At 41.8% G+C, this 144,179-nt stretch overlaps 1 protein-coding gene across 1 annotated transcript; it reads left to right on the forward strand.

The window, feature by feature from the left end:
- The first annotated feature begins 231 nt into the window (after positions 1-231).
- Positions 232-59,779, forward strand: dera (deoxyribose-phosphate aldolase (putative)). The gene is made up of 9 exons (XM_084346237.1): positions 232-393; positions 5,416-5,513; positions 6,114-6,261; positions 24,789-24,884; positions 26,561-26,695; positions 27,353-27,481; positions 29,777-29,889; positions 58,785-58,934; positions 59,022-59,779. The coding sequence occupies exons 1-9, from the start codon at positions 363-365 to the stop codon at positions 59,076-59,078; spliced, it is 957 nt and encodes a 318-aa protein (XP_084202363.1). The 5' UTR covers positions 232-362; the 3' UTR covers positions 59,079-59,779.
- Positions 59,780-144,179: the final 84,400 nt, after the last annotated feature.

Raw genomic sequence — 144,179 nt, forward strand, 5'->3', positions numbered from 1 at the left:
TTGGAGGAGAGGCTGAGACAGAGACACAGACACAGTGCATCCCATTACAAGCCACTGCACCATCAAAATGATTGTGAAGATGTTATTTTAGGGTAAAAAAGTTACATAACTTTAACTGGGTATCTAAAAATATAGGTTAAACAGCTACTCCTAGACTGTGGAGGGCAGCATTACGCTATACAGTGGACCGCATGCCGGAAACTCATTAGAAGAAGGAAAAGAAGAACGCAGAAGAACACGAAGAAGGGGAAATAGTTGTAGTAGGGCATCGGAGTGTTGACCAGGTCCTTCTGGTCAGTGGTGGCTGCATTTAATTTCAACATCTGCGTACTGATAAGTACGCTTATTACTTCAATTTCACAATGGCCGCAAGGAACCCAGGAACGAAGCTCGGTAAGTAGAAGCAAAATTATGCTGTTATAATGTCAGTTCCTTATAAACACGTGTGGTCGGCACCGTTCTGCTGCGAGTTAAGAGTAACTTAATTATTTTACCAACTTCATGTGATGTTTAAAACATTCATTTCCGCCTTGCACCGTGACTATGAACAGGCTTTTTTTTTTTTAATATAAAATACAGAATGGTCAAGAGAATTGGGTGTAGCTTAACTACTGACAGTTTAATAAGTAACATTTAAGAGGTTACTGACCCGCTGAGAATCGAAATGTTACTGTGTAACTATACTGTAAACATTTTGCCAGTGTGTACATATGTACCAGTAAAAGTAAAATTAGTAAGTTAAATATAAAGCTGCATGTAATGTGTAGCTTTCACCCACAATAGCATGTTTTGCAGTGTTACTGTTATAATATTAATATCACTTTCACTGCTCAATTCATACATATGGACAACAAACTGTTAATAATGTGTTATGGCTGGTGGTCTGAAACTGACAGTTTAATTTGGAACTCATGACAGCCCATCTCTACTTGCTCAGCTGACTAACGTTAGTTAAACATAATTACCTCAGTGCAGTAGTAATTTAGAACCACCCCTGGCATGGTCTGATGAAGACAAGACATGATTTAGACATGTCAGCAGCTATGTTGACTGACTTACCCCAATTTACCATCAGTTTCTTTGCCACCTTTTCATCTCTTTCATTGTCTTTTAAAGAGTAGTCCAAATTGGGGTAGATGCACAATGTCAAACATCAGCCCATCTGTGCCGTACATCAGATACAGCCGTGATAACATTCTCCTAATCCTAGTGTAAGATTTTGATTTCCATGCTCACTTATTAAAGGATAACTACTGTTTTTTACAACCTGGACCTTATTTCTCGCATAAAATACGATCATTCACTCACCCAGATAACTTTTGTGTCATGTGGCGTCGTTCGGACGAAATTAGATCCAGTGGAGCGCCGCGTATATCCATATAATGCGAGTGATCCGGGCACCGAAGCGCAGCCTCTATGAGCATTATCTGCCAAGAAACTAGATCATTTCACCAATATTTTGTTATGATACGCTAGTGCTATTCCCAGGGCCGCCCCTGGCCAAATTGGGGCCCTAAGCAGAATTTTATTTTAAGGCCCCCCCGGCCTTTACAAAATGATTGTATCACGAAATGCCATTTAGGTTTACAATCTTTATTAGTAGGAACAAATCAAATGAACGGCCTCTTTCAACAATGGAACAAGCCTTTTACACATGCAGGCTGCTTCAGTAGACATGGTGCTTGATGGCCCTTGTGAGGTACTGGCCGCTGGCCGCTGGCTCCGTGTCACCCTTAGTAACAAACTTCAGCATGGACCCTGTTATGACAAGAAATCCATCATACAAACAGATTATTAAGATTTGTTTTGGTCTTAATGGTAAATTACAAAATGAAATTCATGTAAATACTAGCCTCACAAAGATTAAAATGCAATTAATGCAAATACGACTACAACTAATAATAATATTCATTATGATTTGATTTGATTTTTACATTTTGTACTTAGGTTCTATATTCACACTGCTGTTTGCTGCTGCAACGCTTTAAATTTCTCCATTGTGGGTCAAATAAAGGATTATATTAATTTATCTTATTTTATCTAATCTTATATGACTGTTATGAATTAAATTCACCAAGAGATGGCGACATTTTACCTCCATAAAAATAGCCCAAAACTTCTACTGATAGCATAGATTGATAGGCTATAAACCTGAGCCAACATACGTCCACCAACTGGTCAATTAACCGCTCCTTTTTCAACAGAGATGAATATATATGCAGTTAACAAGACATTCAATAAATGATCATCAGGGCTGCTGGAAAATTTAATCTCCAGTCCACATCTAGACAGAATTATCCCCTCTTCTGTCTCATGATTAGCAGGCTAGCAGCTGGGCTGTTTATGCCACAAAGTTTTCTTTTTTATTTCAACAACATACCCACCTTCAAGTGAAGCACGAGCCTCCTCTTGTTTAGACTTTTTCTTTCTTTTGCTTGCTCCCGATTCATATTGCCGTTTGGACGCCATCTCTCCACCTGCATACAACTGCCTGTCGGCGCATCTGACTGCTGATTGGTCAGATGCTGCGTGCTGTCAATCATTGCGGCAACGTGTGCGGTGTCAGATTACTCGTCTCTTTTTTTCTCTCTTTCTCCTGCCTCGGGCTGACTCGGTGCTGTACGCGCGCCTCACAGCAGCGATGCGCATCCTTTGCGCATTTGCAGAGAATGCGTCCCCTTGCGCAAAACGGGGCTCCCCACGGATCGTGGGGCCCTACGCACAGCTCGTGTTCTGCGTTTAGGGAGGGGCGGCGCTGGCTGTTCCCCTCTGAGTCCGGGCTCGTCTATTGTCAACATCCGGGGTCTGTAGGTTGACCTACTACCTCTGACCTGGAAGATGTCATCTCTGAGCTGCACGTGCACCCGCGACAGCCGGCTTGTTTACCTGTAGCTGCTACTGCTAGTTTGACCCCGGATGTTGATAACAGACAAGCTGGTGAAATGAGCTAGTTTCGTGGCAGATAATGCGTTATATAGAGGCTTTGTTTCAGTGCCCCGTCACTCGCATTATATGGATATAGCGGCGCTACACTGGATCTACTTTCGTCCGAACGACTTCAAATGACACCAAAGTTATCTGGGTGAATAAATGATCATATTTTATGCTAGAAATAAGGTCCAGGTTGTAAAAAACGGTAGTTATCCTTTAAAGGTCTAATGCATTACAAAGTTGTGTGACCATTTGGGAAATCCTCCTGTTTGCCTTTGATCTTTTTAATGTCCCATGACAAAATTGGTGCATTCAAGTTTTTGTGCTTCTTAGAGAATGATTTATCGGTCACATGTATAGCTCAACTTACACAAACAGTGAAAGCAGGGGACTGATTCCTTTTCTTGTCTCCTCGCATCTTAGTAGAAGGAGGCATGGATGAGACACACGGAGAGAGAAGTCAAGGCAGCAGGCATTTAATAAAATGATTTATCTGTGCTGCGGAGCTGTCAAACATTATTCTATCTCTTTTCACTCTAATAAAATTGAGGTAAAGGCCTACATATATTTTGGGAGGAGTAGCCTGTCCAATAATATTAGTTAATTAGTAAATATGATTGATTCTCACAGTTAGAAGAGGGGTAGGATGAGGCTTTCAAAGAACATTTATTTGTAAAAAAAATCCCAAAGTATATTTATGGAAGTTACTGCTTTTTCACTGAAATTCTGTATATGCAGGTTTCTAAATGCAGGTAAACTTGCCATAAATAGCTGTTTTACTTTTTCAGATTGCCAGAAAATGAGTCTGCCTTTCTGTTTTTTAGGCCTCCGTCATTGTTAGCCACGGCCGGAGGCATTATGTTTTAGGGTTGTCCGTCCTTACATATGTACGTACGTACAGGCCATTCTTGTGAACAACCAGCACTGCTCCTGGTAGACCTCACATGTGCACTATGCCATAAAAACTCTACACATATCCCATATGAATTTTGGTTTGCACTAACTGGACAATTTTTAATACCCATATTTATTATTTGTAAATAAAAATACACTGCCCACACTGTGTATAATTACACTGTTCATATTGTAAATAATACTACAGTGTTAATATTGTAAATATTATGTATATACAAGTCTTTTCTATTTCTTATCTTCTTTATTATATTGTTTATATTTAACTTTTTATTATTGTTTATTGTAATTACTGTCCTTTGGCTGCTGTGACAAAGAAATTTCCCCATTTGCGGGACAAATAAAGGAATTCTGATTCTGAATGCGATATATCAAGAACGCTTTGAGGAATTTTCTTCCAACTTAGATTTTGGAGGTCAAAAGTCAAAGGTCACAGCAACCTCCTGCCTCATGAACCGATACCTCAAGAACGCCTTAAGGGATTTTCATCAAAGTTGGCACAAACCCTCACTTGGACTCAAGGATGAACTGATTCAATTTTGGTGGTCCAAGGTCCAAGGTCAAAGGTCATTGTAACCTCACATTCCGTGAACGCAACATCTCTAGAATGCCTTAAGGGAATTTCTTCAAATTTGCTACATAGGTCCATTCGAACTCAAGGATAAACTTATTTCATTGTGGAGGTCAAAGGTCAAGGTCACTGTGACCTCAAATCTTGTGAGGACAATATTCAAGAATGCATTGTGGGATTTTTGTCAAATTTAGCACAAACCTACACTTGCACTTGAGGGTGAACTGATTACATTTTGGAGGTCAAAGGACACTGCAACCTTGCATATTGTGGGGTCACAGTGACCTTGTACCATATTGTAGCTTCTTAGGAGCTTTACCTTCTTTTAAAGCGGAAGCATATAATCACCATGCGGTAGTTCTAGTTTTCTGTTTGTCTGTCTGATTCTTTGCCTGTTTTCTTTTGGGGAAAGTAAAACATTTTAGCCGAGGGTTATGAGTTGTGCTTATACTTTGAGGATGATAAATAACAACACAGAGGCTTCGTTGTCTGCAGGGGGGTGGTCACGTTGTTGTTCCACTCACGTCTAAACTGCATCACATTACAGACAGACTCCTCCCATTTTTACTTTTGGCAATAAGATTCCTGGATAGATTGTCAGAGAGAACTTAGATTTACTTTGACCATTTCACCAACTCAATACAATTGCTTAAAACATGTTGGATGGAATGGGATATACTGTAATTCATTTTCTGTTGATTTGTATTTGTACAAAAAAGTTCTGTCCAGTAACAGAGCACTTTAGCACTCTAGCACTCCATATTTGTTTAAATGAGAGTTAGAGAAGGTCCTGTCACCTAGTATAGTCTTCGAGGAAATATGAGCTATTTAAAAGTAAATGTTTTATTATGAAAATACAATTAAAATTTTAATTAAGGAAAGGTTCCACAAATCACTGTGTATGCAGTCAATTTTAGAGCTCAGAAAAATTGTTCATTATTAATTCATTTTTACTTAATGTTTTTTGTTTTTCTTCAACATTTCCTTCTCATGGATATCAGACCTCGAGTGGGTATCAAAAGTGAGAGTGAACACACAGGCTGTCCTGAAGAGAGCTCAGCAAATCCAAGGACAAAAGATCCCCAAGAAACAGTGGCAGGTAGAGCTCTCCTTTCACCTGCATCCAGTTTGTGTTACACTGTACATACTAGATAACTTGAAGCCTGTTCAACTTAAACAGAGAATTATATAATTATGCATTTGTATGTCTGTACCGGTATGCATATGTATGTTAATATTTGTTTGTTTTTTTCTGTCCAAATGTAGCCACAAAACAACAGTTATTAGGAGTCGGTATTCTGTTTACAAATCTCTATCACGTACATGTAATTTCATATTGCAGTGTAAATGTTTATTGTGATAAGGTAAGCTTCTAGGAAAATTAAGAAACTCGATGAAATAATTAAACACGAATTTCTGTTTTTTTGTTTTTTTTTGCTGAACCAGCAAATTAAGGATTGAATTGTTTCATTAGTTGACAATTTTATATTATCTCACAGTATGTCAATGTATCTACCAACCCTACAGATTCTAAACCTTACCCTCAATCAAAAAAACAAAACAAAACCGATGTCTCCCTAATGTCTGCGCTGTTTGTTTGACAAAGCATCTCAATGCAGTGAGATTCAGCTCTTTAGATGGACACAAAGTAAAACTATTCACTCTGATGCTGGAGGCCATTTCTTTGTTTTCCCTGCAGGCAGCCTGGCTGCTGAAGGCTGTCACATGTATTGACCTGACAACTCTGGCTGGAGACGATACTCCGTCCAACATTCATAGGCTATGTCTGAAAGCCATCCAGCCGATCCGATCTGACCTGCTTAAGAAGATGGATATGCACAACAAAGGTTTGCTACTGCTGCCAGTCACATGATGATTATGAAAAATAAATTACTTTTGGTTGAACATGGGAGATGCATTCTGGAGCACATAGTCAATTTGAGCTTTTTGATGACGTAATAACGTTTCAGTTAGAGCTAATGATACGCATATTTTTGACTACCAATATGGCTGCTAATATTACAGAATTCCTGCCATATTACAACTACCTGACATACTGTGTTTTTTGAATAGCCATATATAGACTATATCTAAACAGCAAAAAAAAACACAAATACTATGATTTATTGCTTTTGCTTTCAACACATTTCTAGTGGGCACCCAGTTGAACTTTTCCTACCATTTTGGTTTGAAACATCTCTAGTATTTTATTTGTGTGTTTTTTTTTCTGTTGTTCCATCTTCCATTTCTCGGGGATTTGGAGCAAGCAAGCAAGCAGGGCTTGTAGCACCACCATTTGGGGTGGCTGTGACACAGGAGGTAGAGAGGTCATCCACTAATTGGAAGGTCAGTGTTTCGATAGCCAGCCCCAGCATTTAGCATTTAAGTGTTCATGGGCCAGATACTGAACCCCAATTTGCTCCTGGTGGCTCCTGTGTGTATGAATGTTTATTGCTCCTGACGAGCAGCTGGCTCTTTACATGGTAACCTCTGCCACCAGTGTGTAAATGTGTCTGTGAATGGGTGAATGTGGACTAGAGCTGGGCAGTATGGCCTTAAAATGATATCACGGTATTTTATTTGGACCGAATGGACCGGACTTGAACCACCAATCTTCTGACTGAGAGAAGACTGCTTAACCTGCTTAGCAACAGCTTTGATGATAGAGGCTGAAACATTGTATTTATTTCTTCAGCCTGTGAAGTGTGCCGCACAAGTTATGGTTCGGACTAGTCAAAACTGTAACGCAGGTGTTTGTGCATGCGCTTTACAGCAGTAAAGCATTACAAAGCATTACATAACATTAATCTATAAAACTAGTCCCATTACAATGTCCTGGAGGCTTTCTACTCGCAGTTCACATAGTTCCATAGTTATGACATTTTATATGAAAAATTAAATGTGTTGAAATTACGTAAACTTCGGGCTGTGGCGCCGTCGGAGGGCGCACACCTAGATGTCTGCCTACCCGTTGGCTGGCGAAAGGTTCCTACCTAAATGAGATACGTGTGACCCAAAACACAACAGTGCCACCTAGTGGACAATTTGTGTCCAACACACACCATACATGGAGATGCCTCTTACAATGGCCAAGCATTGAAATTGACTGCACCGCCACACCCACCAGGTATAATGGAGGCGAAAGCTTTTGATGACGTGACGTGTCATGTTCAAGGTCTGAGGATGATCCTGACTGAATGTGAAGTCTGTGGTGTTAAAGCTGGAGGAGTTAGTTAAAGTATGAGGCATGGAGATGGGTTTTAAATGGGTGAAAATGGCGGTGAAATCTGAATTTTGAACCAAAATGGCAGACTTCCTGTTGGACTGAGGGTATGGGTCCAAGAGGGTCTTTTGTGTGTCTGGTCATGATACATATGCGTTCATTAATGTATGTGCATGTAGGAGGTGGGGCTTCAAGTTTGAAATATTCCAGGGGGTGCTATGGAGCCATCTTTTCACTTAACACCGTATTGATGCATAGACGTATTCAGGGTGAACCCCTCTACATGTGTGACCAGTTTGGTGTAGATGGGAAATTGTATGTTGAAGTTATAAGGACTTCCGGCTTTATGGCGACGGATCGAAATTGACCGCACTGCCACGCCCACCAGGTACGACAGAGGTGAAAGCTTTTGATAACTTTTCATGTTCAATGTCTGAGTGAATGTGAAGTTTGGTGTTAAATCTGTAGGAGGAGTTAGTTAAAGTATGAGGCTGGAAATGGGTCAAAATGGCCGCTGCGAATCAAAATGGCGGACTTCCTGTTGGACTGAGGGTATGGGTCCAAGGGTTTTTTTTGTGCGTCTGGTCATGATTCATTCGTTAATTTATCTGCATGTTGGAGGCGGTATTCATACTAGGGGGCGCTAGAGAGTCCCCTGGCCACACCCACACCACAGTCACATTGGATTCTAATAGTGGCACACATGTGACGTATGTTCCAAGTTTGGTGAGTTTTGGGGTATGTTCAGGCCGCCAAATATGCGATTGTTTGGAAGGAATAATAATTAAAACTGCAAGCAGTGATGAACAGGCCCTCGACCCACGTACGTCGGGCTCTGGCGCCGTCGGAGGGCACGCGTTGCGCATCCCACCTAAATAGTATACATGTCGCCCAAAACACAACAGTGAAATTAGCAGTGACTTCCTGTGTCCAGTGGGTGGCGCTATGGATATGACACAGTATTGATGCATAGTCGTATTCAGGGCGAATTTGGAGTAGATTTGGAGTAGATGGGAAATGTTTAAAAAATGAAAATGGCCGCACGCAATCCAAGATGGCTGACTTCCTGTTGAGGCGAGAAGTTCCACAAAATGAATTCCTGTCTAAATCCATGAGACCTATGAGTCTGGCAAATTCCATGAAGATCAGAGAAAGTTGTTGTTGTTCTCGTCCCGGCGTTAGGGGGCGCTATAGATATGAGACAGTATTGATGCATAGAAGTAGTCAGGGCGAACCCCTCTACATGTGTGATCAATTTGGTGTAGATGGGAATTTGTATGTAGAAGTTATAAGGACTTCCTGCTAATGGCGAAGCATCAAAATGGAGCGCCTTCACACCCACCAGCCATAACTGAGGCGAAAGTTTGTGATAAGTTTTCATCTTTAAGGTCTGAGGATGACACTGAGTGAATGTGAAGTCTGTGGTGTTAAATCTGTAGGACAAGTTCGTTAAAGTACGATGCAGGTAAAGTATGAAAACGGTGGGGAAATCTGAACTTTGAATCAAAATGGCTGACTTCCTGTTGGTCTGAGGGTTTGGGTGTTAGTTCGTGTTTTGTGAGTCTGGTGATGATACATATGCATACCAAATTTCATTCATGTATGTGTATGTAGGAGGCGGGGCTTCAAGTTTGAAAAATTCCAGGGGGCACTGTGGAGCCATATTTTCACTTAAATGGCCCAGACCCATATCAGATATCAATGTTCGTGACTGGTGATGCATGTGCAAAATTTGGTGTTTGTAGGAGTTTGTCTGTATGTACCAAATGGGAAAAGGCATTAGGGGGCGCTACTGAGCTGTTGTGCCGCACCTGAGGGCAGTTGTGGTATTGAATTAACGTAGTCATGAGTGTGAACCTATGTGTGAAATTTGGTGAGTCTGCGAACATCCTAAAGTACTGTAAACGGTGTTGGAAAAATAAAAATCGCCGCATGCCATTCAAGATGGCCGACATCCTGTTGCGGCGAAAATTCCAACAAAACAAATTTTTGGATGTTAGGTGGCGCTATGGAGTCCCCTGGCCACACCCACCCCCAATCATGTCGAATTATCAAATTTTTCACCACATGTGATGTCCTTGCTAACAGAGGAAGCTTGTTCAATATTCCTTGCGGGACAGTTGTCAAAGAGGATTTATTTCTATTTTCTTACAAAAATTTAGTCAATTTCCTTGTGAGACGTTTTCCCGGACTTTAAATATCAGAAGGCAGCTCCAGATGCATTGTATGTAAGACCCAAACTCTTTCTTGGACTTGACACAAAGTGGAGAGATCCCAGGATAGAAAGTATGAAGGGATTGGGGTGTGTGCTGCAATCTGTGAAGGATCCTGTACTGACGGCCTATTGCAATATTTTTCCTCCTGACTCCGCTGCATCGGACCATGCCTCCTCTTCAAACTTGGTCCGAAGGTCCCTCTCCCATATGCTTTTGATTCTGTTGATGTTGAATGCACTGATGGACTGTAATTTTCCATAGCCCTGTGATTTCAGGAAAGTTTCAGGAAAATTAAGACTGACCTGAAGAAAGCCATAAAAATGTTTAAAAGGTATGCCATATTTGGCTTTAAGATGTTCAAATTATTATTATTTTTCAGTCTCAAACAAATCCCCAACAATCTTGATACCGTGATCGTACCAGCATTGGAATATATTTGTTCCTAATCCAGGGGGAAAGGCTTTCTTTTGAGTAATGGGGTGTATAAGGGACCCTTTGTTTGGGTGAACTTTACCGTTTTTTTTCCCATTTTATGATTGTGTTCATCATATACTGTATGTACTCTTTCTGACCTCAGTTGGAAGCAAGGATGTTTCATTTGTGACGAGGCTGCCCAGGTGAAAAAATACTATACTTGAATTATACTTTTACAGACTGTGCTTAGTACACATTTAGTATGCTGTATGCTTTTTTTGTCGCCTTTATGTGTAATTAAGTGGGCTCAGGTAGTCATTGAGTACTACTTGAGTACTACTTAAGTACACTTAAAGTGTAAATAGTATGTTAAATTGGAACAACTTTTTACAAACTTTAAGTGTACTAAAGTACACATGCACAAGTACACCGTCACCTGATTTGAAATACACTTGCAGTTCAATTGTATTAGACCACCAGCATGTTCAAAATATACTTAAAAGGCCTTAAAATTAAATTGATAGTTGTGTAAGATTGTATTTTTAATGCACTTATCATTATTCTAGCATGCCTTTAGTTTAGCCTTTAGTTTACATCTATAGATTACATTTATAGTGAAGTAATATCACAATTTAAGCATCAAAAAGGTATGTACTTCAAGTATATTATTATTATACCATATATAATACTTCAAGTTTACATCAAGTGAACTCTCTGACTATTTATATTACTTTTCAAGTGCACTATTATGTTAATAAGCATGCATTTATAGTGAAGTAATATCACAATTTAAGCATCAAAAAGGTATGTACTTCAAGTATAATATTATTATATGACAATGTATGGTTTAGAAGTGTATTTGAAGTGCAATAGGTGTTGCAGGTATTAGTACTGTATAGTACACTGTGTTAGTGGTAAAGAAGTATACTTAATGTCACCACATGCACTTTGATCTACTTAATTTCTGGTACCTCTAGTACACTAAAAGTGTGCTACTCAGTTCTATGAAAGAAATCCACTTCAAATTATTGAAAAAACAAAATCAAATGTATTTATATTAAAACACTAAACCTCTCAACCGAGGTATCCAGGCAATTAAACAATGCTGCACGAACATAACAGTTTGTAACAAAATAAAACAAAAAATGCAGTAAATTTACTGGAAAAACGATCACAGATTAACCTTGGCATAGCCCTCATTATTGCACTTCCTCACTGACCTCCGTATTTGGGAATTTCTCCCTCACAGCGTCTGTGGAAAAATGAAGCAGGAATTAATACTTGATTTCACATTAGGTGAAAAATTACTATACTTGAATTATACTTCTACAGACTGTACTAAGTACACATTTAGTATGCTGTATGCTTTTTTGTAGAGCTGAAACGATTACTCGAGTAACTCGAATAAATCGATTACAAAAAATAATCGAAGCAAATTCTCTGCCTCAAGGCTTCGTTTAATTCCCATTTCCCGCGTTATGTGGCCTGCTTAGCTCAGGGATCATGCACTGCGCTCAGGGAGCCAAGAAACCGTCCGTGAAAGACAGAAAAGGTCCAAAGTTTGGGATCATTTCACACTTAAAAAAGAAGGTAACAAAGTGCAATGTGTCTACTGCAATGCAGAACTAGCGTACCACCCCAGCTGAAAATAAATGTGCTCAGTGTACTAAAATTTAGCATACTTTTGTGTACTTGAAGCCACACTAATCATCATTATACTTCAAGTGTGTTCATGATTATTTAACTTGAAGCATGCTATTTTGGAACAACTTATTTTGTACTAAATATATTTAAATTGTAGAAAAGCTCAACTTGAAGTGTATTTAGTGTACTTTGATGTGCTAAAGTGGAACAACTTAAAATATATTTTGTATACTTTAAGCATATGGCTTTATATGTACTAATATATGCTTAATTATTAAAATTAAAGTGTACTTTGTTTGTATTATAAGTACAATAAAAAAATATTTGTTAGTGTCTCAAAAATATATACGCTTTATACTTTTAATATATTCTTACTGTGCTAATAATATGCTTAATTATACTTTTGGCTTATTCCAATTACTAAAAAAGCATATTTTGCATAATAGTCAATATATTTTATCATTACTTTGCTATATTACTTTCTACCTTGCACATACTGCAAATGTATTACCAGTATACTAAAGGCTGAAAGACTTGTGGGACTACTTCCAGGTGAAAAAATATACTTTATTGTATTTGTACCATATCCAAATTAGTACATTGTAAATACAAAAAACTTGTACTATCTCTTAACATTTATACAACAAATGTATGAACATTTACATTAAGGCTTTTAAACATTTTCAAATATTGGTACTTTAGTACACCTTGTAGAAATAGGTTCATTTCAGGCAGCAAGACCTAAACATTACACATAAACTTTACAGAACACTGAGAAATAGTGAACAATGAAAAACAATATTCCTTATTATTGCACGCCTAACCCCTCCCACCATACAGAAACACACACCACACATTATGTTCCTTTTTTTGGCTGAACTGCTCATTGTTACACTTTTGTCTGATGGCCGCGTGCACATCAGAGACACTTGTCTGTGAAAACTCCAGAAGAACAGCGTCTGTTGACCGAATAGACAAGAGATAATGTAAGTCACACAGAATATTCATAGTATTTTGAACAGTACATCAAAGGGGTATTCCAGAAAGGAGGTTCAAGAAACTCGAAGCCTAACCCTGAACTCTGAGTTGATTTAATCTGTGAAGTGAAACTCTGAGTATAGGCTATAAAAACAGTCTCATGAATTTATTCAGTGGATAGTTCAGCTTGTAGCAGCTTTTACCACCAACAGATACATACTGATTAACACACATCCTGTCTCCTAACATCCTGCTGAGTAAATGAACATGTGGAAGAAGGAAGAGGTGGTGGTCATCTCCACCTCCACCACGTCTGACAGAGGCAGAGGAGCTGGTCCTGAGTCAGGTCGCTGGGTAGCCAGAGGCTGAGGGCATCACTCACCCCCAGGACCCAAGAGGCAGACACACACTTTTATCTACAGATAGTACTTGAAGTTATTTAATATTATGCTAAATGCGACAGCCAATTAGAAACATGTATTTTGAAATTGCGTTGTTGGAGGCAATGCAGGCTGATGGGTTTTGTAGCTATTTGTGGGATATAAAGAAAGACAAATGAAATGTGAATGATTCCTCTTTTTCTGACTGCTGGAAGGTGATTGATTCACCTGCAAAGTGATAAAAATGAATAGGTCCAGATCTGAGAGCACGTCAGCGGTGACGTGTAGTCTGATATTCCATGTGCAGCCAGACTGAGAATATTGTTCAGATAAATGACGGACTGATGAGAAGTGGTACCGTTCGGCTCAGGGAATGGGAGCTAATCTAAACAAATCTAAATAATCCCCCTGTTGTAAAACTATGTGAATTATTTCTGCTTCAACATGATGCTGTTGAGAAGGAAAGGACAGGCCCTGTCAGACAGCTCCGTCAGACTCAGGGTTTCTTCAGGTAAACCTGCTAGCGAGCACGTTAAGTTCCCAGAGTCAGTCACCATGGTGACTGACTCAGAGTTTAAGATACCTCCCATTCAGGAAAAAAAACCCAGAGTTTACATCATCTTAGGGTTCACATAACCTGCTTTCTGGAATACCCCTCTGGAAACTGAGAAATTTTATCAGTATGGTATACCAATACTGCTACCAGTAAATAGTCCAACATGTATTTAGTAATTACTAGTGGTCAGTTTCCGTGTGATCTAGCTGCTATAGAAATCACAGAAGCTTTTAAATAGACTACATGTAACTCAAAACAATGGTCATGAGTAATAGGTGGATATTTTGATGTACTTTACCTTCTGGTAGAGATCATGCCATTAGCGCTGCCTCGGGGCTGGTCTGTTGCGTTCTCCAGCAGGCCAAACCCCAGAGCTGCTGAATGTCCTCAGTCTCACCATCCACTCCCCCTCTCACATTGCCTTGTGGCTCTTTGGTTTAGTGCTCATCTGAAGACAACATGGAAATAATAACAGTGGTTACAACTATGAATCACAGCACAGACATAGTGTGCTGAACAAGTGCGCAAGTCCTGTGAAATTCCAATCTCTGTGCAATTAGCACATTTACAGGCTATATTTTTTGATTGATGCTACACAACATTTTATTTTTATATTACAAAGATGTGCTCACTTGTACTGTGCAATTATCCAACCGTGGTCATATCTATCAGTGAGAGGTGTATAACATACATTTATTTATTTTGATTTTATTTATCAATCAATCAATCAATCAATCTTTTCCTCTACTTTTGACTCTTGAGCTGCTATTACAAGTTGCTGGTGTAGGATCAATAGAGGTCACCTTTTTTTGTCGCTTTTGCATTCAGATACTGTACTGACATGACTATACTGTATCTGCAGACATGAACAGCTTTCATTATTTCTTGGAAGTAGTTTAAATTAAAGTCATAAACTAGGCAGCTAGACGACCGGTTAACATGTACAATAGGCTAAGACCGTAGTGGCAGAGCGCAGGGGAGTACGTTTTCCTCCTGGGCTGAAGCCGGTTAGCTTCAGGGCTAACACCCGTCACTTCACTTCGCTGCCAGACAGCAGTTGGTAAAACAATAGGAGAGACATTACGTGGTCTGGAGAAGCTTGTGCGTTTATTTGGCCACATACTGAACTGTACATGCACGGCTAACCTCTTCCTCTGCTCTGCTAATGTCTGCTCCAACCTCACCTGCTGCTCCCTCCACTACACACACATAGACGCTACGCACACACGCACTGCTCCTCTCCATCATATAATATTACACTGTGCTACTGAAGCACATACACACAGGCGTAACGCTGCCGCTACCAAGAGCAGTAATAATAGGTTAACTTACAGTTACAGTAGCTGTAAGACTGACGTTAGCTAACGTTAACGTTGGTTATCTGGCTAGCTACGATGACTGAAGTTGCTGAAACATGTCATGACTCACCAACGAAATCATAAAATTAGCCGGTGTGACGAATGGAAATATAAAATGTATGACCATTCAATCAGAAAATAAAAACATTGAATGTACACACTGTGAATCAGAAGTGCTTTGCTTCGCGATGGAGACGTTAGCGGGTCAATGTCATTCAACAGCAACGTGACCAGAATGAAGCGGCGTGAATCGTGGAGCTTAATGAGGCGGAGCTGAGCGCAATGCGCTGATTGGACGGCAAAGATGCAAACGTTGCTATTTGAATTAGGCGCCTTTCTTTCCAGGGCCTGTACTACAGACTGTATATAAAAAGGGTCTGTACTATAGACTGTATATAAAAAGGGTCCGTACTATAGACTGTATGTAAAAAGGGTCTGTATTCAAATGTAAAATACTGCAAATGAACTGGACTAAAAATCTGTTGCAATGTAATACTGATGAAATACACATTTGTCATAATTAAGGAGAAGATATGTTCTACCAAACAATATTGAACAAAAAATCCCTGCTCAGATTGACTATAATGTACTGTAACAATGTGTTTTTTCCATAGGCTAAATAAACGTATATCTTTCTGACCATCAAGTATTTGTGCATTAATACATAACTGGGAATGAAATTAAAACAAGTGTACTAGCACATACATGTAATATGTAGAAAGTGTATTGCTAAGTAATTACTCCTTTCATCAGTACAGTAAGTTAGAACTATTTAATATACATTTTATGAAGAAGTACGGCTTAAAACAAACTCAACCTCATTTGCACTTTTTTAAGTGTACCTAAATTCACTTCAAATTAAGTGAAACTAAAGTGCACTTTAGTGAAGTATACTAACAGTTTATTACAAACAGGGCCGCCCCTGGCCAAATTGGGCCCCTAAGCAGAATTTTATTGAATTTTACATTTTGTACTTTGGTTCTATATTCCTACACTGCTGTTTGCTGCTGCAATGCTTTAAATTTCTCCATTCTGGGTCAAATAAAGGATTATTTTAATTTATCTTATCTTATCTAATACAATATCTTATATGACTGTTATGAATTAAATTCACCAAGAGATGGCGACATTTTACCTCCATAAAAATAGCCCAAAACTTATATTGATAGCATAGATTGATAGGCTATAAACCTGAGCCAACATACGACCACCAACTGGTCAATTAACCGCTCCTTTTTCAACAGAGGTGAATCAGTTAACAAGACATTCAATAAATGATAATCAGGGCCGCTGGAAAATTTAATCTCCAGTCCAAATCTAGACAGAATTATCCCCTCTTCTGTCTCATGATTAGCAGGCTAGCAGCTGGGGTGTTTATGCCACAAAGTTTTTCTTTTTTATTTCAACAACATACCCACCTTCAAGTGAAGCACGAGCCTCCTCTTGTTTTGACTTTTTCTTTCTTTTGTTTGCTCCCGATTCATATTGCCGCTTGGAGGCCATCTCTCCACCTGCATCCAACTGCCTGTCGGCGCATCTGACCGCTGATTGGTCAGATGCTGCGTGCTGTCAATCATTGCGGCAACGCGTGCGGTGTCAGATTACTCGTCTCTTTTTTTTCTCTCCTGCCTCGGGCTGACTTGGTGCTCTACGCACGCCTCACGGCAGCGATGTGCATCCTTTGCGCATTTGCAGAGAATGCGTCCCCTTGCACAAAATGGGGCCCCCCATGGATCGTGGGGCCCTACGCACAGCTCGTGTTCTGCTTGTAGGGAGGGGCGGTGCTGATTACAAATGACTCAAATAAACATACTTATCTTATGAATACTATTCGACTAATGTAAGTACTTTGAAATAAAGTATGCTTTTTTAAAAGTATACTTTGAACAATTTAAAATAGACTTACAATAAAGTGCACTTTTAAATAAGTGTACCTAAATTCACTTCCAATGAATTGAAATTAAAGTGCACTTTAATAAAGTATACTAACTGTATATTACAAAAGACTTGAAATCAGTATGCTTTTATTATGAATACTAATATACTACTATAGGTACTTTGAAATAAAATATACTTAGTAAAAGTATACTTTAGAACAATTTAAAATAGACTTACAGTGAAGTACACTTTTAATAAGTGTACCTAAATTTACTTCCAAAGAATTGCAAATTAAGTGCACTTTAATAAAGTATATTAACAGTATATTACAAATGACTCAAACATGAGTACATTTTTAATAAGAATACTAATCTACTACTATAAGTGCTTTGAAATAAAGTATACTTTTTAAAAGTATACTTTAGAACAATTTACAACAGACTTACAATAAAGTACACTTCTAATAAGTAAAATAAAGTACAACTTTAATTATTGCATAATTAGTATGTTTGCATGCAGATACAGTGGCTGGGAGCTACCGTGGTCCTTATGTGTTTTGTTTTTTTGGCTTATTGCTGAAACGTGTATTACTTATGAGAGAATACATTCATCAGCAGTGATAAATGGAAGTGCACCTTTTGGATTAAGATCAGGAGATGATCACTTCACTGCCCATGGCATCTTTTGACCATCCAAACTGACCAGACTTAGGGAGAGAAAGAAGGCTGGGATAAGGCTGCTCCTGGCTAATGTCCGGTCTCATCCCTTGATTCCACTGGTCACGTCTTGGTTACCTGGCATGTGCAACGCTGTTTTGTTCTGTCCTCCATGTGACCTCATATCCCACTGGGAGCGTTTCAGAAGCAGAACATCATGCCTTCCTGATATTGTTGACTTGCTCAGATTGTGTTTATTTCATCATTTCTCCTTGATTTCAGTCCCTTTACTGTGGTTGAGTAGGCTACGTATTTAAAACATTTAATTATTTATCTGTTTTTAAGTGTGTTTATTATTGATATTTCTGACTTTGTTCTGCTGTAGATCCTGAGTCTGCATGAGCTGTATTATTTTGAAAAGTGACGAGATGCACTTTTCCAGATGGGTGCATTACTTTAGGCTAATATTATAATTAGGCTAATAATAGCTAATGTTATTGAAATATCACATGTTCGAATTAAACATTTACAAACCGCCTTTGATTATTAATTGTGCTACAAACTAACCTAAGCTATAAAACAAACAAAGGTAAGAGCATGGTATGGCGCTGAACTAAGCAAACATGTTTTTGTGAGCTCCTGGCAATATTTTATCATATTCCTGTAAATGATCCCTCGAGATCACGGTCAAGACTACCAATTAATTGAGTATACACCAGGAGAGAGAGGCTGTCCTGTTCGAGATAACAGCTAATGGGATTTGTTTCTGGCAGACTTTATTTAATAGTGTTCAAACCCAAAGGGCTAGAAAAGGGCTACCAAAACACTTTGAGCAAAACCCATAGGGGGTGCCATAACTGCCACAGTGGCATATCTGAAAATATTGTGGACAAAATTTCACCATTTTTGGTGTGCATATTCTGGGGCTGAGTATTGACCAAAGTCTGAAGTTCCATATTGATACAAGTGGGCGCGGCCTAATACATATTGGCTTATAACTGAAGATGCTTTTGTGCAATCTCGATTGAACTTACCGGAGACACTCTCAGCTGTGACCTGGACATACACACCAAGTTTTGTTGAAAGCCAATGAAAGGCTTGCCACTACAATTAACGCCAAAAAGGAATTCTGGAAAGGCCACACCCAAAAACACTCCAATTGACTTGAAATTGGAGCGGCTCCAGCTCAAATTGTAATACAAAAAAGCCTCCTGAACCATGTATGCCCGCTTAATGGTTTTAATGCTAATTAGCATAAACTGAAAAACAGAAAAGTAACATATTCTTTTTCAAATTTGACTCAATCAACACGAAATTGGGTATACTGTCTCATGGGACCAGTATACACATCTATCACAAATGAGCAAGATCAGTCGAAGACATGGCTGCTATCAATCGAAATGCCCTTGTAAAGGGCGGGGCTTACAATGAATTGGTAACTCACTCAACCCATAACTCACTCAACCCATAACTCATTAACTATTACTATAACTAACAATTACCAATCATCATAAAACTCAGAAGATATCTTCATGCCAAGGTTAGGAATCAACCAAAGCATTTTGAGCCCCAACCATGGGGTGTGCCATACATGCCTAAAATGTATACATTAAAACCTGGTGGACAGAAATTCACACATTTTGCTGAAACTTGCCCACTGCTGCTTGCAACTTTAGTGTCAACCAATTGAGCTTCTTGTGCAAAAACAGCTTGAACTCACCTAATAGCCACATGTGGCTATATTTGTTAATCTGTATTCCTCACAATATTATGTTGTATGCTTGCACACTTTTAATACAACTCCCACAGAGAATCAACAGGGGTGTGCTTCTTTAAATGTAAGGGGATGGTTAAAATGACTAAATTAAAACAGATTATTTCTAGGCTTAAGTAGCTTGAGTCATCTATACTTTTTATCCAAGAGACTCATTTACTCAGAAGTGATTTACTGAAAGTACGAAGGAGATAGCCAGGAAAGATACTAACATCTTGTTTCTCTTCCCACTCCAGAGGGCTTATGTTGTTTGTTCACAATTCTGTACCTTTCCAGTCCAAGTGAATAACACTATTTATGATACAACTGGTAGATTTTTGGTGGTTGTTACGGCCTCCATCGGTTCGGATCAACCTATAGCTCGAAAACCAGGGATTTGGAGGCGCAACATAGAAAGACACCACACAGAGGATTCAGATTCAAAGCGAATGATTTTATTGAATTGATTAACATAAAAATAAACAAAAAGGGGCTGGAGGTCCCAGCAAAAAAGAACAAAAGGATGGAGAGACAGTGGACCAGCCGCGCAGTGGGCCGTCGCTCCCCGCGTCTCCCCCTTCACCTGCCTGCGTGGGAAATAAACCCTAACAAAGAAAACCCGAAAACAGGACCACCGGCAACCTCCAACCCAAACCTAACAATGTCCACCAACATACAACACCCGCACAAAGCCCCCGCACCCAAGCGTGCGTGAAGGCTTAGGAATCAACCTTTACAAACAACAGGTTCAAACAAACTTCTCACCAGTGCGCTGCTGCTCGTGTGTGTGCCAAGGCTCACCTGTCCCTGTGCCCTCTTATCTCTTCCCCCGACTCCAATCACCGATCACACTCAGGTGTGCTCAGGTGGAGTCGGGGGAAGGGAGAATGAAAATCGGGGAGAGAGAGAGGGAGAGAGAGCAAGACACACACACCAGAGGCACACATAACAGTGGTACAGGGAGAGAATACATCAATTTGGTTAATATATATGGCCCCAATGAAAACAAATCATAATTTCTTGACAATCTATGGCTGTGTCCAAATTCAGGGGCTGCAGCCTTCAGTGGCCTAGCCTTCGCGGTCCACGAGGGCCGGGTCCTTCAGACCGGTCTTTGATAGAGAGGGAGTCTCTCCTCATCCTTTATAATAACCCAAAACAATACTCATAACTTTAGCATAATCATTAGATTGCACATGACTTCACTTAAAGCACCATTCCAATCATCTCAACATCCGCCTCATGATACACATAAAACTTCTTCAAGAAACCCCCCTCAGGATGAACTCCTTAACTAAGTTCCTTATGTTAATTTCCACAACATATTATACCATGTAAACTCATGAATACATCTATTCATACACTGCAACCACATGACTGTCACAAGACAGCTCATGTCTGAAGCCAAAAGACACAAGATTTCACCTAGTGTTGTAGTACTCAAGATTGGTCTTGGTCTCGAGACCGGTCTCAAGACAATTTTTTGAGGTTCTTTTGATACCGTCAGACCTCCTCCCTATTTTACCAGGGTAGGCCTATACGGTATTACCGTGACTAATTAAAAATGATGACGTAAGGCTCAGACACGTCACCAAACTGTTGGCTTGTGCCTACACCGTTCAGAAACTGAATACCAAACACTAATACTGAAACAATAACAACATAACATGCACAATATTAACAACTTCTATTAGCAACAAATAGCAGCTTATAAAAAAGTGCAAATACAACAGTCAAACAGAATTAAATTAACATTAACATCCAGAACAGTTTTCGCGCACACAAATCAATTAAATTAAATCACAGCCCGAACAACTTTTAATAACAACAAAGAGCAGCACCTTTTCCGGCTTTAACAGGGCGCGTTGTGGACTGAAAACTTTACCTGCGGTGCTGGAAACCCGCTCCGATGGTGAGCTTGTGGCACAGACGCACAGGTACTTTTGGGCCACTCGCCTCTGATGCGCCTCCAGAGGTATCAGAGGCGCAGTATTGGCGACCCGAACCAGTGTGAACAGATAAGCCGGCGGCACGGAGAAGCTAAACTAAACAGGTCCTTCACTCAACAAAATATAGAGAAATGTCCCACAAAGCAACGTTACAGGACCAAACAACAGTTACGTAGTAGGATAACTGATCGTGTCTTTGGTAACTTATATGAGGAAAAAAATGTGTCAGTCAGCCTGTCGGTCCGACCGACTCTTCGTCACATTTCTGCCCGAAAAACAGCGTCTGTCCCCGGCAAAAAACTTTAACTCACCAACTGTTTGTCGCGGTGATTTTTCAGTTTCACTCTCTCCCCACGAGTGAAATAGTCAGACAGCGTCCAGTTTACTGATGGCGATTATGTAATTATGTAATTTAGAGAAAAACGTAACTTTGTCACTTTCCAGGATGTTTGGTGGGTCAGGATCTCAATCACAACACATTATAACAGCATCCATATGATTATAAACTGTCAGTGTGTAGGCTACATGTTTAGATTAACAGGTAAACACCGGGGAAACGCCTTGAAAAAAAACACACGTCACCATCAAGACGTGTACCGTCACGCCTCTGTTGGAGCCGTGGCACCGGCTTTCTGTGTGAATTATACTCTGGTTCGTCTTTTATGCCGGAGCTGCTCGGCTCTGTGTGAACAACCAGCGGTGGAGAATTGGCGAACTGTGCTGCGGTGATAATGCGGCGACTCTGTGTGTAAAGGGCGTGCTGTGTTGTTGTTTCGGAGATGCGTCCATAATGCACAGTTTACAAATTCCCTCGTCAGTATTTACTGCTTCTCCCTTCTCGTTAGCATTTTTTTAATGACGGTATTGAAACTGATACCGTTGCTATTTTTAAGACCCCGTGGTATACCTTATTACTGTATTACCGCCCAACCCTAATTCTTGGTCTTGTCTTGGAATTGAGGGCATTTTTACTCGGTCTTGTCTCGGTCTCAGACTGGGCGGACTCGGGTTTTTCGAACAAGACCGGTCAAGACCACCGCTGATAGGCTTTTTGTCCATAACTGATAAGAGTGAAAAAAGACCCTCTCAAAAACAGCTAATAACTTCAAATCATTGGTAGTGTAAAGATTTCCCCCAGCTAAAAAAATGAAAACTCACATTTTGATGTTTTGTTATGATTTTCCTTTGATATAAATGGTCTTGGTCTTTTCTGGGTCTCGACATCTAAAAGTCTTGGTCTTGTCTTGGTCTTGACCTCCAAACGTCTTGGCCCTGTCTCGGTCTTGGTACACTCTGGTCTCGGTAATGTCTTGGTCTCGGTTGGTGTGGTCTTGACTACAACACTAATTTCACCCCACATACATACCAGTGTTACATCTACAATTGTTAGTTTTCATATGCAAGAACAACATATCAAAATAATAAGGGACATTGGGACTCAATTTCCAGTTCGTACTCATACCCTTCCAGGAAAAATAATGTTGGCAGATGATTTTAACTGCACTCTAGACCTGAAACATGATCGTTCATAGGGGTTGGAAACACCTCACTGTCAAACTTGAAAGACAATAATACAGTTTATGAAGGACCTGAATCTTTGTGACCCATGGAGGATTCAAATCCCAAGTAAAAAATAATTATGTTACTCATCATCTTTTAATACCTATTCTTGTCTAGATCATTTTTGAGTCTCAACTTCTCTGCTACCAAATATAACTAGCTGTATATATGATGGCATTGTTTTGTCAGGTATTTCCCCATCACACTATTGTACAATGATTCACAAATAAACAAGTATTAGTACATACATAATCTAGTTGGCACTTGCACCCGAAAAGCTTACAGGACTCTCATTTAATACAATATGCGGGGGAGCAGATAGATGTATAAATCACTTTAAATACCACACAACTGCAGGCACAAGGTGAGATGCTTTTAAAGGATATATTAGAAGGCAAATTAAGAGATTAGTTTCACTAGTTCCAAATTTAATACATGTAAACTGAGAATGAACGAATTACATTCCAAAATGGGAGAGTTCGAGGGAGTGGCTAGCCTCAATATCTCTGTACAAACAGAAGAACTACTTGACCTTAAAACTAAATATGAGGAGCTTTCCAAGCTAATAGTTGAAAACTCCAATTATGCTTAAGCAAACTTTATATGACCAGTGCAAAATACCAGGTAAATTGCTAAACTTGACCTGTAAAGAACAGTAAATGCAATTAGGAATGAACAGAGATCTAAGGGGATCACTCTGCCTTTTTGTTGTTCTATACAGCTTTATCATGCATACAAATACAATACATGCAAAACTTGAATTGAATAAGGAACTGAACTTAGATTCATTTTCCAAAACCATAATTAACATGGCATAAGCACAACATTAACGTAACCTGCATGCAAATAAATAATTGAATTAACATACCTTGAAAACACACAAAACGTTTGCTTAATAACAACACACTGGTGCATCCATTACCCAGATTGATAACCTGTGAAATTGAGTGACGTCACAACCCTTCCTTCTTTCATAGGTTTTTGGGGCATATGCTTGTTGATGTGTATATATATATGTCTGTAAACATGTTCTGTTTGTATAGCCTGCAGGAACTACAAACTTTCATTTTGTTGTGCAACCCTGTGTTGTATGATTGACAAATAGATTACCTTGTTACCAAAAAAAATTCCCAAAAAACTGGGACGCTGCGTAAATAAAAAAACGGAACGCAATCATTTGCAAATGCTGTTTTATGAAGTGTTCCCACGCCCATGTAGTGATATCATTTTATATAATCATGTGTTTGACAAAGTGGTGAACCTTGCCCCATCCTTACTTTGAACGACTGAACCTTTTGAGGATGTCCCTTTCATACTCAATCATAATGCTATCACCTTGACCAGGTTATTCTGTTTACCTCTCCTAGTCTTTTTTAGTCTCTGTCCCAACTTGTTAAAGTCTTGCTGTAATAAGCAAATATTAACAAAACTCAATTTGATTGAGTTTATATCAGAAGACATGAAAAAAATGATCACATTACGTTTGGCTTTGTTTTACAAAGCATTCCTACTCTCTTAGAATCATGGTTGTAATAGCAGAACTCTGGGAACATGGTAACATCATTAAGAAGAAGTAAGGCAGGTAAAGAAACAAACAGTCAGACAATCACTTTGCAGTCAGATGATGGGACAGGTTGTGGTAGTTAGTGGTTAGTCCGTTGGACAACACAATAAGATAGCTCTGGAGCCTGTTCAGGGTGTCAGACTGTCTGTTCAGGCCTGAAATCAACCTGCAGAGGGCGACACAGACCAGTTAATCACTATATTTTGTGTTCATTGGTCTTCTGCTTGTGCTGTGTTTTTTGTCAGGAGTGACTACAGCAGCAGTGTGTGTGTATCCATCTCGTGTGGGGGAGGCCGTCATAACACTAAAAGCAGCCAACTCCAGCCTGCCTGTTGCCTCAGGTAAGTCACCTACAACTGAGTCACACCCAGTGAGCAGGTGGCACCTTGCACAGCAGCCTCTGCCATCAGTGTATGAATATGTGTGTGAGCGGTTGAATGTGACAAGTCTTGTAAAGCGCTTTGTGGGAGATGCTATTGAAATCCAAGTCCATTTACCAAATCCATTTACATTTCTAAAGCCTTTTGTATAGAACACCGCCCAATCAAACATTTTGTTGTGAATAGTAAGCAGGGTAGCAAAAAACGTGTGTAGAAGAAAAGGCACAAATGAATTGCAAAAGACTTGAGGAGTATTAAATGTGAAGCTACCAGGAACCCATTATTCTCCAGTGCCACCATATTTCAGGACTGCAACCTACCTGGGGTGTCCAGAAGTAAAAGGTGTCCTCAGTACTCAGAGACATGGCCAAGGTAAAGAAGGCTGAAACACAACCACCACTGAATAAGAGTCACAAGTTGAAGCATCACAATTGGGCCAAAGGTTTTATGGACAGATGAAATGAGAGTGACTCTTGATGGACCAGATGGATGGTCCTTTGGCTGGATCACTAATGGACACAGGGCACCACTTTGAATGAGGCGGCAGCAAGGTGGAGGTGGCGTACTGGTATGGGCTGCTATCATTAAGGATGAGCTGGCTGGGCCTTTTCGGGTTGAAGATGGACTGAAAATCAACTCCCAAACCTACTGCCAATTTCTGGAAAATACTTTTTCAAGCAGTGGTACAGGAAGAAGTCCCCAGTATTTAAGATGTCCATGATCTTTATGCAGGACGATGCTCGATCACATGCATCCAAGTACACTGCTCGGCTGGACAGCAAAAGGCCTCGAAGATGACTTAATAAAGATCTGCCCCCCTTCCTCAAGACTTAAATCCTATTGAGAACTTGTGAGCCCTTCTCAAATGTGAGATTTACAGTCAGGTAAGACAATACAACTTTTTGAACAGCATTTGGGAGGCTGTGGTTGCTGCTTCAAATAAGTTGATCATGAACAGATGAAGAAACTGACAGAATCTATGGATGGAAGGCTCATGGCAGTTATTTAAAACAATATGGCTATATTGGTAACAGTAGGTCAAAATGTTATTTAATCATCATTTTGAGTTACTTATCTGTTTCACTCACTGTAAAAATTGAGAATAAGCAAGTAAGTTGGGACAAAATCTTTATGTAATTTAGTTGCCTAATAATTCTGCACACTTGTATATTCCCCTGAGAAAGACAAAACTCACTTTTCCTTTGTTAAACATTCAGGTTCGAGGTTCAGTAACATTTTGGATTGACAGAGTGTATACTGCAATGTATGTCACCTGCCTCCAGATTAGTTAATGGCGAAATTGAATTGCAGTAGCCAGGTTTCAACCAATAGAGGGCAGCTTCTATGCTTATTTATAGTACTATATGTAAAATACTTTGCAAATGTCAAAATTTTGACCTGAATCTGTCAATGACACCACTAAATCCCTATATGTGTCTGTTTTATAGCTGAAAAAAGTGGTCAGAGGGGTTAGTTGATATTTAATTTACGACCTTTTCTGCTCACTGTGAAACTGATGATAGGCCTCATGATATTCTATTCCTGTCCAGATAAAGCAACTGTATGTGTAGTGTACCTATAGAAAATAAATAAGACTTGTACTTGAGTCTCACTGACAGTGTGTTCTCCTCTTCCAGTGGCCACCGGGTTTCCAGCAGGCCAGACACCACTGGAGACCCGTCTACAGGAAGTCCGTGTGGCAGTGGCTCATGGTGCCTCTGAGATCGACATCGTCATTAACCGAAAGCTTGCCCTCACAGGACAGTGGGAAGGTACACTGACCATTTGAACAGAAAGGCAGAATGGCTTGTTTGTTCACAAGAACCCATCTGCTTTGAATTTAAACAACCCATTTAAAAATTGGGGTGTCAGCTCTTAAGCTATATTGGACCGTGGGACTAAATTTGTGGGACTACATTCTTTTATGCAGGACACCTCGATGTCTCATCTCTCATCTCATCTCATCTCATCTCATTGTCCTGTCCACTTTTCCTGGACACCTAGATGTGTTAGAACAATATTAATTTAATTAATAACAAAGAATCAACATTGGCTCCAAAAAAGTGAAAATTTTATCTTAGAAAATGAAAATCTTTGTTCAAATAAAAAACTTAAAATTATTAATAATGTAATTGTTATAAAGGTCCTCAAACTATTGAAAAGAATACATGTTGCAAATTATCCTTATCCTTTCTTCGGTGAGTTGGCATGGAATAAACCCAATACTACTTAGATCTTGTTTTTTAGATTCAACTGACATTCTTTTTTTTTAACCGTCTGTATCTGTATATTGAAAGACACACCAATAATTTTAGTAATTCTAGCAGGTTCCATCCAGTTTTGGTGATGGAGTTAACTTTTGTTCAATTGGTCATGTTTTGATCATGGATAAAATATGTTCAGTGAATGTTTCCTGTCCCCCTCTACAGCCATGTATGATGAGATCCATCAGTTTCGAGAGGCCTGTGGTGATTCCCACATGAAGACAATTCTGGCTATTGGAGAGCTGGGCACCTTCGCCAACATCTACAAAGCCAGCCTGGTCGCCATGATGGCTGGTCAGTCTTCACACAACTCAACAACATCTACTCTGTAATGTTTCAGTCTGTCTTTGATTGTCTGAAGCCCCTTTCACACATGCACTGTAACTCTGTATTTATCCAGAGTTTACCCAAAGGAGCTGTATGTGTGAACACAAATATCTGCATTATTTGCCCCTGATTTACCTGCCAGCTTCCTAGTCCAAAGTCTAGGTGAGCCACATGTGAATAGAGGATGTAATTGTCCAGAGTGAATTCACAGTGGGAGATTGGGTGTGTCGACGATGTGTAATCTTCCATGTTTGTGCTCGTTTAATCAGCTGTAACACATACTTGGAAAATGGCATTTAAACTGCTAATCATGAAAGTTGAAACATGTGCTCAGAATATTTCCCACAGCCGGTCTCTCGTGCTTCCATATGGCCCGTTCATGCTGCTGCTGGACACCCAATCCAAAATGCTGCAGCTTTCTTTCTATGGGGGAGTGTAGCTGCTTTGTAGTCTTCTCTGCTTGCCTATATATTACTTTTCACACTTTTGCTGATATTGCGGATATATCTAAATACATGTAGTATTGATATCAACACCAAAATGTCATCAATACGGAGTAGTCCATAGCCTTCTATCCAGGCGCTGCTTGCCCTTGCCCAAACCATACAGAGTATTTCCGACATGTGTGAACACGTCTTACCTGGACAAGCTCTTGAACAAGCAGATGTGGACAGTATCCTGATCTGATTCTCTGGATATTGTCTGTAGTTCATCTGTGAAAGTGGCTTTTGATTGTTTCTCTTCAGATTCTTGTCAGTAGCTGGAATTAAATGTTATTAACTGCAGGCTGATGGATCCCTGCGGTCAAATTAAATGTTACAGATAAACTTCTGTTAAACTGATTAAGCTCATGATAAATGAAATTGCTCATAAAGGGACAACCCATGAAGCTTTATACTGTATATTTAATTAGCTCCATTTTTTTAGTCTTGTTACTGCCTGATTTTCACGTACACTGTACAAAACCTTTATGGAAAGAGATGCTTCAGTCTTGGAGAAGCCACCATCTGTGTTTCTCTGTTAAGTGAAAGCTTTTTTTTCTTTTTGTGATGACATTGGTCTCAGTTTCATGTGGCCCTACAGTGCTTTTAAAAGGCCTAAAGTCCAAGTCAATTTAAGTTGATGTCTTAGTGTAATTCCTGCCATCATCTGGCTTGTGGCGCTGCTGCTTAGCTTTTCTCTTGCCTTCTGAAAGGCGAAACTGATGAGTGAAGAAGTTCTCCCTCTCTGGCACATGCACACACTCACACTCACACTCACACTCACACTCACGCTCACATTCATCCACCCAAGCACGTATGCACACGCACAGGCAGTATGCTTAACTAGCCATCACATAATAAGCAGATTACAGTACCCAATTGTCAGGGGCTCTGATAGAGATCATTATTAAAATGCACTGCTTTTGTCACCACACTCACTCCTTAATCCCCCCTTGTTCCTATGAATTGCATATGAGATTCCTGAAATTGAATGATAATTTCACCTATTAATCTCTGATGCAGGCTATTTTACTCTGCTGTTCCCCGCCAGTATCCCCCATTTGCCCATGCAAATGAATAGAGCTTCATTACCGCCACCCGCATTTAATAACCGTTATTCATTATCTAGTAATTAAGACTCCCCATAACGAATCTTAAGGATTATGCTAGTTCGAGGACAAGGGGAGAAAAGCTGAAAGGCCTGACTGGAAAAATACATAGAACATGTCTTTAATGAACTGGAAAATGTTCATCTTGCTCTGTTCAATAATGAACAGTCATTATACACCAGGGAGGCAGAGGGGCTGATTTTTTTTTTTCTTTCCTGCAGCCACAGTTTGTGGGTAATCTATTAAAGAGCTTCATTTCATCTTCTATTTTTATCAGGAAAGCTGATAAAACATAATTGGCTGTGAAGGAAGGGAAGGAAAAATGAAGGTTTTTATTGATGAGTGTGCAGCTGCCCTCTGTAAGCCATCAGCAGCAGCATATGTTCTTGTCTAGTCTGGCCAGACTGTCAGGGTAATGCCCTGTCTATCCTCTCTCTGCAGCTTTGTACTAGCACTATGACATCTGACACTTTTTCCCTACTAACACTGTGACATCTGACCTTGTTTCCCTACTTTAGCAGCATGTTGGAACTTCCTTTGCAGTTTTGAATGTAGTGCCAGTAAATAGAGAACCTATTGACAGATCAAGAATGAGTGCTACATGACGGCAGTATCTACTACTCTGTGTTTTGATGTGTTGAAGACCACATATCAATTTTTAAACTGGACAGGTTCGGACTTCATCAAGACTTCCACAGGAAAGGAGGCTGTCAACGCTACTTATCCTGTCGCCATAGTGATGGTGAGGGCCATCCGTGACTACTACTTGTGTACAGGCCAAAAGGTAAAGTGCTTACTCCTGCCTTTCTGTAAGTTGTGAATATTTCCTGATGAATGTGGAGAAGATACACTACCAGTCAAAAGTTTGGACAAACCTTCTCAATGGTTTTTCGTTATTTTTTATTATTTTCTACATTGTAGATCATTACTGAAGACATCAAAACTATGAAGGAACACATATGGAACTAGAAAAATTGTATTTCCTGCGAAAATACAGTGTGAATGCTGACGGCTGAAGTGATTTCGCAAAATCTGCTGAATGTGCTGGAAAACACTTGCCTAATGCATAAAAAATGCATAAAACTATGAGAATGAATGGACAAGAATTTGCAGAAAAAGCTGATTTTTTCAAAAGCTGAAAAGGCAGAAAGGCTGAAAAGTAATAGGTTGAAAGAGCTTAAAAAGCTGAAGATTTTGATAGTTGAATGGTTTCTATAGCTGAACATAAAGCTGAAAAGGTTGAAAAAGCTGAAAAGGTTGAAAAGCTGAAAGTAATAGGCTGAAAGAGCAAAAAGCTGAACAGTTTGACAGCCAAACAGTTTCTGTAGCAGCACATATGCTGGAGCAGTAGCAGAACCAAAGCTGAAAATGTCCCCATAAGAATGAATGGGAAAACACCTCCCAAACACCTGCAGGTTTAGAAAAAAGTGTAATGGTTATGGCCAAAATATGTATACAGTGAGTAACAGGAGACATTGCTGAACCATGTGATGTGTTTTTTATTTCTGTAGAGTGAAAAATGAGGGCACAACAGCGAGAGACAAAACCGGTACCGTCTGCTCCACTCCAGAAATTTAGGCTCAAAATTAACATTGCGGCTTATGGCGGAGTTGCTGGAGTTCTTGTCACTCTAGGGCTTCCACAGCCAAAAGTTTAAGTCCTACATCTGAAATAAGAACATTTCAGATTTCCTACATTTCTATGTATATATTGTCTATGTGAAGTAAAAGCTGTGGGACCCAAATCAAGCTGAAGAGAGTTTTTTCTACTAAGTTTTTGCAGCTGCTCTCCACTCTAGCGATGATGTCACCCACTCTAGCTCACGCAATACACACCCATTATAAACCCAGAAGACGAGCTAAAAATCCTTCAAACTAAAACTGTGATTAATTCAAAACCGTAAAAGATTTTAAAAAGCTGAATACATGACCAATAGTGCAAGGTCTTGTGACTCTTTTAAAGTTGGAATGGTGTCTCTAGCTCAAAGTATGAGGGACCAGAAGACGTTGAAAGTGGATGAGTTTTGAAGAGGATTTGAACATTTTCCCATTTGCTTCCATATTAATTTTTTTCTTGAAAAAGCTGAATATTTGAAAAAGCTGAAAAGCTAAAAAGCTGAAAAGTACAAGGCTGAAAGAGCTTAAAAAGCTGAACATTTTAATAGTTGAACGGTTTCTATAGCTGAATGTATGCTGAAGCAGTAGCAGAATGAAATTTGAAAAAATCCCCATAAGGATGAATGGGAAAAATTTGGCAGAAAAAGCTGAATATTTCCAAAAGTATGAAAGATAGAAAAAAGAAAAATAGACACCATCATGTCCTTAACGAGCTGAACATTTTGATAGTTGAATGGTTTCTGTAGCTCAAAATTTGTAGGAGGAGAAGCGAGCCGAAAAACGTACGGAAGAAGAATAATATTAAAAAATTCCAGAAGAACAATAGTGTGAATGCTGTGTCAGCATTCACACTAATTATGTAGTAAATGAAAAAGTGTTAAACAAACCAGAATATGTTTTATATTTTATATTCTTCAAAGTAGCCGACTTTTGCTTTGATGACAGCTTTCTACACTTCTGGCATTCTCTCAATCAGTTTCATGAGGTAGTCACCTGGAATGGTTTTCAATTAACAGGTGTGCCTTGTTAAGAGTTAAATTGTGTAATTTCTTGCCTTCTTAATGTGTTTGAGACCATCAGTTGTGTTGTGCAGAGGTAGGGTTGGCACACAGTTCAATACAGTGAATAGCCCTATTCGACTGCTGTTCTAATACATATTATGGCAAGAACCACTCAGCTAAGTAAAGAGAAACGACAGTCCATCATTACTTTAAGACATGAAGGTCCGTTAATCTGGAAAATATCAAGAACTTTGAATGTATCCTCAAGTGCAGTCACGAAAACCATCAAGCGCTATGATGAACTGGCTCTTATGAGGACCGCCCCAGGAAAGGAAGACCTGCTGCAGAGGATAAGTTCATTAGAGTTACCAGACTCAGAGACCGCAAATTAACAGCACCTCAGATTAAAGCCCACATAAATGCTTCACAGAGTTCAAGTAGCAGACACATCTCAACATGAACTGTTCAGAGGAGACTACGTGAATCAGGTCTTCATGGTCGAATTGCTGCAAAGAAGCCGCTACTGAGGAAGAACAACAAGAAGAAGAGAAGTGCTTGGGCCAAGAAGCACAAGGAATGGATATCAGACCAGTGAAAATCCGTACTTTGGTCTGATGAGTCCAAATTTGAGATTTTTGGTTCCACCCACCATGTCTTTGTGAGACACAGAAAAGGTGAGCGGATGGTTTCTACATGTGTGGTTCCCACCGTGACACATGGAGGAGGAGGTGTGATGGTGTGGGGGTGCTTTGATCCTGAGGCTGTTGGTGATTTATTCAAAATTCAAGGCACACTTAACCAGCATGGCTACCGCAGCATTCTGCAGTGACATGCCATCCCATCTCATTTGCGCTAGGTGGGACTATCATTTGTTTTTCAGCAAGACAATGACGCCAAACACACAGCCAGGCTTTGTAATGGCTATCTGACCGAGAAGGAGAGTGATGGAGTGTTGCATCAGATGACCTGGCCTCCACAATCACCCAAACCAAACCAAATTGAGATGGTTTGAGATGATGTGGAGCACAGAGTCAAGGCAAAGCAGCCAACAAGTGCTCAGCACCTCTGGGAACTCCTTCAAGACTGTTGGAAAACCATTCCAGGTCACTACCTCATGAATCTGATTGAGAGAATGCCATGCAAAGCTGTCATCAAAGCAAAAGGTGGCTACTTTGAAGAATATAAAATATAAATCATATTCTGGTTTGTTTAACACTTTTGTTTACTACATAATTTGATGTGTTCCTTCATAGTTTTGATGTTTTCAGTATTGATCTACAATGTAGAAAATAATAAAAAATGAATAAAAACTATTGAATGAGAAGGTGCGTCCAAACTTTTGACTGGTAGTGTAGATTGGGCCTGACGCTGTATATGGAGTTTGTCTTTTCTACTAGCCAAATTGTTTAATTTGTCAGTTCCAAACAGTAACAAGACTAAGGATATTAAAAAGGCAGGAACTTGTATATCGGCTCCATAATTTAAGTAATTAGATGTAGGGCTGGGTGATAAAACAATCTCGATCATTTTCATGATAAAATTTTCATGATAAAATACTAGTCAAACTTCAGTTCAACAACCAACAGTTGCTGCTGCTTTTTCAGCCATTACCCCATATGAAAAGAAAACCGAAGCGACACAAAGACATAACCAGTGCAAATTTGTACTGTATCGCTAAACATATGATGCCTATTAGCACGGTGTGGTCTGGTCACACGTCCGAACCACATCAGGTCTTACAGAACAGGAGGCATTAAAGCTGAACTGAACAACTACCTACAAGCTCAATAATGTGCAATAGTCAAAGAATACAGTAGCATAATCATCCTCAACATTTACCTTTTTATTTTATTTTCTTTAATCAATGTTCAGTTCAGTATACTACCTCTAAAATGTTTGAGACACGTTTGAATCAAGCAATTTGTTGTACATATTCATCATTTTATTTATTCAGTGTTTAACATAGAGCCATGTGGTTGGTTGGTTGGTTCTGTTAAATGTTTGTCACCTATTCATTCTGACAATAAATAATTGTATTTTATAAACCATAATTAACCTTCTGGTTTGTTTTGGGTTCTGTCCTAAGGAAAATACTCTTAAAACTGTCAATTCAACATTATTATTGTTAAATATACTGTATATCGTGATAATTATCGACATCAATCAATACAAAAAAACATATCGTGATAACAGTTTTGGCCATATCACCCAGCCCTAATTAGATGCACCAATTTCTGTGTGTGAAGACCAAAAATCTCTTCACATCTTTAAACAATTACATGGAGTTTCCTCTTCGAATTTATGAAACCCTTATGTGGTATACCCACATTGTTCTATAAATGTGTAGAAATGTCTCCTACAAACTTCCATGGTTAGCCATAGGCTTTGGGTAGCAGAATAAGAGCGTTATTTTTTGTTTTTGTTTTTCATCATTACAACGAGTGGCAAACACAAGTTGAACTCCACTGTACTCCTCATACTGCAGACTAGACAATGGCATGTCGTTATACACATTTATCATGGCAAAAGGTGTATTAAAGCAGTGTTTGAATGACAGAGACAGTGTCCTTTATCAGAGAGCACAGTCTGAAATATGTTGATACTTCAGACTATCAGCCAGAAAGAACTTTTGATGCAACCTAGTGTAGCGCTCTCACCTCATATGTGAGATATTATTAAGCACTCGTTAGAAGGGGCACCACCATCATTGATTAATTAATAAATTGAGTAATTCATTAGTAGGAAAATTCATCGCATAAGTCGTCATCAAAGAAAACACAAATACAATGGCTTAATTCAAGCTATTTATCGAACTACTTAGGAACATGGATGATGAATAAGGACCACTAAACATACTGTATATACATATGTACATTTATACAACTAGAGTGGATAAGCCTTGAATGATTTGTAAATGCAGTTATTAAATTATTGCAGACAGAATGAATGAATGTTGTCAACAACGACTCAAAAACACAAAAAGGGGAACACTTTACTAAGTTCAATAAAAACAAAAATCATTCAAGAATTTGCTCTGCATCAACTCTTAGTCAGAACGCATGAAGTTGGTTATTTCCTACCTTTCTGTGGTGATGGGCTGATGGTGAGGCGAACTTCCTGGAAAGCGCCAAGCATGGCAAGCGGACTCTGTGATCCTTGGCTGCTAGGACACAGCCAGATGATGACCGCTGTACAGTAGGTTCAGTGAAGCAGCTGGTCGCACTTCTTCAGGATGATGTGTCCAGGCTCTGACAAGGCCTATCTCTGGCCACAAAGGAGAAAAAGCGTGTGTTCTCCGGTCTTGTTGCATTCATTGACAGGCAGCAGAGTTGAAATGCATGAAGCCAAAAAGTCTTCAAAAGTCAAAAAGTACATAAAATAGGAGGATTTCAAAATTAATGATTGGATGATTTTGAAGCTTTCTGCAGCTCTCAGTAAAAGTGCAAAAACATAAAGCCAGCACCCATAATGCCTGTTGGCTGCATGGCCAAGCAGAGGGTCTTACCAAGGAGAGCCCAAAAAAGGTGATGAGCAAAAGCCAAGTGTCAGGACGAAAGCAGCAAGAGACAAGTGGCCGTATGTGAGGGAGGACGGCATGTGTTGTAAAGTTTTATAGTCACAGGGCATGTTATGGAAGAAAGAAGATCCTTGGCGCTTTTTTGCTGATAACTAATTAATTCCTTTGTGTGGAAAGAGAACTGGCCTCTACTTAAAGGGGAGCATTTTGATTTCAAAATAATATTTGAATTATATGTGCTTGCAAATTGGAAACTCACTCGTTCTGTTGTCAACATGTGCAACATATCTGAGAACCAATGGCCAAGAGCTTGTAAGATGAATTAATCAAATGACAGAGTAACAAGTAACAACAAATACACATGTTCTAATCTGTGTTTTGGATTATATAACAGTGAAGCACATCTAAAATGATAAAGCGGGTGATATGGCAGCATATAGTGTGGCAAGGAAGAACCTGTCCCGGGGGATCAGAGAAGCAAAGAGGCTGTATGCACAAAAACTTAACAGCCACTTCAGGAGTGACAAAGATCCACGCCGCTTGTGGCAAGGGTTCCGGAACCTCACCGACTACAAGACCCCCCCGCGGACATGCCACAGTGACCCATCTCTACCAAATGAACTGAATGACTTCTACGCACGCTTTGAGGTCAACTCCATCACTCCGGCACAGTCACTCCTGCCATCACCCACTGACCAGGTACTCCAGGTGTCCACAGCTGAAGTGAAAAGGGTCCTCGCTACTGTCAACCCACACAGGCTGCAGGGCCGGACAACATCCCTGGCCGTGTTTTAAAGGACTGTGCTGAGCAACTGTCAGATGTTTTTACAGACATTTTTAATACATCGCTCAGCCAGGCAGCTGTGCCTACTTGCCTCAAAAGTGCTACCATTATCCCTGTTCTTAAGAAGTCAAACCCAGCCTGCTTTAATGACTTCCGCCCTGTGGCCCTAACACCAATAATAATGAAATGTTTTGAGCGGCTGGTCATATGCCACATTAAGAGCTGCCTTCCTGCAAACCTGGACCCCCTACAGTTTGCATACAGAACCAACCAATCCACAGAGGATGCCATTGCCACCACACTCCACCTCAAACTGTCTCACCTAGAGAGGAAAAACACCTATGCCCGAATCCTACTTATTGACTTCAGCTCAGCCTTTAATACACTCATTCCACAACAACTGGTGGAAAAGCTGAAGATGTTACAGGTGGATACTGGCACCTGTAACTGGATTCTTGACTTCCTGACACAGCAGCGGCAGACAGTCAAAGTGGGCAGTCAAACATCGAGGACCATCTCAGTGAGCACAGGCTCTCCTCAGGGTTGTGTTCTGAGCCCCTTGTTGTTCAGCCTGCTGACCCATGACTGTGCTGCCAGACACAGCACCAACCACATCATCAAGTACGCTGACGACTCAACAGTGCTGGGGCTCGTCAGTGACAATGATGAGTCTGCGTACAGGAGGGAGGTGGAGCTGCTCACTGCATGGTGTGAATCCCATAATCTTGTCCTTAATGTGGACAAAACGAAGGAGATGGTGATTGACTTCCGTAGGGGTATCAGACAACATGCACCATGCTGCAGATCCACCAGGATGCTGAACAGCTTCTTCCCACAAACTGTAAGGCTGGTGAATGGACTGCACCCCCTACCCACACACACATTCACACCCAACCCTCCCCCTCAGTAGGTCAGTCACCTCGCACTTCACCTCGCACTTAAAAGCACTTTATTATGGACACGCTTCCAAACTGCTGCTGATGTATGTGTGAATGTCTTTTCTTTTTCTTTTTTTTCCTTTATTTTGATACGATTTTAACCTGTTTAATTATTTATTATTCTTTTTTAATACAGCACTGCTAGTAGCTGGTGAGAAACGTTTTTTTCGTTTCAGCTTATGTATGAACATACATTTGTAAGAAATGACAATAAAGTGTCTTGAGTCTTGAGTCTTGAAAATAATAAAACATAATAGAACTAAAATCATAAGTAAATCATACGGGTTAACATCAGTTACACTCATGTGGTATTTCCTTATATCAGTGTGTTAAAAGTTATATCCAAAGCTCACACTCAACTCAGATAGCAGAGTGGAATCCTGTAAATTAACAGATTTTGAAGCAGAGTTAGTTTCATAATATCAAAATGATCACATGTTCTGAAACAAGCCATTTTTTATATTTACACATTCAATTATATAGATCTGACCATTTCAGTCACTTAGGCTGAATAGAAGTGGAAGAAAGAGATTGGACAGTTTCAGACAGCTTGGTGAAGAATGCAATATATTTTTGACTCTGGATAGGTTTAAGACACAAGGATGAGGATGCATAGTCTGTGGCGTTGGGACAAGACATGTTTTCTTAGTTCAGTTTGTTGTCTTTTTTGACACTCTTCCTCCTGAAAGATCAGATGTCATTGAGTTTGTGTGTGTATCTGTGCACTCCAACACAGGCACAAATAGTCTTTCGATTATACCATCAACATTTTTATAGATATGACTCCAGTGTGGCATGCAGCGGGTGAGAGGCATTGTCCATTAAACTGAGAAGTTTTCTCAGCATTCTCCTCTCACTAACACTTCCACCAAACAATTCAGTTCCATTCCCAATCAAACCATAGAAAGAGACCAAAAGACTGACCAGGGGATGGTAGGAGACCTGTTCTTTAAAGAACAGATTAACTCATGCAGGTTTCCTTCCATCCCCTGCTGCATGCAGATCTCCTTCCATCACCTGCATGAGGCCAATGAGTTAAATCTGTTCAATTTAAATCATTGGCCTCATGCAGGTCCCCTTCCATCCCCTGGTCGATCTTGAGGATCTCAGGTCTCTCGCCCGTGCTGCTAGGTTGGAGGCTACAACTCTATATAAATAAATCAATAAAATGTACATAAATACAGAACAAAGTAATGACAGCCACACCTGGCTCTTTCCCTGCCCATCCTTCTATTCCACTCAGCTCAACGGGGGGTTGTGTGACAACATCTTGTCGTCTCTTTAAGATGTCATGGAGCTCTGCCAGACCAGCTTTTTCCTCTTCCCTTGCCTGCTTGTACCGACGTACTAACAATCTTAGCTCCTGCCGTAGCTGGCTGATCCTCATCTCACTACAGTTTGGCCCCACTGCTCCACTAGTTGAATGATGCTCCTTCATGCTGAACCTTTCAGTGTCAATGCTGACAATCATTTTGCGAAACTGTCCGCAACCTCTGGTCCACATCCCCTCTGGCTGTAGGTTCGAGAACCGTCACACGTAATCATTGAAGCCACTCTTTCTCCTTGATGGTTGTGGGCCACTTAACACAGCAGTGTTCTGATTGCCTGACTTGGGTGGGACTTGGAGGGTCTTGGTGCTGTCTGGTGACTCCTGGCTGGGCACCTCCTCTGTCCCACCAAGTCCTTGAACTGTATGGTGCATCACTTTCTTCCCTGTCAAGCATTTCATTTTGGCCTGTTGGATCTTCAGGCCATGCTGGTTTTTGCAGACTTTATCACATCTACAAACTGCACTTGAAGTTGATTTTACAAGATAATTGTTCTAAACTATTTTCTGATCATTACTTGCCTAACGTGGACACACCCTTTTTTAACCTGGTTTTAGCAGAATTGTCAATCATCACCGAATTTGTCTAAAATTGAATTAAGGATGTGTCCACATTGCCGCATAATTAACTGCATTGTAGAGTCGAATTGTATGTTGGCAAGAGTGATGACTGAAAAGCTGGAAAGTAGCATCAAATAATTTAATAATCTCCTGAAAACGTAATAACATCTTTCTCTTGACTTGATCAAAAATTTTATAAAACCCAATAATATAATATTTTGAAAAATAATATAATAAAGGGCCCTCACTGAGACTACAATAACATTTAAACCAATAATACAATACCTTATTACATTTTGGGGAATTTATATTTTTCTAAAACTGAAAATGTAATACTTTTGATGGATAGTGTGATAGTATCTGGCTACTACTACTACTACTACTAACTGCAGTTCATTTAGTGCATAGTTCTACATTTTATGTTTTAAAATTGTTATATGCATTGCATTTGAAATGAAAAAATGACAATTAGGTTAAAATGTAGAGTTTGAGCACCATACATTCATATGCACTCACAGACATGCTATATCATCGTGGTCTTATTGAGTGGGTAATGGTCTACGTCCTTTGGAGACCAGAAACCTTTTTCTCTTCACTCTCTAAACATCAAAAATCTGACTCATGAAAACGTCCACAATCAGACAACTATCGGTAACACTTTATTTGAATGCGAAAACACTTAAGCATTTATAACATTTAAATATGCAGTACATGACACTTCACATTAACATATATAACCATTGTTGGGGCGGCTGTAGCTCAGTGGGTAGAGCAGGTGACCAGCGATCAGAAGGTTCAAATCCCGTCTCCCCTGGGCGGAACTGAGCTACATGTCGTAGTATCCTTGAGCAAGATACTGAACCCCAAAATTGCTCCTGATGCGCAGTTGGCAGCAGTGTGGCAGCCTCTGCCATCAGAAAAGGGCCCTGCGATGAGCTGGCAACTCGTCCAGAGGTGTACCCTGGCCTTCACCCATTGAAAACTGAGATTGGCTCCAGTAACCCCCGCAACCCCCTGAAAGGGGGGGGATAGAGTGGCAACATCCCCGCGACCCTCACGGATAAGCGGCAGAAAATGAGATGAGAACCATTGTTGGGATCCACAGAAGAACTCTTTTTCCACTTTGACAGTGTAGATTGATGAGGTGAAAAATAATTGAAACAATTTTAGCATAAGGCTGCAACATAACAAAATGTGATAAAAGTGAAGGGGTCTGAATACTTTCCAAATGCAATATACATGCTGTCTATTTAATATTTTGCAGGAGTGAATATTGCCATCCTCTACTCTGTCAAGGATGTAATTTTGGTTATAGTTATTAATTTAATTATTAATCAGAGTTACAAGCTGAAATTCTATGAGACTGAATTATTGAATTGGCTATCTTTTCCCTTCTTAACTAAATGTAATTAGATCTTATTATTTATCATAATCAATGACTAACCAAAATCTTTTAGGTTATCAACTGCCACTTTGAGCCATTTGCAATTGCTGCTATCAATTCAAGTTGAAAGTGCTCTGTAGAAATCATAAGAATTTCAGTTCAGCATTTGAATGTATTGTATTCAATACATTCTAGACAAGCGGTCAGAATGTGATGACAATCTAAGTGCTCCTCTTTTTAATCACAGCATGCCACTCGGCCCGGCTGAGTCACTTTTAAGAAACAATCCTCTGACTGTTACTGCCCTGCATTCCAGTTAGTGCATGTTGAAAGTTTGGTAGGCAAAGTTACATCTGTAAATCTGTGTTTACCTTTACTGGCCCAAATCTGTATGCCCACTAGAACCACTAGCAGCTTTTTTCCACTAGCACTTTTGGCCGGGCCAAGTAAAATCGAGCAATGCTGATTTGCTTTTCCATCACCAGTTTTACTGTGCCGAGTTGAGCTGAGAAGCACCTGGGCCGAGCCGCGGTCACCCCGCCTCCAAGTGGGCCACAGTGACGTCTCATGACTGCAACCCATAACAAGCACCCGTCTCCCCCTAAAATCAATACTCAACTCCTGTCTGTGCTGGAAACATGAGAGGAAGATGTTTTTAAAAGTCTGAGTTTAGCTTCTTACCGAATCTCTTTAGTCTTATGTTGTCCTGTTTGTACTTTCAAACATCTGCTGTATTTTACTGTTTCTTTGTGTTCACTTTCAGCTGTTTCAGGAGTCATATTTAGCTACTGCTGGGGAAAATGCAAAGTTTCCTGTAATGCTGCTTCATAATACTAAAGCTTTTAAATGACTAAATAACAGGAGGCTTTTATTGTGAAGAATTTATAGTAAATTAAACGTGTTTGTAACTGAATTGGCAGAGCCACTTTGTTAGCAGTGATTCTTCTAGTACTGCACGGATTGAGACAAGTGCATCATTGTTTTAAGACACACCTTCAAGCAGGTAGCACAGTTGTGGAAATGAAAAATCCTGGCCACGCTGGGCTGCCACGCTGCTGCGCTGAGTCAAACAGAGTAGAGCCTGGCCGGCAAATGTAATGGAAAAACGGCTGAAATTGTGCCGTAGTTCCCTCCCCCGCAGGAAGCTACCCCTATAGTGCAGGCTAGCACATTGTTTGGTTGGGTTAATGTACTCTCCAAGCTACACTACTGAGTGTCTGCCAAAGCAACACCATAGCCAACCACATTGATTGTTGTTTAGACAACTTGCTTAACAAGGAAGAACCCCTGTGTAGAGAGATTTATTTCTTCCCTGGCACAGAGTGTGAAACCTGGCTGCCCTGAAGTAATTAGCTGGTTAAATCTCCTTTAAATAGGGTCCCTGTTTTAGGACAGGTGCAATGCTCAGACTGCATCCACAGGCCACTTGTTAAGATGTTTGCTTCTGATCTTCCACAGGCAAACCAGCCTTGCTGTTCAGAGCAAAACAATCCTGGAAACAGGGGTAGAACTCCTTAGAGCACAGAATTCTAGTCTGCTCCATGAAGTACAGATGACTAATAGGAAAGCCATGTGCTATTTTGAAGATCTGCACTCAGCAGAGTTAGATCTACTTACTTACTTACTCCAATTCACACTCCTCCCTTGATGGAAGGTTAACTCCCTCTCCACTCAGGTGATGTGAACAATTCCCACCTGACCCTAAGTCCTTGGGAATGAAGTCAGTCCTTGAACCTCCACTTAGACAGAGATGACAGGTTACATGGCTTCCCATCTTTCTGAAACAGACAGTGAAGGCACTGGTAGTTTATGCTCGAGAAGATATTCTGCCAACTGTTCCCAGTCTCTGATGCATGACACCTTCATCTGTGCCCATCCCTCTGAAAGGCGGACCAGAACACTCCAGGCGTGCTCCGCCTCCTCGTTGCACCTCCATGAGTGATAACAGCTGTCCTGTCCCTGCCTCTCAGCCAACCAGAACTTCAACACGTGATGTCAATGTCCATAGATACGCTAGGTAAGAGTGCCCCCACCTTGAAGAGCTTGAGTTTATAGCTAAGGACATTAAACATTTTCAGCCAGACAACTGTGATCACTGTGTCAAGGATTACTTGAGTGAACTTGACCATAGTCTAATTTACTTGCAACTTTATACAATTACAACCTCCCAGTGTCAGAAATGACTGTAGAGAGCTCTGTCATGCATTGGAAGAAGAATTCTCTTCTTCTACTGAGGCCACAGCAATAGTAAAAAACATTCTCAGCTTGAGCATCCTAGAGATAATTACATGCGTTTGGGGCATGTGTACTCTAAGGGCAAGAATGCACCAGGCTTAGAAGACCCTACCTTCAAGTCCTTGTTTGTAAATAACCTTCACCTATATGTATGCACTCACGTTGTAATTAGGATGCATCAAGAAAACCTCTCACTGAACGAGATAAGGAAGATGACACAGGTGGTTTGGGAAAGTATTGTCACTTCCAACTCCATTGGTAAGACACCTGAGCTTGCCTGCTCAAACACAGAAGTGTCACAGAAATCTCCTGCCTCAAAACATCACTCTCACAACAGACCAAAGGGGGGTGACAAAAGGATGCACAGGGACACTGAGCGTAACCGCCATGTCCACCAGAATTATGACCAGCTGCTTACTGTTCAGATGATGACCACAGCTACTCTGACCACAGTTCAGTACACAGTCATAATCCCTTAGATAGTGACAGTGCCTCAGAATGCCTTTCTGAATTCAGCTACTCAGCGTTGCAGCCCTGAGCCACAGTTTAAGTAAAAATTAAACTACAAGAGCCCCAGTGTTTGCTTCTTGTAACTAACAACTGGATCCATCGCTGTACTGATAGTAAGAAGTGACTTACTTTTCTTACAGTTACTACAGGCAACCTTGGATTCATAAGCAACAGCAGCAAACTCAACTGTTCTGAATTTAGTAATAGCCAGACACCATGCTTTTAATTGAGAGACTGAATTCTGATTGGATACAGACACCGCTGTCCAACTTTGTAAAAACACTGGGAACCACTCCTTCATTGTATTCCTTTTTTTTAGTGGATTACCTGTTGTAAACATTAGCTTAGGACATTCTGACCTCACAGAACAAGACATATACGTGTCCTCCAACATTGCATTACAACATTTCCACATTGTTAAAAGGAACCATGATAGTCATTTGGACTTTTACATTTATTACACCCCTTCACAGCAAAACCTGCCCGAAGGACCAAATTGTAAAATCTACCAAGCATTGTCATACAATGACATACATACAATGAGTGAATGCACACTCTTGGACATTACAGAAATGACTATATCATTGTAGGTGCCAGTCTTTGCATCTCAACTGGACAAACTGACATTACTGACTTTTCTGCTCTCACTAACCCAGAGATTAACTGAGAAACACAGGTATTTAGTGAATTCAATGTCATAATCATAGTGTTTATCTGGATTTTCTTTTTCTTCGTGTAACTTCTATTCTTGATGTTATGTTCATGATTCTTGCTTAGCCAAGATAGAGAGTTAGCCTGTGCCCAGATGTTACCAATATGAACAAACTGTCAGATGAAGTCCTTCAAACTATGGATTATGCATGTGCATTTGTGCTCTCAGGATCACACATCAAGTGACATCCTGAGACCAAAGACCGGATGTTGGGATCCACAGAAGAAGTCTTCATTGATTGATTTTGATTGATTTCAAAATAGACACTGAACTGAACTCAGTTCCCCAGAATTCTTCACACCTAGTTGCAAAGACTGTCCAGAGACCCAATTTTGAGCAACTATTGGTCAAGGTGACAGAACCCCCACTGACCAGGTAGTCAAAATTCTAGCTCCTTCCTTTGCTCTCTCTCTTCTCCAGCTATACTGGGCTGTCCCCTAGTTCTCTTCTCCACCTCTTCTCCCCTGGGCGTCCCTGCCCCCAGCTTTTCTCCTGGATCCTCCTGGGCTCAATAGCTGCAGGAAGAAGCAAGTTAGTATAGAGCTGCTAACTTGGAAAGGAACAAAAGGAGCGACCAGTTTCCTCCATCCATCTTCCTTCATCAGACATTGCACAGCAAGGGCATCACTGTTCAACATTGGTATAACAATGTGCTAGGTTCATCAGCTAAAGAACCACCAGCACCTTTTCTTCAAAGACTGGTAACGTTGAACTGGGCCTAGATAGCACAAAGCATAGCATAGCATGACTAAGCACATGACTGATTAACTCTGGCTGATGTAATGCACATGTGCTGAATCTGCTGTGTTTTGTTCCCTGTTCGAGTGTTATTGTGATCTCTGTGTAGTCAGGTCATTGGCAGTTTGCTCTGCTGCTCGGCTAAGTTGTTTTTTTTTATTTTTTATTTTATTTACGTGCTGATAACAAGACAAGACAGTGACAGTGATAGACAAACAAGATGACTCATCCCGTGTGTGTGTGTGTGTGTGTGTGTGTGTGTGTGTGTGTGTGTGTGTGTGTGTGTGTCCATGCATGACATAACGTGACATAACATAACATAATATGGCATAGTATAGTATGTAGCATGATAGAAAATAGAGATGGCCATTGTTCTAATTAAGAGTTGTGTACGACTTGACAGAGTGAGATAGGAAAGACTGAGGTATTGGGTAGTGAGGCCGGACCAGGGATCCGGAGTGTCGAGCGAGGGGCCCCCCCACCCAGCCCCAGCAGCCAACGTGGAGGCCCCAGCAGGAAACGGGCCCGGTAGGCCAGTGGGTGGCCCCTTTTTTTTCCCCCCCTTTTCCTCCCTCCCCTTTCTTCCCTTTTTTTTGGGGGGGGTATCCTGTTTGGGACAGCAACCAGACCCTGAGGAGATCACTGGCTCATAGTGGATCCACCCCTGTCACCGCTATCACCGGGCAACCCCCAGACCTATTTGGAGGGAGTCTGCCGTCCAGAGGGGTGACACTTATTGGTGTTTCTTTATTCTATTTTTAATTTACTTTATTTTTATTTTTGTTTTTCCTTATTTATCTTGTTTATTTATTTGGTTGTTGTTTTATTTATTCCGTTCTATTTTTTGGGAGAGAGGGGTTGTTCTTGCCAGCCGCGCTCCTGCCCGCCCCAGTTGGAGGCCCCCTGCACCACCGGAGCCCCGGGTCGGGGGGCCCCCCCGTCCGGCACCCCAGCGAGTCCAACATAGCCCAGCCCCGCATCCAACCATCTGTTGAATATTATCAGTTAGTCATAATCAAAGTTGTAGTGTGGAGTAGCTAAATACCCCTAAGAAAGATGAGATAGGAAAGAGAAAAGAGAAGAAAAAGAGAAAAAAAACAAAAAACAATAATAATAATAATAATAATAATTTGTACATAATAATAAATAAATATATGCATATATACCTACATATACATACATACATACACTCATATATACATACACACATACATATTCCAAGGAGATTGGGAACAGGAGAAATTGGAAATTATGTAATTGTTCGGCTAAGTTGTTGTTAGTTCAAATATGTTTCATGCAGGCTTTGCATGCAACTAATCAACTTCTTTAACCTGGCACCACGTGTCACACACACACACACACACACACACACACACACACACTCCTTCAGCCTGGACCATATCACACCTACATGTGATATCAGTGAATTAAGATCTCTGCATCATTCATGGACCAGAAAAACATAAAAAATGTTTTTAAATTTTTTATTTATTTATTTTTGTTGTTATGTTGCATAGGCTTTAAAATGTTATCTTGTGAGCTTCATTCTGAAGGAGATGGACAGCCAAGAGCACACTGCAAATATGACCAAAAGCACAAAGGAGCGCACAAGTAAGGAACGTGAAAAGGAAACTCCAGGCGTATGGGAAATGCGTACAAAACGACAGAATATGATGACAGCATCTGCTCTTTATGCTTCCAATCAAATTGACAGAGCGATTTGTTTAGCTTTTTTTGTGAGAAACCTGACCACCTGTCTTAACAGTGCAACGAAACATCTGTCGGTCTCGACATAGTGGAACGTGTGGAAAATGTTGTCGCCGGCAACCCAGCGTACTATCTCCTCCACAGCGCAGTCATTAAAGAGGAGTGCTTGACTGCAAAGCTCAGAGTTGTGACTGCTTAATCACTGATTTTGAATCCTGAGTTACTCCATATCCTGTTGAAGTTCAGCATGAAGTAGCATTCATGGCAGATATCTCCAAAGTCTTTCTGCAGATCTCAATTCGGGAGCAGGACAGGGATGCATTAAGATTTCTGTAGTTCCTTTTGGAGCGGCCCCCAGACCCTTTCTTTTGGCAGCAATTATGCTGTGTTAAAAGTACTTGGACTGACATGGAGAGCTGAACAGGAAGACTTCATCTTTGATGTGAGAAGGAAACCAAAAGGAACACAAGTTGTTACAAGCTGCTGCGCGCATCTGCGATCCAGTTGGATTCCTTTCTCCCTTTACAATCAAAGTGAAATGCCTTTTTCAACAAATGTGGGAACATGGACTTGAATGGGACAATGAGTTACCTGAGGATCTGCTAAATCTTTGAACTGCTAGCTGCTCTCATGTATCTTGACATAGATAAGAGCCAAGTGAAACTGTTAACTGACTGTGATAACTTTGCACTGGATAAAGAGTTCAGCCAGACAGTGGAAACCCTTTGTGGAAAACCAAGTCAGAGAGATCCAGAGTCTAACAGAACCTGCACAGTGGAACACTGTAGCAGAAAGGAAAATCCTGCAGATGTTGCTACAAGAGGCACGAGACAATCGTCTGTGGTGGACAGCTCAAATGTGGCTCAAACACAGCAAAGTTAACTACTGTGTAAATGACTTTAAATGATGCTGTAAAGGAAAATCTGTCTTTTGTGGAAATGACCAATTTGACAAGTTCTGAAACTCCAAAGAAAAGAGAAATACTGCAGTTGGAAAAACCACAGTGACCTCAACTGAGTGTTGCATGTAACTGCCTGGGTCCGACGATTCATTAACAATGCCAGAGCAAAACATAAATTCACCGGAGCACTGGCAGCTGAGGAAATCACCAAAGCAGAGCTTTATTGGATCTGAGTGACGCACAAACAAACTCAAAGTGTCATGAAGAAATCACTTGCAAAGAGGTCAAGAAATAAACCATCAGTCCAAAATTAATGGATGAAAAATGCTTACTAAGAGTGAGAAAATGACCAGCTTGAAGTTTGAACAAAAGCATCCCTGCATTCTTCCTGCAAATGCAACCTTTTCGGAGTTGATAGTCAAAAAATGTCATCAGCAAATGTTGCATTCTGGTCTGCGAGACGCTCTTAATCAAGTGAGAGAAAGATTCTGGATAATAAAAAGAAGACAACTGACGAAAAGCTTTAAAGGTGCCTAAAACGAGTGCACTTCTTCAGTGACGTCATGTCACTTACACATCAGTTATCAATGATCGCAAAAAAGTATTCCAGTTTCTATCTTCCTTGAAACCAAAGATCTTGTGCAAAACAGCATCCTGAACAATTTACACTGCAGAAGGCACACTTCAGAATGGGTCGAAATCAACATGAATGCCGGGACACAGGATGGGGGCTTGACTGATTTTCAGGGTTCCTTCCCCTCCACCCGTCTCTGCCTCTCTCTGTCTTTCTCTCTCACTCCTTCTTAACCAAAGGCTTCCCATCTTGAGTCTGAGTCTACTCAGAGGCTTCTACCTGTTAAGAGGCAGTTTTTTCAACCTTTTGCTCATGGGGAAATGTTGGGTCTCTGTAGATTATGTATGGTCTATGGTAGACCTAGCTCTAATCAAAAAGTGTCATGAGATAACTTTTGTTGTAAATTGCTGCTATGTAAATAAAAATGACTTGACATAATACATTATTGAGTGTTGCAAATAGGCTTGACCATACTGCTACAGTAAAACGCACCCAGTCCAGCTGCTTGCATGGTGTAAAGCATCTATGGAGATGTATCATGTGTTGTAGAAAGTCTTGTTCTGCTAGTGCATCATTTAGAAATTAGCTTTTACATTTTTTAAAAAACATTCCCTGATTCGACGATCAAGTTCACTGCCAAAAACACGTTATTTATAGATTCTTGTTAAGACATTACCAGAACAAACAGATCACAGAAACACACACATGCAAAACAAAACAAAACAAAAAAAAAATCCACATGCATCACAGTGCATTCAAACAAAGATAGGACAGACCACCCGAAGATAGAAATGTTGTGAGGAGGTATGTCATTAAAGTTCCAAGCTAGGTTGTTCAGGTGTTCACATAGTTAATTAATGGGTACCAGGTTATGTTAAATCTCTTAAAGGATAACTACCGTTTTTTACAACCTGGACCTTATTTCTAGCAAACTATATGGTCATTTACTCACCCAGATAACTTTGGTGTCATTTGAAGTCGTTCGGACGAAATAAGATCCAGCTTAGCGCCGATATATCCATATAATGCGAGTAACGGGGCATCAACACACAGCCTCTATAACGCATTATCTGCCACGAAACTAGTTCATTTCACCAATATTTTGTTACGATATGCTAGTGCTATTCCCCTCTGAGTCCGGGCCCGTCCGTTATCAACATCCGGGGTCAAACTAGCAGTAGCAGCTACAGGTAAACAAGCTGGGCTGTCGCGGGTGCGCGCGCAGCTCAGAGACGACATCTTCCAGGTCAGAGGTAGTAGGGCAACCTACAGACCCCGGATGTTGACAACAGACGAGCCCGGACTCAGAGGGGAATAGCACTAGCATATCGTAACAAAATATTGGTGAAATTAACTAGTTTCGTGGTAGATAATGCGTTATATAGAGGCTGTGTGTCGATGCCCCGTTACTCGCATTATATGGATATATCGGCGCTACACTGGATCTAATTTCGTCCGAACGACGCCGAATGACACCAAAGTTATCTGGGTGAGTACATGACCATATATTTTGCTGGAAATAAGGTCCAGATTGTAAAAAACGGTAGTTATCCTTTAATGGAGCCATTGAGGGTGCATCTGATTTTCTCCAGCTTGATGTTCTGCATCACATCCTTAATCTATTGGTTGGGTGATGGAGGGTTTACATCCTTTCAGTTAAAACAAGTTTGCATGCCTAGTTAATAGAAAGTAAGAAACGATAACCTTCTGTAAGCAAACAGAGAGATTGGAGACACATGTTACTAAAAATACACCAAAAACACCAACAGTTAGAGAAGGCATAATATTACAGCCATATGCAAGACCACAACACATGATAGACTGTTGCAGGGGGTTGTTTACACCTGTGACACATAGTGCTTAAGTTTGGGAATATTCTCAGAAGTTAAGTTTTCGAGAAGTGTAGCCTATGTAGCACTTTGAACTGTATTAAAGCATGTCTTGAACATATAGATGAGGAATGAACCCTGGAGAGAGTCATGTCCCATTCCTCATCTGACAGTGGGACCCCCAGGTCATTTCCCCATTGTTCTCAAATATGAGATATAGAGGGATTATATCTGTCCATGATTTGATCATAAATCATTGAGACCCTATCTTTATTTAGCGTATTGACCCCTAACAAAAAAATAATTAATATTATTAACTAGTGATGGTAAAGACGCACAGAGCATAGCAGGGAACCAGTGTGGATTGCTTGCAGTCATTTCAATCTGCAGCCATGCGGGGGGCGTGCCATTCCAATCCTTTAGCCAGAGGGCAATAACTTAACCAATTTGCAGCCCAGTAATATGAGCGCAAGTCTGGAAGGAAGAGCCCACCTAGGTCTTTTGGCCTTTCCATGAATTTCTTCCCTATGCAGGCTGATTTACCATTGCAAATAATGAAAGAGACCATCTGGTGAAATGCCTTAAAAAATGACTGCGGTATGAAAGTAGGTATTGCTTGGAACAACATAGGAATTTGGATACAATACTCATTTTTACATTGTTTGTTCTTCCAATAAAAGATAACTGTAAAATAGACCATCATTTGATGGGATATTCTCCAGAATTCTTGCTAATAGGTAAATAATCGCTTTTATTAAAATTAAGTTTGTACCCCTGAAATTTTTTCCAAAACTCTTAGAACTTCAGGTATGGTTATAACAGGGTCTGTAACATACAATAATAAATCATCCATATAAAGTTTGATGGTATGAGTTAGTCCACCGCGTGCAAATCCTTGTATACTATTATTGCATCTTAGACCTATAGAAAGTTGCTCTATAGCAAGAACACAAAGTAGTGGGCTTAATGAATCTCCCTGTTTATCCCCTCATTTGAAGAGGAAAATAATCAGAAGAGATAGAATTGATATAAACCGAGGCAGTTGAATTAGTTTAAACAAGCTTAATTAATTGAATAAAATTAGGGCCAAATCCAAACCTATTAAGTGTATGGAGGAGATAGTCCCACTCAACTCTGTCGAATGCCTTTTCGGCATCAAGCGATATCACTGGTTCTGGGGACATGGTGTCAGATTTAGTATAGATAACGTTAAACAGCCATCTCAGATTTGAAATAGGACTGTCTGTTGTGAACAACCCCAGTCTGGTCATATGATATGATATGAGGTAGAAGCGTCAAATGTCAAGATGGAGTACAATGACTTTCGAAAACACTTTATCATCACAAATTCTTAAACTGATTGGTCTATAGGATGAGCAATCCAGAGGTTCCTTTTTTCTTTAGTAACAGTATAATAGATGCCTGGCACCCATGTGTGGGTGGGATAATGCTATTTTCTAGTGCTTCTGTATAAACTAAAAGGAACGGAGGAGCCAGTTCATCTCTTTAATTTTTTTATAAAACTCCATGGGAACCCATCTGGGTCTGGGGCTTTCCCACTCTGAAGAGAGTGTAGGAGTATTCAAATTAGAGAAAAACATGTCAAATTGGTTATGATCTTGTGTTGAATCTGAAGAATATAGTTGGAGTAGATCTCTTTAAGTTGATTATTAATGGCATGCTGGTCTTCTGTTCAGGAGCCAGCAGCTAATCTAATCTGTGAGATAATGTGAGATGCCGCTTTTTGACAAAGATGATTTGCTAACAATTTGGAAGGTTAATTTCCCACTTCATAAAACCTACTTTGGGACATAAAGATTAACCTCTCTGCTTGGGTGGTGGTTAGGAGATCAACTTCAGTTTGTAAAGCTACTCTCTTTTTGATCAAATCAGGGGTCAGAGAGGCAGATACAAGTCTATCCAATGCCTTAATTTTTGATAGCTCATCAATACTTCCATAAGTAATTTTTCTAATATACGCATTGTGAGCAATAATCTGTCCTCTAAGATACGCTTTAAGTGTTTCCCAAAAAGTTGAAGCTGAGATGCCATCCGTCACATTTTTATCTAGAAAGATGTCACTGTGTTCTGAAATAAACTGCAAAAAGTTAGGATCAAACCACCACGTACGTTATGTTCTCTGGGTCGGCAGTGTTAAATTTATACCTGCACGGGCATGGTCAGAGATCACAATTGGATTATATTTACACTCTGTGATTGCACTCAGTAAACAAGGGTCAACCAGAAACAAATCTATCATAGAGAATGACTTGTGCACATTAGAGAGAATCTTTTAGTGGGATTTATAAACCTCCATAGGTCTACAAGTCTGTGCGTGTCAATAAATGCCTGGATCGTTTGTACTGATTTAGATGACTTTGACATGGCATGAGAGGAGTGATCCAAAACAGTCCATCACAAGGTTGAAATCACCAGATAGAATCAGGTGATGACTATCCAGATTAGGGATGGAGCGCAACATCTATTCAAAATACAGTTCATCATCAAAATTAGTTGCATGAATATTAACTAGTACCAAATGGAGTTGAAGCAGCTTTCCCAGAACCATTACATATCTGCCATTGGATCAAAGCTAATATCTGGTGCAATGAAAGGCACATTTTTATGAAAGAGTATAGCTGCTCCTCTGCTTTTAGAATTAAATTTCAAATGAAACACCTGCCCAACCCAGTCTGTATGAATCCTAAAATGGTCATTATTTCGAAGGTGAGTTTCCTGTAAGAATGGTATGCCTACCCCAAGATGTTGAAGATGGCTGAAAACCCTCTGTCTTTTAACAGCATAATTAAGACCTTTTACATTCCAACTTATGATGTTCACATTACCATTACCTGGGACTGAATATTAATTACTATGTGTCACTAGAATTATTCAGTACAAATATGTAACTGTCCATCCAATCTGTAAGTTGCTACATTTAACAAGTAATGAACAATATTCCAGTGCCTTAAAATGGCAACCCCCCCTTAAACACTTTAAACGTACGCAAACGCTCATTTGTGCCCCTTCCTGCAGTAACAAATGCTTTTCAAACTGTGGTGAACCTCAATCATAATATACCGTTTGACCAACGTTGTCATTTTACCTTATTCAAACTGATAGGCTATTGTAAACAGTGCCACATAAGACCAGTGGTGCAAACTTATGGCGGAGATATACCTATATACTTATGGAAAATATACTGTACTCGTACCTCAACAGTTTGCTCATTATTTGCTAATAGTAATGAGCATAGAGAACATATCACAGACCGACCATGTTCAGAATAACATCACCGTCACTTATACTGTCTATGTTAGATTGTGAGTCTATTAACAGTCAGTCACAATGGGCCTGTCATGTTACCTCATGTTTCTTCTATGATGAAGTGCGGAGAGAAGGGTCGGGCACCAGAGATATTGTTGCTAATGTATGCAAGCGCCTCAGCCGGGTCTGTAAACTTCATGCGCTTCTTGTTATGGTTGAACTGCAGCGTGGCTGGATAGTTCAAACTGAACTCTTCCTGGTGTGAAGTTTCTGTTTGGATTCAGAGAAAGCGGTACATTGTTCGGCTGAAGTCAGGGAAGATGTGGATTCTCAATCCATCGTAGGTAAGAGAGCCTCTCTCTCTCCCTCTCTCTCTCTCTCTCTCTCTCTCTCGCAAGATGCAGAAACAGGTCTTTGGTCTGATAGTGATGAAGTTTTTAACAATGAATGGCCATGATCTATTGTCCCCCTCTCCTGGTTTTGCGGCTAAACTTCTATGGGCCCTGTCCACAGACAGCGGTGTTTCAAAACTTTCTTCCCCAAATACCTTGAGAAGTAGACTGGTGATAAACTGCATAGGTAGGGATCCCTCTGTGCTTTCCTTTATCCCAACAATACCAATATTCTGTCTCCTGGTGTAGTTCTCCAAATGTCACCTTCTCCCTCAGTGCACCATTTTCTTTTGCCAGCAATACTTATAATTCCACATTCCATGCGCAATCTTTTGTCAAAGTCGTTCAGTCCATCCTCTACATCTGTAATCCTCTCCCGGCTGTACTCTGCGTTGTGTGTAGAAAGGCAATGGATACCCGTTTTTCCTCACGAAACGAGTCGTTTGAAGCTTGAATGCCTTTGCAAGCGTTTCCATGTTTCTATTATGAGCATCTGCTTCCAAGATAGCCGTGGAGTTAGAGGTGGTGTTTCTCAACGACCTACTCTCTCTTTGCTCTTGAGAAGGCTTAGGTGACATTTTGAAGGTGGTTGCAACTAACTCAATGAACTTTACACCAACGTCCAAGTGATTTCAAGGTTCAAAATTTATGAAGTTAGAAGTCTGAAGAGCTGTGGTAGACGTGACTACTCCGTGAGCCTGCTCAACAGCGTCCCCCGTCAGTGGTTTTAATGGTGTGACTGATCAGCGTATTCACACACAGCATTGTGTATATATACATATATATGTGTGTGTGTATATATATATATGTATATATATATATATATATATATATATATATATGTGTGTGTGTGTGTGTCTGTGTGTGTGTGTGTGTATATATATATATATATATATATATATATATATATATACAGTACAGACCAAACGTTTGGACACACCTTCTCATTCAATGAGTTTCCTTTCTTTTCATGACTATTGACATTGTAGATTCACACTGAAGGCATCAAAACTATGAATTAACACATGTGGAAATATGTACTTAACAAAAAAGTGTAAAACAACTGAAAATACGCCTTATATTCTAGTTTCTTTAAAGTAGCCACCTTTTGCTCTGATTACTGCTTTGCACACACTCTGCATTCTCTTGATGAGCTTCAAGAGGTAGTCACCTGAAATGGTTTTCACTTCACAGGTGTGCCCTGTCAGGTTTAATAAGTGGGATTTCTTGCCTTATAAATGGGGTTGGGACCATCAGTTGTGTTGTGCAGAAGTCAGGTGGATACACAGCTGATAGTCCTACTGAATAGACTGTTAGAATTTGTATCATGGCAAGAAAAAAGCAGCTAAGTAAAGAAAAACGAGTGGCCATCAATACTTTAAGAAATGAAGGTCAGTCAGTCCGAAAAATTGGGAAAACTTTGAAAGTGTCCCCAAGTGCAGTCGCAAAAACCATCAAGCGCTACAAAGAAACTGGCTCACATGAGGACCGCCCCAGGAAAGGAAGACCAAGAGTCACCTCTGCTGCGGAGGATAAGTTCATCCGAGTCACCAGCCTCAGAAATCGCAGGTTAACAGCAGCTCAGATTAGAGACCAGGTCAATGCCACACAGAGTTCTAGCAGCAGACACATCTCTAGAACAACTGTTAAGAGGAGACTGTGTGAATCAGGCCTTCATGGTAGAATAGCTGCTAGGAAACCACTGCTAAGGACAGGCAACAAGCAGAAGAGACTTGTTTGGGCTAAAGAACACAAGGAATGGACATTAGACCAGTGGAAATCTGTGCTTTGGTCTGATGAGTCCAAATTTGACATCTTTGGTTCCAACCACCGTGTCTTTGTGCGACGCAGAAAAGGTGAACGGATGGACTCTACATGCCTGGTTCCCACCGTGAAGCATGGAGGAGGAGGTGTGATCGTGTGGGGGTGCTTTGCTGGTGACACTGTTGGGGATTTATTCAAAATTGAAGGCATACTGAACCAGCATGGCTACCACAGCATCTTGCAGCGGCATGCTATTCCATCCGGTTTGCGTTTAGTTGGACCATCATTTATTTTTCAACAGGACAATGACCCCAAACACACCTCCAGGCTGTGTAAGGGCTATTTGACCAAGAAGGAGAGTGATGGGGTGCTGCGCCAGATGACCTGGCCTCCACAGTCACCGGACCTGAACCCAATCGAGATGGTTTGGGGTGAGCTGGACCGCAGAGTGAAGGCAAAAGGGCCAACAAGTGCTAAGCATCTCTGGGAACTCCTTCAAGACTGTTGGAAGACCATTTCAGGTGACTACCTCTTGAAGCTCATCAAGAGAATGCCAAGAGTGTGCGAAGCAGTAATCAAAGCAAAAGGTGGCTACTTTGAAGAACCTAGAATATAAGACATATTTTTAGTTGTTTCACACTTTTTTGTTAAGTATATAATTCCACGTGTTAATTCATAGTTTTGATGCCTTCAGTGTAAATCTACAATTTTCATAGTCATGAAAATAAAGAAAACTCTTTGAATGAGAAGGTGTGTCCAAACTTTTGGTCTGTACTGTATATATATATACTGTATATATATATTTATATTAGGGGTGGAGCCGAACCCGAATACGGTATTCGGAAAGGCACAAATAACGTGTTTTTTACAAATACTTATTTCGAACAAATACTTTAAAAAATATTTGTAATTGGGAACAAGAAAAACATCATATCAAAAAGCTACGTTTCCTCATGAGACCGCAGTACATGCCCGGATGAGTGAGTGAGTGACGTTCAGGAGTCGGGGGTGGGGGCGTCAAAACACCGCTGTTCCGACCCCCCCGCCCCTGCAGCTGTCCATGGTGCTGCTGAACCAGGTGACGTTGTTTACACTCTGCGTTGTGGCTTGTCTGTGAAACGCGCGCTGCTCAGGGACTGGGCAGATCTGTCCCACTTGCTTTGTCCCTCACTCTGTTGGGAGATCTTCCACAGAGTAAAAGAAATACACATTGTTTCTCTCCCCCGCTCCGCTCGAGCGCGGCTGAACGTGGCTTGAGCCCACTTAACGGGCGCGAGGCTGCTGCAGCCGGTGACCCTGCTGACAGCAGACCGGGGGAGACCTTTGCTTGGTGCTTTGGTTGGGTTTTAGGCAATGAAGAAAGGAGTTGGTTAAGTTTAGTAAAAAGACCAGGTAGAGGCCAGAAGCATAATGACCGTTAGCTATAGGCTACTATGTCATATTATTTACAGATCAAGTTTAGTTCTTGGAATTCTGTGCATTAGAAAGAACAGTTCTTTTAAGTATTATTTGTTTTTATTCTGTCTGGTGGGGTTCATAATGTTCACAATGATATTTTATTAGTTGTTGGTTTAACCATGGAGGAGGTAATGGCTGTTATGTTATTTTCTTTTCAATGACATTCCTTGTTACATGTTCATTGCTGGATTTATGGAAAAACATCAACCAATATTGCATATCCAGAATTATTATAATGGATAATTAAAGAATACTTACACTATAACGAAAATTAGAAGTGTAACTAAAAAAAAAAAAAAAAAAATTACGCCTATTTTGAATTTTACTCGAATACAAATACAAATACTTTTCCCCCCTCAACAAATACAAAAAAATTTTTTTTGAGTTACACTTCTAATTTTGCCTACAGAAGTGGGGACAGAGTCCTGTACAACGTGCCCAGGAACACGCTGACAAAGGAGATCAAAGTGGCAAAGAGGTGTTACACTGAGAAGCTGAAGAACAGTTTCTCAGCTAACAAGCCTGCATCAGTGTGGAGAGATCTACAGGAGATCACCAACTACAGGAGACCATCCGCCCACATTGCAATGAATCATGAACTGGCTGACGACCTGAATGTCTTCTACTGCAGGTTTGAGAAGCCAACATTCACACCCATCACCCACTCCAGCATCAAACAACCCTCATCATCCCCTGCACCACCCTCACCCCTCCCTACTGACCCCCCACCATCACTCAGGATCTGTGAAGAGGATGTGTGTCAGCTCTTCAGGCAACAGAAGACCAGGAAAGCTCCAGGCCCAGACAACGTGTCACCCTCCTGTCTGAAGGTCTGTGCTGACCAGCTGGCTCCCATCTTCACCCAGATCTTCAACAGATCACTGGATCTGAAAGCAAGAAATCAGCAATCTCAGGACTAAATGACTACAGGCCTGTGGCCCTGACGTCTGTGGTCATGAAGTCCTTTGAGAGGCTGGTGTTGAGCCACCTGAAGGACATCACAGGCCCCCTGCTGGACCCCCTGCAGTTTGCATACCGGGCAAACAGGTCAGTGGATGATGCAATCAACATGGGGATGCACTACATCCTGCAACACCTCGACTCCCCAGGGACATATGCTAGGATCCTGTTTGTGGACTTCAGCTCGGCGTTCAACACCATCATCCCAGACATCCTCCACTCCAAACTCACCCAGCTCACCGTCCCAGCCTCCACCTGTCAGTGGATCACAAACTTCCTGACAGACAGGAGGCAGCAGGTGAGGCTGGGGAAAATCACATCCAGCACCTGGTCAATCAGCACAGGCGCCCCCCAGGGTTGTGTGCTCTCCCCACAGCTCTTCTCCCTATACACCAATGACTGCACCTCGAGAGACCCATCTGTAAAACTCTTGAGGTTTGCAGACAATACAACGGCCATCGGCCTCATCCGGGACGGTGACAAGTCTGCTTACAAACAGGAGGTGGAACAGCTGGCCCTCTGGTGTGGTCAGAACAATTTGGAGCTGAACACGCTCAAAACTGTGGAGATGACAGTGGACTTCAGGAGTAGCCCCCCTCCACAGCCCCCTATCACCATCTTCAATAACTATGTCTGCTGTGGAAACCTTCAGGTTTCTGGGATCTTCCATCTCCCAGGACCTAAAGTGGACACCCAATGTAGACTCCATAATCAAAAAGGCCCAGCAGAGGATGTACTTCCTGCCATATATATATATATATATATATATATATATATATATATATATGTATATATATGTATGTATATATATATATATATATATATATATATACATATATATATATATATATATATATACATATATATATATATATATATATATATATATATATATGTATATGTGTGTGTGTGTGTATATTTACTACCTGTACATTATTGAACAACATAAATCCTCACTGTAAATAGTATAATATATATATACTTAAATATATATTTAAAATAGACCGGACCCCTGAACATTTTTTTAACTTACTGTTCTTTGTTGTTCTTGTTCTTTCTAGTTGAATGTTTGTTATGTTATGTTCATGTTTATGTTTATGTTTACGTCTATGTACTCCATGTGCGAAAAACCCCAAAGTGAATTCCTTGTATTTCATATACTTGGCCAATAAAGCTGATGCTGATTCTGATTCTGATATATATATATATATATGTGTGTGTGTGTGTCTAATGCATTTCATGTCCCTAATGCATGGCTTTTAAATTTGATTTATTTACACACTAAAACAAACCAGCCAAAAAAGAAAAAGCAGATTGTACAGGTGAGATTCAGAAAACCCCCACAGTCGCATCGAAGGAATCTCACCTCAATACACATTACAATCAAGTACAAAAGACCTGCAATCCAGAAAAATAAGATAAAACAGATTAGACAATAAGATAAACTTTCATTCCAATTTACAATTTAAGTTTCCTGTTGACAGTGTATGTGTTTCCCCTATAGGTCGGCTTTAAGCCAGCTGGAGGGATCCGGACGGCTCAGGAATCTCTCTTGTGGTTCACTCTGATCAAAGAGGAGCTGGGTAACGAGTGGCTCTGCCCTCACCTGTTCCGCCTGGGAGCCAGCAGCTTGTTGGCTGACATCGAGAGGCAGGTAGGGTTTCAACACACTCGGTACTTTTCCATACCGTACTTCTCTGCATACAAGTAAGTTTCTTTTAATTTGTTCTTGTTCATACAGATCTACCATCATGTTACTGGACAGTATCCTGCCTATCATGAGCTGCCTATGGCCTGAAGCTGTAGACATCCAGTTTGAATGACCAGCCAGAACCTCAACACACAAAGCCACAAGCAGGGAGCCAAAAAACTAGTGATTTAGAGTTAGCAAAATAATATTTATCAATTTGGTTTTGTCCTTTTGTATCCTGAAATTCTTAGATTTCAACGCTGGTCTTTGCTGATCTTACAAAGAAAGATATATGTGGAGATATGAATTATTTTCTTTTCTTTTTTTTTTTTTTTTTACAAAAAGTTTAAGGTTAGGGAAACATGGTGGTCTAGGTTACATTTGAAAGGGGAAAAAAGTTTACCCTTAACATAAACCATGCTTCAGTGGTGTTTCCTCCCAACTGAGTAAATCCGTATCCGAGGGTTTGCAGGAGACATGGAGGGTATCATCAGTGATGTTAATCAACTGGTCAAATGATCAGTCATTTTGGACCTTATTGGCAATTTTAAAGTCTTTGTTGGGAATGATTCTTTTCCCCTGGGAAAACTGTTATTTTCCTCTCCTAGCCCTTGTCCCAACCCTGACACAACAAATTTGTCCTAATCACCTTACTGTTTGCTCTTACATGCTTTACCTGGTGGCTTAAATCCCATCTTTCATTTCCACTGTCTTTGTAATGGTGCAACTGTCAGTTATTCAGACATATTTTAAAAAAAACATAAGAAACTGATAGTGGCCTAAGTGCGATAAATAAAATGTCAAATTGGCATTATTGGTGTATTTGCATTCTTTATGTTGTCAATTTGCTTTTTTGTTCCATATTACCAGTCTTATCAAATCAAACCTAATCAATATTATTTATAAAGACCAAAATCACAATCATATTGCCTCAATGGGCTTTACAATCTGTACAGTGAATAACACCCTCGATTTGAGTGAGGAAAACTTGCCATATTGAGAAAAAAAAAAAACCTTTTAGGGGAGGAAAAAAAGATTGAAGAAACCTCAGGAAGAGCCACAGAGGAGGGATCCCACTCCCAGGACGGACAGACATGCAATAGATGTCGCATGTACAGAACAATACAACAAAATCACGATTTACAACTTGCATTCACAGTATATACAAATTATATAGTGTAAAGTGTGTGGATCAAGGAGGACGACTGAGCAGGCCAAGGCATTGCCCATTGGTGCCCAGGCCACACAACCTCCTCTCTACCATGGTGACCTGGTATAGGGCAGGCCACACAAAGTCTGCCTTTTAATTTGTTGATGGTGCCCACACAGATGTTTTATATTGTCAGAACTGTGCCTGAATTTACACAGCTTTGTTTTTCCAAATATAAGAACAAATTGGTAAATTGGAATTACTTTGAGTGTGTTGTGCTACATTGGCGATAAAAATATTTGCATTGCATTACTTGGCGAGTTTGATCACGGGGTTATTCATTTTTAATCACGTCTACTCGCACGTCACAATAAGAATAACCTCAAAAGAGCGGCACATCAGTATGAGCCCAAAACAAAGAGATTTGCCTTTTAAAAAGCCTGAATTCATGCTTCGTCAGGTCTGTTTGCCAGACGACAGGCTAACAACTTTTAAAGCGCTTGTTCCCTGAATGGAGTTTGGATCGATCAGAGCTATGCTGTGCTGACATACAGTATTTCCATAACTTAGCAGGTAGCCTGACCTTCTTGCTCACTTCCCTCCACGGCAGCTCCTTATTTGTCCTGTCTCAGTACGAGTAGATATGTTATTGTACAGCTCTGGGTGTCCGTAAAAGGCCACGGTAAGTGATTATTATGCTCTCATGTGCAATGTCTGGACATCACTAACACCGCCCGTCTTATCATTGACTTTGTATGCAATCTAGTCGCGCAAATAATTTGCATTGTGTTTGGTGTGAACACAGCATTAGCCTTTTCCTGCTCTGTATTCAAACCATCTAGTCTGGATAATAGTCAGGGGAACAGGGGAGATGTGTGTTTTCCTCCGGAGCTGAAGTTGTTTCTGCTTCAGGACTAACCCCTTCACTTTTACCAGCAGCAGTGAAGCAACTCACTGGAGACTTCCTTGGTCTTGAGAAGCTGCAGCCTTTATTTACTGACAACTGTAGCCTGCACTATAGTCAAGTCACTTTTATTTACAGCAAAGTCGGACAGTCAGACCACTTGTGAGAATACTTCTTTTTTGCATTTGTTTCGAATTGAATACTATTTCTGTCATTACAAATGATAATATACGCCTGGCAATATAAGTGAAAAGTTAAATCTTTAAAAAACGTAGTATTTGGTATTTTCCCCCATTGACTTTTATGATAACATGTACTTGACCTGACATGGGGGAAAGTCAATGTCAGTCTTGAAGGATTTCTCGCAAAAGCTTTGAGGTATGTTTTGGCTGATTATCCTGTTGCAGTATGAATCCTGGAAGATGCAAACCAGAGGGTGTAGCATGTCTCTGAAGAATGAAGTGGTACTTCTCCTTGGTCAGGGTGGAGTCAATTCTGTGCAGGTGTCCAACTCCAGAGTATGCAAAACAGCCCCAAGCTTGAATATTCCTGCCACCACGTTTCACTGTTGGTTTGAAGCAACGTGGTATCATTCTCTCTGCTGTTCATCTCCTTACAAACACCCTTCTGTTAATTACATACATCTCTAACTTGGATTCATCAGTAAATAGGAAGGAAACGAGAACACTTGATTTGGGCTAAGAAATACCTGAATTCCACAGTAAATAACTTAAAAAGTCCTGAGAAGAACCCCAGTCAGAAATAACAGGTGCCACTAGCTTTGTTAACTCGACCAAAGATTCCACTGGATGCATGTTGGCTGCGTTACGGCTCCGGTTCGGTTTTGCTCCGTCATTCATCGTCCAGCAACCGCCACAAGCTGCATTTTGAGTTCGCCATGGCACAGCACCGCCGAACAGCTGGAGTTACGTAACTGAGGAATTCCTGCGATAATTACATAATCATGCACGACCGCAGTTATACGTATGTGTTATAAACACAACAACACGAAGTGTTCTCGACTGAAGGATTAGAAGAAGACCTTGTATTTGACAAACACGGAGTGTTTTATTTTGAAAATTAACCGGATGTTATGTTGTTGTTTCGTGTCTGACTTCCTCTCTGCTCTGTGCTGAATTCGGCTGAATTGCTGCATTGTGCTCCGGCATCCGCCAGATATATAAGTCCAGCGTATCTGCTCTGGAGGGCTGTGGACTGCCGGAGCTGGGACAGAGCAGACACGCAGCGCAGCGGACCTGGTGGAAGTTAACACATAGACTAGAATGAAACCTACCAGCCCCTCTGCCGTGGTGGAGCCGTAACGCAGCGGACACGTATCTGGTGGAATCGAGGGGTTACAGCGCGTCCTGACATACAGCGAGCGAGCAAAACGGCGACGAAAACTTGCACGGAGGTGTCCTGTTATGCAGCGTGATGATTTTGTCACGAGTATATTCTATTGGTCAGAATCCAAACCAATCAAATTATCGAGGGACGTAAACAAACTTCTGGCGCTATTTTTTATTATTATATATAATTTGTATATTACGGGACAGGGAACCATGGGGAAAAACTATAGCTAGCATAGCAAATGGATTTATAAAAGTTTACAGTACTTACTTGAAACGCCCAGCTTTCGGGCAATTGCCGACCATGCAGCCTCCTTCCGATTCAAATCCTTGTGGTGCGTGTGTCTGGGTTCATCCATGCTTGCCAGTCAGTTGTTCTCCTCTCTCTGCTAACAAGCTTGTCAACAGGAAGCAGCGTGTACTTTTCAACCAATAAGAAGTGTTTAGGGGCGGGACACCGCCGCGAAATGTCGTCCAGATAGAGACAGAGCGAGCGATTTTTTCAGGGTTGAGCGACATCGCTGGACGGGCGATATCGCTCGCGGCACGTCAGGACAGGCTGATTGAAAAGTACACATTCTAATCACTTTTCCTCGCTCCCGTCGCTGTATGTCAGGACAGGGTGTCAGGCAAAATATATTACAGTGAAAAAGCAAATAAGGCAGGAGTGCTGCAGAAAATTATTAATTATGTAAATTGTTTTTGATTGAAAAGGTGATGTATTTATTTTACCACTCAACTTTATTTCCAACGTGAAAACTTCTGAGCTCTTTAACTGTAAACCTGATACAGCATTTATTATTATACTCAAGAATCACATTTAGTACATCTGATTCTTCATTTTATAAAATGTAGTGTTGAGGATGAATTGTGGAGCCTCACAGCCTAAAGAATGAAGCTGCTCCGTAGTCTCGTGGGAAGGCAGCGTATACTTCTATATCTTTTGCCAGATGGAAGCAGGGTGAACAGACTGGTTTGGATGGGTCTTGTCTTTTAGAATATTGTGTAGTGTGTAATCAGGATGCTTTCTGTTAAATGTAGCCTTCCTAAGTTTCTGTAGGAAGTAGAGCCTTTTCTGTGTTTTTTTTTAACCAGGGTGGTGATGTGCGATGACCATGATAGGTTCTCTGTGATGATAATTCCAAGGAACCTATAACTGTTCACCTGCTCCACCTCAGCTCCACTGATGACTGAGACAGGGGTGTGTGCCTTTGCCTCCTTTTTCTAAAATCAACAATCAGCTCCTTGGTTTTGTTAACATTGAGCAGTAGATCGTTCTCTGTGCACCACTCCACAATATTGTTGATTTCCTCCCGATATGAACTCTCATCATTGTTTTTAATGTGGCTGATGATGGTGGTGTCACTCTATTTCACAATAGAGTTGTCCTGATGTCTAGGAGTGCAGTCATGAGTGTACAGTGTGAACAGGAGGGGGCTGAGTACACAGCCTTTGGGCTGTTAAGTGTTAAGTTAAAACTTAACACTTAAGTGTTAAGTTTTTCAATCAGCTACATGGGTGACATTGAAAATGCTGAGCTAAAGTCAACAAATATCATTCTGGTGTAGCTGTTCTTATTCTCCAGGTGCATGTAGATTAAGTGGAGGGCAGTAGCTATGGCATCCTCTGTCAGTCTGTTGGTCTTGAAAGCATTTTAGCATTTTTTAGATACAGGAATGAGCAGCAAAGGCCAAAAGGTCAATAGGAGAACATGAGCCCACCACCTTAGGCACAAAAGCCGGGTTGGGCTTCAAAATCATCCTTACATCCCCCGGGAAGAGCTGAGCACATGACAGATGCACCGAAAGCGCATGGATGTCACTAACCCATTTAGCCGAAGCCAGAGCCAGTAACAACACTGTCTTGAGAGACACGTGTTTCAAGTCTGCTCCCTCCAGTGGCTCAGAGGGAGGTCCTTTAAGCCCCTCCAGAACCACAGCCAGATCCCATGGTGGTACCAGTGGTCTGGACATGGGGAGAAGCCTGTGCGCTCCCTTCATAAAACGGCAAACCAGCGGGTGCTGGCTCGCTGTTTGCTTCCCAAACCCCACGTGACAGGCGCCGATAGCTGCCAAGTACACCTTAACCGTGGAGAAGGCTTTTTGTTTGTCAATCAGGTCCTGCAAGAATGACAATATCACTCCTACTGGACACTGAAAGGGAATGTGGCCGTTTCTGTGACACCACCCCTCAAACACACTCCACTTACAGTCATACAGAGACCTAGTGGAGGAGGCTCGAGCACTTTGAATAGTGGAAATCACATGTTGTGAGAGTCCCACAGCTGACAGATTGAGCCACTCAGGGGCCAAGCCCACAGCGCCATGCGTTCTGGGTGCGGGTGGAAGACCGTCCCTCCCCCTGCGATAGCAGGTCCCTGCGCAGCGGGAGCTGCCAGGGCTGAGCGCACAGCAACCGATATATCTCCGCCAACCAGCGCATCGCAGGCCAATTTGGAGCTATCAAAATCAGTGCGTGGCCGTGCTCCCTCACTCTGGACAGAGTGGGGGGTATCAAGGCCAGGGGAGGGAACGCATAAAGAAGCTTTTTTCGCGTTTTCTCTCGATGCAAACAGATCCACCGTGGCCCGACCATAACAGGCCCATGTCTGTTCCACAATCTCCGGGTGTAGAGTCCACTCCCCGTATACTGGTGCGCCCCTGGACAACAGGTCCGCGCCCGTGTTCAGGGCTCCCGGGACGTGCGTCGCTCTCAGGGAGAGGAGACGACCGCAGCTCCACAGGATCCATTTGCGTGAGTTTCAGTTTCAATACCGTCATTAAAAAAATGCTAACGAGAAGGGAGAGGTGGTAAATACTGATGAGGCAATTTGTAAATTGTGCAATAAGGACGCATCTCCGAAACAACAACACAGCACACCCTTTTCACACAGAGTCGCCGCATTATCACCGCAGCACGGTTCGCCAATTCTCCACCGCTGGTTGTTCACACAGAGCCGAGCAGCTCCGGCATAAAAGACGAACCAGAGTATAATTCACACAGAAAGCCGGTGCCACGGCTCCAACAGAGGCGTGATGGTACACGTCTTGATGGTGACGTGTGTTTTTTTTCAAGGCGTTTCCCCGGTGTTTACCTGTTAATCTAAACATGTAGCCTACACACTGACAGTTTATAATCATTTGGATGCTGTTATAATGTGTTGTGATTGAGATCCTGACCCACCAAACATCCTGGAAAGTGACAAAGTTACGTTTTTCTCTAAATTACATAATTACATAATCGCCATCAGTAAACTGGACGCTGTCTGACTATTTCACTCGTGGGGAGAGAGTGAAACTGAAAAATCACCGCGACAAACAGTTGGTGAGTTAAAGTTCTTTGCCGGGGACAGACGCTGTTTTTCGGGCAGAAATGTGACGAAGAGTCGGTTGGACCGACAGGCTGACTGACACATTTTTTTGACTCATATAAGTTACCAAAGACACGATCAGTTAGCCTACTACGTAACTGTTGTTTGGTCCTGTAACGTTGCTTTGTGGGACATTTCTCGATATTTTGTTGAGTGAAGGACCTGTTTAGTTTAGCTTCTCTGCGCCGCCGGCTTATCTGTTCACACTGGTTCGGGTCGCCAATACTGCGCCTCTGATACCTCTGGAGGCGCATCAGAGGCGAGTGGCCCGAAAGTACCTGTGCGTCTGTGCCACAAGCTCACCATCGGAGCGGGTTTCCAGCACCGCAGGTAAAGTTTTCAGTCCACAACGCGCCCTGTTAAAGCCAGAAAAGGTGCTGCTCTTTGTTGTTATTAAAAGTTGTTCGGGCTGGGATTTAATTTAATTGATTTGTGTGCGCGAAAACTGTTCTGGATGTTTATGTTAATTTAATTCTGTTTGACTGTTGTATTTGCACTTTTTTATAAGCTGCTATTTGTTGCTAATAAAAGTTGTTAATATTGTGCATGTTGTGTTGTTATTGTTTCAGTATTAGTGTTTGGTATTCAGTTTCTGAACGGTGTAGGCACAAGCCAACAGTTTGGTGATGTGTCTGAGCCTTACGTCATAATTTTTAATTAGTCACGGTAATACCGTATAGGCCTACCCTGGTAAAATAGGGAGGAGGTCTGACAGTATCAAAATTTGGATACCGCCCAACTCTAGTGCCAGCATATACAACCGACGGGAGCGTAACCCCCCCCCTGACGGTTGATGTACGCCACCGTTGTCGTATTGTCCATCCTCATCAGGACATGATGACCCATGAGAGACGGAAGGAAATGTTTCAGGGAGAGGAACACCGCTGACAGTTCCAGAAAATGTATGTGAGCCCGCCTGAGGTCCACACTCCAGTGTAGGGCTGTCAACGAATATTCTAAATTCGAATATGTATTCGAATATTTTTAAAAAACGGAGATTTGATTGTGAAAATTAATATTCGACTGTGGAAAAAAAACACATCAGCGGCTGCTTTGTGAGTGGGCGCACTGCATGGCGGGTCAGGGACAGGCCACTTGCACAGCGTTTAATTCAGTGTTGTCCATTGATTCATTATTTACCGCATTTATTTATTTATTTGTCAATAATTGTCAATAAGTTAACACAAAGTTTAATTCAGTGTTTTCCATTGATTCGTTATTTACTGCATTTATTTATTTGTATATTGATTTTGAGCCTTGTTCATTGTCTGTTGCCATTTGCATTTGAGATAAGATGAAAATAGCCATACTGTAACTGTTTTACAATAATTGTTCTACCTGGAAATGAGGGGTGAGCTTTCACAGAGACCCCTGTGTGCATGCTGGGCTGGATAGCAGCTGCAGCCGTCAGCTCTAGTGGTCGCACTGTTAAGCTTTATTAGGCTACATTATAATTGCTTATTTGTTATTAGTGAGCATAACTTTAGATGTTTACTGTTTATAGCCTATACTATTTAGAACACCCCGATCTAGTTTGTAGGCTCACAAAATATAGTCCAAGCAACAGCTTGGCATGTAGCCGATACATGATTACACATTATGTGCAATAAACTAACCCTAACTTTAGTAACAAACTAATATCCAACAAGGATTTTGATTCTGACACACAGTAATCTGCTAATTAATGGACTTCGACACATGTAGCAATACGCAATGAGTCAATGAGGGAATAAAACAGTGTGTCTGGTTCCAGTGGGGGGAGAGAAGCTCAGGGTCCTGATGTGTTCGCCATAGTCTGGAGTGCTCACATGTGCCACTGGTGGTTGTTGGTGCACACTGCAGCTAATGCAAAATCAAATCCCCCCTCCTTTTCTCCCGCGTTGCAGCACCTTTAATGATGCGGTTATGGCGTCCTCTGAATGGAGAAACATCTGGTCCGCCATCATGCTCGTCAGTAGGTAGGTATGGTGTTCTTAGAGTTAAAGGTCTCACCTTCTCGCCTCCAAACATACTGCCAGTCATTGTGGCCAAACAGCAAATTTTTGCTTCATCTGACCTCAGAGTTTTCCTCCAGAAGGCTTTTTCGTGTCTATGTGATCAGCAGCAAACTTCCGTTGAGCTTTAAGGTACAGCATCTTCTTTTTTGCATGGCAACCTCTCAGACCATGGTGATGCAAAACACACTTGACTGTGGAAACTTTCACCTGTCTTCCAGCAGCTTCTTATTCATTGCAGACTTGCCTTTTGGTGGTTTTTGGACTCTTGACCATCCTGACCAATTTTCTCTCAGCAGCAGGTGATAGCGTTTTCTTCCTGATCATGGCAGTGACATACTTACAAAAAATTGTTTGCATAGTTAATCTAGGGACCTGTAACTGCTTTGAAATGTCTCCAAGTGACTTTCCTGAATTGTTAAAATCAATAATGCGCTCTTTCAGATCAATGCTGAGCTTTTTACAGTTTCCCGGTTGTAGTGTTTGTGGCTGAGTCTAGTGGGTGTGTCAAACAAGCCCTATTAAAATGGGCCCAGAAAAGTCACCACCTGTCATCAATCATAGTCACTCAGAAGAAGTTAAGAGGCCATGCTACAAAGAAAATTTGATTCAAGCAACTTTCTACATCACCAAAATTGGTTATTCAATTTGTTGCATGTATATTTTTTGTCTCAGCAGATTTGGTCACATTTTCAGAAGACCTATAATAAATTCAGATTTGAAGCAAACTTCATGAATGTTTTTGTGACAAAGTAGTTTGTGTTCTACTCATTCCATAACAGAAAAATGAGAGCTGTATAAATCATTGGAACTCAGGACTTCCATGATATACATTTTCTTTGTAAGTGTAGGTAAACTTTTGACCACAACTGTATGTTGACACAGAGCCCACCTCCTCTCCTCTCAATGGAGTCCTGTGGTTAGTCGGCTCTGAACAAGGTCCACCCATCCAGTGCAATAGCTTGATCTGGGATGTTGGGGATCAACCACATCTCGGTGAAGATTTGCACAAAGCAGTCTCTGATTTCCAGTTGCTAAGTGAGTCCGCACCTCATCTATTTTATTGTCCTATCACCAGTGTAGGAGATACACTACTAATAAATGTAATTTATGAATTACTTGCAATTAATTAAGCACTTGTAAATGGGGCACCACCTCCGTTCTTTTATCTCTTTGACTAATCTGGAGGGATTTAATCAAATTCGACTGGACAAGGTTAATTTGGATCAATTCTAATCAATTTCAGATCAATTTATTCAATGTCATAACTGAAGCAGTGACTTAACAGTTCCATTGGTTCTCCACATTAAAGCAAACCTGCACAGACAACGACATACGGTTAAATATGTTTATTGACTAAATAATTCAGAGTAAATAAATGGAATGGCAAATTAAACAAATAATAACAGGTAACAGAAAGTTCTGTCTGTAATGACTAAAGTAATGAGATTATGTGAAATATGTGTGGATGGTGAAAGCATTTAAATATTACAAGAATATTTTTTTTAGTTTGCAGGATGAGTGATGGTAAGCCTACTTTATTTGAAGAGTTGTGGAGAAAGCAGGCTGCGGGTTTCATCGTTTTCTTTTTGCAGCTCAACTGCGGGATGGCAGTCTCGGTCCAATAGCTGGAGGGATGTCGCGGCTCGTCCGGTACCCCGTGGGTGACGACCTCGATCCGATGTCGGAGGAAGAGCACAGCTCGTCCAGTACCCAGCAGATGACGATCTCGGTCCAATGCCCAGCGGGATGGCACCACTCGTGAGTGTTGGGGGCAGAGCCGGTTTGGCTTGGCACAAAGTCTTTCTTTCGTTGGAAATGGCTTGCACGGTTCCTGAAACAACCAGTTACTGCAATGTCTTTATTAATGATGATGATCTTAATAAAGATGATGGTCTTCTTGTCGCTTTGAGTGGTGGTTCTTAGGCTCTGACTTATAAACTAATTTAACTTCTTAGCTAAAATAACTGAAGAATCAAGCGCTGGCCAAACAAATTTTCCTTGTTACTTAATACAAGAGAATTTAAATTAAAGTTCATTTCCTCTAAGTCAGGTTACGATACTTTGGATACTTTCCAGGGGTCGTACATTAACTAACTCGCCCTACAGATTTTACACCACAGACTTCACATTCGCTCAGTAGCATCCTCATACCTTGATGATGAAAAGTTGTGCTAAGCTTTTGCCTACGTTATTCCTGGTGGGCATGGTGATACGGTTTATTTCAATGACCCCCTTATGGCTTTTCCCATTCTGTACGTTCCCAAGTTCTATGGCTTGTAGTTTCACTATCTTTTCCTACATATTTAACACCACAGACTTCACATTCACTCAGCAGCATCCTCATACCTTCAACAGCCTGCGTTGTGCCTGGTGGGCGTGGCCGTGTGGTCAATTTTGATCCTTTGCTATCACGCAGGAAGTCCTTATAACTTCAACATACAATTTCCCATCTGCATCAAATTGGTCACACATGTAGAGGGGCTCAACCAAAATACGTCTCTGCATCAATACTACGTCATATCTATAGTGCCACCCACTGGACACAGGAAGTCACTGAAGGTGTCACTGTTGTGTTTTGTGTGACACAAGTCCCATTTAGGTAGGACATATACACAGGCAAGGGGCAAGCACACATCTGAGTGCGCGGCTTCTGACGGCGCCACAGCCCAACGTACGTGGGGGGGCGAGGGCCCGTTCATCACTGCTTGCAGTTTTAATTATTATTATTATTATTATTTTAATTTTTATTTTTTGTCTGTCCCCAAGATCGCATATTTGGCGGCCTGAACATGCCCCAAAACTCACCAAACTTGGAACATACGTCACATGCGGTGAAAAATTTGATAATTCAACATGATTGGGGGTGGGTGTGGCCAGGGGACTCCATAGCGCCACCTAACGTTGGGTCATGTGACCAAAAACTTTCTCGGATCCTCATGAAATAAAATGAGACTTATGGGTCTCAAGGACTTAGCATGGAATTATTTTTGTTGGAATTTTTGCCGCAACAAGAAGTCGGCCATGTTGAATGGCGTGCGGCGATTTTCAATTTTCCAATGCTGTTTTCGGGACTTTAGGATATTCGCAGACTCACCAAATTTGGCATGTAGCTTCTTACCCATGAGTACGTGTTTTGGATACCACAACTGCCCTCATGCATAGCACGAAAACTCAGTAGCGCCCCCTAACGCCCCCCTTATGGCTTTTCCCATTCTGTACGGACCCAATGTCTGTGCCTCGTACTTTAATTAACTCGTCCTACAGATTTAACGCCACAGACTTCACACTCACTATATATCATCTTCAGACCTTGATAATGAAAAGTTGTAAAAAGCTATCACCTACGTTATTTCCAGTGGGCGTGGCAGTGTGTTCAACTTTGCAACCCCCATTATGGCTGTTCCCATTCTGTAGGAACCCATTTCTAAGCCTCGTACATTGTTTAACTTGGCCTACAGATTTACCACCACAGACTTCCCAGTCACCAAGTATCATCCTCATGCCTTGATGATGAAGAGTTGTGAAAAGCTTTTGCCTACGTTATTCCTGGTGGGTGTGGCAGTGTGGTCAATTTCGATGACCCCCTTATGGCTTTTCCCATTCTGTACGGACTCAATGTCTGTGCCTCGTACTTTAACTAACTCATCCTACAGATTTAACATCCACAGACTTCACATTCACTCAGTATCATCCTCAGACCTTGAAGATGATGTGTTGTCAAAAGCTTTCGTCTCCGTTACACCTGATGGGCGTGGCGGGGGGTGGTCAATTTCGATCCCTTGCATAAGCAGGAAGTCCTTACAACTTCAACATACAAGTTCCCATCTACACCAAATTGCTCACACATGTTGAGGCTTTAACCCTTAATCCTTCTATGCATCAATACTGTGTCATATTAATAGCGCCACCCACTGGACACAGGAAGTCACTGAAGATGTCACTGTTGTGTTTTGTGTGGCACGTATCCCATTTAGGCAGGACATTTCCACAGGCAACGGGCGAGCATACATCTGGGTGCACGGCCTCCGACGGCGCCACAGCCCGACGTACGTGGGGCGAGGGCCCGTTCATCACTGCTTGCAGCTTTATTTATTCTTCACCCTCGACAACGAGCGCATATTTGGCGGCCTGAACATACCCCAAAACTCACCTAACTCAGAGCATACGTCACGTGGTGTAAATTTTGATAATTCGACATGATTGGGGGTGGGTGTGGCCAGGGGGCTCCATAGCGCCACCTAACGTTGTTTTGTCCCTGTGAAAACATTCTTGGATCGTTGTGAAATTTACAGGACTTATGGGTCTCAAGGATTTAGGCAGGAATTATTTTTGTCGGAATTTTCAGGAAGTCTTCTTGAATGGTGTGCAGCGATTTTCATTTTTCCGACGCCGTTTTTGAGACTTTAGGATGATCGCAGACTCACCCAATTTGGCAAGTAGCTTCTAACCCATGAGTACGTTAATTCGATACCACAACTGCCCTCAGGCGCGGCACAACAGCTCAGTAACGCCCCCTAACGCCCCCCTTATGGCTTTTCCCATGTTTTTTTCATTTCTATGCCTCGTACTTTTTTTAACTTGTCCTACAGATTTAACACCACAGGCTTCACATTCACTAAATATCATCCTCAGATCTTGATGATGACACCATGTCAAAAGCTTTTGCCTCCGATATACCTTGTGGGTGTGGCGGTGCAGTCAATTTCGATGCCCCCCTTATGGCTTTTCCCTTTCTGTACAAACCCAATTTCTAAGCCTCGTAATTTTAACTAATTCGTCCTACAGATTTAACACCACAGACTTCACATTCACTCAGTAGCATCCTCAGATCTTGAAGATGATGTGTGTGACTGCGCGAGACTTGAGCAAACAATGTGTCTGTCGACCTAACGTGCCTGAAATCACAGTGTGGTTTGGACAGAGCTAGACTCTGACGTTCTGAATTTGGTGTAGGTGCTACACCTGTCTGATGACATAGCGGGGTCGTTAACAGTTAGTTTTCAACAAGCCGCTCATGAGACTATGTGTGTGCATTTACTTGAATGTATGCATTTGTGTGGGTTAGTGGAGAAACAGCTGTGGAGACACAAGACGAGTCTTCGATCACTCAGCGGCCGGTGAACAAACTCAGGCTCAAATCACCTTTGGCTGATCCTTGATAGGAATGCATCTTATTGTACGCTCTCACTGCAGCAAAGCTAACACTTAGCTCCACAGAGTGGAGAGGCTTGAATCAGCACATTGGTTGGTGTCCTGTGAGTGGGCTCTGACGGTGGCTGTTTTTGGAGGAAACAGCATTGTGGACATGGGCGAAGAGAACGGGGCAAAGCAGGCATTTTCTGAGGGGACGTCCTCCTTCTGCAGGGATGAGAGAGGCGGGGTTGTGTAGCGTCTCTGGATCCGGAACGTATTTCTTAGAAACAGGTGGCGAGTCTTGGTTCGTCCAGCGAGGTAAAAGACTGTGGCCTAGGCAAAGGTAAGATCTAAATGTTGGGTTGCTCCCTTTGAGTAACAGCTGCACAGATGAAAGCTGATGCTCCCAGCAACACGTTACGATGGGACTGCAGTGAGCTGGGGCGTGCAGCTGTTTGTAAGATTCAATGTGCATCTGGCTGTTTTGCATGGAACTGATGATGCGTTCAGGTACAGACAATGGGAGAAGGGGGTTCTCAAACCTGGGGCGGCTGTAGCAGCAAGGCACTACCTACTGGACACTAGGGTTGGTGCTGTTTTCTTTGTTTACCAGGATTTGGTAGTGCAAGGTGGCTGCATGTAGACCAAAGCCCAACATGCAGGCCGCTCTATTGTTAGAACCATGTGGTGAGGATCCCAACATAGGAAATAATTTTGCAAATTTACGACAGTTTAACAGTTCGGCGTTGGGAATACACCGTTTCTGGAATATATGCAATTAAAATCAATCATTCAATCAAAATTCAACAGAATTTTTTATATTCTAACACAACTCAATCCAATAGACAAAAAACTTCATTTTCTCAGAATCAAAGAAAATCCTCTCAAGCTTAAAAAAATTAAGGGAACACTTTCAACACACATCATATATTGATGAATGAATTATTCAAATTCAAAATCTTAACTGATGTACACTGTATAATTTGTTGAGAAGAAAATTATGTACTAATGGTCAATGGAAACCAAAATTATCAACCCATTGAGGGCTGGACTGAAAATCACACTGAAAATCAAAGTAAAAAGTTTTAATCGCAGGCTGATCCAACTTGCGCGAATTTGGTCACTGCAACTTATAATATGACTCGGTAGTGTGCCCCTGTGTGCCTGTAAGTACTCCTGACAACGTTTGGCCATGCTCCTGATGAGTCAGCAGATAGTCATGAAGACTTATAATTTGTGAATTATATTATATTATTATAATTATATGATTAGGTGATTTTATGTTATTATAGTCTCTTAAAGCTGCCTGTTTTTAAATTTGTATTTATTTATATATATTTTTTTATCTTTTATTGTGGTATATCAGCGGCCTGAAATGCCTACCTCCAACCAGGAACTTAAAGCAAAAAACGCAAAATAGTGTGAGTGCCGAACTGAAGAGTGGTTTTAAACACTTGGGAATGGGGGCAGTTACAAATTAAATTATAACTGGGGTAAAAGAAGAGGAAAACAGAATGTTAGAGCAAAATATACTTGATTTATTACCATTTTAAAACAAGAAGTACACAAAAAGCAAACTTCCTCAAAATGAAAAGGTTGGTCTGCCTACAACAGAAGAAAGATAGACAATGTTAACTTATGATCAAATCAAGCTAAAAATAAAATGAACCACCATCCCTTCAAGGAGTCAGCAGTGGTTAACAAGGGTCCAAACCAATATATAGCAAAAATCCACAACTTCTACCTTAACTGCAGTTTGAAGGTTTATTGCCATTTTAGCAAGGACAAGGCATACAGCTCAATTCTTATTTCATTTACTATCAATCATTACCAAATATATCCATTGATTAAATCACAAATTGGGTTATTATAAAACTTAATCTCAAAGAGTTGAAGCTGGCAGTCCAGCCTTGGTGACCTATCCCTTCCTGTTAAAAAACCAAGTCTCTGTAGTAACTCACGACACCGTCAGAGGTCCCGAAGTTCCCCCAAAGTCCCAACTTCATGTCAGCAAAGTGAGTGAAAGAAACGCCAAAAAAGTTTATGAAAGTACACTGTTAAGTATACTGTCAGTAAACTACTAGTGTAATAGTTTTATACTGCAAGTATACTTGTAAGTTTTCTTTAAGTGAACTTAACACCATACTTATAGTTTACTATTTATATATTATTTTTGCACTTTAAAGTATACTACTAGGTTAGTATTTAGGTATTATTTTTTTTATAAATATACCTTTAATTGTACTGTAAGTGGACTTGAAGTTAACTCATATGTACACTACCAGTGGACTACACATATAAAAATTCATAAGACATACTCAGGATTAGGAACATACTTGTCTTCTTTATTAATGAACATTTTCAAACAAATATTGTACTGAATGCAAAGATATAGCAGAGCAATGACAACTTAAATCGACATCCCAGTTATTATTAATTTGTGTCGTGCAAGAACCTCTCTGAAATCAGTCCCTGGCTGCCAACAAACAGGTTGTACTTGTCTACAATTTTTGCCCTGTTAACTGGGCAACCTGAGGCAGAGGAACCACAAATCCAACCAACTAAATGGAAACAAAGTGGCTTGCTTGGTGTAGCTTTCATTGTTGCATTTTTTACTTATGATGCGTCTCACATCTTGCATGCTGATGAGCATGGCCTGTGAGTTAAAACACACACAAAACAAAACATTACTTTAACATTTCTTTTTTCTATCACCCCAAATTCATCATCCAGAATTAACGGGGCTTTAGTTCTTTTGTTTGCAGCATTGTGAGATTTTTTTTTTTTTTTTTTTGCCATATTCACAAATCTGAATTGATGATCCCAGATTAGCATTATGAAAGCTGAATTTATAATACATTATGTCCACCACTTATAATAATACTTTATAAACCTTGTTATACGTTTGTCATGCATGATTATAAACATTTCTTTTTTTTTTTATTCAAAGTTTTTCCCAAGACAAGACATGACATAAACCAAACACACGACAGGTACGTAGACAGGGCAAAAACATACACAGAATAAAATTGGGGGGGGGGGGGAGGGGGGGTACATGAAACTCCAAAACAATGTCCGGGGAATCACAAAAACTCAACGAGAGATGGATGTAGAATATGATGTTGGAAGGACAAAATCTAATTCAGATATCTCCTAATAATATCCCATTGTCTACCAAGACCCCTATCGAAATCTTTCAGAAGACCGGCTGCTCTTTCCATGTTAAGGAGGTCTAAGTATTCCTCAAGCCATACTTCCTTTGAGAAGCAGGCCGGCTTTCGCTCTTTCCAATTACAAAGAATCAACCTTTTAACTGTGAGGCAGCCCAGCACCCATAGGCGATTGATAATGGGGCAAGTTATTTTGTCGGGTTTACAGCCCAAAATGCATACCATGGGAGACAGGGTGAAGGTGACGTCAAGGATCTCTGTTATGATTGCATGCATCTCCGACCATAGAATTTGGACCGCTGGACATTCCCATAAGAGATGAAATAATGAGCCACGAAGGCCACAATTATGCCAGCACAAATCATCCACATTTTCCGACATCTTTGCAAGTCTGACAGGAGTCATATAGGCTCTACATAAAATTTTATACTGAATCATCTTGTATTTTACACATTTAGACAAATGTATGCCGGAATTCCAAATAAAGGTCTACTGTGCAGTTGACAGAGATAATTTAAGGTCACCCTCCCATGCCGCCTGAGTGGAGATATACAACTTATAACAATCAGATGACAAAAATTTATAAATACAGGAGACAGAACGTCTTGATCGAGTAGCTCTCGCGAAAACATCATCCTGTTCTTGGCAAGAGACGGGCTCTGCCCCCTCAATGTGCTTTTTTTTCAAAATGGAAGATAACTGAGCATACGTCAAAAAGAACATATCTGATAGGCCAAATCTTTCCTTCATCAATTCATAGGGTATAATCTTACCGTCATAAATCTGACCAATTGTTTTAATGCCACTTGTCATCAATTGATTACTACTGAGCGTGCCTCTTCCAGACATAAGCGCAGGATTATTCCAAATAGGGCACGAGGGGAAACATAGTCCATTATTAATATTAAACCTTTTATGTAAAATTCTAGCAATGGAGCATGAGAAATTGATAATACAATTATCCAAGGCAGCAGGAGGTTTAGGGTAGTACCATAAGGAAGCTAAGGATCAATCTTTATATTGAGCTAATAATGATTCCTCAAGCTGTTCCCAGCTGCCTGCCTGATAGAGATCCTTGTATGCCCATGAAAGAGGATACCTTGCGTTAAATGAGATATAGTAATTAAATAAATCTGGAACACCTAGTCCACCTTTAGATCTGGGGATGCATAGCTTTTGGTATGAGATTCTGGGTTTATTGTCACACCATAAAAACTTGATGAAAAGGTAACGTATTTCTTTAAACCAAGAATCAGGGAATTTAAGAGGAATATAAGAAATTATATATGTAAGTCTAGGCAAAACATTCATTTTCAAAAGTTCAGCCCTGCCCCATAAAGAAAGTGGTAAGCTGGACCATCTCTCAAGGTCATCTTTTACTGTACGCAGGACAGATGGGCCATTCAAACTAAATATTTCTGTAACTGGGGCTTTAATAATAATTCCTAAATATTTCATTCCTTTTAACTGCCACAGAAACGGTGCATCCCCAAAGATCAGACTTGAATGTGTTAGAATTAAGAGGTATCACCTCACTTTTTTCCAATTAATTTTGTACCCTGAAAAACCTCCAAAGGTATTAACCAAGTTTAAAACAGCAGGTAAGGAAAACATTGGTCTACACAGTGTCAGTAATATATCATCAGCGTACAAGCTTAGTTTATAATCATAGTCAAATAAGTTAACACCATGTATGTCTGAACAAGCACGGATTGCAGAGGCCAAGGGTTCCAAGGAGATGACAAAAAGAAGAGGGCTGACCGGACATCCCTGCCTCACTCCACGTTTCAGGGGGAAAAAATCAGAAATGAGGCCATTAATTTTGACAGCTGAAATTGGATTACAATAAAGGGCCTTAACCCAACTGATAAACCTTGGACCAAAACCAAACTTCTCAAAAGAATAAAAAAGGTAAGGCCATTCAATTCTGTCAAAGGCCTTCTCTGCATCAAGTGATGCAGCTATTACAGGCTCATTGAGGGAGTCAGCGCCCAGCAGTACATGAAAAAGCCTGCGCATATTATTAGCAGCTAGGCGGCCCGGAATAAAACCAACTTGGTCTACATGTATTATGGATGGGACTACACCTTCTAAACGAAGGGCAAGTATCTTTGCCAATATTTTGTAGTCACTATTAAGAAGACTTAATGGCCTATAATTTCCTGCTAGACTCTGGTCTTTTCCAACTTTAGGCAATAGGGAAATGACAGCTTTACACATGGAGGGAGGCATGGTCTCACGTTCAATGATCTCTTCATAAAGTAAAAGTAATATGGGGGACAACTGATTTTTGAAACATTTATAAAACTCTGCACCAAAACCATCCTCCCCTGGAGATTTCCCACAAGCCATCTTCCCAATCGCAGTCTCAATCTCTGACCTTGTTAATGAGGTGTCTAACTTAAGTTTATCCTCCCTCTCCACAGAAGGGAGCTCAAAGTGCTCAAAAAAGGCATCCATCTTTTCTTTACTCGCCCCACCCTCTGTTCCATATAATTTAGAATAATACTGTTTAAAAATTTGGGAGATTAACTTAACCTCACACTGTAGTCTACCTTGTTCGTCTCTAACTGCTGGAATAAACTGCCTATTCTCTATCTGTTTTATTCTGTTCGCTAGCATCCTCCCTGCCTTGTCACCTGACTCAAAATACAATCTTCGTGTTCTAAATAAAGCATAGGCTGTTTCCTCATGTAAAATCCTCTGTAGGTCTGCCCTAGTAGCAGTGAGAGATTTTCTAAGATCTAAGTTTGAAGAGTCAGCCATATGCTGTTCCTCCAGATTCCTTAGTTTAACATTTAAATGTAACTTTTCCTCAATTTTTTTACGTTTCTCAGCAGTTGCATAGCTGATGATCCATCCTCTGCATGTAGCCTTAAAGGCTTCCCATACAGTGGACACAGTTGATACTGAATTCAAATTTATCTCAAAAAATTCAGAGATTTTGTTTCTAATATATGAAACAAAATCTACATTTTTAAGAAGAGAAGTATTTAATCGCCACTGCTTGGATCTATAAAGATTGGATGGTGGAACAAAAGAAACAGATACAGCTGCATGATCACTCACAAGAATACTATGAATTTGAGAATTAATTATATTTTGAGTAAGGTTTGAGGACATGAGGATGCAGTCTATTCTAGAATAGGAGCTATGTGGGTTGGAGAAAAAGGTATATTCTTGATTATCTGAATTTGTCATGCGCCAAATATCACTGATTGATAACTGCGTCTGAAACTCATGCATTGCAGCTGAATTTCGCCTATCAGATGGAAGAGGACCATTCGACCTATCTAACAATGCATTTGACACACAATTGAAATCTCCTACAATAATAAGCGGTCCTTCCATGTAGCAGGAAATCACTGGATAGAGGGCCGATAAAAAACTAGATTGAAATATGTTAGGTGCATAAATATTCACCAGTGTGAGTTTTTGATTCTGCAAAAGACCAGTGATTATTATATACCTACCCTCAAGGTCAGTATGGATCTTACTCAATTTAAATGCTATATTTTTAGAGATTAAAATGCTTACCCCCCGACTAGCCTGACTGCCAGGGGAGGAGAAAACTTGTCCCACCCACTGCTGTTTTAAGTTTTTTGACTGTTCTGCATTTAGGTGAGTCTCCTGTAACATAGCAATATCACAATTTAAGAGACCTTAGATAAGTAAGGATCTTGTGTCTTTTAATTTTATTCTGAATACCATTAACATTCAAAGTCACCACCTTAATCGTATTTAAACTTTTATCCATCATTGAAAAAATACATTCCAACCCCTGTACTCTAACCATGTACCAAAAAAGAAAGGGGAGGGGTTAACATACAAATATACACATAAAAAGCTAACAAACAACAAACAACAATAACAACAGAAATAGCAGCACGCCTGTCTGGAAATAAGGCCAGCTACACAACATAAACGTTTATAAACATTTCTATATTTTAAGCTTTATTAATGGATTATAATGTCTTATGAATGTGCTTACAATGCACAGGACAGTATTTCCCTGCTGTAGACAAGCACAGCAAGGTCCCCAATGTAGACTGATGGATTTGCAGTCCGCAGAGAGTTAAGCTTTAGTCTAGGGCAGGGGTCAGCAACCTTTACAATTAAAAGAGCCATTTTTGCCCCCGTCCCTCGCTAAAAAAAATGTCTGGAGCTGCAAAACATATTTGTGTCTTATAATGAAGGTAACAGCCTAGAAAGTCTAAATTAGCCTATCAAGATTTTTTATTTATTTTTTTAATACTCTTTTTATTGGTTTTTCAATTTTTATAAGCACAAACATTAGAAAAGAAACAAACCAGACAACAAAACACGTAAACAAAAAAAAAAAAAAAGTCCCACCCCAAGCTAACAGTGAGCGCTGCGCCATATATTTCTACATTTGCATAAAATAAATAAGTAAATAAAAAGATGACAGGAGACAGGTAAATGAAGAGCACATACATGAAATAAATGAAAAGGTAGACGGACCTCATCCTCCAGGGATAGATGATGAGTTATAGCTTCTGTAAAAAGGAGTGCAATGGTTCCCAGATCCTCCAAAACTTGTCCGATTTGTGATTAAGGTCATGAGTCAACCAAAAACAAAAGAATGGTCAACAGAGATTTGGTGTCCGTTTCCGTGAAATTGTCTGGAGCATGGTTAAGTAGACAGAAAGAAGTAGTCAACAAAAACTGTTTACCAGTGACCTCCTGGATTACAGAGTCAACCCCCTTCCAGAAAGTCTGGATGCGGTCACATGACCAAAACAAGTGAATGAATGTACCTTTGTGTATTTTACATTTATAACAAAGGTTGGAGGTGTTAGGGAACATTCTCTGGAGGCGAACAGGTGTGTAATAAGTTTGGTGAAAAAATTTTGAAGTCCTGTTCATGTATAGAGATTGAAGTACATTTAGGGAAAACCCCACTGCAGATCTTGTCCCAGTTTACAGGGTTAAATGTCACCTCCAGATCGCGCTCCCACAACAGCTTCAAAGAGTCATAGCCTGAAGAATCAGAATAAAGCAGTGAAGTATAAATCTTGGAAATCAGTCCTTTGGGAGATTTGGCCAGAACTATAGTGTTTTCCAGCTCTGACAGCCTCATGTGGATCCCGTCTGTCCTCAAGAGAGACCCTATAAAGTGACGAATTTGGAGATACTTATAAAAATCTTTGTGGAAAATATCAAAATCAGTCCTGATTTGCTCAAATGACTTAACAGAGTCGGAGACCAACAGGTCTTCAACGTTTGACAGACCCTTAGAAGTCCACTCCCTCAGACCAATACTCCTAATCTGTACCAGTAAATCTGGATTCAGAGCCAGGGGAGAATGGAGAGAGAAGACAGGGGGAATATTCAGGTATTTCTTCACATCTCGCCAAACCAGCAGTGTATTATAAACAGTTATTTTGTTTTTGAGATGATTAAACTGATCTATATTATTGATAAAAGGAAGGGAGGTAAGCCTTCTGGGATAGCAAAATAGGGATTCAATACCCAACCATAAGGAATCTTTCCTGTTCATAAACCAATTTGACATCATTTTAAGTTGTGCTGACCAATAATATAGTTGTAGATTGGGCAGGGACAAGCCTCCTAGATCCTTTGGCTTAGTAAGTGTAGAGAACTCAACTATTTGGTGTTTGTTGTTCCAAATATAGCGAGAAATATGAGAATTCAGTGACTTAAAAAAGGCAGGGGTCAAATAGCACGGGAGATTTTGAAATAAATAATTCAATCGAGGAAGAATATTCATTTTTATAGTGTTGATTCTCCCAAGGAGAGAAGTTGGAAGGGAGGCCGATTTTGTCATATCATTCTTAACCATGTGAATCAGGGGTGAATAATTAGTTTCAAACAAATTATTTAAATCAGGAGTGACAAAGATACCTAAGTATTTGAAACCCCTTCTTGACACTTGAAAAGGAGATTGTATTGACATATCCTGGGGGATATTAAAGGGCGTAGCGACCGACTTCCCTAAGTTAATCTTATAGCCCGACAAGGCACTGAATGTGACTATAGATTCCAAAACTGCCAGAATAGATTTCTCAAGTTTATTCAGAAAAGACCATTCCACTCGGTCAAAGGCCTTTTCGGCATCAAGGGAGACTATCAGTGCCGGGTTTTTTTTTGTGTTGAGATACTGAACAACATTAAGAGCACGGCGTACATTGTCTGTACCATATCTTGATTTTACAAACCCTGCCTGGTCTGGGTTTATTATTTTCGGAAGGACTTTTTCAAATCTCCGAGCCAGTATCTTAGCAACAATTTTGTAGTCCACATTGAGTAGACTAATAGGCCTATATGATGAACAATCTAAAGGGTTTTTATCTTTTTTTAAAAGTAGACTAATGGAAGCGTATCTCCAGGAGGGGGGGATGCCATCTTTGAAAATACCATTGATGGTGGGCATAAATATTGGTTGGATCTCTGGCCAGAACTTCTTAAAAAATTCCAATGGAAACCCATCTGGGCCTGGGCACTTCCCATTTGGCATAGACTGGATTGCGGCCCAGACTTCCTCCGGCGTGAATGCAGCGTGTAAGCTGGAGTGATCCTCCTCCGCAATGGTAGGCAAAGAAATATTGTTCAAATATACGGCAATGGCAGTGGGGTCAGCCTTCTCTGCACTATATGTATTTGCTCCAGCCTAATCACTTCCTTTCCCGGAGCAACGTCTGATAGGACAATAGGGTCTATACAGCAAGTCTGGACACAGTGTAAAAAGTTTTTGGGAATAAAAAAATAGAATAGAATACGAATTGTGAGGATGTGAGTAAAATGTGTAGTCCCTTACTTTAGGATTTAAGTGTCGCCATATATCTATCAGTCCGGTATCTGTGCATACATTTTTAAGGACGGCAGACGACCTCGGGTTAGATATGTTTGCGGAGGAGGATTTATGCAGAGAAGCATTCATAATACAATTAAAATCGCCAGCTAAGAAGCCCAGGCCATTGCAATGATGGTTAAACATCAAAATCATTTGTGACATAAACTGAGGTGAATCATTATTTGGGGCATAAATATTCAGAATGGTTATATGCTAATCAAGGATCGAACCCCTAATCAAAATAAATCTCCCTTCTGAATCTTTTTCTTCATGTTCCAAGATGAAAGGAAGGTTCTTATTTATGAGAATGGCTGTGCCTTTCTTGCTCTGTGAATGGGAGGAGAAGTAAACTTTGCCTACCCAGTCCCTCTTGAGTTTCAGATGTTCTGTATCAGATAGCCTTGTTTCCTGAAGTAATGCTATATCAGATTTTTGTTTTTTCAGATACGTTAACAATTTCTTTCTTTTAATTACATCGCCCAATCCTTGGACATTCCAAGTAGTGAGTTGAAATGAACCAGGCATAAGAGCCACAAAGCCGGAAAATAATTGAGTAACAGGAACTGAATATAGAGGAATTAATCCAGGTGCAAGCAATTATATAACACAATGAACCTAGACTCCAGTCGTTTAGCAAAAGGAGATCAAAACACAAAAAATTTAACAGCAGCGCATACCCTCCCCTATCATGTCCCCAAACGACAGGAAGAAAACTGCCCCAAAAGAAGTCATTGGGCATTCTAAGCATAGTCCAAATCCTAATTTAACAGTTAGATCACAGTAACAACCTAGGCACCCGAAACAGCGTCCACACCCCAGGCTGAATGGTGAACACCACTGAGAAACACCCCAAAGTAAAGGGCTTCGGCATTGTGCTTGGACCACAACATTTGTGCAAGGTGTACATTAAATTCAGATTACATACAAAGTTGTTACAAGGGCATATAAACTATTAAAGCTAAATTAAAAATGCAAGTGCTATATTTGTAACAGAACATCATGGAAAATAAAAAGCACTCAGAAAGAAAAAGAAACCAAAATCACCTTATTTCCAAGGGAGAGAGCTACAAATTAAATCAGCACCGTTGTATAAACTATTCTCTCAAAGTCCATGTGGTGGTCATAAAAAAGTGCACATTGTTCAGTAGGGGCTCAGTGTACAAGATCCGTCCTTCTCCATTATAAGTGGTAACAATAGAGATGAAGAAATTATCTCATTTAAGAGTATCCAGAAATCTAGCCGCAGACTCAAAAAGGCGAATTTGCCCTTCGTGGAGACACCGGAGGCGCGCTGGGTAGGCAAATCCACAATATTTATTATGACGAGCCAGCGCTTTCCCCACGGCGTCAAACTCTCGCCGCCTTCGCAGGACCTCCGCAGACAGGTCAGGGTAGAACCGCAGCTGGGAGCCACCATGGTGGATGTCACGTTTCTTCATCGCTGCTCTGAGCACAGCCTCTCTTTGGGAATATCGTAGAAACCTGACCAAGACGCTTCTCGGGGGCTTGTCTGGAGCCGGAGCGGGAGCCAGGGCTCGGTGGGCGCATTCAATCTCCAGCAGGGGATAGTCAGCAGGCAGGCCAACTAAAGTCGGTATTGTTATCTGGAGAAAGTCCCCAAGAGGGGTGTTGCCCTCTGTTTTCTCTGGAAGGTTGATAATTTTCAGGTTTTTACGTTGGCCACGGTTTTCTAAGTCGTCAATTTTCAGCCGCAGCTGCTCCACTGTTTTTTCCATGGCGGCTATGCAGGTGCCCTGCGCACCTTGGCTGTCTTCTGCAGCGGAGACCCTCTCCTCAACCTCATTCGCGCGCCTTTCCAGGTCCGTCACTCGGTTGGAGAGAGCCGATAAAGAGCTCTCCACCGAGGTGACAGATACTTTTATTTCACTCAGTGAACCGTCAATGAAGTCCAGGCGAGCGCCAACTGATTCATCCATGTCGTTCACCCGGGAGGCCACAGACTTTATTTCATTTAAGATCTGCTCCATAGTTGCTTGGTCAGTTAGCATTAGCTCCGAGGTGTTAGCATCACCTTGCTTAGCCTCACTCGGGACACGTGAGGCCGCTTGTTGAACAATTTTCTTCTTAACGGCAGGACCCGACCCGTCCTTGTCTCGCTGCGGTCTAGGCATCCCTGAAGTACAGTTCGGCTGATGGCATTGAGTTTACTTGGAGAAAGTTATGGATTTATATGAAGCCTGGAGTGGAGAAAAGTCTCAAGCGTCCATCTTGATCCGGATCACGTGACCGCCCTTCCCTATCAAGATTATTAATCAGCCTCAATGAGCATTCATTTATAATTCCACATGATGTGGCAACTCTGCAGTGGGCTACTTATGCTTACAGTATAAGGTACTTGAACTTTGCATTTCCATTTCAATGATGCCATGTTTTGGCGCATTTATGAAATAAAAGAACTCACCTACAATAAATAGAAATAGAGTAGCAATACAGAACTATATATGCAGACCTACTTAAGTCCTCCCTGTGTTTATGAAAATGTACAAAATAAAAAGTAGCCTCATTTGATAATAAATAAAACATATAGGGCCAGATCTACTAAAGGTTTGCGTGTATTAAAACGTGCAAACTCCTTGCACACGCAAAAAAAATTACAAACTGATTTACTAACTGTGCAAAAAGGGTTGCGTCTGTCAAAGGTGCAAAATAGCGCATCTGCATTCAGTTAGTACGTTTGCAGCAATGAATATGCAACATGGGGCGTTTACACGCAATTGTGCGTGTTGTGGGTGGAGAAAATGTAAATATATTAATTGAGCACACGCGAAATGGTGTGATTTATCAAACCGGAAAGCAATTTTGCTCATAGAAACTGCGTCTATATTTACCACGTCTCAAAGGGAGGTGCAAACTGTTTGTATGCGAAATTGCGCACACATGACTGTCGTTATTGTTGCAAGAAGGAGACGCCGAAACAATGGAAGGAGACGCCGAGAACGCATTTTTTACCCTTGTGTGCACCTGCTGTCATTAACGCAATCACTCTTAGTAAATCGCCCGCAAACCGCGGTTCAACCCCACACGCAAATTTCTAGATTGCCCACGCAGATTAGTACAAGCAATTTGGGATCTTAGTAGATCCGGCCCATAGTGGCAGGCAGTAAAAGTAAAAAAAAAAACACAGGACAGTTTAAATTTGTTTTAGTCCATTTCAGTGTGAGTTAATCCTTCTTTTTTATCCTCGGCCACATACAGCAATCAACCCTCGGGCTTGAGCATAAAACACAATGTGTTAACTCAGGATCATTCAATTAATCACAACTTGATAGAACAGATACAATTGTGTGTGTAGGCTACGCATTTTTACTTTAGGAGAATGCAAGAATCACTGTAGGCCTAAAGCAGTGATGATGATAAAAAAAAAAAAATATATATATATATATATATATATATATATATATATATATATAAAATTGGCCTTTTCCAAGGCTCTCACTAATACCATTTAAGGACCCAAGGAAACCTTTCAGTATATATGAAGACATTTTCAAAACTCAAAGTCAATCTGGAAATCAAATCTCAATCGAGAAACATTCAAAAGCTAAATCGAGTGACAACACCTGGATGTTTTTTATGAAACCTATAAGTCCTTAAAGGACTAGATCACCCAAAATACAACTAAGTAACCCTCCGTCACTGCTGGCTTGGTGGATGCTGGGGGATGCAGGTAGTGGGTGAATGGGGTTTGTACATTTTGGCCTGAAGGTGACGCTGGAGGAAAGGTCATGAGGTCACCAAAGATGTCAGGGTTCATCCTCTAGGCAGCATGAATTGAACTCAAACAAACACGTACCCATTGAACTCTATTTGATTAGGGTGATGGGAGACAGTAATCAGGATGAAATGGGAAAATAATTATTTAATTATCTTCCTTTTGGGTGTACTGTTCCTGTAGTGGAGACCCTAGGTGTATGCAGCTGATTCAGGGGGTATCACTGAGTTCACTTCGGTGTGTCGGCCAGGACACCACTTTCAGCCTAATCTTCAGAGACTGAATAAAGAGGAGGCCACCGAATGTGTTTGACTGTGTCCTGTTTATTTTCCTCTTACAGGCGATTGTTCTGTGGTTCTAAACATAAAATGACAAATACATAAATTAGTAAATAATCATCAATAAATCAAATCACTTAGCTCAGATTCAGTAAGCTAACATAAAGACTGACACAATTATAGCTCTGTAATTAGCTTAGCTAACTAGCACTATCAGAGAAACATAATATGAACACAGTCATAAATCCCTCTTATAACTACCATAACACACTACGCAACAGCGCGCTGATTAACCAGATGATAACGATCAATATAAACACGGGCATATCACGTGACACTTAATACACTCGCTCGTAAAATAAGCTAGCAGACGTAACGATCATAAAAGCTACAGCATGGCGAGTGCTAAAGTCACACATCATATGGCCCAAACGTTCACCAATGCACCAGCATACATACAACACTCTCACAACCCTGACAGACGTACTTACATGCTTCATTCACACACAGACAGTCGCCATAACACGAACAGATGACCCGACAGTTACTCCTCACTCCTCACGTCCGTCACTCACTGTGGCCAAAACACCGCTGCGCGACCGAGTGCGGTCAATTACGCTATAAGCCCAGCAGGGGGCGCTGCTCACACATCAATCCTCTAATGATAACTAGATAACACATCTAACAGCACCAAATACACAGTTACTTTGGGGCCTTTTCTACAGCCGCCCCCAAATGTATATAATACATTTGCTCATCAATAAAGGCAACAAAGTCTATGGTTGGGATCAGGTTGTAGAAGGGGATTTGTCCTCATCTTCTCCAGATGGAAGTGCAGGGAGGACAACCAGCCTGGCTACTGGTCGGGTGTAGACTCGCTCCCTCACCCTCACATCCGCCGACCGGATGTGTCCATCAGGGCTCGGATGAGTCTTGATCACTCTCCCTATGGGCCATAGGGCTCTGGGAAGGTGTGGATCAGCGATCATCACCACGCAGTCTTGAACAATGTCAGCTGGTGACGCCTGCCACTTCTGGCGACCTTGAAGACTTGGCAAGTAGAGCCGGATGAAACGGGCCCAGAAGTGATCCGCCAGAACATGCGAGTGCTTCCAATGGCGGCGACTGATGAGCTCGTTCTCTGGGTAGACTACCTGAGGCAACGACCCATCAGGCCGCCCCATCAGAAGAACATTAGGAGTCACTGGGTCCGGGTCACTGGCATCGGAAGACACATATCCCAGGGGCTTGCTGTTAAGAATCCCTTCCACCTCCGTAAGCACTATGTGAAGCACTTCTTCCACGACTGGTTGAGCACCCACGGTGGCATAGAGTGCACTCTTAATGGAGCGTATCTCCCTCTCCCACACCCCGCCGAAGTGGGGGGCTGCGGGGGGATTAAAGTGGAAGGCGATCTTCTGTGGTGCAAGGTGCTCCTTCACTGCAGGAGAGATCTCAGCGAAGGCCTCCCGGAGCTCCCTGTCTCCTCCTTGAAGTTTGTCCCCTGATCGGAGAACAGCTCTGCAGGTGTTCCTCTGCGGGCGATGAACCGACGAAGGGCCATCAAGAAGGCGTCCGTATCAATGGCGGTCAGGAGGTCCAGGTGTACTGCCCTGGTGGTAAGGCACTTGAAGATGATTCCCCATCTCTTCTCCTGCCGCCGGCCCACCTTGACTTCGAAGGGCCCAAAGCAGTCCATCCCTGTAGAATAAAAAGCAGGCTTGAAGAGGCGCAAACGGGCTGATGGAAGGTCCGCCATCTTGGGTACGGCTGGTTTGGCTCTCCAACGCTGGCAGTCCGCGCAGCCGTACTGGTGTCGCCGAACAGCCTCACGCCCTCGCAGGATCCAGAAAGAGCGCCGAAGCTCTGCAAACACCCACTCTGGACCCGGGTGATGGAGTCGGATGTCAACGTCTTGGATCAGAAGCTTAGTAGCTGGATGGCTTGGGTCTAGAATGACTGGATGAATAGCTGTAGGCTCCAGGTCCTCCGATCTACGGAGGATGAGCTCTCCACTCTCATCCAGCTCAGGAGATAGAGTGAGAAGTCGGCTGCTTCTTAAGACCGGCTTCCCTACCTTCAGCAAGCTGTACTCTTGTGGGAAACTATCCATCTGAGCCCTTCGGAGGATCAACCGCTCAGCCTGGCGGTAATCTTCAGCTGTAGGGCAACCTTTAGGGTCGGCCGCCCCATGCAGCTCCCGCGCTGTCACCTCCAGCAGATCCTTCCAGGAACTGTATTGGCTCAGGTCTGGCGCAGGCTGACTCGAGGCAACTGTAGTGACCCCACAGAAGGCCGACTTGCGCAGCTCTGATGCATCGTGGGCTTGGTCAACCGAAGGGTCCCCTGGCCATGAATCAGGACCGTGCAGGAGAAAGGAAGGTCCCTGACTCCATCGGTTGGGCTCAACCAGTTCCTTCAGCCCTTTCCCTCGAGTCACATCATCAGCGGGGTTGTTCGCTGAATCAACATATCTCCAAACATGCCCATCGGTCAGCTCCTGAACCTCTGCCACACGGGTGCCAACAAAGACCTTGAACCGGCAGGATTCGGATTTCAACCAGGTCAGCACAGTCGTCGAGTCAGACCACAGGATCATCTGGTCAATGTTGATCGTGAGTTCTCTTCTTAGAACCTGTGCGAGCTGTGCCCCGGTGAGGGCAGCACAAAGTTCTAATCGGGGCATGGAGTGGGACCGCTTGGGAGCAACTCTGGAGCGAGCCATCAGGAAGGAGAGATGCACTCTGCCGTGTCTGTCGGTGGACCGGAGGTATGCGACTGAGCCATACGCTTCTTCAGAGGCGTCGCAAAATATATGTACCTCTCTGTGAAGACTGCAAAGGTCCACCTCCTTAGGCAGGTATGGTCGGGGGAGGGTGATCTGTGGTAGGACGCTCAGTTCTTCCTCCCAGGATTTCCACTTCTGCAAAAGCTCCTGGGGAAGCAGCAGGTCGTCCCAGCCCCGGTGCTTGTCCCAAAGGTGCCGAACCAGTACCTTAGCCCGGGTTGTATAGGGCAGGTTGAACCCCAGCGGGTCATACTGACTCGCAAGAACCTTGTATATGTTGCCCATTGTGGGGACACCATAATCAACTTGGCATAAAAACATTTCTCGACTGAGATCCTCACATCTTCATCTGGCTGGCTGTGGTCGTTGATGTGGCGCTGTAAAGCAAACGTGGCGCAGCACGGACTACACGTTGTTCCGAACGGTAGTACCTGCCACTCATACACCGCAGGAGGTTCCCCTTGATTGATATCCCGCCAGACAAAGCGGAGGAGGGCACGGTCTTCTGTGAGAAGACGAACCTGATGGAACATGCCCTTGATGTCACCACTGATAGCCACGGCATGTTCTCGGAAGCGTAGCAGGACTCCCAGAAATGATGCTCCCAAAGTCGGCCCAGGCAACAGGTAGTCGTTGAGGCTCTGTCCTCTGTACTGGTAGGAACAGTTGAAGACCAGTCTATTCTTGCCATTATGGCTTACCATATGGTGTGGGATGTACCAGGCCGCACGACCCTCTTCAGCTGGTACTTCAGGGCCACGCTTGATGACAGAACCTGCCTGGATCAGCTTCTCCATCTCCACTCTGTAGGCCGAAGTCTGTGCAGGGTCTCTGGCTAGTCGCCGTTCCACGCCTCTCAAGGTGGCCATAACGGCTTCTTTGGTAGCCTGAAGGAGCGGCATGTCCCTCCGGCGCAGCAGTGGAGTGGCATAACGGAGTATACCATCGACCTCTACTCTAGTGGTCTTGGTTTCCAGGACGCTGATGGCCTCCCGGTCTTGCTTTGAACGAGTGACAAGCTTCTCGCTCATGAATTGAACAGTATCAACCTGCCATAGTCTCTCAACATGCCTCATCAACTCACTCTCCTGAGGGGCTACTGCTGTGAAGAAGCACTGCTGTGGTTGAGCGAGGTGGCGGACTGCACTAGCGGGGCCCTGTAGGGTCCAACCCAGCCTCGTGCGGATAGCAGCAGGTCCTCCGGGAGGTCCCACCTGACGGGTTCAATGGGTGTGATGAGGTGTGGGGGTGATCACTCCCAATGAGCAGCATAGGTTTCACATCTGTGAGGGTCTGTATAGGAAGGCCAATGAGGTGCCTGTACTTATTCCTGAGCTGCTTCATGGGGTAAGTATGATCAGCCAGTCCGATGCGAGCGGTGGTGAATGCACCTCTAATCTTGAACTTAATCTTTGGCTTCACAGGGGAAGAAATGGGGAACGACACTGATGCACCCTGGAGTGTCTGGATCTCCTGTCTGATGGTGCGTAGTGGTAAGTCCTCGGGGGGTCCTTGAACTCCCAACTTCTCTGCTGCATCCGGCAGCAGCATAGTTCTCTCAGAACCGTTATCCAATATGGCGTAGGTGTGGAGTGTTCGGCTACCATAGTGAATGCAGACTCTCACGACTTTCAGCAGGACTCGGCTACCTTCTGCGGGTCGGTCTAGATACAGCACCTCCGTTGTGGCCCTCGTAGCAGGGCTCGCTACCTCTGGGGCTGCTGTTGACGCCCTAGGTGGTCTCACGTTGACCTCATGCAGCACCTGAAGGTGTTTACCTTGACAGAGGCTACATGGCTTCTTCAGGTTGCACTGTGCAGCTTGATGTGACCGTGCACAGCGCCAGCATCTCTTGTGGCTCCTTATCCACTCTGTTAGCTGATCCTTGCTCAGCCTGGAGACTGCTGCACACTGACTGAGATAGTGCTCCTCATTATTACAGAATGGACAGTAAGGCTTACTCTTGTTCCCTTTAAAGGTGCTGCCCGGGGTTCTAACTTCTGGCTTCTTAGCCGCGTCGTTCCCACCATGTAGCACAGTAGTGGGGCGATAACTCTGACGACCATCCGGTCGGGGCACTGGCCTCTCCTTAGCCCCTCTCACTGCTAACTGTCCTTCAGAGTCCTGACACCAGGACTCATACTTAAGCCACTCCGACAGATCAGGTAAGGTGTGAGTTTGTGTGCCTCGATGGAACATGCAGCGGCGGAACTCAGCTCTCTGCTCAGGTGGTAACTTACTTAGCAGTCGAGCAACATGTGAGCCACACTGTAACTCTGCTTCTCCTTCAGAGCCTAATGTCCTCAACATTCCCACCAGCGACTGTACTTGGAGTGCAAACTTCTCGAACGCAGCAACATCTCCCCGCCTGATATCTGGTGAGTCCAACACAGCAGCAATACGCCTCAATGCAATCTGATGTGGTTGACCAAACTTATCATTCAAGGCAGCCATCGTGTCAGAGAAGGGCGTTGGAGAGTTGAGGTAAGCGTCTGCTATCAGCCGGGCCTCTTCTAGTTGCAGGTGATCGACCAATACTTGATACTTAAACAGTTCTGGGGCGTCCGGGGGTAACAGGTTCTCTAATGAGAGCTTAAGACGAGCAAACTCGCTTGGGTCACGATGAGAGAAGTTGCGAATGGTTGGGCGGGGTCCATAGTAGCTGGACTCAGGAATGTGGGAGGTCCTGACTGGAGGCAATGGTTGTGGCTGCATCCATGATCCACCAGGAAGCTGCTGGGAGTTGCTTCCCGGCTCACCTTTAATACCACCATATGCTGCAGAATACTTGAGCTCAGCTGGAGGTAAACTAGACAGTGATGGGGGATGAACCAGCTTAAACCAGGGACGTGGAGCAGGGTTGTCAAGCGGTCGTGTAGCAGGAGTGATGCCATACGTTGACCATTGAGCCTCAGGCGGCTTAGTAATGGGAGGTGATATAGCCTCTTCTTTAACGTACGGAAGCTTGACTGTTGTCTGAACACTATGATGTGGTGGTGGCGGGGGTGGTAAGTCAGCAGGTAATAGTCCCGTCGTCACTGGATCTGGCCACGGTGGTGGTGCAGGCCAGTCATCCTCTTCAGCAGGTGCAGCCGGTGGCGGCGGCTGCATGGGTTCAGGCTGATTTGTATGAGGAGAAGATGGGCTCCTTAGGTTCTGAACAGCATCCACTAACTGTCTCATGTCAGCTCGCAGTGCTCTGAGCTCCACCAGATCCGATGACATGCGCCGCTGGGTCTGCTGGAGGAGGTGTCTCTCCTCACGGATGTCCTCTAACTCTTTCTTGCTATCCTCACGTGGGTGCCTGGTGTGCAGTGCTGGATGTAGGGCTGTAGAGCGCCCATAAAACCGTTCCCCAACATCCCTCTCGGGCGACAGCAGGGGGGCTAGCTGATTCTCCTGGGTGTGTGGTTGGCCCTCGGCTCCATAGCACAAGTCCATCTCTTGAAGAATAGCATCCCAGCCCTGCAAGCGGCTCAGTGGGGAAGAGTCATAAGCAGAGGTGAGGGGGGTCATCTGGGCCTCTCCCTCCTGGTTGAGTGGCTCTATGTCCTCTCTGTATCTCTGACTGATGTAACCAAGATTATCCACATCATAATCTGCATAGCGGGCGGGCGGTCGAATGTGTCGTCTGGGGCGAGCACCACGAGCCTCATACTCTGAAGATCGATCCATCTCTGATGCGAATCCAGTGATCCGGCTCGAAGGACCATTAAATGTAGTGGAGACCCTAGGTGTATGCAGCTGATTCAGGGGGTATCACTGAGTTCACTTCGGTGTGTCGGCCAGGACGCCACTTTCAGCCTAATCTTCAGAGACTGAATAAAGAGGAGGCCACTGAATGTGTTTGACTGTGTCCTGTTTATTTTCCTCTTACAGGCGATTGTTCTGTGGTTCTAAACATAAAATGACAAATACATAAATTAGTAAATAATCATCAATAAATCAAATCACTTAGCTCAGATTCAGTAAGCTAACATAAAGACTGACACAATTATAGCTCTGTAATTAGCTTAGCTAACTAGCACTATCAGAGAAACATAATATGAACACAGTCATAAATCCCTCTTATAACTACCATAACACACTACGCAACAGCGCGCTGATTAACCAGATGATAACGATCAATATAAACACGGGCATATCACGTGACACTTAATACACTCGCTCGTAAAATAAGCTAGCAGACGTAACGATCATAAAAGCTACAGCATGGCGAGTGCTAAAGTCACACATCATATGGCCCAAACGTTCACCAATGCACCAGCATACATACAACACTCTCACAACCCTGACAGACGTACTTACATGCTTCATTCACGCACAGACAGTCGCCATAACACGAACAGATGACCCGAAAGTTACTCCTCACGTCCGTCACTCACTGTGGCCAAAACACCGCTGCGCGACCGAGTGCGGTCAATTACGCTATAAGCCCAGCAGGGGGCGCTGCTCACACATCAATCCTCTAATGATAACTAGATAACACATCTAACAGCACCAAATACACAGTTACTTTGGGGCCTTTTCTACAGTTCCTATACAAATTTGATGTTGCTTTATTTTCTCTGCATTTTTTGTGATCTTGTCTAAACAAGGGAAGAATATTTGTAACTTAATTTGTTTAAAATCATTAAATTACCTCTCATGGCATCTAGTATCTCTTCAACATTGCCTTCTTTCAGCCTCTTGTTCTCTCTTCTAAGTTCCTTTATTTGCAGCTGCGCCTTACTCCAGTTCCTGGGCAGTAGGTCCTCATCTGATGACTCCTCATTTTCTATAGTTGACTACACCAAAACACAATGATCAAAAAAACAAAAACAATTCTACTGTGTCAAACACAAGATGAAATAGTCTGCATCATCTGTGGCAGCAAAAGTTGCATACAAGTTATTACTTCAACTCAAAATGACTCAATTCAACTCTAAAATTAGTAAATAATCAATTTACCTCTAAAGATGTTTGCTTTGCCATCAGCTCCTTCTTCAGGCCTTCAATCATTTGGTCTGCTGCCTCTTTTGGGGTACAGGTTGCCTTTTTGCTCTTTTGCTGTCAAAATGACAATTTAAAGTTTTTCAATAGCAGGGATGTGCAATTACATTGATTCTAATAACTATTTAGAATCAACTGTTCCACAGACAGTTCCGACCTAGCTCTATAGTTTACTAAAGTAATTGAAAATCAAGATTTTAAGTTTGACAATTGAACTTCTATTATTTTATTTATTTAACCATCCACTTTGGTCTGTCCACTGCTACCTAAATATTTCGTGTATTTTGCTATCCATCAGGCTCATAGAGATTCAATTTGGCCAAATTTATGGCAATGATAATGAGAAGATACAATGACCAATGCAAGATTTACAAAAACAATGAGAATCTTTTTATTTATGTTTTTTAACCTAAAATCATCATCAACAATTGTAATTACAATATTAAACAAAATAATTGAATACTCTCCATACTGTTGTTATCTATGTAATTACCTGTTTTGTTTGGCCTTTCATCTTTCTCTTCCGCATCCTTCATCCACCTACTGGTTGGCTTTGTCTTCCACTTGACTGTTCGTTCCCAGATGTCTTCACCCTTTATGAATTCCTCCCTCTTCTTGCAGAGGTCACTGTAGTTGTCTGTGCGAATTAATGTAATTAAGGCTAACGTTACACTGAGCAAATTAAATAAGGACTGGATCCTCAGGCTATGTGGGATCTCTTTGCTGAGCAAGCTGCTGAGCTCTCCCTAACATACAACTTCTTGGTAATTCAGTGTTAAATTACCCAATATTTAAAATGATTAGCTTCCAAAAACCTAAACACAGAACAGAATGTTAAGTTATGCTAACACGTGATTAGCTCACGATAACGCTAAGTCCATCAAGCTAGCTAGGTGACAGATGAAGTAAATTGCTAGCAAACTTATAAAGTTACTTACCACCAATCAATAAAACCTTTGCAGGAAAAAAAGCTGGACCATCTTTCTTAGTTCTGCCTTTGCCCCACTTTACATTTATCCACCCATTTTCATCCTCGAGTCTGGGGCGCTGTGTGATCTTTTTTGAAGATGTTTGCTGGTCTTCAATACTCATCCATTCAATTTTCCCAACTTCCACGGTCTTGTCCTGGAAATAATATATGGCAAATGCCCATTGTAATGGATAGATATTCGTTATCACTGACAATTAACGCTACGTTTATTTCTTGTTATTGTTCAACCGATTGCAACCTGTAACCGTCAGGTGAAAATGTGCGTCGCGCGTCACTTCTCGCGATAGTAGGCCATGCAATCTGTTCACAAGGGCTGCTATCGCGAGAGGTGCGCGACTTCGTCGAAAAGAATTTTGGGATGCGGAAGCGGGAAGCAGGAGATGTGGCTGTCACTACAGTGTCTACCTATCGGTCCAAGTTGTCCTTGATAGTGTGTAACGTGCGAAGTAATGGCAAAACGTGCAGGACCTTACAAAAGATACTTGGAGGGCGGCACAGAAAGAATTCCAAGGAGAACCAAGTTCAGATGGAATGCAAAAGTCTCGCTTGCCCTCAACTGGCACTATTGTATCTTTAAACACAGGAACCTCAGAAACAGTTGTAAATTCTGACTTATATTTAGACTGCTTCTCTCCCATCGACCTCCACCAACTAACTTCGATGGTTTCTTCATCTAGACCAACAACTTGTCTCCTAGACCCCATCCCAACTAGGTTGCTGAAAGAAACTTTACCTTTAATTAGCACATCTTTACTAGAAATGATCAACCTGTCTCTATTAACAGGATACGTACCACAATCCTTTAAACTAGCTGTAATTAGACCGCTCCTTAAAAAGCCTAATCTTGATCCAGAAACTTTAGCCAACTATAGACCTATATCCAACCTCCCTTTCCTCTCCAAGATCCTTGAGAAAGCAGTCGCCAACCAGCTATGTGACTTTCTTCATAAAAATAGTTTATATGAGGATTTTCAATCAGGTTTTAGAGCACATCATAGCACAGAGACGGCACTGGTGAAAGTTACAAATGACCTCCTAATCGCTTCTGACAAAGGACTTGTCTCTGTCCTGGTCTTACTAGATCTTAGTGCTGCATTTGATACCATTGATCATTATATTCTACTACAGAGACTGGAACACTTAATTGGCATTAAAGGACCCGCATTAAACTGGTTTAAGTCCTATTTATCGGATCGATTTCAGTTTGTACATGTTAATGATGAGTCATCCCTGTATACCAAGGTTAGTCATGGTGTTCCTCAAGGCTCCGTGCTTGGACCCATACTATTCACCTTATATATGCTCCCTCTAGGAAATGTAATTCGGAAACACTCCATAAACTTTCATTGTTATGCAGATGATACACAGTTATACCTATCAATAAAGCCAAATGAAAGTAATCAGCTTACTAAACTCCATGCATGTCTCAAGGACATTAAGACCTGGATGACCTGCAATTTTCTGCTGTTAAACTCAGATAAAACCGAAGTTATAGTACTTGGTCCTAAACACCTTAGAGATGCATTATCTAATGATATAGCGAGTTTGGATGGCATTAACTTGGCCTCCAGCACCACCGTCAGGAATCTGGGAGTTATCTTTGATCAAGATATGTCCTTCAACTCCCACATAAAACAAATTTCAAGGTCTGCATTTTTTCATCTACGTAACATTGCAAAAATCAGGCCCATCCTGTCTCAAAAAGACGCAGAAAAGCTAGTCCATGCATTTGTTACTTCCAGACTGGACTATTGTAATTCTCTATTATCAGGCTGCCCTAACAAGTCTCTAAAGAGTCTCCAGCTGGTCCAGAATGCTGCAGCACGTGTACTGACAGGAACTAAGAAAAGAGATCATATTACTCCTGTACTGGCCTCTCTGCACTGGCTCCCTGTAAAATCAAGAATAGAGTTTAAAATCCTTCTCCTCACTTACAAAGCTGTTAATGGTCAGGCACCATCATATCTCCAGGAGCTCATATTACCCTATCACCCAACTAGAGCATTACGCTCCCAGAACGCAGGATTACTTGTAGTTCCTAAAGTCTCCAAAAGTAGAATGGGAGCCAGAGCCTTCAGTTATCAAGCTCCTCTTCTGTGGAACCATCTTCCTGTTTTGGTCCGGGAGGCGGACACCCTCTCTACCTTTAAGAGTAGACTTAAGACCTTCCTCTTCGATAGAGCTTATAGTTAGGGCTGGTCCAGGACAGGCCCAGGCCTGTCTTAGACCAGCTCTTAGTTATGCTGCTATAGGCCTAGTCCGGGGGACAATGACACACTGAGCTTCTCTCTCCTCCCCTCTCCTCTCCTCTCCTCTCCTCTCCATCTGTATACATTATGCCTGTATACATGCCCCATCTCTGCATGTCACTGACTTACTTCTTCCCCGGAGTCCTTGTGCTTTCTAGTCCTACAGGCTCCCTTGGATCCTGGCCGCGCCCGGGTCGTGGATCGTGGATGCGCCCACTGCTATGGCCCTGCCTGATCGTGGATGCGCCCACTGCTATGGCCCTGCCTGATCGTGGATGCGCCTACTGCTATGGCCCTGCCTGATCGTGGATGCACCTACTGCCATGACCCTGCCTGACACCCACCACTACTGTCGCTAATATTAGTCACGTCTCTGTTACATACGTTCCACTACTATTATCGTACTGCATTGCTACATACCATCCTTGCCATTGATCATTACTACTGTTATCACTAGTAATCACATTTCCATGTGCATTTCATCATTATCGCTGTAATACATCTTTGTGTACTTTCACTCCTGTCAACCATCGCTTATAATTGAATACATTGTGATCTCGTTGATCTGCTCTGTACATGCGACATCTATTGCACGTCTGTCCGTCCTGGGAGAGGGATCCCTCCTCTGTGGCTCTCCCTGAGGTTTCTTCCGCATTTTTTCCCTGTTAAAAGGGCCTTTTTTTGGGGCAAGTTTTTCCTCACTCGAATCGAGGGTCGAAGGACAGAGGGTGTCGTCTCTGTACAGATTGTAAAGCCCTCTGAGGCAAACTGTGATTTGTGAATTTGGGCTATACAAATAAAATTTGATTTGATTTGATTTGATTTGAAAAGTAAGTAACGCTAACTGTTCACCAAGATTTAAGACTGCTTTTATTTGTGTTCAAAGTCACATTACCACAGGCACAGCTAGAACAAATGTCCTGAAAAAAATTTGGTTCTGTGTCTTTCTCTCTTTATATGCAGAGAAGCCAAGAAGATGCCAGGTTAAATGCAAACAATGAAGATGGTGAAGACAGTTTGCTAAATGTGGTCAGTATGAGGGATGCTTATTGGGGGCTGACAAGGGCTGATTAATCATTTAATATATAACATTTTATAAAGTAATGACAAATGGCAATCACAAGTTCCCAGTGCCTAAACTGAAGTCTTAAAATAGCTTCCTGAATTTGATCAGCAGCCAGAAAAACCTTTTTAATTTTTATTTTATTTTGTATTGATAGGAAAGGGGGGAAAACCCCAAATACTTTTTAGTATCTGTAAAGCTATAACAGGCAAATGTTTGGTATTTTTTCTTGATAAATGACATTATCAAAGTTATAATCAATTTCCTGTTGATCAACTAATTTAACTGACTAATAGTTTCAGCCCTAGCTAACACTCATTAAATAAATATACACCTATTAATATACAGACATTTAGATACTACACACATGCCTTTAGAGAGATGTAATAAAGTAAAATATTATGTGAGATGGTAATTGCTACCTATGCATAGGTGTGATGTACAGAATCATTTGGATGCATCTGCAAAAACTAGGGTTATAATTATCCTTCATTTTTAAGTGTTCTTAATTTTATTCAGTAATATTAACCTTGGGGAAATTACTTCCTTTTTATTCCTTGACATTGCTTACATCTTCTGTTTTTCCTTGTCTACAAGTACAACAGCAATGAAGATGATCAAAGAAATACTGGAGATGACATGAGTAATGCTTCCAACAGTGAAGATGGAAAAAGTGGGCAGTGAAGACTTTGAGGAGATTCAAGAGGTATTTACATATTACACCTATTACAGCAGTACGATGACAGCATTTTTTGCTATTATGAACTCACAAAAAAATGCTTACCTGCTTGATCATCCATGTCCACATTCCTAATAACTATATTAAAAATCCAATTGTGTAAATATCTTATGGAAGTAACAATTGTCATCTCTACAATATCGTCACAATATCGAGATCCAGGTATTCAGTCAGCCATATTGTGATACTTAATTTTGTCTAGTTCGCCCAGGCCTAATGGAGGGCATTATCTCTTATTACAATCCAATCCAATCTAATCCACTTTATTTATATAGCACAATTTTAACAAACACAGGGTTTTCCAAAGTGCTGCACAACAAGATTAAAACACAATAAATAGATGAAGTACACAATAAAAAGATAAAAGTAATACAATAAAATAAAATAAAAAATATAACTAAAAAGCACTGCCTATAGAAGATAAAAATATGCACGTAAACAAATAAAATCATAAAATCAACACCCTACGTGGTGACGGAAAAACGGCTTGGTGGATAAAAGCTCGCTCCCCTCTGAGCTTAAGCCTATCTTTAGGCACTGTCAGGAGCAGCTGGTCAGCTGACCTAAGAGAGCGGCTGGGAGTGTAGGGGTGCAGCAGCTCAGAGAGGTAAGGTGGGGCAAAGCCATTCAAGGATTTAAAAGCAAATAAAAGAATTTTAAAATGAATCCTTAAATGGACAGGCAGCCAGTGGAGTGAAGCTAAAATAGGTGAAATGTGCTCATACTTGCGTGTGCCGGTTAAAAGACGTGCAGCAGCATTTTGAACCAGTTGAAGTCGAGCGATGGAGTACCCACTAACCCCCATATAAAGTGCATTACAGTAATCCAGCCGAGTGGTCACAAAGGCGTGGATTACTATTTCAAAGTGCTTTTTCTGAAGGAATGGTTTTATTTTTGCCAGCTGCCTCAACTGAAAAAAGCTCGACTTCACCACTGCTTTAATCTAGCTGTCAAGTTTCAGGTCAGTGTCCACTTTTACCCCCAGATTGTTCACAATTGGCTTGTGGTACTGTGCCAAAGAACCCAGATCGACTAGGGGGTCACATAAGTGCCACCAAAGACCATGACTTCTGTCTTTTTTTCATTAAAATTTAGAAAATTTAAAAACATCCAAGCTTTAACCTCATGTAAACACTTTAGCAGTGGCTCAACAGTGTAGGAGTCGGACTTTTTCAGGGGGACATAGATCTGACTGTCATCCGCATAACAATGAAAAGAAATGCCATGTTTCCTGAGAATGGAACCAAGAGGGAGTAGATAAAGAGAAAATAAAAGAGGGCCCAGCACAGAGCCCTGTGGGACCCCACATGAGAGAGGAGCAGTGGAGGACACAGAGTCATCAAGGCTGACACAGAAAGTCCGATGTGACAGGTAGGACCTGAACCATTCAAGTGCTGTGCCACTGACGCCCACCCACTGCTCCAAGCGAGCAATCAGGATGTTATGGTCCACTGTATCAAATGCTGCAGTCAAATCTAAAAGTACAAGGACAACACAGTGACCAAAGTCAGTAGCTAAAAAGATGTCATTAAAAACTCTTAAAAGTGCTGATTCTGTGCTGTGCAATGTTTTAAAACCAGATTGGAAGATCTCTAGAATATTTTGTTCATTTAAAAAATCCATAAGCTGAGAATAAACAATCTTTTCTAAAATTTTAGAAAAAAAAGGCAATTTAGAAATAGGCCTGTAATTTGCCAAAACAGTAGGATCCAGCCCAGGTTTTTTTTAACAAAGGCTGCACAACTGCATGTTTAAAATGTACAGGGACCACTCCAGAGGACAGACTGCTATTAATAACTGTGAGAAAAGATGGCCCAACAGTGGGGAAAACCTCCTTAAAAAGTCGGGGAGGGACAGAATCACCTGGAGACCCTGAGGGCTTCAAATGACCAGCAGTCTCCTGCACAAAAGACAGGGTCACAGGCTCAAACGTGTTGAAAACAGCAGAGCAGGGGACAGACAGTGAAGGATCAAAAGCAGGAGGTGAAATAAGTGCTCTGATAGAAGTGACTTTATCAATGAAGAAGTGAAGAAAGTTTTCACACACAGCAGGGGAGGCCTCAAAACCGACAGTCTGTGGTGCATTCAGAGCAGAGTTGATGACTTTAAACAACACACAAGGCTTGTGACAGTTTAACAGAATAATATCTGAAAAATATTTTCTTTTAGCCTCTTTTACAGTGGATTGGTAATGACGCCAGCAATCCCTCAACATTTGAAAAGACACTTGTAATTTGTCCTTTTTTCCACCTTCGCTCAGCTCTACGACACTCCTGTCTGGCAGTGCGGGTTGTTTCGTTCAACCAAGGCTCTGGTTTAGTTTTTTGCTGCCTGGTCTTTAATGGAGTCGCAATGTCTATGGCAGTTTGACAGGTGTCGAGAAACCATAAGTGAAGAGCCTCTGTATCCTCAGACGCAGATTCAGGAAAGATGCAGTTCTGACTGAAAACAGCTGAGAAGTGAAGAGTTAATAACTCGACATCTGCGAGCAGCAGCGCAAGATTCAACTGTGAGACAGCAAACCGCAGCTTCAAAAAAGTACAGGCATATGATCGGAGAAAAAAGCGTCACAGACCTCCAGGTTAGCAACAGGCAAACCATAGGATAAAACAAGTTCAAGTGTGTGACCACGTTCATGTGTAGGCCCAAGTACAGACTGCACCAGATTAAAAGAGTCAATGATGTTTAAAAAGTCTTGTGCCAAAGGGTTTTCAGGGCAGCACACATGAATATTACAATCTCCAACAATAAGGACCTGGTCATATTTGGGCATAATATCAGCCAGGAACACAGAAAAATCTGTTAAAAAGTCTCTGTTGTATTTGGAAGGCTGATAGACCACAGCACACAATACCGTGTGAGAATGCCCCAGCTCAAACAAACTCAGTTCAAAGCTGGTGAAGGAGGATGACAGCGATATCTGTTTACATTTGAAGTCACTCTTAAAAACAGTCGCAATTCCTCCTCCTTGGCCAGACGTCAGCAGAAACACACAAAACAGTCGGAGCAGCTGACGGCCCGCCTGACACACTGGCGCCATCTTTCTTACTCCATTACTAGCTCCATTACTATTACAACAGTAATAACATTTCATCCTTCACATTTTTTCCCTTGGTAACCTTTAGAACAACAATGAAGATGACCGAATAAACACAGAAGATGATATGAGTAGTGCTTCCAACAGTGAAGACGATGATGAAGTGGACAATGAAAACTCCTCCACAACTAGCCTGTTGGATACTGACATTCAAGAGGAAAACACACAATTATACACCACACAGTTTTTACCTTTTTTCATGTTGTCTATTTATTGTTTATTGTTTATTGTTTGGCACACACACCTTCAAGACCAAAACAAATTCCTTGTATGTGAAAACCTACTTGGCAATAAAACTCTTTCTGATTCTGACGTAAAGAAGCCCATTACATAAAATGAGTGCATTTGTAGACTATGAAATAGCTATGGGCTAACTGTAGCAGCTGTTTCCCTTTGTGCCTAGATCTCCTACACATCTAGTGTGTTTGCTATCAAGCATTTCTTAGATTTTTTGTCCTTAAATGAGGTGGAGTTGAGAAAGCAGGTAGTAGTGCAAGGCATTCTGAATATCAGAATATTTCAACATGAACATGGAATTCAGTTTCTCAACCAAACTCCCAAAATTCTGAATCTTTCTTTCAAATTTTATTGTTAACTAAAGACAAAATAAAATTTGCTTAAAAGGTTACAAAGTCATGTGTTAAATTTTTTTTTAATGGTACAGCAATGTGGCATTACTACTGCACTGAGTGGGCACGTGGGGGGAGTAGACAATAGCTTGTTTAAAGCAGAATTGAACTTTGGCGTCTTACTACCACTTGTAACTACCAGTTACTTGGACGCAATATAAGCCCAGATACTGAAGTATTGTCTGTACTTCTTAAGTAATAACGTTACTACTGTAATGCATCTGTCAATTCACTTTCATAGCACAGCACAAAAGTCTCAAAGTAACACATTTAGCATATACAGACAGCGAAAAAAAATAGCAGCCTTGCACCAGCATTCAGCAGAGGTAATAGCAAAATAATTATGATTGCACAGAAAAAGGCAACTGGGACTTATCATTTATATTTGCATAATCTGCTTTGTTTGTTTGTTAATGTGCTAAAATTGTTATTGATCGACCTGTTTTGCCACGATATGGAAGTGAATGGACTGATACAAATACAGTATTCTGTATTACTAACCCAGGAGAGCACAAAGAAACTAAAAAGGATATTTCGCCACCATTAGGACTCATATCAGGCCTTGGCAATTACATAATAATAATAATAATAATAATAATAATAATAATAGTTTATTTGTATAGCACCTTTCATGCACAAAGTGTAGCCCAAAGTGCTTTACAGGGTAAAAGAATGGTACAGTAAAAGGCAATACAGACGAGATTAAAAACATTAAAACATAATGCATGCAATTTAAAATATACAGTTCACAACAACAAGAAGAGAAAGAAAGAAAAAGGATAATAATAATAATACAATAATACCAGTGATTAATTAAAAGCTAGAGTATAAAAATAGGTCTTCAAGTGCGTCTTGAAGCACTCTATGGAGGTTGCTTCTCTGACATGAGTGGGCAGTCTGTTCCAGGCCATTGGGGCGTAAAAACGGAATGCTGCTTCACCGTACTTTTTATAGATCATGTTGGGGACGTTGAGCAGGCCAGCACCAGATGATCTGAGAGTATAGAGGTTGGAGTATATTCAGATAGGCAGTCGGAAAGGTAGGAGGGGGCGTGGCCATGTAGTGTTTTAAAAACCAGCAAGAGAATTTTAAAATCAATCCTAAAAGCTACAGGCAGCCAGTGGAGAGATGCTAGAACTGGGGTGATACGTTCTCTCGTCCTGGTTTTTGTTAAAACTTGAGCTGCCACATAACCCAAGACTCTACCAAAGTTGAACACATAGGTACACACACAGGTAGCTTCTTGTTCTTTTGGGTTTGCAGCTCTGTAGGATATGATGAAATTATTATCAGAAATGATAGAAAATTACATTTGCTAAAATATAATAAAAATTTTTTTTTTTTTTTTTACATCTTTTGTCTCTCTCTCCCTCTTTCTTTCTCTCTTTAGGGCGGTGAAGATAGAGCAGATACTGGTGACCTTTTTCACAAAGAATTTGGCAGTTCATCTAAATTTGAAGCAGACTGTCCCTCTCAGTGTGACTCCTGCAAGACAGTATTTGACGCCAATGCAAACCTAAAGAATGGCCTCTATTTTCTTGTGTTGCCCCTGTATGCACAGATCAAGCAACTTCTGCAAGAACATGGTGTCAGTCTTAACAAAAAAACTAGAACCTTTGGGGTTCCCTCTGACATACAGTCTGGTGAAGAGTATCAAAAGTTATATGAGAGTGGAGTTCTTGGAAAAGATGACTTGATGCTAATTTGGAATTGTGATGGCGCACCAGTGTTCAAAAGTTCTAAATGCAGCATATGGCCAGTTCAGTGTCAGGTAATTGAACTGGAACCAGAAGTGAGGAAAAAGCATATTTTGATGTCAGCGTTATGGTTTGGGCCAAGTAAACCATCCATGTTAACATTGCTAACACCATTTGTTAAAGAAGCCTCATTATTAGAGACTAAAGGCATTGACTGGCAAGACATACAGGGAAGCTGTCATGTTTCTAAAGTGTTTGTGCTGGTTTGTAGCTCTTAGGGGTGTGAATCTTTGGGTGTCTCACGATTCGATTTGATTCCGATTCTTAGGGTCACGATTCGATTCAGAACCAATTCTCGATTCAACCGATTCTCGATTCAAAAATTGATACAGTGCATAGTGTGTTAAGACAAATTATGGCATCAAAACAATACAGTTTGTATAAGATAATGTGATTTTTAAACAAACTGATTCTAATGATGTAATCACACAAAGGCAAACATTAAAAAAAGGTAACATTTATTCATGCTAAACAAATTAACATACTTTTTTACAAATAAACTTACATTATTTCTTGTACTTACTGTACAAGAAATAACTTGCATAAATAAAATTGCCTAAATAAAAGCTTAGGCCAGCCGCCTTTTTCTCCCAGAAGTTCCAAAAATAAACTGTACACAAATAACACAAATTGGTGTTTTGTGTGAAAAAATATTTTTTTTTTAAAATCGATTTTTGAAGTTTATGAATTGATTCAGAATTGTGGATGATTAGAATCGCGATTCTTATGTGAATCAATTTTTTCCCCCACCCCTAGTAGCTCTGATTCGATGGCTCGTCCATTGCTTCGTAACACAAAGCAGTTTAATGGTTTCTATGGTTGTGACTTTTGTTATCACAAAGGTGGTAGATCCTATCCATATGATCAACCTGAACCCCCACTTCGAAATGAGAGAGATCATTTCAGTCATGAAATGTCAGCTTGAGTTAATGAGCCAGTGTTTGGAGTTAAAGGGCCATCTCCTTTAATGAAGCTTAGTCACTTCCAAATGATAAATGGTTTCATTCCTGAATATCAACACAATGTGTGCCTTCGAGTCACTCGGCAACCGGCCACATTGTGGTTTGATACAGTAAACAGTGACAGCCCCTGGTACATTGGCAAACAGATGGAAGACGTTGATTTGCAACTTGTAAAAATAAAATCTCCTGTTGAAATAACAAGGACACCAAGGTCAATGAGTGAAAGGAAGTTCTGGAAAGCTTCAGAGTGGCGGGCATTTCTCCTCTTCTATGCGCTGCCTGTATTGAAAGGCATACTCCCTGCCAGATTTTGGAACCGTTTGTTCCCAGCAAACATTTTGACGTCTATTTGATGTCTAATCAACGTCGGTCAGGCAGGTCGATTCGACGTCTACCAGAGGTGCTGAAATGAAAGTTTTTCTGACGTCGGTCTCATGACCGACGTCATTTCAACGGCTCTTAGACTGCATCAATTCACGTCGTTTCGACGACATATCAACGGCTCACAGAGCAGGCTACTTCAATCTATGTCATTATTACGTCGTATAGCAACTTTTCAACGTCTCCACCTGACGTCTATTTGACGTCTAATCAACGTCGGTCAGGCAGGTCGATTCGATGTCTACCAGAGGTGCTGAAATGAAAGTTTTTCTGACGTCGTTCTCATGACCGACGTCATTTCGACGGCTCTTAGACCGCATCAATTCACGTCGTTTCAACGTCGTTTCGACGGCATATCAACCTTTGTCAAAATACACATGTAATGTATTGCATTTAAAAATATGTTTACCTAAATCGAGTTTCAACTAGTGCCTACATAACTGGCATTACAACATCCATACATTCTATGACAAGCTCAGCTCTTGTGCTGTATACATGTGCAATTCTCAATGCTCTAATCTACAACTATTTAAATTAACTTATCAATTTCAGCAAAAAAATTCCTTAAAATGCAAAGAGGTCAAAAAGTCCAATAGACAACACCAGCAAATTTCACATTTGCCTACTTAAAATATCACAGGAATGGGGAACCTGGTTAAAACTTTCATAGTAAATAAACTCACCTGTGATAAAGTTAAAAATACTTGAGTAATGTTCACCCATACTGTAAAATACAAGTAGTACATGGACCAATCTCAGGTAAAAAAAAAAAAAAAAGACAGCATTCAGGACCAGATATATGTAACGAGTTATCTATATATTGAATAATTGAATAAAAAACGAACATGTTTATTGGAACAAATGTTTTATTGACTTCCTTTTTATTGCAGTCCTGTGGGGGTCTGCCCCTTGCCCCCGCTTCTTGCTGGGGCATGTTTAATGTGGTTCTGAATCACACTCTCTATTTCTACATCTGTGGCCTTTGGACTCCATCTCTTCACAGCAGCTGGAGAGAGGGCATAAGAAAAAAATAAACATTTTTACAGAGCGCCTATTCAGATGTTAAATGCACTTTATAGATGGCAAGAACAAATTGTTTTGGGAGTTGAAAGAGTAATGAAAGAACCACTTCTAAGAGCCACTCAGTAGCCTGAATCTGATGGTTCCTAATAAAGCCAGTAGGCATTAACAGTCTGTGCTATGGTAGCCCAGCTGAGCCCAGGATAGCCACATGCACATGAAGCCCATTCAGTAATTTCAATTATATCAATCTTAGTTTCTTAAACTTGATGACATGGAACATCTTTGTGGCTTTAAAAGGCAGTTTGTTTCTTTGCCCCCCTCCATGCATGTTGAACTTCGCCATGACTCCATTCGTCATGAGCCTGTAAGACAAAATTACTGTTAGCATTTTGTACATACAAAATAAAAACAGCACCAAGAGTTTGTAATTTCCATCATTGGATCAGCAATATAGGAATATAGATGTACTATAACTTTTACATTAAAATGTGTTTTTGTTCCACTCAATCTAAATTCCCTCTGCTGTTTTAGGTGTTTGACATGGAATTATTTTTGTCTTCAGTGGGTAGGGCTATGCGTACTCAGTGGTGATGTTTTCAACCTGTCAGAAGTTCCTGGTGTTTGTGACTGCTAAACCAGGAGACAAGACTGTGCACAGAACACAATAGAAGGGGACGTAAAGACACAGATGGGTGTACCGCGAAGCGAGTATAGTGGGTTAGCGAGCTATGTTGAGTCTAAAGCCAGGCTTCCCTGTACTACAAAGGTTGCTCTCTTTTAACCAAGCTACATCACCATGGTAACTGATGCTTTGCTCAGTTGTTCAGAGTTTCATCCTAAAATCGTGTATAAAAGCGACGCTGTTTCATAATTTAAGTCATTTACAGCTGGCATCACCTTTACCTTTTTTGAAAGTCCAGCGGAGCTGGATCACAACCAGCATTTGTATGGAGGGAGAGATCGCCGAATTCAAATCAAATCAAATCAAATCAAATCAAATTTTATTTGTATAGCCCAAATTCACAAATCACAGTTTGCCTCAGAGGGCTTTACAATCTGTACAGAGACGACACCCTCTGTCCTTCGACCCTCGATTCGAGTGAGGAAAAACTTGCCCCAAAAAAAGGCCCTTTTAACAGGGAAAAAAATGCGGAAGAAACCTCAGGGAGAGCCACAGAGGAGGGATCCCTCTCCCAGGACGGACAGACGTGCAATAGATGTCGCATGTACAGAGCAGATCAACGAGATCACAATGTATTCAATTATAAGCGATGGTTGACAGGAGTGAAAGTACATAAAGATGTATTACAGCAATAGTAATGAAATGCACATGGAAATGTGATTACTAGTGATAACAGTAGTAGTGATTAATGGTAAGGATAGTATGTAGTAATGCATTACAATAATAGTAGTGGAACGTATGTAACAGATGTGACTAATATTAGCGACAGTAGTGGTGGGTGTCAAGCAGGGTCGTGGCAGTAGGCGCATCCACGATCCGGCAGGGTCATAGCAGTAGGCGCATCCACGATCAGGCAGGGCCATAGCAGTAGGCGCATCCACGATCAGGCAGGGCCATAGCAGTGGGTGCATCCACGATCAGGCAGGGCCATAGCAGTGGGCGCATCCACGATCCACGACCCGGGCGCGGCCAGGATCCATGGGAGCCTGTAGGACTAGAAAGCACAAGGACTCCGGGGAAGAAGTAAGTCAGTGACATGCAGAGATGGGGCATGTATACAGGCATAATGTATACAGATGGAGAAGAGAGGAGAGGGGAGGAGAGAGAAGCTCAGTGTGTCATTGTCCCCCGGACTAGGCCTATAGCAGCATAACTAAGAGCTGGTCTAAGACAGGCCTGGGCCTGTCCTGGACCAGCCCTAACTATAAGCTCTATCGAAGAGGAAGGTCTTAAGTCTACTCTTAAAGGTAGAGAGGGTGTCCGCCTCCCGGACCAAAACAGGAAGATGGTTCCACAGAAGAGGAGCTTGATAACTGAAGGCTCTGGCTCCCATTCTACTTTTGGAGACTTTAGGAACTACAAGTAATCCTGCGTTCTGGGAGCGTAATGCTCTAGTTGGGTGATAGGGTAGTATGAGCTCCTGGAGATATGATGGTGCCTGACCATTAACAGCTTTGTAAGTTAGGAGAAGGATTTTAAACTCTATTCTTGATTTTACAGGGAGCCAGTGCAGAGAGGCCAATACAGGAGTAATATGATCTCTTTTCTTAGTTCCTGTCAGTACACGTGCTGCAGCATTCTGGACCAGCTGGAGACTCTTTAGAGACGTGTCAGGGCAGCCTGATAATAGAGAATTACAATAGTCCAGCCTGGACGTAACAAATGCATGGACTAGCTTTTCTGCATCTTTTTGAGACAAGATGGGCCTGATTTTTGCAATGTTACGTAGATGAAAAAATGCAGACCTTGAAATTTGTTTTATGTGGGAGTTGAAGGACATATCTTGATCAAAGATAACTCCCAGATTCCTGACAGTGGTGCTGGAGGCCAAGTTAATGCCATCCAAACTCGCTATATCATTAGATAATGCATCTCTAAGGTGTTTAGGACCAAGTACTATAACTTTGGTTTTATCTGAGTTTAACAGCAGAAAATTGCAGGTCATCCAGGTCTTAATGTCCTTGAGACATGCATGGAGTTTAGTAAGCTGATTAGTTTCATTTGGCTTTATTGATAGGTATAACTGTGTATCATCTGCATAACAATGAAAGTTTATGGAGTGTTTCCGAATTATATTTCCTAGAGGGAGCATATATAAGGTGAATAGTATGGGTCCAAGCACGGAGCCTTGAGGAACACCATGACTAACCTTGGTATACAGGGATGACTCATCATTAACATGTACAAACTGAAATCGATCCGATAAATAGGACTTAAACCAGTTTAATGCGGGTCCTTTAATGCCAATTAAGTGTTCCAGTCTCTGTAGTAGAATGTGATGATCAATGGTATCAAATGCAGCACTAAGATCTAGTAAGACCAGGACAGAGACAAGTCCTTTGTCAGAAGCGATTAGAAGCGGTCATTTGTAACTTTCACCAGTGCCGTCTCTGTGCTATGATGTGCTCTAAAACCTGATTGAAAATCCTCATATAAACTATTTTTTTGAAGAAAGTCACATAGCTGGTTGGCGACTGCTTTCTCAAGGATCTTGGAGAGGAAAGGGAGGTTGGATATAGGTCTATAGTTGGCTAAAGCTTCTGGATCAAGATTAGGCTTTTTAAGAAGCGGTCTAATTACAGCTAGTTTAAAGGATTGTGGTACGTATCCTGTTAAAGCTCTGGTCTACGATCTGAGAAAGGTTTGAAAAAAGCATCCCCCCCACACACACCCCCCTCCCCTCTTTGCTCCTTAACCCCTCCCCGCCGAGCTCGTATCGCTCTCCCCTCGGAGTCCCGCGACACACCCCCTCCGGCTACAAGCTTTTTTTTTTCTCTCTCTCTTCAACGAACTTTATACTTCCCGCAACAAGGTTTTTTTTTTGTTTTTTTTTCTCTTCAACGAACTTTATACCTCCCGCAACAAGGTTTTTTTTTTTTTTTTTTTTTCTCTTCAACGAACTTTATACGTCCCGCAACAAGCACCAAGAGCAACAAGCCGGCAGAAACCAAATACAGCCCAGCTTTGAATGCGGAGTAACGATGTCGGATTCACAGATAAAGTTATTACAATGCACGTTGAAACTCACGTAAATCTTGTAAGTCATTACAATGTCCACAGCTAAGCTCCACAGCCAAGCTAGCGTAACGTCATTAGCATGCTACAGCTACGTTACCTTACAGCTACGTAATCAGCTACAACAGCTAAGTTAGCCACTTCTAAAAGTTACTGAGGGCCAAGAGACTAACAGATGCTGCCGTCAGCTTTCACCACAACGATCGCTTCCACATTGTGGCTGAAAAACAAACCTGTGTGTGTCCCAGCTGCTGTTCGGTGCTACTCAGACTTGTTGTTAGCTTACAATGCTAGCATAGAGGCTAACGTCTCCGTCGAACAAGTAAACAATTGTTGACAATACTGCAGCGACAGGCACGTCTAATAACAGAAACAAACTAACGGCAGCTTTCGCAGTCATCAGCAGCATCGGCATGAAAGTTATCTGTGTCACAACATCCACAATAGAGACGAAGGTTACCTGCTCAACAGAAACGCCGCTGTATCAGCACCGGGTCCATATCTTCACGGACCTTTCGCCACCGTTCAAACGATGAGCCGGTGTTTATTCGGTTTGAGCCCTCTTTGTTTCACATCTCCGGTTTGTGTCTTTTCAGTGACAGACTTTCTTTCTTTGACTCTTTGTGGTGGGGCAAGCAGAGGCAGCTGAACAGCTCAGGGCAAAACAAACCTCTCGTCCGCTTGTAGTTTCAAATGCGGAAGTGGGTCGGGACCAGACGTGAGCAGGAGCAGGAGAGTGAGCGAGGATTGGATCGGAAAATTGATCCAATAGGAGCCATCCGGGCCGGATGGTTCCTATTGGTCAATTTCTTTTCAGTTTTACAGACACTAGAGAGAATGGATTTTTTTGGTTCCTTTTACTCTCCACATTGTGTAGGTGGTACTATTGGGTCATAACCACCATCTAAATGATGTTAATAATAATAACAAATCTTTCAAATCGTAGACCATAGCTTTAATAGAGACAGGTTGATCATTTCTAGTAGAGATGTGCTAATTAAAGGTAAAGTTTCTTTCAGCAACCTAGTTGGGATGGGGTCTAGGAGACAAGTTGTTGGTCTAGATGAAGAAACCATCGAAGTTAGTTGGTGGAGGTCGATGGGAGAGAAGCAGTCTAAATATAAGTCAGAATTTACAACTGTTTCTGAGGTTCCTGTGTTTAAAGATACAATAGTGCCAGTTGAGGGCAAGCGATGATGGATTTTGTCTCTAATAGTTAAAATTTTATCATTAAAGAAGCTCATGAAGTCATTACTACTGAGCGTTGTAGGAATACATGGTTCAGTAGAGCTGTGACTTTCTGTCAGCCTGGCTACAGTGCTGAAAAGAAACCTGGTGTTGTTTTTGTTTTCCTCTATTAATGACGAGTAATAGCTTGCTCTGGCATTGCGGAGGGCCTTCCTATATATTTAAAGGCTATCTTTCCAGGCTAAGCGGGATTCTTCCAAGTTGGTGGAACGCCATTTCCTTTCAAATTTCCGTGATGTTTGCTTCAATTTGCGGGTATCCGAGTTATACCAGGGTGCTAACCTCCTGTGTTTTATAGGTTTCCTTTTCAGGGGGGCAATAGAGTCCAGTGTTGTTCGCAATGAGCCTGCAGTGCTATCAACAAGATGATCGATTTGTGAGGAACTGAGGTTAGCGGAGGAGTCCTCTATTATATTAAGACATGGCATTGAATTTAGTGTCAGCGGTGTAATTTCCTTAAATTTAGCTACAGCACTATCAGATAGACATCTAGTGAAGGAGTTTTTGCCTAATGGTGTATAGTCCAGTAATAGAACTTCAAAAGTTATTAAGTGATGGTCTGATAAAAGAGGATTCTTTGGAGAAACTGTTAGATTTTCAATCTCGATACCATAAGCTAGAACAAGATCAAGGGTGTGGTCAAAAACAGTGAGTTGGTTTATGTACACACTGAGAGAAGCCAATAGAGTCTAATAATGAGATAAATGCAGTACTAAGGCTATCATTAACGACATCCACATGAATATTAAAATCACCTACAATAATTACTTTATCTGATTTGAGGACTAGACTTGATAAAAACTCAGAGAATTCAGATAAAAATTCTGAGTAAGGACCAGGTGCTCGATACACTACAACAAATAGAACTGGCTGTAAAGTTTTCCACGTTGGATGTGAAAGACTCAGAACAAGGCTTTCAAATGAGTTATAATTTAATTTAGGTTTAGGAATGATTGACAGACTTAAGTCATAAATAGCTGCAACACCACCTCCTCGGCCGGAGCCTCGAGGAATGTGAGTATTAATGTGACTGGGTGGAGTGGATTCATTCAGGCTGACATATTCTTCAGGATGCAGCCAAGTTTCAGTAAGACAGAATAAATCAATATTACAGTCTGAAATTAAGTCATTTACTAGTACAGCTTTCGATGACAGGGATCTGATATTTAGGAGTCCGCATTTAATTCTCTTGTCTTGTTTTGAGATTGCAGAGTTGCTGTTAATTTTTATTAGATTTTCATGCACAACTCCTCTTCTGTGGACTTTTGATTTGATTAATTTGATTAATTTAGGTGGTCGGTGGGCAGACACAGTCTCAATGAAGTTTTGGGTGTGCAACTGATCTAATGGAAGCTCAGAGAAGCGTGTAAGACTGCAGCTCTGCCTCCTGGTCTCAACTCTGGGTTGTCAGGCTGGTTGTTGGCTAATGAAATGGGTTAAATTTCTAGAGATGAGAGCCGCTCCGTCCAAAGTGGGATGGATGCCGTCTCTCCTAATGAGACCAGGTTTTCCCCAGAAAGTCCGCCAATTATCAACAAAGCCCACATCGTTTGCTGGACACCACCTCGACAGCCAGCGGTTGAATGATGACATGCGGCTGAACATGTCATCACTGGTTAGGTTTGGCAGGGGCCCAGAGAAAACTACGGAATCCGACATTGTTTTGGCATAGTTACACACCGACTCAACATTAATCTTAGTGACTTCCGACTGGTGTAGCCGGGAGTCATTACCGCCGACATGTATTATGATCTTACTATATTTACGTTTAGCTTTAGCCAGCAGTTTCAAATTTGATTCGATGTCGCCCGCTCTGGCCCCTGGGATGCATTTCACTATGGTCGCTGGTGCCGCTAACTTCACGTTTCGTACTATGGAGCTGCCAATGACCAGAGTAGGTTTCTCAGCGGGTGTGTCGCTGAGTGGGGAAAATTTGTTTGAAACGTGAAGTGGCAGGTGGTGTAACGTGTGCTTTGGTTTGGTATTATGCTTCCTTCGTTCAGTCACCCAGCCGCCCTGCTGTCCCGGCTGCTCGGGAGTTGCCGAGGGACGGCTAGCTGAAGCTACTGTTGCTCGGTCCGCACTAGCTAAGTGGCTAACTGCAGCAGTTACAGTCGGAGTTTCCATGCTGCGGAGCTGAGCCTCCAACTCACTGAGCCTCGCCTCCAACGCTACAAATAAACTACACTTAATACATGTACCAGTATCACTAAGGGAGGCAGAGGTGTAACTAAACATCTGGCACACTGAGCAGGAGAAAAGAGGAGAGCGAGAGGGAGAGAGAGAAGCCATCGCTAGCTGATAGTGGCTAAGCTAGGGCACGATAGATTAGCCAGCAGAGCTAGGAGAGCTACAAACAGCAGCGAGCCCGGCGACCAAGCTATAAACACAGAGTATTGTTGAATGCCTTAGTGGACCAGCAAGTGCCCGATCACAAGCGGGATCTCGGTCGCTGCAGAAAGGAATACAACAATAATCTGCTCGGACGAGCCGGAGCAGCACAGCTATCAGTCAGTAACACAACAACAGGAAATGACTCAATGACGCAACACGCTTACCGTAGTACGTACCGTACCGCTTACCGTACTACGGTAAGAATTCAGTGGTGTTTATGTTTTACTTTTATATACAGTCTCTGGAGACCACTGAAAGAAGTTGTGCTGTCAGAGCAGGACAGATGATCGGATGGATAATCAGTTAAGTTAACAATTTCAAAAACTATTAAAACTAAATCTCAGTGTTTCGGTTGTTATATGACCGTATTGCTTAAACGCAAATATTTAATATGTCTGTCTATGCTATTTTAACAGTTAAAAGGTTTATAATAATAATAATACATTTTATTTCATAGGCGCCTTTCTGTCACTCAAGGTCACCTTACAGTAAATAAAAGACAATGCACAGTACACAATAGAATAAAATAAGTTAAAAAATAAATTTAAAATAATAAAATAAAATAAAAAGAAGCCACAAAAGTACACAAGAGTACAAACAGTTAAAATGGACAGGAAGCTCAGTTAGAGGGAAAAGGCAATCTTAAACAGGTGTGTTTTGAGTCGGGACTTGAAATGTGAAAGTGTACTGATGTTCCTTATTTCGGGTGGCAGAGAGTTCCAGAGCCGGGGAGCAGAGCGGCTGAAAGCTCTGCTCCCTATGGTGGTAAGACGGACCGGGGGGACAGTCAGCGGAATGGAGGTGGATGAATGGAGTGTGCGAGAGGGAATGGCAATATGGAGAAGATTGGAAAGATATGGGGGGGCAAGATTGTGAATGGCCTTGAATGTTAGCAGAAGGATTTTGAAGTCAATGCGGGATTTGACTGGGAGCCAGTGGAGCTGCTGTAGGACGGGAGTGATGTGATGGATGGAGGGGGTTCTGGTAATGACACGGGCAGCTGAATTCTGGACCAGTTGAAGTTTGTGCAGGGATTTATGGGTGAGACCGGAGAGGAGGGAGTTGCAGTAATCCAGGCGGGAAGTGATGAGACTATGGACAAGGATAGCAGTGGTATGGGGAGTAAGGGAGGGGCGGAGGCGGTTGATGTTGCGTAGGTGGAAGCAAGCAGACCGGGTGATGTTGTTGATGTGAGATTGGAAGGAAAGTGTGCTGTCGAGGATGACACCCAGACTCTTAACCTGTGGGGAGGGGGAAACGGAGCAGTTGTCAATGGTGAGGGGGAAATTGTTGGTTTTGGAGAGTATTGATTGTGTGCCAATGAGAAGAATCTCAGTTTTGTCAGAGTTGAGTTTTAGTAGATTTGAAGTGAACCAGGATTTTATTTCAGTTAAGCAGTCGGTAAGGGAGGAGGGCGGGAGGTTGGAAGTGGGCTTGCTGGCGAAGTAGAGCTGGGTGTCATCCGCATAGCAGTGAAAAGTGATGTTATGTTTGCGGAAGATATTGCCAAGGGGAAGGAGATAAATGATAAAGAGGAGGGGCCCCAGGACAGAGCCCTGAGGCACACCTGAGGTGACAGGGGAAGGTTGGGATGTGAAGGTTTTTAGCTGGATGAACTGAGTGCGGCAGGAGAGATATGACTTGAACCAGTTTAGAGGAGTATGAGTGATGCCGAGGGAGGATAGTCTCTTGAGGAGGGTGGTGTGACAGATGGTATCGAAGGCTGCACTGAGGTCGAGGAGGATGAGAATGGAGAGTAAACCAGAATCAGCTGCCATGAGGAGGTCGTTGGTTATTTTAATGAGTGCAGTCTCTGTGCTATGGAGAGGGCGGAAACCAGACTGGAACTGTTCGTACAGGTTGTTGTTGGATAAATGAGAATGGAGTTGAATTGCTACTGTTTTTTCAAGAATCTTGGAACTGAAGGGGAGATTAGAAATTGGACGGAGGTTATTGAAGTTTGTGGGATCTGCACCGGGTTTTTTCAGAATTGGGGTAATTGCAGCAGTCTTGAATGATGTAGGAACAGTTCCAGTGGAGAGAGAGGAGTGGATGATGGCGGAGATGAGAGGGACCAGGGGAGGGAGGCAGGCTTTGACCAGAACTGTGGGGAGAGGGTCGAGCTGACAGGTGGATGGCTTGGACTTGCGGATAAGATCTGAAATTTCTGAGGTGGTGGGGAGCTGGAAGGAGGAGAAAGAGTGGGTAGGAGGAGGAAGTTCAGATACAACATTGAGGGTGGTTTGTGAGCTGAGATGTTGGTGAATCATCTGGATTTTCTGACTGGGGAATGACATGATGGAGTTACAGAAAGCAGTTGAACACAGGTGAGATGGTAGAGATTCCGTGGCTTGGGTGATATTCTTGAACAGTGAGAACAGTGATTTGGTGTTACCTTTGTTGGAAGAGATTATGCCAGTGTAATAATTTGATTTGGTTTGGGTAATGCAGTTCTTGTAATGTAACATGTGATTTTTGTAATTGTCTTTGTGAATATGAAGTCCAGTTTTCCTGTATAGCCGCTCGAGTTGTCGTCCTTTAGCTTTCATGAGTCGAAGTTCGGGGGTAAACCAGGGAGCGGAAAGGGAGAAGGAGACAGATCTGGTTTTTAGCGGAGCAAGGGAGTTGAGAATGTGTTGGGAGTCCAGTGTTGTAGTGTGAAACCAGCTGTTCGAGGGTGACTGAGTTGTGAGTGGCCATGAGGGAGTGGATGCTGGAGGAGAGGGAATCTAAGCTAATGTCCTTAATGTTGCGAAAAGAAATGAGACGGCGGAGCTTGGTGGTGGAGAGAGGGAGTTTAACATTAAATGAGAGGAGGAAATGGTCAGATATGGGGAGTTCAACTGCAGTTAGGTCAGAAGGGGTAACACCAGAGCAGCAGATTAAGTCCAGAATGTGACCCTTCGAGTGAGTGGGGGTATCGGTGTGCTGTTGAAATCCAAAACTGTCGAGGCAGGATGTAAAGTCTTTTGTGAGTGGGTTGTTGGTATTGTCCATGTGAATGTTAAAATCTCCCAGTACTATGTTGTTTGGTGAAAGTGTGGATAGGTGGGTGAGCAGAGCAGCAAAGTCATGTAGAAAGTCATTGTTTGGTTTTGGGGGCCGGTAAACAGTTGCAATGATGGTGGGAGTAGGTCCAGAGAGCTGACAGACAGTGGATTCGAAGGAGGTGAAAGCAGGGGTTGGCACCGGTGAGACTTTCCACTTCTTGTGATGAATTATTGCTAGACCCCCTCCCCGGCCGGTGCCACGGGGTTGACAGGTGTAAGTAAATGCCGGAGGAGTAGATTCATTGAGTTGGGCGAAGTCATTGGGTTGTTGCCAGGTTTCAGTTAAACAGAAAATGTCAAACTTATGGTCAGTGATGAGATCCTGGATGAGATGGCCCTTGCTTGTGAGTGAGCGGATATTAAGTAAACCAAAGTTGACAGTGGTGCTTTCATAATTGGCAGTGGTGTTAGCCGACCGGGGCAGGGAGGCTAGGACACTGTGGTCAACGGCCCTGCCGGTGTTGGATGAAGGGGGACGGGAATTGGACCAGATGGATTGTATTGGCTGAGTGGGAGGGACGGGGGCGCTAGAGAGCTGGACTGTACTTTGTACTGCTGCTGGGATGGGTTGAGGAAGAGTGTCTATGGAGGGGGTGTGTGGTGTAAATAGTCAGTCACGTGGAGCATAATGTACAGAATATTGGATATTCGCTGCAAGCATGCGAGCGCCTGTGGTGCTGGGATGGATGCCATCTGATTTAAAAAAGGAGGGGCGGTTCCAGAAGAGATTAAAATTGTCCGTAAAGTAAAAACCTCGGACGTAGCAGGCAGGTTTGAGCCAGGTGTTGAGCATGAGTAATCTGGAGAAGCGCGCGTCGCCGCGACCAAATGTGGGAATGGGGCCAGAAATAAAAACAGATTTTCCACAAGTGCGAAGGAAGTCCAGGAGGGAGATAAAAGCACGTTTTGTCAGTTCCGAGGCACCCCGAGCCATGTCGTTTGTCCCTACGTGCACAACTAGTCGGGTAATGGAGGATGGGAGAGACCGCAGCAGCCCAGGAAGTTTTCCCAGGATTTCCAGGACTGTGGCACCAGGGAGACAACAGGTGGTGGCGTTGAAAAAGCGGATATTCCGTGTAATGGAGTCCCCAATGATCAGCGTGGTTGGTGGAAAGAGTGGGCTTGGATGAGGTTGAGCTGGGAGGGATGGTGGTGAGCCAGCGTCCGGGGCGTGTGCTGACGGCAGGATCGGCGACTGTGCCCGGCAGGACAGGTGTTGCGGTGGGTCCGCCAGCGATGTCGGGTGGCGCACGCCTCCAGAGCGTCGGAGAACGGCTTCCTTCAGGAATTTGCGGCGAGAAGTCCTGGAAGACAGCTGGCGATCCGTGACCGAAGCACAGCGGCTCCAGGCACCGGCGGGTACCGGCGGGGAAGAGGTCCCCGCAACAGCCACGGGGCCCCCTCTCACCGCCAGGAAGATCCCAGACGCAGGGCAGCCGGAGCGGGGGGAAGACGCACCGGCAGCCGCCGAGGCACCGGAGACCGCGCGGCTATCGGAGCACGAAGCTGCAGGGACGCCACCAGCCGCAGGAGTAGGACCAGCCATCCTGGACGTGGAGCCGCCCGAGACCGAGTCCGGAGCACCAGCGGTCACAGGCGGAGAGGGGCCAGCGGCTCCCTCAGGCAAGCAGCCAGGAGCCGCACGACCGCCGGCAGCCGTGTGTATGTTTATTTACTCTAAAAGAATGAATTTGAAGATATTCCTCACTGTTGCTGCTGTTATGCATTAGCTCCTCTGTCCAAGCATCATCACAACAGCGTAAAGCAGGGGCGGACGGCTCTGAGGCTGTATCCAAATATTCATATTCATTCAAGCCCCCCCATTCAAGTGTGTGTGTGTGTGTGTATCTCACCTGGTGTGCGTCTCACAATAAACCTGTGAAGTGAGGTAAATTGGACAAATAGTTATCAAAACAGGCCTATGCGAGGGACAGAGACACACAAATAGATTACTTTTATATGTAGAGAGATAGTGACATTGATTAACCTCTGAAGTCAATAAAAATGTAAAAATTTTAGTACGCCTAAAATAAAAAAACTGTTTAAGGATCAATAACTGCTTGTGGCTTCATCTGAGCATGTCAATGGCATTATGGGGCTGTAGCCACACTATCAGTGAACCAGTAGCGTAGCCAGAAATCAGCTGGTGGGTGGGCATGTATTAAAGTGGGTGGGCAGAAACCTTTGCCAGGAGATTGACAGTTTATAGCCTACATACACAGAAGATGGCCGATTTCTATGATCCTGAACAGCGGCTGGCGCACGCACACACAGACACACTCAGCTGTGAACAGTGGCTGGCGCACGCACACACACACACACAGACACACACTCGGCGGTGATCCCCCCTCTCTCTCTCTCTCTCTCTCTCTCCCTCTCCAGCCTCGAAACGCTGATGTGATTGGTCAAAAAGGCGAAAAACGCATTAAATCGAACTTGTTCCGAGAACTTTAATGACGGATGAAAGTTTTGGACTCGGTAAACATGATCGACACAACATGAGGTCGAATTTATTTTTTGACGTGCGGCAATTTCGGACGAAAAAAACGGACTCAGTGTGCAAAGGCCAGTGCAGAGGGCTGCCTGCAACGCAGCTTATAGCCTGCAAAATAACTACTGTGCCAGGGAATATAGCATACAACTACAGTGCCAGGGCGATGAAACAGAGTTTATTGCCTATAACACAGTGCCAGAGGGCTGAAAAACAATATGTAATAACATGCCAGGGCTGAATCACAGTTTATAGCTCATGTAATAACACAGCGCCAGAGGGATTAACCACAATTCAAAGCCTATAACAACACAGTGCCAGGGGGCTTAAAAACAACTTTTACCCTGTATAACAACACAGTACCAGAGGGCTTAAAAACAATATAATAACACAGTGCCAGGGCTGAAATACAGTTTATAGCTCATGTAATAACACAGTGCCAGAGGGATTAACCACAATTCAAAGCCTATGTAACAACACAGTGCCAGAGGGCTTAAAAACAATTTATAACCTGTATAATAACACAGTACCAGAGGGCTTAAAAACAACGTATAACCTGTAACACAGTGCCAGAGGGTTTAAAAACAATTTATAGCTTATGTAATAACATAGTGACACTGAGACACAATTTAAAGCCTTTGCAATAACACAGTACGAGGAGGTTGAAATGCATCATACAACTACATTGTCATAATAACAGTATTACAGTGCCAGGAGGTTGAAACGCAGCCTGTAGTCGATTCAGAGGTTCACTGACAGCAATTAGGCATACAAAACACAAAAACAAGAAACATTTATTATGCCTACCTTTGTTGTCACAGCACAAGGCGGCGTGGCTTGGTGTTGAAAAGAGAAATAATGTCATTATAATCCAAAGATTCGGTAAGTTCTCTTTCGAATGACAGAAGGGACAAGTTGTTCAGACGGCCTGTGAGCATTGATGCTCTGTTGCTTGTCTTTATCTGGTTGACAGTGGAGAAAAGTCTTTCGACTGTGCAACTGGTGATGGGCAGAGTGATGATGGCTCTAAGGAGAGTATTTATGTTCGGAAATACAGTACAGACCAAAAGTTTGGACACACCTTCTCATTCAAAGAGTTTTCTTTATTTTCATGACTATGAAAATTGTAGATTCACACTGAAGGCATCAAAACTATGAATTAACACGTGGAATTATATACTTAACAAAAAAGTGTGATCAACTGAAAATATGTCTTATATTCTAGGTTCTTCAAAGTAGCCACCTTTTGCTTTGATTACTGCTTCGCACACTCTTGGCATTCTCTTGATGAGCTTCAAGAGGTAGTCACCTGAAATGGTCTTCCAACAGTCTTGAAGGAGTTCCCAGAGATGCTTAGCACTTGTTGGCCCTTTTGCCTTCACTCCAGCTTCAGTCCAGCTCACCCCAAACCATCTCGATTGGGTTCAGGTCCGGTGACTGTGGAGGCCAGGTCATCTGGCGCAGCACCCCATCACTGTCCTTCTTGGTCAAATAGCCCTTACACAGCCTGGAGGTGTGTTTGGGGTCATTGTCCTGTTGAAAAATAAATGATGGTCTAACTAAACGCAAACCGGATGGAATAGCATGCCGCTGCAAGATGCTGTGGTAGCCATGCTGGTTCAGTATGCCTTCAATTTTGAATAAATCCCCAACAGTGTCACCAGCAAAGCACCCCCACACCATCACACCTCCTCCTCCATGCTTCACGGTGGGAACCAGGCATGTAGAGTCCATCCGTTCACCTTTTCTGCGTCGCACAAAGACACGGTGGTTGGAACCAAAGATGTCAAATTTGGACTCATCAGACCAAAGCACAGATTTCCACTGGTCTAATGTCCATTCCTTGTGTTCTTTAGCCCAAACAAGTCTCTTCTGCTTGTTGCCTGTCCTTAGCAGTGGTTTCCTAGCAGCTATTCTACCATGAAGGCCTGATTCACACAGTCTCCTCTTAACAGTTGTTCTAGAGATGTGTCTGCTGCTAGAACTCTGTGTGGCATTGACACACTCTAATCTGAGCTGCTGTTAACCTGAGATTTCTGAGGCTGGTGACTCAGATGAACTTATCCTCCGCAGCAGAGGTGACTCTTGGTCTTCCTTTCCTGGGGCGGTCCTCATGTGAGCCAGTTTCTTTGTAGCGCTTGATGGTTTTTGCGACTGCACTTGGGGACACTTTCAAAGTTTTCCCAATTTTTCGGACTGACTGACCTTCATTTCTTAAAGTAATGATGGCCACTCGTTTTTCTTTACTTAGCTGCTTTTTTCTTGCCATGATACAAATTCTAACAGTCTATTCAGTAGGACTATCAGCTGTGTATCCACCTGACTTCTGCACAACACAACTGATGGTCCCAACCCCATTTATAAGGCAAGAAATCCCACTTATTAAACCTGACAGGGCACACCTGTGAAGTGAAAACCATTTCAGGTGACTACCTCTTGAAGCTCATCAAGAGAATGCAGAGTGTGTGCAAAGCAGTAATCAGAGCAAAAGGTGGCTACTTTGAAGAAACTAGAATATAAGGCGTATTTTCAGTTGTTTTACACTTTTTTGTTAAGTACATATTTCCACATGTGTTAATTCATAGTTTTGATACCTTCAGTGTGAATCTACAATGTCAATAGTCATGGAAAGAAAGGAAACTCATTGAATGAGAAGGTGTGTCCAAACTTTTGGTCTGTACTGTATATCCTTGGGACAGCTGTCAAGAACCTCGATGAGGGATGGGTAGGTGTGACCCTCATTTACCTTTCGGTTAAGCTTCTGGAAAAAAACAGTCAGTTCTGCATCCTCCACCAAAAGCCCATAATGTGCGCTGGGTGTCTTTATTGCTGTCACATGACCAAACGAGTCCGATCGTGGCAGAAAGGCAGCGGAGGCTTGCATGATGCCATACGAGTCATTCTGAAAATAAAATGACTGTCCAGCTCAGCAAGTTGTCTGTCCAGTATTTCGTTCCATAATGCCCGTAGGTCAGAGTTGCTCCTTATACACGTTGATTTCCCGAGTGTTGATTCAACATGCGACTCACTCAGGCTTAGTGGTAGTTTTCTTTTCCTTGAGCTGGTGATATCCCAGTTTTGGATTTCATATTTGGCCAATAATTCCTCAGTAAACTTGATCACTTTGTCAAACTCACCAGTGGAATCATCTCTGAAAGCACGAAAACTGGTTTTAAGTCCTTCAATCAGATCGATGCAGTCTGTGATCGATACAGTGGGGGACTGCAAGCCCTTGGTAGTAAAATCACTGGCTTCAAATAACTTTGAAAATGTGACTAGCAAGAACACAAATCTTTTGGTTTGCATTTGCTGTAGAAGACACTCAGCATCAACTCGAGTCTCGCCTGTGCTCTCGGCAAATTCAGCGAGTGTTTCCAGGATTGCATCAAGCAGGGTTAAAACTTTTTTCACTGAGCCTGACTTTGAGCTCCACCTTGTGTCGGCAGATCGCTCCAGCTGCACGGCCTGTCCGGGTGCAGCTGCTTCTGGATCTCCAAAAATCTGGCGTGCCGGCTACTTCCAGTCATAAAATGGTGCAGACTATTTAAAAGGTCGAAAAAAGATGACACGCAGGTTGATGCCTTAGACGCGGTGCAGAGCACGAGATTGAGGCGGTGCGAGTTGCAATGCACGTATATTGCTTTGGGGAAGGTTTTTTTAAAAAAAAAACTGAACCCCGCCGTGAATGCCACACATAACTGAGGCCCCATCAAAACCAAGTCCAACGCATAATGCAGGGTCTAGTTCTAGTGCGTTCAGTACCTCCAAAATCTTTTCAGATATTCCATTCGCAGTCATGTCCCCAGTGTCAACAAAACCCACGGCTCTCTCTTTTAATGCGCCCTGGTAGAGATATCGCACACAAACAGCGACCAATTCTCTCTTAGACAAATCTTTACATTCGTCTGCCAAAACTGTGTAGTGTGTGTCCGGTTGTGCATGCAGCTCCGTTTTAATACGTCTGAGAAGGAGCCGTCTCCAGCAGTTCATTCTGGATATCTGGGCTCATAAGAGTTCCATTTTTAGGTAGATCATCCAGTCGTTTTTTGATGTCGGGATCATACTTGCATATGAATTTAAACATTTCAAGAAAGTTGCCCCGATTAAGACTCTCCTCGTTTTCACGGTGGCCACGTAAGGGAATATCCTGCCTGGCACAAAAAAGCACGATGTCTAGTACAACTCTGATGTGTGCACGATTTCTTTCAATAAAGGCACGATTAGCTGCATCTTTGTTGAGCTGATTGAGGATGTTCCCTGGTCCTCCTGCCTGGTGACTTTCTTTATAAGCCTGGGCTTTGGCCACTGCGGAACAGTGTGCTTTGCTAGCTTCATGTTTAACACAAAACTGGCTCATATGCTTCCAGTCACTGAAGCCCGTCTTAATGAAACGATCTTCAGTGTTAGCATCGGGGAAGTGGCGACACACTTTGCAAAACACTGCATTTCTGGATATGCTATACTCAACCCATTTGAACTTGTCGTACCATCGACATGAAAAACTTCTGTCCCACTTGTCCTTCTCTGTTCTTGTAGTAGGGAACTTTTGTAGTCTAGGCTGTGAAGCTGCCTCATCCACAGCAGATAGGTCTGTCGGGGCGGCTAGTAGAACAGGGGCTTCAGCAGCAGGTGCGGGTGGTCGTGGGGCAGCAAGAAGCCTCAGCCTCGTCAGACTCGGTATTACTGGAAACATGCTCGGCGGTGGCTTGGACGACTTGAGGCGAGTCTTCATGCTCTTCTAGTCGTGGTCTTTTTTTAAAATAACCTAACACAGAACTTTGTTTTAAATTAGCCATTTAAAACGATGGATGATATTAAAACTTTTTTTTAGCGCGCAGGGCAGCCGCCGGCTGAAACCAGTCTGGGTGGGCGGGCTTTTCCCTTGGGTAGCGGCCGCCCATCCACGCCCACCCATGCCTACGCGGCTGCAGTGAACACTTGTTTCAAATTTGAAGAAGATGGCACAAAGTATGACCATTCTACACCTACGCTGTGATTGACAGATAACCAGCCACAGTGTCAGTCACGTCTCTACAATAAGCTGGCGCCCTCTGCCGTTGCGGTCGTGTAGCGACACCAGACAACTATCAGCATGTGTCAACGGTTAGACCCCGGTTATAAGACGATTTCTGGCCACATATCAATGTCTGTGGACCAGATAGTTTTCGGGAGCTGGTATGGACTGTATGGTCCGTCCCGTTTTTGGTGTATGTCAAGCGACACCTATAGGCCTGGCATATGAACTACAGCGTTTTCGGTGGATCCGTCTAGATGCAAATATTCTTGAAACAATGCCGAGGAAGACGGAGAAAAAATAACGTTTTCGCCCGTCTGGACAGCCCCTTAAAGTGTTTTGGTTCTGTAACGATGCTAAACCGAGAGTTGCACAGATGTTCGGCTCGGTTTAGCATCGAGCACCTCACGTAGCCTGTGAGCTAACTCAGGGCTAGTTTCACACGGCAGCTAACTCGGCTGCTAGCCGCCGCTCGGTTACGAATAAAAGCAACAAAAAAAAACAGCTATCTGTAACAATACACGATGCAGCAACAAAATCAAAACTCTAACATGCAACTGATAAACGTAAAATGTCTTACCAAACCGGTTTCATTTTAAATTACAGTACTTTTAGTAACTCACCTTTCACAGGTGTCTGTGTCTCCTCCTCGTCAACTGACACTGCAAAGTTCTTCTTGCGCATGCGTAGGAATTGCCAATATGATACTACATTATTTTCTTAAATTCACGAACATATTTCCATTATTTCGAATAGTTTTTAACATTCGTGCGTTGATATGTCATTGAAACAACGTCTAAATGACGTTGGTCATTTCAGCCCCTCAGATAGACGTCAAATCAACCTGCCTGCCCGACGTTAATCAGACTTCCCGACATGATTGGATATCTGCATCGCGACACAGCAGTAGATAGAGAAAATCATTCTTGACAGTGTTTTTTCAGTTAAATATGTTTTCTTTGAGATCGTATTCCCCCTAATGTTATCATGTCGGAAAAAGTCGAATTAAAGTCACGTCGTGACGCGACGTCGATTGGACGTCTTCATCTAGACGCAGGTCGAGAAAACATTTTCTGGCAGTGTTTATTCAGTTAAACCGCTCTAAAATGCATATTTAATTAGGTCATATTTGCCATGATATTATTTTATGATGTTGAAAAACAGTCGAATTAAAGTCACGACGTGACGCAACGTTGATTGGACGTCTTCATCTAGACGCAGGTCGAGAAAATGTTTGCTGGGTTCCTACTGGTGTTTGGCATATATACAGGATACGATCAAGACTAGCAGCATCATGATGTCAGAACTGGCTCTTAAAAAATGTGTCATTGAATTTCAAAGACTTTCAACATACACTTGCTCACACACAGCACACAAAGTGTGAAACACTGGGGGCCATTATGGGCTACTTCAACCTTTGCATTTGAATCCAATATGGGCACTCTATTGAAGTATTTTCATGGAACACAGTATGTCCCTTCACAAATAGCTAGAAATTTTCTGTTGTGGAGAGTTGCCAGAAAAGGCCAAGCATACTATCACAAGTGCAAAGGTTCAGTCATTTGTTGAAGAACTTTATTTTAATGAGCGAAGAACAGAAAAATGTGAAATACTAAATTAAAGTGTCAAGGGTTTTGGGCATCCCCCATTGCAAGAAGATATCACAACTTCATATAAGCTTGCCATTGCAAAGTTATGTGGAAATCTAAGCGACTGCTTCTGGTCTTACAACCATTTTTTGGTTGATGGAGTTCTGTATCACAGTCAAAAAAATTACAGACTAAAGAAAAGATACAACAGTGCAGCATGCTTGAAAGATGGTACATTGTGTTTGATTAATGACTTAGTCATGCATAAACAAAAGTGCGCACATCAAAGCCCTGCGTATTGTGCATGTACCAAACATTGCTGTGTTTTAGTTGAGGTACTTGCTAAATCTAGCAGGCCATTATGTAAAGATTCACAAATAAATGTACAGAGTACTTTCATACATGAGGTTCAGAAGACTGGAAACCTCAGTGCCATCTGGCCTGATATGATAAGAATGAAATGTGTTGTTGTTGAAACAGTTGACAAATTGTACATTACACCTTTGCCAAATCCATATGAGCGGGACTAAATGAGCAGTCATGAGTCCTATCACAAGTCCAGTGTTGCATCCAATGATTTATGTATTACATAAAGACACTTGCTCATTTTGCTATTTAGGCTTGCCAAGTAATGTGGAAATCTAAGTAACTGCTTTTGGTCTTACAATCGTTCTGTATCACAGTCAAAAACATGACCAACTAAAGAAAAGATACAGTGCTGTATGCTTGAAAGATGGTACATTGTATTTAATGACTTACAAAAGTATGCACATCAAAGTCCTGCATATTGTGCATATACCAAACATTGCTGTGTTTTAGTTGAATGAATGAAATATGTTTATTTCGGTCATACAACACCAATATCAAAATCAACCATTTTGTGTGAACACTTTAGCCAGCACATATTATACACAATTACAACCATACACACACACACAAAAAAAGAAAATATCATACAGTGACCGAAAAGGGAATAGGCTGAAGCCGAAGGCTTATATTTGCCTATCCTTTACATTCTGTGAAATTAAATGACCTAGAATGTCAACAATCCAAAATAATAAGATGAAGGTAATCATTACTGTATTTTATAATTTTTCATTATTTTACATTTCAAGGCTTTCTTAAAACTCAACAAAGAACTACATGTCTTCAACTCATCACTGAGCTTATTCCACATTTTATCTCCCAAGACTGAAACACATTTGTATTTTACATTAGTTCTCACTTTACACCTTTCAAGAATCAATAACCCTCTTAAATTATAGTTTCCTTTTCTTAATTTAAATAACTGAAGAATACAAACTGGAAGGCTGTTGATCTTTACTCGAAAAATGATTTCCATTGTCTTTAGGAACACAATATCTGAAAATTTTAATGCCTTAGATCTTATAAATAGTGGGTTGGTAGGTTCACAATAGCACACTTTGTTTATTATTCTAATTACTCTTTTTTGAAGTTTGATTATAGGGTCTATGTTTGTTTTATAAACATTTCCCCAGACTTCAACACAGTACGTCAAATATGGAAATTTAAGAGAATAATATAAAATATGCAGACATTTCTCATTCAACATGTCCCTTGTTTTATAAAGAATAGCAATGGATTTGGATATTTTTCCCTTGATATATTCTATATGAGGCTTCCAACACAATTTATGATCAACAATTACTCCCAAAAACTTAGTTTCGTATACTCTATCAATTTCCACTTGATTTAATTTTAATTGTACTTCACAATTGGTCCTGGCACCACTAAATACCATAAATTTTGTTTTCCTTTCATTTAATGATAACTTATTAATATCAAACCATTTTTTTAGCTGAAACAACTCTACTTCTACTGTCCTCAGCACTTCCGTCAAATCCTCACCTGAACAATATACATTTGTGTCGTCCGCAAACATAACAAATTTCAACTTAGTAGACACTGTACAAATATCATTTAAATAAAGTATAAATAACGTAGGTCCCAATACCGAGCCTTGTGGAACCCCACAAGTGACTCTTCTAAAATGTGATTTAGTCTTATTAATTTCCACATATTGAAACCTATTACTTAAATAACTTCTTAACCACTGTTGTGAGACACCTCTTATGCCGTAGCGTTCCAATTTCTGCAGAAGTAAGGAATGATCGATTGTGTCGAAAGCTTTACATAAATCAATACATAAACCAACAGTGTGTTGCTTCTTATCTACTGCCGTAGCTATATTTTCAACAAAATCCATCACTGCTAAGGATGTTGATCGATTGCTCCTGAACCCATACTGATGGTCACTCAGTAGCTCATATTTATCAATGAAGTTATCAAGTCTTTTTACAAATAATTTCTCGAGAATCTTTGAAAATTGAGGTAGTAAAGACACAGGTCTATAATTTGATACCATATGTTTGTCACCATTTTTATAGATCAGAATAACTTAGTTGTGTTTAGGTACTAATTTAGCAGGTCTTTATGTAAAGAATGCATGAAATGTAAAGAGTACTTTCATGCATGAGGTTTGGAAGACTGTAAACTTCAGTGCCATCTGGCCTGATATGATAACAATTAAATGTGCTACAATACTCTCACCTTACGAATTGTCAATAAAATCAGGCAAATGTTTATCTGTTTCTGTGTGGTATATAACAGTATAAGATCAGTTTAAGTTCCACTTGTGTACTATTTACTCTAAGTTATTCCACCCCAAAGCTGATTTGTTACTATAAACTTTAACATGTAAGTTATGAGATAGTATGTAAAACATGCTGGAGTACTACCTCAAAGAAGCCAATATGTGTGCAAAAGTATTTAATAGGCTACTCTATCATAAGAGTAAGCACAACTACAAGCCAAGTATACTTAAACTTTCTATATAAGGCAAGAATGCTTATGATGGTGGTTATGGCCCAATTGTACGACCTACACAATGCGAAGAGTAAAAGGAACCAAATAAATCCATTCTCTCTAGCGCCTGTAAAACTGAAAAGAAATTGACCAATAGGAGCCATGCGGCCCATATGGCTCCTATTGGATCAATTTTCCCATCCAATCCCCTCACTCACTCTCCTGCTCCTGCTCACGTCTGGTCCCGACCCCACCGACAAAGAGTCAAAGAAAGCGAAAGTCTGTCACTGAAATAAAGAGGGCTCAAACCAGAGGAGTTTCTGTTGAGCAGGTCTTCAATCTTTATTGTGGATGTTGTGACACAGATAACTTTCATGCTGATGCTGGCTTATGACTGTGAAAGCTGCCGTTAGTTTGTTTCTGTGTTATTAGACGGTATCCGCGGGTCATTCCGACATACCGCCACTCCGACGTTGACGTCTAGTTGTCGTAATGGCGGCAATTCCATTGATTGAAAACGTCCCACCATTCCGACAAATTTTTCCTCCTAAGGTCGGAATGGCAATATTTTTTTGTTTTTTAAACGTGTTGCCATTCCGACACATCTTTTAAAAGGGTTAAGGTTAGGGTTAGGGTTATGGGTTGGGTTAGTATTAGTCTTGTCAGAATGCCGGGACGAAACTTTGTCGGAATGGCGGAACGTTCGCATGTCGGAATAGCGGTATGTCGGAATGGTGACATGTCGGAATGGCGGTGTGACGGAATTTTGGGATGTCGGAATGCCAGCATGTAACCTTATTAGACGGTGTCTGTCTCTGCAGTATTGTCAACACTTGTTTACTTGTTTGACAGAGACGTTAGCCTCTATGCTAGCATTGTAAGCTAACAACAAGCTAACATTGCTATCATGTTCACACAAATCAGCCTATTTATTTGCTCGTGGCAGCTAAATGAAGCAGCAAGTAATGCAAGTAAGATGAATGAAGGGATGAATGAAACAGATTTATTTCCGGATTTTTATTTTATTTGTCCGGATTTATTTCTCCATAACAACCTCTTGCCCGGTCACTACTCAACTGTTTTGCTAACCCTCCTCCCGGTCTTGTCCATTTGTTTTCAATGAAGCCTTTGCTAAATCAATATGATGGATTATCATATAGGCATTACGATGTGTGTATTTGTGTGTCTTATCTGTCATAAACAAGAGATTACGGTTTACGGGGCACGTTTGTGTCGCGGACTGGTGTCAACAGCTGGGACACACACATCTAGTCCGAGGCTCATGAAGGTTTATTTTTCAGCCACAATGTGGAAGCGATCATTGTGATTAAAGCTGACGGCAGCATCTGTTAGTCTCTTGGCCCTCAATAACTTTTAGAAGTGGCTAACTTAGCTGTTGATAAATGGTAACTTATTACGTAGCTGTAACGTGTAACGTGTAACATAGCTGTAACATGCTAATGACGTTACGCTATTTTGACTGTGGAGCTTAGCTATGGACATTGTAATGACTTACAAGATTTACGTGAGTTGCAACGTGCATTGTAATAACTTGAGTACCTGTGAATCCAACATCATTACTCCGCATTCAAAGCTGGAGCTGTATTTGGTTTCTGCCGGCCGGCTGTTGCTCTTGTTGCTTGTTGCGGAGGGGGTGAGGCTCCGAGGGGAGAGCGATACGAGCTCGGAGGGGAGGGATTAAGGAGCACAGAGGGGAGGTGTGTGTGTGGGGGAGGATGCTTTTTTCAAATCTTTCTCAGATCGTAGACCAGAGCTTTAAGTATATCTCTGATTAGTACATGAAAAGTATACTGAAACCATACTTTCTTATTTTTTAGTTTTGAAGAAGTATACTAATAGCACACTTGAATAAACTTATTTTTTGTAAGGGCGATGACTAGTGGTCAACTGATGTTCTTCTTTTTGCCTACTCATTGTGACATCTCAACTTTTCAACCCCAGCCAGCACATTACTTTTGTCTGATGAATCTCTATTTGATTTATCAACTGTTTCTTATTTTTACAAAGTTTTAACTTCATTAAACATTACTTGTAATCATGACAAAAATCTTTCACATCTGATTATTAATACGATATACAAATGGCAGAGCTCATATATTTCAGTCACTGTTAGGACTATGTATAATGTCCTTTTACTTGCAGATAGTGTATGGCAGGAATGTACAGATCTCAACTCTTCTGACACCAAGACGGTCAGGTACTCTGAGCTGCTATTCAGTGCATAAACACATATAACTGTCAAAGCCTCCATCTCAGCGATGTAGTTACATAGAGGTGACCCTCTCGTTCTCTGTAAAGACCTCCAAAACAGTGGTGCACTGCCGGGGTCTTGTAAGTATCCCCACACCTGCCTGGCATTTCTCCAGCCTACGCACCAGTTCTGAATCCTTCCCCGACCCCCAGTCATACAACACACAACCACAAGGCTCATCCCTGTAGATGCTTGGCCCACAAGGCAGCAAGTTCATGTAGTTTTTTCGGGCTCTGCCTGGTCGAGCCCCATGGGCCTAGCCATTAGATGCTCACCAGCGAGTTCCCCACCCAGGTCTGACTCCAGAAGGGTGCCCTGGTTGTCGCTGCAGCTATATATTTCATTATAGTAAGCTGAATTACTAACATATTGTATTGTTTCAAATTGAATGCTAATATATTTTTGTTTGTATTTATTCTTATGTTTTTAATTATCACTTTGTGTGAAGAGACTTTTTTTCATCTCAATTATTAAATCATAACTAAAATGACAACTTGTCAACAGGAGATATAAGACCAGTGTTTTTTCTTAAAAGTAGAAAAACAAATGTCATTATTGAGTCTGCATATGTATTTTGATCTTCTCACTTCTGCTGGAACAGCACCTTTTTATAAACTGCAACACAGGTAAAAATAGAGACACAAATAAAACAATTATCTTGTTATTTTTTGCCCACACAGGAATTTTCCGACTTGGTACATGGTACACAGGTTTAGAGTTGCTGTAGTGTGCATTGTTTGACACCATAAATTGGGTGTTTGATGTGAAGTGGACTGTGTGTTGTTATAGTGTGAAGGTCTGTTTGCACTTTAACTTGCCATCAGTTTGGATGAACACCTAGTGGCAGCCAGGGCTGAATTTGTCACAGAATGGTGATCCAGTTGCGCACACCTGACAAATATGAACGCTCAGATTGATTGGTTTCTTGTTGTTTAATTCATCAGTGTTTCTCACCTGCTTGAACCAGGTGTTAAAAACAATAGTTTCTGAGCCACCATACATACATACATTATGATGAAGACAAGCTGACTGGGCACAGCGTTAGAGTCAACCTGGCTATCCAGTATACAGCAAGCAACAGCACTGATTTGTTCTCATGCTGTTTGTGGCTGCTGAAGAAGCACTAAGGACATGGTTTAATCACTGACGTCAGTGTGTGTAACTGATATTTCTCATGTCCAGAGGATGATGTATAATTTACACTTAGTTAAATGTATACACAATAAAATGCTTGCAAAGTAAATACTTGAAATATATCAAATATACACTACCAGTCAAAAGTATGGACAAACCTTCTCATTCAATGGTTTTCTTTCTTTTTATTATTTTCTACATTGTAGATCAATACTGAAGACATCCAAACTATGAAGGAACACATATGGAATTATGTAGAAAACAAAAACCAGAATAGATTTATATTTTATATTCTTCAGTAGTAGCCGACTTTTGCTTTGATGACAGCTTTGCACACTTCTGTCATTCTCTCAGTTTCATGAGGTAATCACCTGGAATGGTTTTCAATTAACAGGTGTGCCTTGTCAAGAGTTAATTTGTGGAATTTCTTGCCTTCTTAATGTGTTTGAGACCATCAGTTGTGTTGTGCAGAGGTAGGGTTGGTACACAGTTCAACACAGTGAATAGCCCTATTTGACTACTGTTCTAATCCATATTATGGCAAGAACCACTCAGCTAAGTAAAGAGAAACGACAGTCCATCATTACTTTAAAGGGGACATATTATGCAAAACTGACTTTTTCCTTGCTTTAGTATGTATATTTGCGTATCTGGAGTGCCTCCCCACCCCTTAAGCTTGAGTTTTGACAACTAAGTCAATATTTTGTAACTGGCAGAGTCAGGAATTGAGTCTCTAAATGAGCCGTTTGGATTTCACCCGGATTGTTACGTAACAGTCCGGGTGATTTGAATAATCCGGCCCTCGCGCTGGGTATCCCCTCCCACATTACGCCAGCTACCTGAACGAGGATCCGCCATTTTCTCGTCCTCGCTAACTTGTACGCGACAGCCTGACCGCTACCATGTACAACCCGAAAGCCAAGCACTGCTGCTCTGTCGTCGGATGCACGGATCCTCCTGTTTCGCTACATCGCCTCCCTACCAAAGAGGATATCAGAGCGAAGTGGCTACATTTCATTTATCAGGGAAACGTCCCAGCTTCAGTGAGCAGAAGCGTTATGGTCTGTGCCAGTCACTTCACGCCTGACTGTTTCAGCAACCTGGGTCAGTATAACGCTGGACTGGCAACGAGATTGTCCCTTAAAAGATGGATCCATACCCACTGTCAATGATGGAACTGTAAGTAGTTAAAAAACAGTATAGTTTGTGTAACTTTGGCTGTTTAGCACATGAGCTAACGCTAACCGTGGGTGTAAATATGAGGCTGAACTAACATTACATGTGAAGTTATCAACGTTGGGCTTACTGGCCGTAGGATTCACGAAAATGTTAATGATACGAAACGTTAATTTGTCATATCAGCACTCTTTTAAAACATGACGGTGAATTGAGAAAATGAATTAGGATATTGAGATTTTATCGCTTCTAACTGGCCGATGAACCACTGCTCGGCCGTGAACATGGGGAGGAGAGGGGGTGAAATGTCTGTTGTTCGCGGACAGTGAGCTGCTGCTCCGCGGTGAACAAACCGAGGAGACGGTGTGACATCGTCTCAGTTGTGTGTGTCAGTTGTTCGCGGACGTTTAGCTGCTGTTCGGCGGTGAACACGCAGAGGAGACGGGGTGAAATCGTCTCAGTTGTGTGTGTCCAGTGAGCTACGTTAATTCATTAGCATGTTGTGCTAAAGGACAGTGTGTAAGCAAACTTCTAGAAGCGTGTCTTGTCTGAATGCACTGCTGACTGTGTGACAGCCCGAGGAGCTGCTGTAGTTTGGCAGATGTCATGGCTCTGGGAGACTGTCCTCTGACCGTTTTTCTGTGTGTTGGTATACATGTAATACGTGTGTAGCGTTAGCCGTAGCGTTACCTGTAGGCTACAGCTAACGGTATAGCTAATGCTACAGCCTGTAGCGTTAGCTGCTGGAATGAGAGACCAGACCTGAGAGCACCAAAACGTTATCTGCAGTAAAGCAATCACTTCTTTGTTTTGGAGCTGTAGACAGGGGCTACCTGCTACATGTCTGCTGTGCTACTATCAGTTATATGCAGGCACGGACACAGAAAAGTTGCTTCGCGTTGTGTATTGCTCGTTGTTTTTTTTTCCTCAACTTTATTGAAAGTTGCTGTTTATCACTTGTTGCCATGGTCACGCTATGCCGTCCTCACATCTTCCGGCCGACAGGAAGAAGTGGGCGGCGCACACAGTAGCTCATTAGCATAAAAGGGAAAGGCACTGAAACCGGCCGCTTAGAGCAGGGCTGTGAAACTGGTGTGTAAACAACCCTGCTGCGCTCAATCCTTCGGTTTTTTCGACCAAAGCATGTTACTATCATTCCATTTAGACACCAAGGACCCACGTCAACAAGCAGAAATGAGCATAATATGTCACCTTTAAGACATGAAGGTCCGTTAATCCAGAAAATAACAAGAACTTGAGGAATGTATCCTCAAGTGCAGTCATGAACACCATCAAACACATGATGAAACTGGCTCTCATGAGTACCACCCCAGTTAAGCAAGACCAAGAGTTACCTCTGCTTCAGAGGATAAATTCATTAGTTACCAGACTCAGAAACCACAAATTAACAGCACCTCAGATTAGAGCCCACAATAAGTAGCAGACACATCTCAACATCAACTGTTCAGAGGAGACTGCGTGAATCAGGCCTTGATGGTCAAGAAGACAAGAGGTGTTTGGACCAAGAAACACAAGGAATGGACATTAGAATAGTGGAAATCTGTACTTTGATCTGATGTGATTTTTGGTTCCATCCACCGTGTCTTTGTGGGACACAGAAAAGGTGAGCGGATGGTTTCTACATGTCTGGTTCCCACTGTGAAGCATGGAGGAGGAGGTGTGATGATGTGGTGGTGCTTTGCTGATGACACTGTCGGTGATTTATTCAAAATTCAAGGCACACTTAACCAGCATGGCTACCACAGCATTCTGCAGCGACATGCCATCCCATCTGGTTTGCACTAAGTGGGACAGTCATTTGTTTTTTAACAGGACAATGACCCCAAACACACCCCCAGGCTTTGTAATGGCTATCTGACTGAGAAGGAGAGTGATGGAATGTTGCATCAGATGACCTGGCATCCACAATCATCCAACCTAAACCCAATTTAGATGGTGTTGGGACTGTCCACATGGTTCTGACGTCGGATCGGCCTGCGTGCAGCTCAGTGCTTAAACGCGGCTCCCTTGCACTATAAAAGGCTGGTAAACAAAGGAAAGTGCAATGACCCTTATGTCCTGTAGGTGGCGCCTGCTTGTCACAGCCCCCAGGTTGGAAACTCCCATCTCCCATTGTCTGCGTGCGCACCTGAACGCGTCACATCCACCAACACCGGAGGAGATAAATACAGCGGCAGACTCTTTTCAACTCAGTTTTTTGTTTTTTGAGTGTTTTTCAAGTCTTATAGTCTTAGGAGTCCCAGAGTTACGAGTTGCGGGAAGCATCGGCTTCCCCTACGCAGCTATTACTCAGAAGGGGGCCTACAGATGTCTGGACTTATTTTTCCCCCCTAGGCCGCAGTCTTTCAACTCGCCGGACGAGCCAAAACTGCGCCGTGTTCACCGAACACGCTCTGGATCCTGAAAAGATGCTGTGCAACCAGCCTCTCTTTACCTGCCTGCAGAAGGAGGATACTTTTATTTTTCCTCAGAAAACGCCCGCTCTTGCCCGTTTTCTTATTGCCTGTCGACTACGCTGTCTTAACAGCCAACGCAGAAACTGCAACCCACCTTTAATCCATGCCGAGGAAGCGAGCTGGATTAAGGAAGACACGACTACAAGTGAGGCTTATTTAGTGTCTGGGCAGATACTAGAAGTTAGCGTGTATTGTATGCTCGTGAGCTACATTGTTCTCTGTGAGTTTTGTGGACCACCGTGTCCCTCTTTTTATTGCTGTTTGTTTTATGTTGTAAAACATGTTGTTTGCTTTCACTTTTTGCTCATTACGAGCTGATTTGAGCCCCTCCACGCCGTGGAGCGGAAGTGTTAGCCTAGCCGCCGCTAAGGGCGTTGGCCCTTTGTCTTTGTCTTGCTCTCTCTCTCTCTCTTTCTCTCTCTTCAACTAACCCACATGTACATACATATTAGGGGTTACGCGCGCACACACGTAATCTTATGGGTGACCTGTTAGAGACTTATGGTTGATGAAGATATGTGTGTCTCGTGATATCTCCCTTTTATGACTTAAGAGACAGAAGCCTCGTGGTAGCATGTCCACCTTTTGTGGGACCGTAGGTCACATTCCCTACAAATTAATCTGTGCAATCAAAGTGCACACGAGTCCAACGGTGGTGTAACCATCGCCGTTGTTCAAATTTTGCGCTTTCGTTCATTTGACTAGCTTTAGGTGACGTATTCACGTGCACCATTTTTGGAATTCCAGACATATGATTCAGCAAAATCTATTGTCCTTTTGAATTCGTATCCGCGCGTGACTTCTCCAAGTCACGTGTCGGCCATTTTTGTAGTCGAACGAACGTGAGTTCTGTCATAGCCCTGGCTCATGCTGCCTTCATGTGCTATGGTACAGATGGTATTTTCCACTTGTGATCTGGTATTTACCAGTGCGTTGTGTTCATGTGTTTTTGTTGTTGTACAGAGAAAATAAAGATGGTGGACACACAGATTCAGGCTTGTTAGCATCTGCTCTGGGGAGGTAAAACCAAACCATAATGGTATTTTAAAAACTGACACCGAGTGTTAACGCATCATATTACAATTGTCAATGGAGCAACACTTTATAGGCTACAAAAACTATCCACTAACAGTAGCAAAACACATTTAGTAGTGTACATTGCTTACCATTCATGAATCTTCCGTTGCTCGCCGCCATGTTGAAAAGGTGAAAGGTTATCTCATCTCGGCAACTCGGGCATCAAAAAATTCTACGAGTTGCCCAGTGGAAAATACCACATGAGAGGGTGTTCATGTGCACTTTTCATGTCGTCTTTTGGTATTTACCATAAATACCATAGCACATGAAGGCACCATTAGAGTGCAAGACAAAGTGGGAGACCACACACCTTTAAAACAACTTTAACTGACATTTTATTTATAAATGCAACCCAAAACAACATAATAAAGAAGTCTGTAATCTGTAGAGTCAGTAATGTATGCAGTGTTGTTTGTAATTGAGGTGTGGTGAGGATAACACAAAAAAAACACACAAACCAAACAGGCACCAAGTGGTCAGAGAGAGAGAGAAAATGGGAATGAGGAGCCAGCTAAATGACCTGGGCCCAGGCTGCCCAGGTGAATCTCATGAAATCAGCAGCTCCACCCATCTACCTGAAATGAGCCTGCAAGAAAAACAAACAAAGGACGACCAGGAGAGGGCGGGGTTGTCACAGTTCCCCATTTCCTGTTAGGCCATTTTTGTAGTCCTTTCAACGGAACACTCCGTGACGTCACCCTCCAAGGGAGCGTGACCACCATTTTGGCTCTCCGCCATTTTGTTTCTTTGACTACAACCACCATCTTGGCTCCTCTTTCTTTGTCTCTGACACACACACACACACACCCATGCTTGTTTGTTATTTGTGCTTGAGTTTGTCTTAGTTTAGTTTCATAGTTTAGCTGCTTTGGTTGAGTAATTGATTTGCGTTTATTGGAAGTATTATTGATTTAATCAATTTGCTAACAATAATAAAGTACATAGCAGTTTTCTGTGATTATTTTGTGCATATGTTTTGTGGCATTTATTGGTTGTGATGGTCAGTGCTCGGATTCATTTCCTTCACTGTTCCTTTAATTGTAAATATTTTACAAATATTTACATTTAAAGTGAACCCTTCTTTGAGACTAATTTTGGTCTGGTTATTGGTCCCTGATTTCAGGGTGGTGCCCCGTTTTTAACGATTTGAAGATTAATTTTATTAATTTTTATTTTATTAATTTTAATAATTATTTTCAATAATTATTAATTCCTGATAACCACACCTGCCCTACCATCCATTCCCAACAATGGTTTGGGATGATGTGGAGCGCAGACTGAAGGCAAAGCAGCCAACAAGTGCTCAGCACCTCTGGGAACTCCTTCAAAAATGTTGGAAAACCATTCCTGGTGATAACCTCATGAATCTGATTGAGAGAATGCCATGCAAAGCTGTCATCAAAACAAAAGGTGGCTTCTTTGAAGAATATAAAATATAAAACATATTCTGGTTTGTTTAACACTTTTTTGTTTACTACATAATTCCATATGTGTTCCTTCATAGTTTGCATGTCTTCAGTAATGATCTACAATGTATAAAATAATAAAAATTGAGAAAAACCATTGAATGAGAAGGTGTGTCCAAACTTTTGACTCGTAGTGTATGTTGAAGACATCTTTGTATATTTTTTTTCATCGTACCAGAACATCAAAAATTCTATGAAAACAATAATCCATCAGTGGATATGTAAATCATTATCAAAGCATCTTCATTCCGCTTAAACAGCCACCAATCATAAAACCTCTTCATAAGTAATAAAAGCATCTACAAACCTTGTGATGAACTTCTCCTTTGGGGTAAATAAATACACAGGCCACTTCCAGAACTGCAGCCTGTGGTGTTACAAAGGCTAACATAATCAGAAAATACAAGGCAGCTAATGTAGCAGACTGATGATCGGCAATTAATGTGTCCAGCAGTCTGCTGTTATATGGCGCAAGTCGTAGGGATGATCGAGTACACCAGCCAACCCCAATTAGTGGCCCCATAACATGGTTTATTTTGACCTCATCCTACATTGTAAGCTTGACACTTGCCCTTTTGTGCGTGTACACGTACATACTGCGCACGTTCTATGTTCTCGACTCTGCCTCAAATAGACAGTGCGACTCACTAGCTAGCAGGCCGCCTATCATCAGAGGGAATGATCATCAGTAAGTCTTGGGTCATCAATACACCAAGAACATCGTGGCCTTTGTGAAAAAGTGCAAAGTTGACCAGGAGAACCGTCAGTTCAAATCTGACTGGACTGATCACTTTTGTTTTTTATTTTGACTTAAAAAGTGTGCAATTTATATGGCTCCTGAAGTTTTAAGGCATGATGTGATTGAATAAATGTTGCTGACAGCTGTATCTGTGGAAAGCTGAAAACTGGACATTTTTTCAGTGGGTACACTAACAAGCTGCAGCCAATTAAAAGACACCAGGGCAACTGCTGGTATAGGAGCCACATTAACTGAACTCAAACCCCCTCTTTCTTCTCCGAAATCACTGGAAATATTTTGCCAAAATATATTTTACAACACCACAGTTTGTAAATTATGCTATGCTCGTGTAGCATACGCATCCACAGGTAACACAACAAATATGGCAGGACATCTCCGCAGGCCTCATAAAGAAGTAGACTTAAAGCTTGGGTCCGTAAATTGGAAAAACCGTCAAGCCCAGGCTAGATTTTGAAAGTAGAGATTGGAGTCAGCACAAAGTTCAAACAAGGTTTTAATCTTGTACAAGAGGAGCATTCACAGAGCAACACGCAGGTCTGTTACAAAGTGAAGACTCAATTTCTGATGAGGAAAGCTTAGTATTTATCTGTCTCTGTGGGTGTGTTTTCACTCTGACAGCTACTATTTTATGCCCTCCTGCACTTAAAGAAATAATTCACAGAGAAGGGAGTGTTAACCTTCAGTGATTACTCAATACCTTACGTGAGTCATAAAACAACATAAAACAAGTCATAAAACAAGGTCATAGGTCACAGTTCACGTTAAACAGTTAATTTGAATATGGCTGTGTAAGACTTCAATTCACATATCTCTACATGAAGTACAAAATTTCCATCACACGTGCTGTCCGACGACTGCTGAATACTGCCGACGGAGTCCGAGTCCTCATGAGCCGTAGGAAGAAGAGTGTGCATTGTTTTCATCAGAATATCTAACTACAAGTAACCACCTCATGTCTCATTCACCTGTAAGTAAACACCTAATATTATCATATTGAACGTAAACAAACTTAGCCATTGCTAGTACTGATAGTTGTCAGTTAGCTTTGTTAGCACTCAGAAATTGTTTTGAAAGTGTATTTCAATGTTGTAACTTATTGTTGGTTTGCTAGCAGCAGCTGGCTATGGTAACGTTAGATATGGCAAAGTTAAAACATCAAGATTAGTGGTGGGCCTGCTACACGTTTATTTTTGTTACCCTCAGTGATTCACAGACGAACGTGAATATTGTATTGGACTCATGATGATGTGATGTTTTGCATGATAGAGCTTCCATGATGAGAGCACCGTTGACTCTGATGATGAAGAGCGAAGTGGAGGCAAAGGCCATGGTCGGGGAGGGCGACAGGTCAAGGAGCACATGTTCGATTGTCAAGTAGAAGATCTTCAAACGGGAAGGATTGCACTTGAGCAGCTATATAAAGTAGAACATTACTTGTGTTATTTTTCTGATAAACACCACCAACTTAACTACGTGTTTACAGTATTTTGACCAGGCATGTGACTTGGATGCACAAGTAGTTTTTCACAATTGAATTTGTGTTTTGGTGCATAACAATAAACAGTAAGTAGAAAAATGTCAAGAAAGATAAAGGGCTGGTACTTCAAGTCAAAAGTATGAATAGATCAAATGAACAAAATGTAATATAAACTTGGACATCTGTACAGTTTTGTCCAGGAATGTCTAAAGTATTCACCACTGAAAGTCGAGCTCTGTTACATAAAAATATCTAATCATGTTGCTCATCTATTGCTTTGAAGGCCAGAATTCGAGGACTACATTTAGAGCAATCACATCAAGTGCTGGAACTATTCCTTGTTTTGCATTATCTCTTGTTTGAATAAAGTCTTGAAAATAATAAATGTCTTTTCTTTACACTTCCAGCATAAACAACCATCCCATTACAGTTTTTACACTTTTACACTACACGATTCACTAATAATAACAACTGAATTAGGCAAGACTCTTGTTTATTGATTTTTTTGAAACACATAAATAACACTACAAAAATGGTACACCTTTTACCATACCTTTTATTTAGACAATATACAGTACAATCAGCATAAACTATTATATACAGGTAGGTCGTCCAGAGGTTTTCTTGACTGATTATAAACACAGGTCAGTGTTGGCCAACAGGTTAGGCTGTTGATGTTGGTGCTGTCACAATCCTCTACTGTTTCGGCAGTGACTGTCCTGTAGAAAGAATAGCACAATTACTTATCTGACGATAAATACAGCTTTTCAAGGACTTTGAAATATCATATTACTTTCCAACTTTACTTGTCCAACTCCTCAACTCCTGTGACTGAAAATTCATCATCTCTGCAAAAAGTATATTAACTACAGAAAACTGGATGAGAACTTCATGTTTTTACAGGACATAAAGGTACATTTCAATGTGTTTACGGGACATAAAGTTACATCTGAATGTGTTTATGGGGCATAAAAATGTTATTGATTCACTCAAAGACAACACAGAACTGTTGCTGTGTTAAAAAAAAAGAAGTAAAATTTGAAGTCTGGGGCTAGGTGGGTGATGGGAAATTTATGTGATGGGTGGCAGGTGATTATTTGAAGGAGTTGGTAGGTGCATTGTGTGTTTCCCACATTCTACTGTGGTCAGCTGACAGTCAGATCATGAATTGAAATGCAATGCATGTCTATTTTCTGAAAAAATTTCTTACTAATGCAGTAGTCTCAAGCGGTAGACTAACATGTGACTGCTAGAACCAGTACTTTTCCTGGCATTTTCCTGGTGCAGCTAATGAAATTATGCCATTCCTTTGCAGACTGCATTTATAGTTAAAAGGTGTAACCAACATGAAGACCAGAGAGCTGTCTATGGGAGAAAAGCAAGCAATTTTGAAGATGAGAGAAGATGGAAAATCAATCAGAGCCATTGCACAAACATTGGCCATAGCCAGTACAACCATCTGGACTGTCCTGGAGAAGAAAGAAACCACTGGTGTACCCAGCAACAGATGCCAAACTGGTAGACGAAGGAAAACAACAGCAGTTGATGACAAAACATTGTGAGAGCTGTAAAGAAAAACCCTACAACAACTGTCAGTGAAATCGCCAACAACCTCCAGAGGACAGGAGTGAAGGTATCACAATCAACCTCTCGCAGAGGAATTGCAAACCACTCATTAGCAATAAGAATAGGAAAGCCAGATTGGAATTTGCCAAAAAATACAGAGACAAGGCTCATAAGTTCTGGGACAACGTTTTATGGACTGATGAGACAAAGATTAACCTTTACCAAAGTGATGGAAAGGCTAGCTTGTGGCGAAAGAAAGGATCTGCTCATGATCCCAAACACATAAGCTCATCTGTGAAACAAGGTGAAGGTAATATCATGGCTTGGGCTTCCATGGCTTCTTCTGGGATGGGCTCATTGATCTTCATTGATGATGTAACACATGATGGCAGCAGCAAAATAAACTCAAAGGTCTACAGAAACATTTTGTCTGCCAATTTAAAAAGAGATGCAACCAAACTGATCGGGAGATCCTTCATCATGCAGCAAGACAATGACCCCTAAAAACTCTACCAAAACAACCAAGGAGTTCATCAGGGGAAAGAAGGGGAAGGTTTTAGACTGGCCAAGTCAATATCCAGACTTAAACCCTATTGAGCATGCATTTTACCTGCTAAACAGGAGCCGTCAGTCTCAAGTTTAGCAGGAGAGAGAGACCCCCCGAAACAAACAACAACTGAAAGAGGTTGCAGTGAAAGCCTGGCAAAGCATCACAAAAGAAGAATGCAAAGGTTTGGTGATGTCAGTGGGTCGCAGGCTTGATGCAGTTAATGCAAGCAAAGGATTTTGCAACTAAATAAATTAGTTTGTAGTATTATTCACTCCAATCTATTTAAAGTTTACCTATTCCTATACTTTTGCTCACCAAAAAAAATGGTGTTCCATTGCAAATGATGATATCTTCT

Source organism: Pagrus pagrus (genome assembly GCF_965226575.1).
Source record: "Pagrus pagrus genome assembly, chromosome: 23".
Lineage (NCBI taxonomy): Eukaryota > Metazoa > Chordata > Actinopteri > Spariformes > Sparidae > Pagrus > Pagrus pagrus.

Coding starts and splice junctions, on each gene's coding strand:
- dera (XM_084346237.1), top strand. CDS start 363: ATGGCCGCAAGGAACCCAGGAACGAAGCTCG. Junction 394..5,415: donor GAACCCAGGAACGAAGCTCG/GTAAGTAGAAGC, acceptor CATGGATATCAG/ACCTCGAGTGGGTATCAAAA. Junction 27,482..29,776: donor CCTGGTCGCCATGATGGCTG/GTCAGTCTTCAC, acceptor TAAACTGGACAG/GTTCGGACTTCATCAAGACT.